Raw genomic sequence first — 144179 nt, forward strand, 5'->3', positions numbered from 1 at the left:
TTGATTACATCTACAAAGATTCTCTTTCAAAACAAGGTCATGTTAACATGTACCAGGAGATAGGTCCTCAAAATTTATTTTAGAGGAACATAGTTCAACCCATAACAATGCTTTAAAATGCTTACTTTCTGCCATGTTCTTGCCAAAGAGAGTGAGTTTAACTAGAAGAACTCCCTTGCCGATACCAGGGCACAGTAGAAATGGTGCCTGGACATGAGGAAAAGAAATCCTCTATGACTCTTCCTTCTGCTTAAAAAAAGCAAAATGGAAATGCACCATTCTGTTCTCACTAACACACTCATTTCAAAGTTTATTCAGTTCCTTCTATATTAAAAGGTACAAAACCAAGGGCAGATGGCCCAAGAGTGCCAGGAAAAAGCAGAGTTTGGGAGAAACTGATAAAGGGACCAATTACCACTCAGCGTAATAAATATAAAGTGATACATACAAAAAAAAAGAGCAGGGATACTGGAAAATTGTTATATTTAGCTAAAGGTTTCTCTTCCTCTCTACAAAGTGCTTTTGGCCTTGGGAACCAGGTGTGTCTGTGTATATTAGATTTGATAATGGGAAGCTTCCAAATAAACAGTGTATCTCTATTTAGCACTGGAGGAGGGGTGGGAAAGAGGGAAGGGAGAATGCGGGTTAACTTGGAGTGTAGTGCCCATCTTTGACTGTCATGGTGAAGCTCCAGGGGGGATTTTCTAGTTTGAATAACTCAAATATTCAGACAAGTCATGCTGCGGAATGTTATGCCTAGAGATTACATGCTAGAGGAAGATCAGACACGTCCTGGTGATTAAGAGAGAGGGTTTTCCAAAGGGGAATTAGAGGTTCACAGAGTATAGGTATGAAGAAGAAAGCAGTTGCCAAGAAAAGTGGAACTGAGAGGAGATCAAGGAAGGAGTTGTGTCCACAAAGGCAACTTCACAGAGGTTCAAGAACGGGAGCTTTACCCTGGGGAATGGCAATAAGAACAAGCAGCAGACAGTTTAAAATTTTTCTCTATGTCCTAATTTCCCTTTGCTCCCAACACAATAGGTGAATCAGATCCATTCGCATAGCCTAGTGTGGCAAGGTATGAAATTAAGGAAAGGAGTTATAAGGAGAAGTATAGTTAGTGCTTATCTATCCCTCTGCATCCAATCATAGGAGGTCTATTTTCCAGAATATATAAGCATTGTTAGCACCAAAAAAGAGTAGTGATCAGTCCTAAGGCAGAACAAAAAGAGATGGAAAGGACAGTAAGCCAAGAAAGGCCAAGAGTTAAGAAGATTGCTTAGGAATTGGTGTAGGATAAAACAAAATTTTCAAAATATTCCAGGAAAAAGTGATTTGGGAAGATGGATAGGGAAAGGTAGTGTGATATTGCATAATCACTGTAAAGCTTGTCCCCAAAACTTCATCATTTACTATCTGCATCATATACTTGCATTTTTATAACTTGTATTTTTTAAAGTTACCAGAAACTTCAAGAAAACATGATTCTGTTGTCTTTTAACATCAATACTCATTTGGGTCTAAGTTCTGTGAAGTCAGATGTTTAATTTACGGAAACAAATCAATTGCAAATGATTTGTAACCTGAAGGTTACAGTTTATTGCCATGTATGTAGGACATTAGCCAGATTTACATATAATTTAGCAATCTAATTTCATGATTCCTTATTTACTTTTTTACTTATTATACATATCAATCTCATATTCTTATTTAGCCCTTTTTCAACCTACTAACTAAATAAAAGTTTGATCCATGCTATCTACTTATATACAAATTATATTTACATTTTGAAATTATACATTAAATCTGCATACATTTGCAGAAAATCATATCAAAAGATATACGCTTTCAATTCTGAGCTTGGCTGTTTACAGATAAAACAGACAGAAGAGGAAGAAGAGGAAAGAATGTGTCAGACATTTCAGGAAGTATATTTGTAGTTTGTAAAAGTAAACAATATTATAATATTTTATATCTGACCACAGTAACTAAAGCTTCATGAATGTATTTTGGCTAATGGGAATATGTAAACATAGCAATGATTTACAAATGAAGCACAATAATTTTATGTTTATTAAAAAGGGGGTTATAGATTTGAAACAAGTAAGAAAACATTCCTTTAGGAAATTGTTCAGTATTATAAACTTTATGTCCTGGATATATGTTATACTATTCCATTTACTATTGTTATTACTTTTCAATTTTATAAATAAACTAAAATGTACTTGACAGAAATATACTTTAAGATTTTATCTTTGACATCCATATATAAACGTTGTAAGTTACTGTGGTGTGTGACCAATTCGTACAGCTTGCTAGTTATGCTAACGAGGCCAAGGCCTCAGCTATGGTCCCCAGATGATCGAACAAATCTTGCAAATTCATTCTGGGTTATTAGTTGCAAGAGGATTTACTGATGTGTAAGAATCTGGATGAAGCAGCATCAGTCCATCAGCCTCCAAGTAACTCCAGTTGTACACCCCAAATTTCAGTTTGACAGCATTCTTTATCATGATGTGGGACTCAGAAACACATCAAACCTAGAGCCAACTTTAGCCAATGACTGTTTAACTAATGAAAGTCAAGAATAATATTAATTATAAAATATTGATCATTCTTAGTTTTAATAGTTCATTTTCCAAAATATTAATAGGAGTTCTCTTGCATAGAAAAACTGATTTTGCTTTAACTATCAGTTGTTATACTGGAGCTTTATTGGAGGCTGACTTATCCTCAGCTTACATTTAGCTCACTCTGACTTATTTGGCTTATTCAGGGATGTGTTTTCCCTTTCGCCAAACCAATTCTAACAGTGATAAAAACCCCTACAGCTGTTCTTTCTTTGCCAGAGGCTTTTCATGGCTTTTTTTTTTTTTTTAAAGAATGGACTCCTCTCTCTACCTAAGGACTCAATTTTCCTTAGTTTCTGTACATAAAGAAGAAATTGGTTTTTCTGTTCCATGTGACAAAACTTGAGAGAGAAAGATGTGGGAGGGGGGGAGTCCTTTCATGATGTCATGAAATATTCTTACATCTTATCAAGTATTTTTATTGACTGATTTCCTACACCAGGTCCAACAGGATTTCATATCAAAAGTAGCAGTATTTGATACTTGGTTTTTGCCAAACTCTATCTGTTCTAAAAAGTATGATCTAAAAGATCATATTTTTTCAAGCAACATTTCACACAGATTCAAATGAAGATGGCTTCTCTCAGAGGCTTCTCAGAAGCCAACTTTATTCCATTATTTAATTATGGAAGATATAATATGATAATAAAATCATCTTATTTCTTTGTAAAGTTTATAGTATATTAGATGGTAATAAGACTACGTATACAGAAAATTGGGAGGGAAAGGAAGTATGGAAGGATGTGAAGGGTTTTGCAAATACCTGAGTAGCTGAGCTTTTTCAAATCCTAAAAGATGATGCTGTGAAAGTGCTGCACTCAATATGCCAGCACATTTGGAAAACTCAGCAGTGGCCACAGGACTGGAAAAGGTCAGTTTTCATTCCAACCCCAAAGAAAGGCAATGCCAAAGAATGCTCAAACTACCGCACACTTGCACTCATCTCACACGCTAGTAAAGTAATGCTCAAAATTCTCCAAGCCAGGCTTCAGCAATACATGAACTGTGAACTTCCAGATGTTCAAGCTGGTTTTAGAAAAGGCAGAGGAACCAGAGATCAAATTGCCAACATCCGCTGGATCATGAAAAAGCAAAAGAGTTCCAGAAAAACATCTATTTCTGCTTTATTGACTATGCCAAAGCCTTTGACTGTGTGGATCACAATAAACTGCGGAAAATTCTTAAAGTGATGAGAATACCAGACCACCTGAGAAACCTATATGCAGGTCAGGAAGCAACAGTTAGGACTGGACATGGAACAACAGACTGGTTCCAAATAGGAAAAGGAGTATGTCAGGGCTGTATATTGTCACCTGCTTATTTAACTTATATGCAGAGTACATCATGAGAAACACTGGGCTGGAAGAAGCACAAGCTGGAATCAAGATTGCCGGGAGAAATATCAATAATCTCAGATATGCAGATGACACCACCCTTATGGCAGAAAGTGAAGAAGAACTAAAGGGCCTCTTGATGAAAGTGAAAGAGGAGAGTGAAAAAGTTGGCTTAAAGCTCAACATTCAGAAAATAAAGATCATGGCACCCGGTCCCATCACTTCATGGCAAATAGATGGGGAAACAGTGAAAACAGTGGCTGATTTTCTTTTTTTAGGGCTCCAAAATCACTGCAAATGGTAATTGCAGCCATTAAATTAAAAGATGCTTACTCCTTGGAAGAAAAGTTATGACCAACCTAGATAGCATATTAAAAAGCAGAGACATTACTTTGTCAACAAAGGTCCATCTAGTCAAGGCTCTGGTTTTTCCAACAGTCATGTATGGATGTGAGAGTTGGACTATAAAGAAAGCTGATTGCCAAAGAATTGATGCTTTTGAACTGTGGTGTTGGAGAGGACTCTTGAGAGTCCCTTGGACTACAAGGAGATCCAACCAGTCCATCCTAAAGGAGGTCAGTCCTGGGTGTGCATTGGAAGGACTGATGCTGAAGCTGAAACTCCAATACTTTGGCCACCTGATGCACAGAGCTGACTCATTGCAAAAGCTCCTAATGCTGAGAAAGATTGAAGGGAAGAGGAGAATGGGATGACAGAAAATGAGATGGCTGGATGGCATCACTGACTAAATGGACATGAGTTTGAGTAAACTCTGGGAGTTGGTGATGGACAGGGAGGCCTGGTGTGCTGCGGTTCATGGGGTCGCAAAGAGTTGGAAACGACTGAGCGACTGAACTGAACTGGAGTAGCTTACTCCCTCTTCTTCGTCTTTCCTTAAATATCACCTTCTTAGTGAGGCCTGCCTTGATCACTGGAACATGTCATTTTTGATCCTCCATAAAGAATTCTACGTTTTCTTTCTTTTTTATAAGATTTAAGGCTGAATTTATGTCTTTATTATGTGCATTGCTTATTATCTGCAACCTCTTACTCCATGAAGGCAGGCATTTTTGTCTATTTGAGTCACTACTGTATCCCAAGATTTTAGAACATTGCATGACACGGAATAGGTGCTCAATAAATATCTATGGAACGAATGAAAAGTGTAGTCAGAGACGGTTTCTCCAAAAAGTTAACAATGAGGAAAGATGTGAGACTGGAGAGGGAGTGAGCCTTCAAAGTAGATGCATGCCTGGAATGTTGAAGCAGCAGCAATTCCACTGCAGTTGCAGTGGAAGAGACAAGAATGAGAACAGTGGAAGAGGAAGAGAAGTTAAGAGACAGGATTGTATAGTCTGTGGCTCATTATAAATATCTCTGCTTTTACTGAGAGTGAGAGAAGCCTTTGGAAAGATTAGGGCAGAGCTGAATGACAACTGTACATGCTTTTAAAAGGATTTCTCCACCTGGTCACACTGTTGAGAACAGGCTACAGGGGGAAGGGCAGAAAGTGGGAAAACCAGTTACCGGGATGTTGCAATAGTCCAGGAAGGAGATGACAGTTACTTGGCCAAATAGGTGGTTGTAAAAAGTGGCTAGATTCTGCACACATTTGAAGACAAAGCTGATGGGATTTACTGACAGACTGGATGTTTGGTATGAGAGAAAGAAATTCACAGCAACTTCAAGGTGTTTGACCACAAAAAGTGGTTGGATACACATGCAGTGATGAGATGTAAAGACTTTGTGAGTCATTATTGGTGGGGGAGGGGAGGGTGGAAAAAAGTGCTGAAAACCAGTTTTTTTCTGCTAAATACTGATTCTGATGGTCAAAACAATTCACATTTCTTGCCTTAATTTATTTTCCCAAGTTCTGCGGTAGTTTATGCTGTGGACTTACCTTAAGGCTTCACAGAGACCCTCAGTGACTGCTACTTTTGGAGGCTTCCAATATTACTACCCTGGAGCCTTTCCAGAAACCCAGAAACTTTCTGGGATTGCATGTGTGCTAAGTTGCTTCAGTCGTGTCCGATTCTTTGCAACCCTATGGGCTATAACTCGCCAGGCTCCTCTGGCCATGGAATACTCCAGGCAAGAACACTGGGGTGGGTTGCCCATTTCCTACGCCAGGGAATCTTCTCACTCTTGACCCAGGGATCAAATCCACATCTCTTGCTTCTCCTGCACTGGCAGGTGGATTTGTTACCTCTGCGCCCTCTGGGAAGCCCCATATATGCATATATATAGTTGTTGTTTGTTTTAAATACAGTTTGTGTTGGAGATATTCACTCAGGCTATGGAGCTCCAATTTGAGAGTGACTTACCCACAGTCCGCCTGTAAGTATGGGACAGTGACCTCAAAGGGTACAGCATGCACATCACCTGTGTCTCGCTGTCCCATAGATCGTTAGCAGTCAGCTTCGGATCTCATTTCCCGTTGCCGAAAACTGTTTAAAAAAAAATTTTTTTTAAAGAAAGAAGACAACTGAGGTAATATAACACCTTTATTTACCACTTCATGAAGCTGATAATTCTCCCCTTAGAGAACTGCAAAATGAGGTGAAAGGCGGGCAGCTTTTCTAGGACAAAGAATAAAGAACTAGAAAGAGACAAATAGAAAATATCTGGCTGGGGCCACACAGTCAAGCCAGTTTGAGGTGAGAGAGAATGAGGACGTGAGGACAGAGCCCGGCGGTTGCCTGGGCGTGGGGACTGGCTGACCGCCTAGACTGCGTTTCCGGTCAAGCCAGGCACTGACAGAGACCTGAACGTTTCCATTTGCTCCTGTGGCACCGGGGCTGGAGTGCCTCCATCCGGGGCCTAGATAGTCACTCCTGCTCTGTTACTGTTTAACAAATTACTCCAAAATTGAGCAGCTTCAAACAACATTCATTACCATTTATGGGTTCACATCTGGCAATGGCTGTCCTGGGTGGTAAGACATTAGGGTCTCAAACGGAGGCTTCACTTCTCTGAAGCTGCCACCTCAGCTGGAGAAACCCCAACCTTGGCTTCCAGCCACAGGGCTGCTCGCTGCCCTGCAGCCTGCGTCGCCCAGCTTGCCATTCAAGGAAGAAGCCATACAGTCCCAGTTGAAAGCGGCCCCCTCACTTCAGCCACGATGTCCGTCACCAGACTAACCTTGCTAGTGTGAGAGAGGACCCCACGAAGGTGAGACCAGAAGGTGGGCATCTTCTGGGACTACGTGGGAGGCTGACAACAGCAAGCCAGTTTTTATCAATTCCCATGTTTTCTGGCACAACTCTGTATACAGTCAAGATAATGGATAACGCAGCATTTGTTAAACAGTGTTTTGCTATTATGGCCATCCCTCAAATAAACGAGGCGAATTGTTTCCAGAAGGCCCACGCACCAAAATCTGCGCATGCTCAGTCCCATGCGCCGCCCTCTGTACACACGTTTTCACATTCGCAGATTCAACCCACTGGGGGTGGAAATTTCGAATCTGCGGATACAAATGCCAACCGGAGAACACCGCGGGCTAGCGAGTCCTTGTGGAAGTGGATCTATGCAGATGAAACCCGGGTTGTTCAATGGTCAACTGTATTTTCTTGCATAAGGAAGGTGGGATAAAGAATTTTCTTCAAAGCTACTCATACACATTTTCCATTTAATGTTGACACTGTCTTGATCTTATCATGTGTCCCTGGAAAGTTTTCTGTTTAATTTTCTTTTGTCTGAAAACTGTTTCTTTACCTTAATGCTCCTGATACTAATCTAGTACAAGACATGTGTGTGCGTGCTCAGCCCTGTCTGACTCTTTGTAGCCCGCCAGGCTCCTCTGTTCATGGGATTTTCCAGGCAAGAATACTGGAGTGGGTTGCCATAGTCTACTCCAGGGGATTTTCCCCACTCAAGGATGGAACCCACCTGTCCTGCACCTGCAGGCAGATTCTTTATCACTGAGCCACCTGTGAAGCCCAGTACAAGACACTCAGGGTTTCCATTCTGGCACTGTGACCTTGAGCTTTTAAGGTCTTTATGTCCTGCATCTGAAAAATGGGGGTAATAATAGAATGTCCCTTAGTGTGTTATAAAGAAAATGAGATACAGGAGCACTTTTTTAACAGGAAAACATTATGCAAATACAACTGATGGACTTACCATCTTTGACTTTGAAATTACACGTTTGTTGTTGATGACCCAGAGAACAACCTTTGCTGCTCCCTAGTGGCAGCAATGTTCTCCTGGGAACACTGTTCTAGAAATAAATGATCTTTGCTTCAATTACTCTTTGAGGCATGCTTTTCTTTTGACATGCTTAATATTTTGTGTAGACTGCATGAACTCATTACATAAATAATACATAGAAAATAATCTAAGCAGGCAATGGTTTAATTATTCTGTGACTGCACTTTCTTGGACTTTTCCATTTCTCAGCCCTTGTTAAGCTTAAATGTCCTAAGTGCCCTCCTTGTGGGCTTCCCAGGTGACACGAGTGGTAAAGAACCTGCCTGCCAATGCAGGAGATGCAAGAGACTCTGGTTTGATCCCTGGTTTGGGAATATTCCCTAGAGAAGGGCATGGCAACCTACTCCAGTATTCTTGCTTGGAGAATCCCATGGACAGAGGACCTGGCAAGCTATAGACCATGGGGTAGCAAAGAGTTGGACATGACTGAAGCAACTTAGCACAGCATCCCTGCCCTACTTTTATCCATCCATTACAATCTCCTTGCCCTTAATGTATTAGCAAACATGAATTTTTAGTGGGGAGAGGCAAACCTATAAAGTGGTTCAGAGAATAAAGAATCCGCCCACAATGCAGGAGACCTGGTTTCAACCCCTGTGTTGGGAAGATCATCTGGAGAAGGGAATGGCAACCCACTCCAGCAATCTCACACCTGGAGAATCCCATGGACAGAGGAGCCTGGCAGGCTACAGTCTATGGGGTCTCAAAGAGTCGCACACGACTGAGCAACTAATGACAAAAAAAGTGGTAATAAATTTTTTTGATGTTATGGTGAAGTAATTCTTCTGCTTGGGAGTTGTTTTGACATTCAGGTTCAATAATAAATAGCTGTACTGTGGGGTCTCTTCAGCCTCATATTTAATCTTAATCCTGAACTTGATTCTTTTGGGGGAAATGAGACATATGACAGATGACAATTGTGTTTCATTTATTATTAAGTATATGGAGTCTTGTTCCTACTCTTGAAGGGTTGCTCCAAGAAAAGCATCTAAGTGTTTTATTATGCTCTAAAATATTTTTTCTTTTGCTAATGATTTTTATATGGAACTTTTCCAGATGTTAGATTGAAGATTTTAGTTTAACCTTATAGACTGACCTTTTCTCTTCAAACACAGGATATTGATTTCAAGTTCTGAAAATATGATGTAATATTAAAAGTTGACTTTTCTGAATAAATTCTGAGAAAGTACACCTGATAAATGAGTTATCTACACAAAGTGTAGAGAATAGAGTGTATTACCAAACCCAGGTTCAGCGTCTTTACTATTCGAAAGCCAATACTCAAGTGTTGGTTGGAAAAGAAAATGTTGCTTTATTCAGGAGGCCAGCCACCTGGAAAGAAGGTGAACTCGTGTCCAGAAACCAACTCCGAAGATTTTGCTCAACCATGAAAGTTTTTAAAGGGAGAATAATTTGGGTAGGGAGTCAGAGATAATTATCTTCCGCTATATCCAGGCACATTACCATTATTAGTCACTTTGTAGTTTGTATGTGTATGTGTGCTAAGTCGCTTCAGTCATGCCCAACTCTTTGTGACCCTATGGACCCCACCAGGCTCCACTCTCCATGGGATTCTCCAGGCAAGAATACTGGAGTAGGTTGCTGTGCCTTCCTCCAGCATTGGCAGATGGGTTCTTTACCACTAGCGCCATGTGGGAAACCACACAGTTTATACCTTCAATACATTAATTTGCTTCTTACAATCTGAAGCCTACAGAATAAATATTATGTCCATATTACGCTCAAGGCAACTAAGGTCCTCAAAGATGGAGTGATATGGCCAGTAGCACAAAGTTAGTGAAAATTTCATTTACTCTTCTTGCTATTAACATATGAGATACTTATCCAAGTCTAAACTTTAATACCATAGCAGCATTAGTTAGAACTGTTAACAAACATCTTTAAATGAGAAGAATTATGTCTTGGTCTGAAACCCACAGTTCATTCTATTTTAGTCTACTATTCCAATGGACTGCTGCAAAAATCAGTTTAATCCCATGTTTTCTCTTTCTATTAGTATTTTCTAGTTGTACTTAACTGTTTTTAAACTTTCATTCCATCATGAGCTTCTTGAGAAGAGTGGTTAGTTGATATTCATGTTTGTCTTTCTGACGCTATATTTCTGCCATTCAGGCAGATAGGGCTCAATAAATATTTATTAAATTGAATATTTGAAATTCACTTGCAGGAAAAATGCTTAGTGCTTAAGCACTGTTTGTTTTCCTCTTATCACTAAATCTCTGCATTATTTTCTGCTTTTTGTTTCCTATAAAAACCTACAATGACTGGCCAAGGAAATTTTCTTTATTACTATAATGAACCTTGTATTTTTAAATTCAAAGTTGGCAAACACACTCTGAAGACACTATAATAATATATTTCTCTGAGAAATGTGAGTAATATTCAGAGCAAAGAGCTCACATACTCAGAGATTATACAAGACAGCGCTTAATTCTAGCCAATAGGTATTCACTTTGGGGAGTAAAGAAGAGAGTGGAAGAATTAGAGGGGGAAGAGGAAAAACAGAAATAAATAGCATGTTGGTAAGAGAGGAACTTTTTTTCTGCAGCTGTGAGCCCCAGGCTAAGAAGAATAAGATAGGCAGCACTATTATTTTGTAATATAATTATAATAAAGAACATTTTTTAAAAATGTAGACAGTAACATGTATATATTTTGTGGCAAAAATGTTACTTTCAAAAAGCAGTGAATGTGTTCAGTTTTGTTTTCCCTTTTTTAATGGATTAAGAAAGGCATCCCCAGTAATTCCCTGATGGTCCAGTGGTTAGGACTCTGGGCTTTCACTGCCATGCGCCCAGTTTGATCCCTGGTGGTGGAACTAGATCCCTCATGCCAGAAGGTACAGCCAAAATATGAAAGGTAGTTCCCCTTACCTCCTTACCCATTATCATTCCTCTTATCCAGGCTTGAGTCAAGTATTTGCCAAGTTTCAAGACACCACTCTTTTTTCCTGACTGCACAAGTAATACCTGTATTTTTCATCTTAATATAATTTTTAAAATCTATTAAATCCTGTAGTTTAGAAACATTGTTTATCCCATGAGATACACTGTCCATCAACATAATAGTGACATCTTTCTTAGTCCTGTGGACAGTGACTGTGGCCATAAAATTAAAAGATGTCTGCTTCTTGGACGAAAAGCTATGACAAACCTAGACAGCATACTAAAAAGCAGAGACATTACTTTGCCCACTAGGTCCGACTACTCAAAGCTATGGTTTTTCAAGTACTCATGTCTGGATGTAGGAGTTGGACTATAAATAAAGTTAAGCGGGAAGAATTGATAATTTTGAACTGTGATGTTGGAGAAGACTCTAGAGAGTCCCTTGGACTACAAGGCGATCAAACCAGTCCATCTTAAAGGAAATCAGTCCTCACTATTCAATGGAAGGACTGATGCTGAAGCTGAAACTCCATTTCTTTTGATACCTGATGCAAAGAACTGACTCACTGGAAAAGACCCTGGTGCTGAGAAATATTGAAATCGGGAGAAGGGGATGACAGAGGATGAGATGGTTGGATAGCATCACCAACTCAATGGACATGAGTTTGAGTAAACTCCAGGAATTGGTGATGGACAGGGAAGCCTGGAGTGCTGCAGTCCACCGGGTCACAAAGAGTGGGACACGACTGAGCGACTAAACTGAACTGAACTGACTTTTCTGTCAGAGCTTTCAACACTTTTAACTACACTTCAGCCTCAATGGCACCCCACTCCAGTACTCTTGCCTGGGAAATCCCATGGACAGAAGAGCCTCGTAGGCTACAGTCCATGGTGTCGCTAAAAGTCGGACACGACTGAACGACTTCACTTTCACTTTTCACTTTCATGCATTGGAGAAGGAAACGGCAACCCACTCCAGAGTTCTTGCCTGGAGAAACCCAGGGACAAAGGAGCCTGGTGGGCTTCCGTCTATGGGGTCGCACAGAGTCGGACGCGACTGAGCAGCAGCAGCAGCAGCAGCTTCCAGGACAGATTGCCCTGGGCAACAAGAGTCAGCTCCAGAGGCCTGGGGCGGCCACAGTTTGATGGCAGTGATAAAAAACTCTCAGAGAATGAGACTGCCGGCGAAGATCCCTTAAAGTTAAGGGTTTAAAAGCCAGCTGCCGCCAATGCCTCTTTCCCTTACAGCCCTAAGGCTCCAATTCTGAAACTGAACAGAGGCGGGTTGGATCACGTGACGGATCAAGTGATCACCAGGCCCGCCCCGCTTCCTTCCGGTATAAATTCTGGTCGCACCGTCTCCTTCTGCACGTGTTGTTGCCGCGTTTGTTCCCAACTTGTCCGCGGACCCCTGCAGCCTGCAGCCATGGCACCCGGCCAGCTCGGTGAGCTCCTCGGCGCCCTGGTGGAGCCGCGCCATCGGCCTCCGTGCCCCGTGGCTCCCTCACGCTGCCGATGGCGGCGGCCAGATGGGAGCTGTGGGGCCCTGGCTGGTTGGGGGGCGGCGCTGCGGTCAGCAAGGCCCGGGCCCGCGCGCTCTAGTGCGGCTCGCTGGCGGCGGACCAGACCCCGGGTCAAAGTCTGAGTAGTGGGGACCATAAGATTCGCGAATGCCCTCTCCAAACTGCTCCCCCTCCCCTCGATCCCCTGGGCTTTGAAGCGCAGAATGTCTTGAACCGAGAGTGATGCGAAATGTCTTTTGTTTCAGCTTTATTTAGTGTCTCTGACAAAACTGGCCTTGTGGAGTTTGCCAGGAACTTAGCTTCTGTTGGTTTGAATCTGATCGCCTCTGGAGGGACTGCAAAAGCCCTCAGAGATGCTGGTTTGGCAGTCAGGTAAGGCACAACTTGCTTTTTAAGTTAAGTCCAAGCCAAATGTAGTTTGGTGACGTTGACCAGAAACTACGGTATTCCATTCACTGCATGAAATAACGTTATTTACTCCTCCCAACAGTGCTGTGAGATTGGTAAGTTAAATCACCTTTTGCAGGAAGCTTAAACTTATTTTCAAGTTTACAGAGTAAGGATTTGGAACCTTCAGAGCCCCTCCCCGCTCAGCCGAATCTTATAACACATTAATGTTAAAACACAGCGCATATTAGGTGCATTGTTTGTTGTGCAAGAAGGGAGTTGATTTTCAGGATGCCTATGATCTTTTTTTTTTTTTTTAAGAAATGATTTATTTTTGGCTGTGCTGGCTTTTTGTTGCTGCCAGCAAGCTTTCTCTAGTTGCAGTGAATGGGGGGCCTAATCTCTAGTTATACTGCAGGGGCTTCTCATCGCCCTGTCTTTTCTTGGACTCACAAGAGAAGCCTTGGGCTCTAGGGCTCACAAGCTTCACTGAAAGTTGTAGCTTTGGGGCTTATTTGCCCCACATGATCTGCTTTGACTGGCTCTTTAGTGAAACTGTTCACATCATTAAAATTCATTAAGATTCACCCTCTCTTCCCCCAGTATCTGGTAACCGTGTACAACATGTTGATGTCTTTTCTTCCAGAGTTTTTATAAGTGTGGTCTTTATTTCATAGCCCATACAGAGAACAGATAGTTTTGCTTTTTGCTTTTCCCCCCACATATTGTGGGTTTTCAAAAACTTGGCGGGCTTCACTGGTGGTACAGTGGTGAAGAATCCGCCTGCCAGTGCAGGGGACACAGGTTTAATCCCTGCTCCAGGAAGATTCCACATGCCATGTAGCACCTGAGCCCCTGTGCCACAACTACTGAAGCCCGGGTGTCTAAGAGCCCATGGCTCTGCAAGATAAGCCATGGCAATGAGAAGCCTACCACAAATGGAGAATAACCTCCACTTGCTGCAACTAGAGAAAGCCTGTGGGAAGCAAGGAAAACCCAGTAAGCACAGCCCAAAATAAATGAATAAATCTTTAAGAAAAATAAAAATTTGCTTGTAAATTCAGCCAGAGAAAGTGTTCAGGTCAATTTGGGGATATGGATTGATACTTAAATGCTGTCTTTTATTTGACCCTGGGTCATACTTTGTGAATATCTTTTCCAGCTTACATTTTTACGTAATTTTTTTTCTTTTTTCAGTGTAAAGGTTTTTAACTTTTATGTAGGTCAATCCAAAAGGCTAAATCCTTGCTATCCCTTTTAATCTATTACTGAGATAGAGATAACTAATAATTTTGTTGTATATTGTCAAACTACTTGTGAGTGAATTTATTTCTTAATATTTCATTAGTATGGCTTATGATTCATTTTCTGAATTCTGAAAATCCAGGCTCTGAAAAAATCTTGGAAGATGCTTTGAAATGGTATAAAGTGTAAAATGAAACTCACAGAAACAATAGCAATATTCTGTTTATCTGTTTTCAGAGATGTATCTGAGCTAACTGGATTTCCTGAAATGCTAGGGGGGCGTGTAAAAACCTTGCATCCTGCAGTCCATGCTGGTAAGTGGTTGGATATCTTCAATTTTAAATAGTGGTTTTCAATAAACTTTGCAATGGGTTGGCCACAAAGTTTGTTGGGGTTTTCCCATGTCATCTTATGGTTAATAGAATAAGCAGGAATAAGGAAAAAGGCAGATCATAGCTTAAAAAAAAAAAAATCTGTGAGGTTATGTTTTTTTGTCACATCAGCTGCTAAAGTTCATACTACATAAGAATGTTTAAAATACAATCTAGCTTGCTTTATTACCTGATGGATTCTTCTGGTAGCTGTTAGTCCTGGCCTGATAAATAATTTAGAGTTTGTTATTTCCTGCTGGAGTTAATGAAAATACTTAGGTTTTAGAGTCTGAAAAAACTCTTGCCATGGTTCAAGCTTGGAATAAAGCATCACATGGTAACTGACTTTCAAAGGAATCTTTTAAAATGCTTTACTACCTATGAGAGTATATGCACTGATGGAACTGACAACAGTTACGTGAAATTCCTTTTACATTGTGTTGCTTAAGCAAAGGGAATAGGGAACGGATGCAGACAGTTTTTAAGTGTACTCACTAATCCTAATTTTGTACTGTCTGGTATTCTTAATTAGGCAGTGCTGGGGGCTTTAACATGATTGATGCAGTCATGTTGGAAAGAAGTGCCTTATTCTGACTTGTTTTTTGAACCTAATACTTTAACTTTGTTGAATTAGGAATCTTGGCTCGTAATATCCCAGAAGATAGTGCTGACATGGCCAAACTTGATTTCAGTCTTATAAGGTAAAAATTTTCAGAGTTGAACTTTTAGTACATTAAGGATCAAAGACAAAAAAAGCCAAATCTGGTATCTGTTTTTAAATATCAAGGTTAACATGAGGTTTAGCTTTCTGATTACTTACTGTAAACGTTTATTGAGGACATTGTTTGTGACATTGTATGTGGGTAAGCATTTTGATTTTGCCAAATTCATATTACTCAAACATAATTACCTTTGCTTTTTTAAAAATTATCTAATTGTGGTACATATAAGTAGCTTAGTTATTTGCATAACGATACTCATAGTTTCTTTTTGTTGCATATGTATAATAGCTTTCAGTTCAGTTCAGTTCAGTTCAGTTGTTCAGTCGTGTCCGACTCTTTGCGACTCCGTGAATCGCAGCACGCCAGGCCTCCCTGTCCATCACCAACTCCTAGAGTTCACTCAGACTCACGTCCATGGAGTCAGTGATGCCATCCAACCATCTCATCCTGTTGTCCTCTTCTGCCCCCAATCCCTCCCAGCATCAGAGCCTTTTCCAGTGAGTCAACTCTTCGCATGAGGTGGCCAAAGTACTGGAGTTTCAGCTTTAGCATCATTCCTTCCAAAGAAATCCCAAGGCTGATCTCCTTTAGAATGGACTGGTTGGATCTCCTTGCAGTCCAAGGGACTCTCAAGAGTCTTCTCCAACACCACAGTTCAAAAGCATCAATTCTTTGGCACTCAGCTTTCTTCACAGTCCAACTCTCAGGCCCATACATGACCACTGGAAAAACCATAGCCTTGACGAGACAGACCTTTTTTGGCAAAGTAATGTCTCTGCTTTTCAATATTCTTTCTAGGTTGATCATAACTTTTCTTTCAAGGAGTAAGCGTCTTTTAATTTATGGCTGCAATCACCATCTGCAGTGATTTTGGAGCCCCAAAAAATAAGTCTGACACTGTTTCCACTGTTTCCCCATCTATTTCCCATGAAGTGATGGGACCAGATGCCATGATCTTCATTTTCTGAATGCTGAGCTTTAAGCCAACTTTTTCACTCTCCTCTTTCACTTTCATCAAGAAGCTTTTTAGTTCCTCTTCACTTTCTGCCATAAGAGTGGTATCATCTGCATATCTGAGGTTATTGATATTTCTCTCAGCAATCTTGATTCCAGCTTGTGTTTCTTCCAGTCCAGCGTTTCTCATGATGTACTCTGCATAGAAGTTAAATAAGCAGGGTGACAATATACAGCCTTGACATACACCTTTTCCTATTTGGAACCAGTCTGTTGTTCCATGTCCAGTCCTAACTGTTGCTTCCTGACCTGCATATAGGTTTCTCAAGAGGCAGGTCAGGTGGTCTGGTATTCCCATCTCTTTCAGAATTTTCCAGTTTATTGTGGTCCACACAGTCAAAGGCTTTGGCATAGTCAATAGAGCAGAAATAGATGTTTTTCTGGAACTCTCTTGCTTTTTAGCTTTATTCAGATATAATTCACATACCATATAATTCCTCAATTTAAAGTAGATAATTCGGTAGTTTTTAGTATATTTAGAGTTGCACAATTACCACCACAGTTAATATTAGAATATATTCATCCCTGCCCTTCCCTCTGGCACTCTCCCTCCTGCCCCAAACTCTGCCCATTAACTTTCAATTTCCATATTCCCCAACAGCCTAGACCACCACCAGCCTATTTTCCGTCTCTGTGGATTTCTATGAGCACTGCCCGTCAGTGGATTTGTATAATACATGGTCCTTTGTGACTAGCTTCTTAGCATGTTTTCAGAGTTCATCCGTGTTACAGCATATATCATTGATTCATTTTTTATTGCTGAAAAGTAATCACTTATTGGACTTCCCTGGTGGCTCAGATGGTAAAGCATCTGCCTACAATGCAGGAGACCTGGGTTCAATCCCTGGGTCGGGAAGACCCCCTGGAGAAGGAAATGGCAATCCACTCCAGTACTATTGCCTGGAAAATCCCATGGACAGAGGAGCCTGGTAGGCTACAGTCCATGGGGTTGCAAAGAGTCAGACACGACTGTGTGACTAATCACATCACATATAGATATACTCTCATTTATTCGTCAGTTGATGGATATTTGGATTGTTTCCACTTTGGGATATACTGACTAAAGAAACTGGACGTTTGTGTACAAGTTCTTGTGTGGACCTATATTCTCATTTCTCTTGGGCATATACCTGGGAATGTTAATTTCATGGTTATCTGGTAACTCTTTAACCTTTGCAGGAGCTGCCAGACTTATTTTCCAGGCCTCATCAGTTTATGTTCCCACTGGCAGTATAGAGAGGTTCTTTCTCTGCATCATCACCAACATTTTTCTTTTTTTCCTTTTAACATTTTTAGTGGGTATAACACGGGTTTCTTGTAATTATGATTTGTATTTCCTAATCTTTTCATGTGTGTACCTTCAGAGAAATGTCTGTTCAGACGCTTTGCCCATTTTTTAAAAATTGAAATATAATTGCTTTACAATGTTGTGTATTTGCTATATTGAGTTATTTATCTATTATTGAGTTGTAAGAATCCATTTTATCCCATTCTGTAGATTGTTTTCATAATCTTAATAGTATCATTTGACCATCATAAAAGCTTTAAATTATGGTAATATCCAGCTTATGCTTATGCTTTAGATGTTATTTCTAAGGATCCATTTTAAAATATAATGAAGATTTATGCCTCTCTCTCTCTCTCTCTCTCTCTATATATATATATATATATTTTTTTTTTTTTTTTTTAAATTTTTAGGGCTTGATAGTACAGTGGCTAGCTAAGGTTACCCAGGCAGCAACATTTTATTATGATTTGGTGGGAATAATGTGTATTGAGAGCATTTGCTGACTCTGGCCCCTTCTGTTTCCCTGTGCTCTTGCAAGCATGAGAAGTCCTGATGTTTCACTGTAACTTCTTAGAACTTTAAAGTGTCAAACTCAGAGTTCATATTTTCAATCATTAGGGGTTTTGGTCATGTTAGCAGTTCAGTTCAGTCGCTCAGTCATGTCCAATTCTTTGCGACCCCATGAATCACAGCACGCCAGCCCGCCATTACCAACTCCTAGAGTTCACTCAAACTCAAATCCATCTAGTCGGTGATGCCATCCAACCATCTCATCCTCTGTCATCTCCTTCTCCTCCTGCCCCCATTCCCTCCCAGCATCAGGGGCTTTTCCAGTGAGTCAACTCTTCTCATGAGGTGGCCGAAGTATTAAAGTTTCAGCTTCAGCATCAGTCCTTCTAAAGAACACCAAGGACTGATCTCCTTTAGGCTGGACTGGTTGGATCTCCTTGCAGTCCAAGGGACTCTCAAGAGTCTTCTCCAACACTACAGTTCAAAAGCATCAATTCGTTGCCTCTCAGCTTTCTTCATAGTCCAACTCTCACATCCATTCACGACCCCTGGAAAAACTATAGCCTTGACTAGACAGACCTTTGTTGGCAAAGTAATGTCTCTGCTTTTCAATATTCTTTCTAGGTTGATCATAACTTTCCTTCCAAGAAGTAAGCATCTTTTAATTCCATGGCTGCAATCACCATCTGCAGTGATTTTGGAGCCCCCAAAAATAAGTCTGACACTGTTTCCACTGTTTCCCCATCTATTTCCCATGAAGTGATGGGACCAGATGCCATGATCTTCATTTTCTGAATGCTGAGCTTTAAGCCAACTTTTTCACTCTCCTCTTTCACTTTCATCAAGAAGCTTTTTAGTTCCTCTTCACTTTCTGCCATAAGAGTGGTATCATCTGCATATCTGAGGTTATTGATATTTCTCTCAGCAATCTTGATTCCAGCTTGTGTTTCTTCCAGTCCAGCGTTTCTCATGATGTACTCTGCATAGAAGTTAAATAAGCAGGGTGACAATATACAGCCTTGACATACACCTTTTCCTATTTGGAACCAGTCTGTTGTTCCATGTCCAGTCCTAACTGTTGCTTCCTGACCTGCATATAGGTTTCTCAAGAGGCAGGTCAGGTGGTCTGGTATTCCCATCTCTTTCAGAATTTTCCACAATTTATTGTGGTCCACACAGTCAAAGGCTTTGGCATAGTCAATAAAGCAGAAATAGATGTTTTTCTGGAACTCTCTTGCTTTTTCCATAATCCAGCAGATGTTGGCAATTTGATCTCTGATTCCTCTGCCTTTTCTAAAACCAGCTTGAACATCTGGAAGTTCACGGTTCATGTATTGCTGAAGCCTGGCTTGGAGAATTTTGAGCATTACTTTATTAGCATGTGAGATGAATGCAATTATGCAGTAGTTTGAGCATTCTTTGGCATTGCCTTTCTTTGGGATTGGAATGAAAACGGACCTTTTCCAGTCCTGTGGCCACTGCTGAGTTTTCCAAATTAGCTGGCATATTGAGTGCAGCACTTTCATAGCATCATCTTTCAGGATTTGAAATAGCTCCACTGGAATTGCATCACCTCCACTAGCTTTGTTCATAGTGATGCTTCCTAAGGCCCACTTGACTTCACATTCCAGGATGTCTGGCTCTAGGTGAGTGATCACACCATCGTGATTATCTGAGTCGTGAAGCTCTTTTTTGTACAGTTTTTCTGTGTATTCGTGCTACCTCTTCTTAATATCTTCTGCTTCTGTTAGGCCCATGCCATTTCTGTCCTTTATCAAGCCCATCTTTGCATGAAATGTTGCCTTGGTATCTCTGATTTTCTTGAAGCAATCTCTAGTCTTTCCCAGTCTGTTGTTTTCTTCTGTTTCTTTGCATTGATCACTGAGGAAAGCTTTCTAATCTCTTCTTGCTGTTCTTTGGAACTCTGCATTCAGATGCTTATATCTTTCTTTTTCTCCTTTGCTTTTTGCTTCTCTTTTCACAGCTATTTGTAAGGCCTCCTCAGACAGCCATTTTGCTGCTTTTGTAAATTTCTTTTTAATGTTTTAATGTTAGCAGTTACTGAAATGTAAATGGTGGAAGTTTCCAGTATTTAAAGATAGCTGAATTCCTCTTTATTTCAGAGTTGTTGTTTGTAATCTGTATCCCTTTGGGAAGACAGTGGCTTCTCCAGGTGTAACTGTTGAAGAGGCTATTGAACATATTGATATTGGTAAGTTTAAAAAACCATTTTTGCAGACTGTTTATACTGTAAATGAAATGACTCTGCTGTCTGAGCCACCTGGGAAGTCCCAGTGTGCACTGTTGAAGGAGTAGAAGATAGTCTCTGGGATTGTTGTTGTTTAGTCACTAAGTCGTGTCCATCTCTTTGTGACCCCATGGACTGTGGCCCACCAGACTCTTCTGTCCATGGGATTCTCCAAGCAAGAATACTGGAGTGGGTTTGCCATTTCCTCCTCTAGGGGATCTTACCCACCCAGGGATCAAACCAGCGTCTCCTGTTTCTCTGGTGATTAATTCATTGATGTTTTCAGAGCTCTTGATGTAGAGATTGATCTGGCTAATTTTTCGAATATGACTTAGCACGCACATATTATTTTTCTTAATTTTGGGGCTTCCCAGGTGGCTCAGTGGTAAAGAATCCGCCTGCCAAGCAGGAGACACGGGTTCAGTCCTTGCATTGGACAGATCCCTTGGAGATGGAAATGACAACCCACTCCAGTGTTCTTGCCTGGAAAATCCCACGAGCAGAGGAGCCAAGCAGGCTAAAGTCCTTGGGGTCACAAAGAATCAGAAATGACTGAGCATGTTTTCACCAACGCACAGCATGTACAGTCACTTGATTTGAAAGAGGTTAAACTGATGAAAATGCAAATCGTCTTTTGTTCTTCAAAGGAGGAGTGACTCTGCTAAGAGCCGCAGCCAAAAATCACGCTCGAGTGACAGTAGTGTGTGAGCCAGAGGACTATGCAGCTGTAGCCTCAGAGATGCGGGACTCTGACAGCAAAGACACGTCCTTGGAGACAAGACGTCAATTAGCCTTGAAGGTGGGAACACGCTTTTATCTGGTGTGGTGTTTGCAAAACCAGCAGTACTCCGTTCTCACCACATCACATCACCTCCCGGGGCTCTGCTTGGAGCCGTTATCCTTTTATTAGAAATGGAGAGACCAACATTCAGAGAGGTCTTCTGTCTAAGAATTGAAAGAGAAGTGGCAGGGCGTAATTCTTTGTGCTGTTAGTATTAGTTGGTGTCTTTCCTGCATGAGTGTGTGTGTGGGCGGGTGGGTGTAGTTGGATATATAGCACTTGAAAACCATTTTTAACCTCACTTTGGGAAATACTGTGGGTATTTCACAAACCTTAACTCTTTTTTCAGGCTTTTACTCATACAGCACAGTATGATGAAGCCATCTCAGATTACTTCAGGAAAGAGTACAGTAAAGGAGTATCTCAGATGCCCCTGAGGTATGGAATGAACCCTCATCAGACTCCTGCCCAGCTGTATACCCTGAAGCCCAAGCTCCCTATCACAGGTAAAGGCTGAGTGTTATGTGGCATGGTTTGCCATGTCTGGGTGTGTATGTGTCTTTCTTTCTATTGTGTGAGACGTAATTCACTTTTTAGAAAATGAATTGCATGGTACCTCTTATAGTTGTCTGAAATGTGAGTTGCCAGTGGGCCTTGTAAACAGAAAATACTGCGATAATCCAGGGTTTTGAAGAGAAGTCAAGTTGAAAATACAGATTGAAGTATCTTTGTGTGGATATTGGCTTTGAAGATGTTGGGACAGGATGAGATGGTCTGGATTTCATAGTAAGATAGTTAGGACCAAACCTTGAGCTGGCAGTAGAGGAACCTTCAGAGGAAACAGGGCTGCTGAGAGCAGTGGCTATTTGATTTGAGAATGTTACAGAAAAGCGATTTCCTTGGAATGATGGATCGATCTGGCAGCCCGGTTGAAATGAGCCAAAATAGTAATGAGAGGTTAAGAACTAAGAATGATAAAGATAATTCTTTGAAATTAGTCAGGGCTTAAGGATTTGTAGAGTAATAAGAGAGTTTTACAGTTACAGTTGTTTGATTCTGTTTCGTTGTGCTTCATCGCTCAGTCATGTCCGACTCTTTGCAACTCCATGGACTGTAGCCCACCAGGCTCCTCTGTCGATGGGGAATCCCCAGGCAAGAATACTGAAGTGGGTTGCCATGCCCTCCTCCAGGGGATCTTTCTAACCCAGGGATCGAACCCAGGTCTCCCACATTGCAGGCAGGTTCTTTACCATCTGAGCCACCAGGGAAGCCCTGACTTGTTGTTAAGGTGGGTTGTTTAGTGAGCAAGCACATCCTACTGCCTGGTACAAGGGAAGGGTGGGTCCAGCGGGCAGAGGAGAGAGTTGTAGGTGTAAAGACTTTGAGGGTGAAGTGTTGCAGGGGACAACTTCTGTTGTTTACTGTTGCCTATTTTGCTTCTTTGGTGCCTCTCACATGAGCTCTGTGGAAATAGTCCTTTTTTTTTGTTTAAGAGAACTTTATTTCCAAGATAATTTTATTAAAAAGAGCAGGTGTTGTTTTTTTTTTTAATTTTATATTTTGCCCATACCACCTATCTAACTAAGATCCATAGTTTAGATTCAAAATGTACATTCTATAAGTTTGGGCAAACATAATTTATTCATCTTATGAAAATTATCCTGTTGTTCAGTTGCTAAATTATGTCTAACTCTTTTGGGACCCATGGACTGTAGCCTGACAAGCGCCTCTGTCCATGGGATTTCCCAGGCAAAATTACTGGAGTGGGTTGCCATTTCCTTCCTTCTCCAGGGGATCTTCCCGACCCAGGAATTGAACCCACGTCTCCTGCATTGGCAGGCATGTTCTTTACCACTGAGCCACTAGGGAAACCTGATATTATCTTGCATAATAGTTTCTCCACCCTAAATACTCCTCCCCTTCAGCCTTCTAACTAACCACAGGCAACCACTGATCTTTTCACTGTATACTTTTGCTGTTTCCAGATATCGTATAGTTGGAAACAAACAGTATGTAGTCTTTTCAGACTGACTTCTTTCACTTAACAATCTGTATTTAAGGTTCCTCCATGTCTTTTGGTAGCTCATTTCCTCTTATTACGGAATAATATTTTACTGTGTGTGAATGTACCAGTTTATTCATTCACCTATTGAAAGACATCAAAAATAGATGGATGCTGTTTGGCAGTTTATGAATAAAGCTGTTATAAAGATTTTTGTACATGCTTTTGTATAGACCCAAGCCTTCAATTCATTTGGGTAAATAACTAATTTTCTGTTGTATAATTTTATTTCACGTTTAGTTTCCTTTCTGACTCCCCTCATAATCTTCATGATGACAGTAATTTGGGAGGGACTGTTTTATTCACTGATAATATCCCAAGCTCCTAGAACAGTGCCTAACATTGTAGTAGGCACTCAATAGATATTTGGCAAGGTTTTGCTTGTGAAAGTATCTGCTATTCAAGATAACACAGAGGAAATGAAATTGTTAAGTTGTTTTTAATTGGTGGCCCATTACTTTGTGTGTGTATGCTAAACTTCTTATAAATATTTATTCATAAGATTTTGGCTTTTAAAAATCCTGCCACTGTTAAGAAAATAGGCAGCAAAAAACTTGTAGGCTCCTTATTAACTGCACTTCAGCTTGAAGCCAAGCCTGCTGAGTCCAATTAAAAGAAAAGGACCTCCTCCCCTGTCCATCAAATGAGGTTTTTCCCTCCATCTCTCCCACCCACTAAACTGCTTTAGTTTATAATGCTATTTCTTAAACTGGCACGACTTTCAACTTTAAAATATTATGCTCAGTTGCTTAGTCGTGTCCAACTCTGCAACCCCATGGACTGTAGTTCCCCAGGCTCCTCTGTCCATGGGAGTCTCCAGGCAAGAATACTGGAGTGGGTTGCCATTTCCTTCTCCAATATTATATTATAAATACTCTAAATTGTACAGTAAAGTCACCACAATTATTTTATCTTAGTTCTGTACTGAAGTGGATCCCTGATGGTGGCTAGTCTAGTTGTACTTTTTCATGTTCCTGAATTCTCTGCTGATTTGTTTATGGGTTGGCTGGCTTTGGTCCCCATGGTGCGTGCTCGTATTTATGTTCATGCATTTCTGTGCGTGTGTGTGTGTGTGTGTGTGTGCGTGTGTGTGTGTGTGTGTGTTTGGTAACATGGGTTCAGACTCTGGTGCTCTGTTCACTCATCTCACTGAGTTCTTATATGTTCATGTATATCCGTTCGCCTCTTCATTATACTTCTTGTGAAGCATTTTTGTGCAGTCTTTATGTGTTTAACATCTTTTCTAGGAAATGTATACATCGTATTGACGTTGCTTGTTCATGTGTATTTTTATGTATAGTTCTCAATGGAGCCCCTGGATTTATAAACTTGTGTGATGCTTTGAACGCCTGGCAGCTGGTGAAGGAGCTCAAAGAAGCTTTAGGCCTTCCAGCCGCTGCATCTTTCAAACATGTTAGCCCAGCAGGTAAAGCATTGCACTCTGGGATTCTCTGGAACTGTTCAAAATGAACTTCTTTTTAAAGTTTTTAGAAATTTGACAAGACTCTAAAGCAAATGTGAACAGTCTGGGAAGTCCGAAACCACTTTTGATTAATAATGGTGTCAACGTAGTAACGGGATAAAATCAGATAACAATAACATGCACACGTATGGGAGCAGCAGGAAAACTGTGTGATATCAGGCAGGACAGAGAAAGCATCAGTGGTGAAGTGAAGTCGCTCCATACACACGACTCGTGCTGGCAGACTCGGTGGCTCTATCTCAGAGGCCAGAGAGGAGAGATGCTCCCCTGCTTCACCCTCCCCTGCAGTTCTATTTTGGCATTTAATTATCTGGCCGAGTAGGTTTTTGTTTAATTTGGCATAAGCACTAGAAAGTACCCTGCATAGACCAGACGTTTGGAAAAATGTTGTCCTAATGTAGGAATTGAAAAGTGGTAACTGAGATTTTGGGTTTATTAATGGGTCTCTATACCAGGTGCTGCTGTTGGAATTCCACTCAGTGAAGATGAAGCCAAAGTCTGCATGGTCTATGATCTGCACAAAACCCTCACACCCATAGCCACTGCATATGCAAGAGCAAGAGGTCAGACGAATAATAGCATGTAGTTTGTCTTTTTTTTTCTCTTTTTTCTTTTGGAGGAAAGGTAATATCTTAAATGTCCTTTTTGTTATAAGATTTCAAGTTATTTTAATTCATTTTTTACTAGTACTTCAGAATAACTATATGAGAGCCTTGGAATAAATTTGTTTATAAAAATGTGTGCTTTAGTATTTTAATGTAATAAAGGGGAACACACTTGGGATTTGGTGCACAAAATTTCAGATTAGGCTATTGAATGTATTTGTTTTGCTTAAATTGTGGTTATTTAAGTACACTGAATTTGGTTAAAGTTAATATTTTATATAATTCACAGATGTCTAATTCATAAGTTTAATAGCCTATGAATATTATAACAACATTAATAGGAGGTTATTGAGATACTTTATCATAGTTTACCTTCTTCAGCAAGGGTTAGCAAGCTATTATTCAACAGGTTAATCCAGCCCACCACCCATCTTTGTCAGTATAGTTCAGTTGGAGTAGGGTGATATAGTATGTCGGTGACTGTTCCAACCTGAGTTGGACCATGAAGGGATCACAAAGCTTAAAAAATGTTTACTGTCAGGCCCTTTGCTGAATGTTGCTCTAGAAGGTAAAATTAAAGAATATTTCATGATGATTATTTCGATTAAACAACTTACTAATCTGTTATTTAAATCTCAAGTTAGATTTTATGTGGTCACTTTGGGGATTTTTGAGTGTTATTTTTTTCTGTATAAGGATAATCTGTGATAAATACGACGTTTTAGTTTTTATTTACAGGGGCTGATAGGATGTCTTCGTTTGGTGACTTTGTTGCATTATCTGATGTTTGTGATGTCCCTACTGCCAAGATTATCTCCAGAGAGGTTAGTGGAATTCTGTATCTTGATCTGTATATAACTAAGTAGAGCCAAATTTTACGTAGTGTTTATTGAAACCATAATGTATAATGTCTGTATTTGGCTCTTGTGATGTAAAGTTTTACATATTTAATTCTTTTAAATTTTCTAGTCATTATTTTAATGCCAGAATTATTATTTCTGAAGCTGACTGTATACCTTAGGTCTGTAATGAAAGAGACTGTATAGTGGGGGAAATTATAACCTATTCTGAAAAAGTAACCCCCATCAATTGAGTACCAAGCAAGCATTCCAGAAAGGTGGGGAGGTGGTGTTGCGGATTGGGGAAACAGAGAAGAATGAGGTTAGCTCAGGTAGCTTGGAAGGAAACAGTTAGCATTAAAACTAACAGGGCCAGTGGCCTGACGATATTTAGTTTCATCTCAGGGCTTCTTACCATCACCCCTACCATCCCCAGCTGCAGTGGAGCTGGCATGCTGCATTATACGTTATATATAGCATGAGGCTTGGGGTGTGAGCTGTGACTTTTGTACCTTTTGTGTCTTTAGCTATACTGTGTTAATCTCAGATTTCCTCTGAACCCCTTCTCTTGCTCTCGAGGAGCCTGCCTTGCCTCGGATCATTTAGCCAAGTTCTAGAAGAGCCAGAACTGGAAGAACATGCTCTGTCTAATTAGTACAAAACAAGCCCTGAACAGAATAGTAAAAAAGTCATGTGTCTTCCTAAGATACATGTATCACAGCAAGTCATTCATATATTCTTCATTAAAATTGAAACAGACAACCAAAGGGGCACTAATGAGATAAGATCAGCTGTAAAAGGTTGTCTTCTAGCACAGACTTATCTTTTCCAAGTGTAGTGTTTGTCTTATCTAGTGGAGGTAGAAACCAGAAACTGCCGCTGCATTATTTATGACACATAAGTATGTCTAGATTGTTTAGGAGGTATTCTCTGATTTTTTAAAATAGAAATTAGTATCTAATGTTGATACATGTATAGGTATCTGATGGTATTATTGCTCCGGGATATGAAAATGAAGCTTTGAAAATACTTTCCAAGAAGAAAAACGGGAATTACTGTGTTCTTCAGGTTAGTGCAATTCATATTTGCAGTAGTAATTTGCTCTTTTATTTTTCCCCATATTTAATCTTTCCTTTATACTGATAACTGTTCTAATTTATCCTTCTTTACTATGATTTCTTTATCCTTAATCCTGCAGATTTTTTCTTACTATTAATTTTTTGAGTTTCAGATCAAGATAGCTTTCTCATCCTTCCTTTTAATTTTTTAAAAAATAATTTATTTGAAATGGTTTCCTATTCAAAAGGTCTTAAAGGTTATTTGAAATCTTTCCTTTCCTTCTGCCACTCTGTTACCTTTTTTTAAAGTAATATTTTCAATTTCTTGCTCATCTTTCCTGAAATACATAGTCTGTGCATATTCAGCAAATACTCGATTGATATTCAGCACAAGACAGTACCATGTTTCAGGGTGTCAGAAGAATACCAGGGCTTCCTCAATATTTTGTTTGGGAATTTGGCTAAGTTTGCACCTAGACACGTAATTACAACCATGAAAAACCTGTTTTCTCTGCCTGACCAGGGACAAGTTTTTTGACATAAGTTATAGGTGGGCACATCTCAGTTTTAGAAATTTTATAATAGAAAAAAAAAAGGACCATTTTAGAATTCATGAAAATGCAAATTAAGTAGAATTACTATGAGGGCTTGCTTCTGAGTTACAGGTTATCAGTGCTTTCTGTACTGTTTAAGTATAGGAAAATGTCTGGGGAGAGAGTAGTATTATGACATAGGTTATTCCCATGTCCCATCATTTCAAATCAAAATCTGGAAGAGGTCAAGAAAGCCATAAATGACATACCCCTTTCCAAATGACAAAGACACATACTACAAATGCTATTCTCCACTGAACTTCTTAATCTTGGCTGAGTATTTGTAATTGTTAGAAAGAAAACTAGTGGTTAATTTTTGTGACACTGCCTGTTTTGTAGCTAATCTGTTTTATCTATTTATTTATGTGGGTAGTGCTTTCAGTTACTAAAACCAGAAATTCTCTGTTGGAATCATTGGTTCTATTATGTTGGTGTAAGTTACAAAATCCTGTGAGGTTATAAAGCCTATAAAGTTTTGGAGCAAAATATTGGTGCCTGGCCATTCTATCACATCCATCCTGAAATGATCTTGTACCTGCTTAAGTCAGGGGGAAAAAAAATGCATATAACCTTGCTTGTAATTATATACCTTGAACATAAATTAAGTAAATGATTTTGAGAGATGTAGATTTTTTTACTCTTAACTTTTAAAATCTGTGTTTTCTTTAGATGGACCAGTCTTACAATCCAGATGAAAATGAAGTTCGAACTCTGTTTGGTCTTCGTTTAAGCCAGAAGAGAAATAATAGTGTTGTCAACAGGTCACTGTTTAGCAACATTGTTACCAAGAATAAAGATGTAAGTCTGAAAAGTAACTGAATACCAGTAATTCAGTAGGTCAGTTTCCTAATATTTATATGCTTATGCATTTATTAAGGCCCATATCGTAAAACTGATCAATATGCAAAGAGCTGGTCCTTCTTTGATTTGTCAAGCAAGTTTGAGAAAAGTGAGCAGAAGACCAACCATGTTAGAAACTTGTGTATCTGTGTGTATGTGGTTAGTTATCTTCAGTTCTGCATAAATAGGATCATGTTTTTTATCACTTGACTTTTTCCGTGCATTAAGCTACAACTCTGTTTCTGTATCAGTAAGCATAGGTCCACATCGTCATTAGAAAGGCCCATGTGTACTGTGATGGGTATCTAGGTTGTTTCCACATTCAGTGCTGTGGTCCATGTTTACATATAGTAATGAATTTGCTTTTGTCCTGTTGTCATATTTTAGAAGGACATATTCCTAGGATAATACTGGATTGGGTGGTGTTATTATTTTTTTTTATTTACATGTTTTATATCCTTTAATATGCACAGCTGCCTCTGGGTGGAGCATGACCACTGTCATCTGTATTGTAAAGATCACAAAATTGTGACATAGAGGACAATTAAGAGATTTGGCTACACAGTAAGGAAATGGTTGAGCTGGTACTTGTTTTTCTGAGATCTCCTGATTGGGCCTTCAGTTTTAAAGGATATTTTCTCCGGATCTGATGTTGGCTGTACTTTTTTTCTTCATTACTTTGGATGTGTAACTAACTTCATCGTTATCTGGTCTTGTCTGCTGATATGCCTGGCATTTTTGACTGAATGCTTGACGTGAGATACAGATGAACTAAAAATTCATATTTTTAAGGCAAGACAGGAAAAATTTAAACATAAAACTTACTCTCTGCCCTTTGGCCTCCTGTCTGCCCCCGAGTGTGCACTGTGCCTGTCTTATGTGCTAACCAACCATACCTACCATACCTCCCCAATGATAGAACTACCTGCTCGATCATCATTCTGCCTTGCAGATGTGTGATTGAACGTTCGATAAAAATAATGATGACTTTGCAGTGAGTTGAAATGATTGACCAAATATATCTTCCTATAAAGTCAATGATTGTGACAGTATAACTGTAGATCCGGGAAGAAGCAAAAAGAGGGAACCATTTCTTGTACCATAACAGACAAGTAAGACATGTGGCCCAGAGGCTTTTGGTTACTATTACAAGGGACCAGTCCAGTAATAACACATCAGGTGGCCGAGCAATAAAATTCTTGCCTGAACTAAGGGAGCATTCGTAGCACCGTGGAACAAACTAGTCAAGAAATGCCTCTCAGATTCTGGTTGAAATTAAGACAGAGAGGGAGTGGATCATAAAATTAACAGGCTTACCTACCATCCGCTTCTATAAGAATCAAGTCTTTAGCCACTGTAGTCACTGAAAGGAATTCAGGATGAGGGACTTTGTGCTCTAGAGAAACTTGGCAGAACTGGCCCTCAGATAGTTTAGATATTTTCAGGAGATTTTATGAAACCGAGTTTCTTGCGTCACAGAAGATCATTCCACCCTTAGAAGAGCACTGAAACCATCAACTAAGCTGGGTCTTCAAGGATAGCAGTGACCTGCTACTGAAATGTGTGCTTGGTTGCATATACCCCTTCATCAACATCAAATACATGCTTGCCACACCCTTACCTGTTTGGAACTGTTCTCCAGGCTCTCTGAGAGGCTTTCTCCTGGGTTTATAATCCTTAAGTTGACTCAGAATTTTCCATTTATTTTGTAGGTTGACTGTTGATCAGTTTTTTTGTCCATAATATGAAAAAACCATAAAGATACTTCATAAAGATACTTTGAGCATCTGGTTAGTGTTATTTTCCTTCCATAGAGCTGAGCATAGGGCTCACCTCTTAGTTTCCACCTTGCAACTAGGAAAAGGCCTGGAGGGGAAAACAGTCACCCTGTTGCTTCTTTATCACCAGGGTGTTTGCTTCTTGCCTCTAGGTACTGGATATTTTATGAGCTCTGTATTCAGTATTTCTGTTAGTTCTTAGAAAAGGATTAGTCTCTTAACAAGACATTTTGTAACAGAAGTGGACAATGAGTTAGTTGGCTATTGTTCCCCGGTCTGAGTTCTGAGGCTTTAAGTAGAACGCTGAAAATAGGCTTTAAAATCTTTATGGGGATAGTTCTGTTAATAAGCATGTAGTGATTGAGGCCTGATCTTTGTTGATTTACTGGGTATTTCATTTGTATTGTTGAAAGTTAATGGTGCCCTAAAGTAAAAGAACATGTAGGAATCATAAGTAAACACATCTTGCAGGTTTGGGAATCTGCTCCTTTGGTAAAGACCCTGAGGTCCTGGGTTAACAGTGTTCCTTGAAGCAGCTCACAGTAAAATGGGTTTACATCTACCATTTTGCTGTTTATTTTCTAATTGCCTATATGTTCTTTTTCCTTCAGATTAATTGTTAAAAAGTGATTCCACTTTATCTCTACCATTGCTTTATTAGCCATTTTATTCTTACAATAGCTTCTCTACAGTGTATGGTCTATATACCACTTAAAGTATACTGTAAGGAGGTTAGAATGTATGTCTTATCTCCTCCCTTACAGCCTTTGTACTGTTGTCAGACATTTTCATATGTTTTAAACCTCAAATGCATTGATACTGGTCCTTTAAATTAGTCAGTTACATAGTAGAGATTCTTCTGGAAATCTGTTTTCTATATTTACTCACATATTCACTATCTAACCAACCATACCTGCCATTATCACATATTTACCTACATAGATGCCATTCCTAGTGGTCTTCATTCCTTTCTAAAAAAACTGTATTGAAGTGTAGTTGATTTAGAATGCTGTGTTACAGTCTGCTGTAGAGCAAAGTGATTAAGTTGTACATATGCATACAATAAAATGGCTAATAAACCAATGGTAGAGATAAAGTGAAATCACTTTAAAAATTAATCTAAAGGAAAAAGAACATATAGGCAATTAGAAAATAAACAGCAAAATGGTAGATGTAAACCCAGACACATTGATAATCACATTAAATGAAAATGGCCCAGACACTACAATAAAAAACTAAGATTATTAGACTGGATAAAAAGTAAGATTCAACTATACACCATATATAAGAAACTCATTTTATTTATTTATTTATTATTTTTACTTTACAATATTGTATTGGTTTTGCCGTACATCAACATGAATCCATCACAGGTGTACACGTGTTCCCAGTCCTGAATCCCCTTCCTACCTCCCTCCCCATACCATCCCTCTGGGTCATCCCAGTGCACCAGCCCCAAGAATCCTGTATCCTGCATCAAACCTAGACTAGCGATTTGTTATTTGACTAGCGATATGATATTATACATTTTCAATGCCATTCTCCCAAATCATCCCACCCTCTCCCTCTCCCACAGAGTCCAAAACTCATTTTAAATGTGAAAAAAAAGTGTATAGGTTAAAAGTAAAAGGATACAACAAGATATACCATGAAAACACTAATTTAAAAAAAAAAGCACAAATATATAGTATTATACAAAGTTGATTTAAGAGTAAGGAATATTACTAGGGAAAAGAGGGACATTTTAAAATAAAAGTCAATTCATCAAGTGGACATGATAATTCTAAATGTGATGTACCTAACAGCAAAGTTTAAAGATATATGAAGCAAAAACTGATAGAAATAATAACAGTAGGTAGACAAGTCTCCTTTTGATTGAGATTTCAAGGTGTCACTTAATAGCTGATAGAACAAACGATAGAGCGAGCATAGAAAATGTCAACAACACTGTCAACCAAGTTGACCTAATTACCGTTTATAGAACAGTTCAGCCAACAAAAGCAGAATATAATTCTTTTGAGTTCTCGTGGGACGATCGCCAAGATAGAACATATTCTGAGCTATAAAATACATCTCAATCAATTTAAATTTCTTTAACCACAAGAAATTCAAGTTAGAAATCAATAACAGAATGATATCTGGAAAATCCTCTAGCATTTGGAAATTAAACAACACAGTTTTACATTATTGTAGTCAATTGGATGAAAATAATGTGAAAGTCTTGAGTGCAGATTAGCAATTTTTCTCAACTATCCTTACAGTTTTCCTGAAGCTCTGCATTAAAGATTTATAGATTTATCTTGAGATCAGGTCAAAAATTTATTGTCTCGATGAAGTAACTGGAATGTTATCAAAACAGGTATTATTCTTTTTATATGTTATAAATTACCATAGGTCTTTGTTGAGCGAGAGACAGACCAAGACATAGAGATGGAGAAAGAAGGGGGAGAGGGGAGAAGAAGAAGATGAAGAGAAAGAGAAGAAGTGGGAGAAGAAGAAATTTTTTGAAAACACGAGTGGAGTTATTGCCACAATAAAAAATATTCAGATATAGTAAGATCAGACCCTTTCAGAAGCCCAGAGCAACTCAGCTCAAAAGAGCCACAAGAAGATAAAAATGTTTCACTTTTAATTCCTCTGTTCTATCTATAAAAATACTTTACCATAACTATGAATTCCTAGGAAGAATGTGGCTGATTTAGTATTTGTTAAGTGGAAGTCCAGTACTTTGGCCACCTCATGCGAAGAGTTGACTCATTGGAAAAGACTCTGATGCTGGGAGGGATTGGGGGCAGGAGGAGAAGGGGACGACCGAGGATGAGATGGCTGGATGGCATCACTGACTCGATGGGTGTGAGTCTGAGTGAACTCTGGGAGTTGGTGATGGACAAAGAGGCCTGGCGTGCTGCAGTTCATGGGGTCGCAAAGAGTCGGACACGACTGAGCGACTGAACTGAACTGAACAGTAAAATGGGGCTCTGGATTTTTTTTTTCCACTTTTTTTTTTAACCTTGTTGGTTAACGTATTTTTAAAAATACTGAAAGGGCACTGAGCCAAATCCCATGGTACCCATGCTGACAACCATGCCTATTTACTGAGAATCATAATTTTTGTAAGTTTTCCTTATAGGTTTATAGGTATTGGACTGATTAATAATTTAGTGGAACTTGAGAGGTTTTGTGCTTCTGGCTGTGCTGTCTTGGATATTTTTACCAGTCTGTGATTTTAATCATTTATCTAAGTTCTTCTCTACTTGTTCACATGTATTTTTAATAGAAACTTGGAAACCTATGGCTGAGAATGCTGGATTTATCTTCCTTTATATTCTTCTCCCTTTTTCATGTGTTCATTTTTATGTGTATGTCCTTTTTCTTGAAATGTCTCTTCATGTCTTTTGCCCATTTTCTAATTAGATTTGTGACTGAGTTTTAAGAGGTTTTTACATGTTTTGAATACTAGTTCCTTGCTGGACATGTAGTTTATAAATATTTTCTTATAGTCTGTAGCTTATCTTTTTATCCTTAATACAGTACCTTTCAAAGAGCAGAAGTATTAATTTTGATGAAGTTTGATTTATCAGTTTTTTAGTTAGGTGCTTATATATTCTGTCCACTTAGCATACCAACATAGATCATTATCCTTCTTTTCAATTTTATTTGCTCTTTATAGTAAAGATAGTGACAGTTTTAGTTAACATAGTTGTCTCTTTCTATTTGAACCAGTATTTAGTTCATAATACATTTTTTAATACCTTCTACTTAGAATATTCTAGGCAAACCAAAAAATGATCCTAATATGATTTTGCCTGAAGAGCCTTGGATGTGTGTGCATCACAGTTGATTGTAGTGTCAGTACAAATTATTCTCAGTGTTGTTTCTGAACATAAATTTTAATAGCATCTCCAGTTATTTGTTGATCCTGTGATAGAGAAAATACTGTTTGTCAGTGTTGGAGTGGATATAGTTTTCATGTCTAGTGTGATATGTAAACAGGCTTAAGCCAAAATTGCTGTAAAAATGGTGTCAGTTTGAGTCTGTGATGTATTAGGCATTGCACAGAGTTCCATGACAAATATGTTAAATATGATCCTTTCAGTAAAACATGATAGTGTCTCCTATGAACAGTTATAAAGACTATAAAGAAAGCTGAGTGCTGATTGATGCTTTTGAACTGTGGTGTTGGAGAAGACTCTTGCGAGTCCCTTGGACTGCAAGGAGATCAAACCAGTCCATCCTAAAGGAGATCAGTCCTGATTATTCATTGGAAGGACTGATGCTGAAGCTGAAACTCCAACAGTTTGGCCACCTGATGTGAAGAACTAATTCATTTGTAAAGACCCTGATGCTGGGAAAGATTGAAGCAGGAGAAGAAAGGGATGAAAGAGGATGAGACGGTGGGATGGCATCACCGACTCAATGGACATGAGTTTGAGTAATCTTCAGGAGTTGGTGATGGACAGGGAGGCCTGGTGTGCTGCAGTCCATGGGGACACAAAGAGTTGGACATGACTGAGCAGCTGACCTGAATGAACAGTTACTTTCATTCCCTCATCTGAAGGATAGACCTGCATTATAGGCCTGTTATAATAAATGACGCATAGGATGCTAAAAGTTAAGCGAAGTTTGAAAGAAACACCACTTACTTACTATTCTGTGTTTTTTCTAGTTGCCGGAATCTGCGTTCAGGGACCTCATCGTGGCCACTGTTGCTGTCAAGTACACGCAGTCTAACTCCGTGTGCTATGCCAAGAATGGGCAGGTAACCAGGCTGCCAGGCTCACCTGGAGGGAAACTGTGGTTTTACAAAACGATACTCAAAAATCCATCTGCCTTGGGAACTAGACTGGCTTGAAAAGGAAGATGTTGCCAAGTTTTTCTCTTTGGGTTTGTCAGTATTTACTCGGTGATGACTACAAAGTATTGTTGGCATTAAGTGTTAGAATGGTCCTCTTGTTCTTTACCTGGAATGAGTTGGCACATTTTGGATTAGCAAACTGTTAATAGCTCCTATGGAACTAGTTTATTTGCTCCCCTCCTCCCTGTCAGTAGTATTTCCAGTGAAGAGGAAGTAGAAAGTACTAGCCCATTATTTTTCAGCTTGAAGGGTATTTTTATTTATATTTCTGTAAGTCATTTTACTAAGAATCTGCAAGTTGGGAGTTAGCATCATCTTTTAAAATCAACTTTATTGAGGTATAAATTTATATACAGTAAAATGTACCCTTTTTTAAAAAGTTTAACACTTTGCGCAGTGTATGATTATTTGACCACTACCACAGTCAAGATGTTGAACATCTCTTCTGAACTGATGTTAAGCTAGAGACCTTCTTTCTTAGTGCACCAGCCCACAGAGTAGGCTTCCCTGGTGGCTCAGACAGTAAAGCGTCTGCCTACAATGTGGGAGACCCGGGTTCGATCCCTGGGTTGGGAAGATCCTCTGGAGAAGGCAACGGCAACCCACTCCAGTACTCTTGCCTGGAAAACCCCGTGGATGGAGAGGTGCCTGGTAGGCTACAGTCTATGGGGTCACAAAGAGTTGGACACGACTGAGTGACTTCAGCTCACCTCACCTCAGCCCGCAGAGTACAGAACCAGGGTGGCTCATCAGCAGAACTCTGCTAGCCCTGGGGTGAACCTGGATTTACCATAATAACTTTAGCACTGTTTCTTCTCATGGTGTCTTGAGCTCCTCTCTAGATGTTTGTTAAATTATTTAGCCCATAAGTGAGAGGGGATAGTGGATATTAATCGGAATTAATTAATATTAATAACCTGGAAGACCCTTTCAAATTCAGCATTTTAGTGATTGCCTACTGTCTGAAAAGAGCTAGACACGACTTAGTGAGTAAAAACTGTTGAAAGATTGCTAACCTGTAGTAACAAAAATCTGAAAGATTGTGGCTGCTGGTCTAATAAGTTCCAGTAAGACCATACTTTACTGCTGATATCCAAAAGTTCTAGAAACTTCTGTAGTATTAATAGCATGCCTCAAATGTCACTGAGGAGTAAAATATGAATAGTATTTATAAAACATGTTACCCTACCTTTTAAAACTATTTATACTTCATTTGGCCTGATTTTTTTTTTTCTCCCCACAAAGTTGATAGATTTGAGGGGACTATGCACAAAGAAATCCATTAAGAAACATGTTGTTGGAGAAGTATTCATTTTAATGCCCATGTCCTTCAGGTTATTGGCATCGGAGCAGGACAGCAGTCTCGAATACACTGCACACGCCTTGCAGGTGATAAGGCAAACTATTGGTGGCTTAGACATCACCCACAAGTGCTTTCCATGAAGTTTAAAACTGGCGTGAAGAGAGCAGAAATCTCCAATGCCATCGATCAGTATGTTACTGGAACTATCGGCGAGGTAAAAGGGCTGTTATTGAGTGGGGTTTACCCTTTCCTGGTTAACTGTCATCATCACTACAAAGAGAAAAGGTATCAGGTTGGCCAAAAAGTTTGTTTGGGTTTTTCTGTAAGATGTTATGGGAAAACTTGAGTGAACTTTTTGGCCATCATATTTTCCTTGAAGCTTTAAATTGTCTAAAATTACTAATCTAAACAACCTTTGTCTCATTTACCTTTCTTTGGCATTCTTTATCCCTTTCTGACACCACAGATCATCTGTCGTCTTAGATTATAGCCCCTGGTTTAGTTTTGTGTGCTTGTACCCCCTGCTGGTTCTGAGTTTTGATGGCAGGGACTGTTCTTCACCCATCTTGGATGTCTGTCACAGTGCCAGGCATGTTGCTTGCTATGTGATGGATGTGTATTCAGCATTGCATACAGGTTACTTGACAGCAGGTAGCAAATGCCCCCCACATTCTCCAGAAACTCCATTAACAACTCAGTGTACTTGTGTTATGGTTCATGTTCTTTAATGTTTTCTACCTTAAAGAAGGTAGGAGGGAGCATTAAAATTGCAGGTATTAGGTAGCCTGCTAAAAAACGTAGGACTTAGCCCAGTTTCTGTAAATACAAGTGCTTAATGGGTAGTGGTTACAAAATAAAAATTAAGTTCTGGTCTTCTGAGGGGGTGAGTCAGCTCCACTAGGTTGTCCAGCCAGGGATAAGAATCCACAATACAATCAACAGGTGTTGCTGGAGAACATGCCTTGTAACCAGGAGGTGCTTCAAACAGTCTTTTTTAAAAATGACGTTAATACTTGATTTTTCTGCTTGATTATTACACAGCAGATTGGGCTCTAAGTCCTGGAAGAGGACTTAACATATATGAATAAGAATAAAAGTAGATTGCAGAGTACGTCCCAGCATTCTGATTTGTATCAGATAGTACTGAAAATGGTGTAATACTTGTCTTTCCTCCCTGTCCCCACTTACAGGGTGAAGATTTGATCAAGTGGAAGGCCCTGTTTGAGGAGGTCCCTGAGCTGTTAACCGAGACAGAAAAAAAGGAATGGGTTGACAAACTTAATGAAGTTTCTGTCAGCTCTGATGCCTTCTTTCCTTTCCGGGACAATATAGACAGAGCTAAAAGGGTAAGTATGAAGTTGCTGTGTGTTTGCATAGATTTGGTTATTATGTACTAACTATTTTGAAATAGTGCTTCTGATTTTTTCAGTTCTATGAGTTATATGTAAGTTATATGTAAGTTGTGATGATACGATGTATCAGTATAATAGCTAGAGAATCATTTGCTCTGTGGATAGCCCGAATTCTGTTATTTTGCCTCTTTGACAATGAGTCAGTATGCAGTGTGAATTGTTGTTAGCTTACTCTCTTTACTGGAGCTGGCAGTGGTAGTGGTTGATTCTGGCATGTTTTGTCATGAGGTTGTATTTTGAGAGTCGGTCTCTGTCTTCCCCTCCCAGAGTGGCGTGGCCTACATCGCTGCCCCTTCCGGTTCTGCTGCTGACAAAGTTGTGATCGAGGCTTGCGATGAGCTGGGAATAATCCTTGCTCACACGAATCTCCGGCTCTTCCATCACTGACTTCATCAATACATTATTTTATACCCTGCCTGTATGTAGGTGAAAAATCATGTATGGAATTTTGAAAATAACCTTTTTTAAAACTAAAGCATAAAGTTTTCATAATCTTCAGACTACACTGTCTTAGTTATAGGCACTGTCTTGATTATTGTAACTTAATAGTAAATTGTGAAATTGGGTAGTGTGAGTCCTTCGCAGTAGTCTTTTGGAAAGATTTCTTGGCTATGTCCAGGTCCTTGGCATTTCCATATAAATTTTAGAATCAGTTAGTCTCTGTTTTTACAGGAAAAAACCTCTTGAGATTTTAATTGGCATTGCATTGAATCTGTAGATCAATTTGTGGAGAACTGACGTACCATCTTCTCTCCCTTTGAAGATTGATCCCCTTTGGTTCCCACCAGCTTTTAGTTGCTTTACAGGAGCTTCAAATAGACCTTTTAAATACTTTCGGCCAGTGTTCGTAATAACCTGCCAGGAGGATTAGTCCAAAAATTTACACCAATAAATATAATAATTTCTAATAATTGGTTTAGCTTAAATAGCTTTTATATTTCTAAGTAATTTCTAGCAAAGTATTTTTTTCCCCTCTAGGAATTTGACTGTTTTAAGTTTTCAAAATTGTTAATTAGCATATAGTTGTAAGCAGTTTTCTGAATTTTTGAAAGATCTTTATTATGGATGTTTTGGGATGAACACAAAATAGTAAAATTCTACGTATCTATATTTCATGACTGCTCAAGTTTTATCTACCCTACTTGCAATGCCTAAACACTATTTTGAAGCAAAGTCTATATATTTCATTTGTAAATATTTCAATCAGTTAATATAAAAATAAAGTAGAAAATTTTTTAAAGGAATATTCTCACACTTTAGAAAATACACGACTACTTCTATCAACTGAGAGCACCAAGAAGTGTGACACCCTAGGGGCAATGGACATAACTAATGCTAAGGTCGTGGTTTCTAATACCACTATCTAAAAGGAGCCAGGACTTCCAGCTTACTGCAGTCTGAGCAGAAAACCCATAACAAAACATCTGGATCAGTAAACAGTGTATTTAAGTTGCGAGAGCGCCTAGGGCCCAGGAAGAAAAACATCAGCCCTCACTCATTTATGAACCGTTCCCTGAGGGCAGCATCCTGATACCTCTAGGAGCACCTTCTTACTAAAGCCCAGTCTTTGTCCCTTCCTGAGAGCATGAGTTCCTGCAGGTCTTCCGTTTCCAGTGCTTCCATTCTTGGATACTCTTAAAGCTCATTTTTGCTAAACACTGCTAGGCACAAATTTACTTTAATTTTTTTTCCTTGCAATATTTTATTTATTTATTTATTTTTACTTTATGTTACTTTACAATACTATATTGGTTTTGCAATACATTGACATGAATCCACCATGGGTGTATACAAGCTCCCAATCCTGAATCCCCCTCCCACCTCCCACCCCATATCATCTCTCTGGATCATCCTCATGCACCAGCCCCAAGCATCCTGTATCCTGTATCGAACATAGACTGGCACTTCGTTTCTTACATGATAGTATACATGTTTCAATGCCATTCTCCCAAATCATCGTCCAAAAGTCCACTCTATACATCTGTGTCTCTTTTGCTGTCTTGCATACAGGGTCATCATTACCATCTTTCTAAATTCCGTATATATGTGTCAGTATACTGTATTGGTGTTTTTCAATCAAAAAATGGGCCAAAGAACTAAATAGGCATTTCTCCAAAGAAGACATACGGATGGCTAACAAACACATGAAAAGATGCTCAACATCACTCATCAGAGAAATGCAAATCAAGACCACAATGAGGTACCATTTCACACTAGTCAGAATGGCTGCGATCTAAAAGTCTACAAGCAATAAATGCTGGAGAGGATGTGGAGAAAAGGGAACCCTCTTACACTGTTGGTGGGAATGCAAACTAATACAGCCACTATGGAAAACAGTGTGGAGATTCCTTAAAAAATTGCAAATAGAGCTGCCTTATGACCCAACAAATTTACTTTAAAAAATAAATGTAATAAACCATGCCTGTGTGGAAAGTGCATTAAACATCTGTAGCTTGAAGAATCTTTTTTTTTCAGCCATGCTGCGTGGCTTGCAAGATCTTAGTGCCCTGGCTAGGAATTGAATATGGGCTCCAGCAGTGAAAGCAAAAAGTTCTCTTAACTACTGGATCACCAGGGAATTCCCAAGAGTCATTTTTAAACAAACACATATATCACCATCAATGAGGTGAAAAAGAATTTTGCCAGCAGTTGCCCTGCCATGCCCCCTCGTCACCATACCTGTTCTTGATTACGTTCCTTGCTTTCCTTCTAGGAAACTACCTTTAGGCCGTTCTGATACTCATCAGTTTGTGGTGATCTTGGGCACATGCCTTGTGTTAGTTGCTCAGTTGTGTCCAACTCTTTGTGATCCCAAGTACTGTGACCCAGCAGACTCTTCTGTCCATGGGGTTTTCCAGGCAAGAATACTGGAGTGGGTTGCCATTTCCTTCTCCAGGAGATCTTCCCAACCCAGCAGTCAACCCCACGTCTCCTACATTAGCAGGCAGATTCTTTACCACTAAGTCACCAGCCTCTTGGAGTTTTGTTTTCGCATCTACAAAATGGAGTTGGATTTGCTCTCAGAGAGGCTGAGTAGCTCCTGATTGTTAGCATGCAATCCAGGGCTGGTTTATCAGGTTCAAGTTCCAGCTTTGTTACTAACAAGCTGTGTGATGTTAGGTGATTCACCTGGACTTTCCCTCACTTCCTACTTGTAAAGTGATGTTGCAGTACACAACTCTTAGGGTTGCCCTAAGGAGTAAGTGGAATAAACTGTTTAAGAGCACTTAGAATACCACCTGGGGTGTGATAGATAAATACTATTCATAAAAAAAGCTATGTGTTGCTTTCGTAATGCTTTTGTGTGTATGGGGCATAAAAGGTATCGGAAGATGATATTAGTGTATGGAAATTGGATTTTGCCTCAGTTTTTGAACTGGTAGCCAGAAAGTTTCTGAGTTCCTTCAATCTTTCATCTACTCTGTTTTCCCAAACCCCACTTCTTACAGCTACCAAACTGGTTGGCTGGACCTGCACCAGGGTCCTAGCCAAGGCCGTGACCCCTCGTCTGGGTCAGAGATGTTCTTTCTCTGATGGGATTCATGCAGTGAGTAGCACAAACTGATGCTGAGATTAAAACAGCAGAAACTTGATTCAGTGGCCAAAGAATGGAGAAGTAGGAATCTAGTTTGCAGATCAACTTCTCAATCCAGTTTGAGTGGAGACACCAAATATATAGAAGGTTCAAGGTAAAAGGGAGGGAATTGGAAAGGGGGGGAGGAATATTTGTGAGTTATCCAAGGACAGCACTGGTTTATGGAATTCTCCAGGCCCAAATACTGGAATGGATAGCCATTCCATTCCCCAGGGGATCCTCCCAACCAAGGGATCGAACCCAGGTCTCCCACATTGCAGGCAGATTCTTTACCAGCTGAGCCACCTGACCTCCTGATCTGCCTCTTGAAAATTCTGTATGCAGGTCAGGAAGCAAAGGTTAGAACTGGACACAGAACAACAGACTGGTTCCAAATAGGGAAAGGAGTATGTCAAGGCTGTATATTGTCACTCTGCTTATTTAACTTATATGCAGAGTACATCAAGAGAAGTACTGGGCTGGATGAAGCACAAGCTGGAATCAAGATTGCCAGAAGAAATATCAGTAACCTCAGATATGCAGATGATACCACCCTTATGGCAGAAAGTGAAGAGCTAAAGAGCCCCTTGATGAAAATGAAAGAAGAGAGTGAAAAAGTTGGCTTAAAACTCAGCATTCAGAAAACTAAGATCATGGCATCTGGTCCCATCACTTCATGGCAAATAGATGGGGAAACAGTGTCAGACTTTATTTTGGGGGGCTCCAAAATCACTGCGGATGGTGATTGAAGCCATGAAATTAAAAGATACTTACTCCTTGGAAGAAAAGTTATGACCAACCTAGATAGCATATTAAAAAGCAGAGACATTACTTTGCCAACAAAGGTCTGTCTAGTCAAAGCTATGGTTTTTCCTGTGGTCATGTATGGATGTGAGAGTTGGACTATAAAGAAAGCTGAGCCCCGAAGAATTGAGGCTTTTGAACTACAGTGTTGGAGAAGACTCTTGAGAGTCCCTTGGACTGCAAGGAGATCCAACCAGTCATTCCTAATCTTCATTGGAAGGACTGATGTTGAAGCTATAACTCCAATACTTTTGCCACCTGATGCAAAGAACTGACTCATTGGAAAAGACCCTGATGCTGGGAAAGATTGAAGGAGGGAGGAGAAGGGGATGACAGAGGATGAAATGGTTGGATAGCATCACCAACTCAATGGACATGAGGTTGAGTAAACTCTGGGAGTTGATGATGGACAGGGAGGCCTGGTGTGTTGCAGTCCACAGGTTCACAGAGTTGGACACGACTGAGTGACAGAACTGAACTGATCCAAGGAAAAGGCTGTGGTTTGGATCTGGAGACCAATGCAACACCCCTTCTCAATCCATATGGGTGCTGGTGGGTATGTCAGCATATACTAATATATTACAGTGAGCATATTACGAGACTCCAGGGCTAGTGGAAGTCACATATGTCGCCATCTTGGGCCTAGGTGATTCTAAACAGTTCTTGTTTCTTCTCTTTGCAGCTTCCTTCTGAAACTTAGATAAGAGTAATCGGTCTCCATTTGAGGGAGGGGCAGGGCTGTAATTCTGGGGTAACAGCCTTGATAACATTACCAGTAAGCAACAGGATATTAAGGAGGCTTTCTGTAACTAAAGTGCCATTTTTTCCATTGAAATAAAATGCACATATACAATTTATTATCCTAAACTTTTAAAATTGTGCAAATCAGTGATTTTTAGTATATTCATAAAGTTGTAGAGCCATCAACCACTATTTAATTCTAGAACATTCCCTCACCTCGAAAAGAAGGCACATTCTGATTGCCAGCTATTTTCTGTTCTCTCTGTCTGGTAACCATTAGTATATTCTCTGTCTCTATTAGTTTGCCTATTCTGGACACTGTGTAGAAATGGAAACATATATTGTGTGGTCTTTTGTGCCTGACTTCTTTCATTTAGCCTGTTTTTAAGGTTCATGACATAGCATATATGAGTACTTCATTCCTTTTTTATGATTAAATAATATTCCATTATTTGAATATACCACATCTTTATTCATTCATCAGTTGATAGACATATGAATTGTTTTCACTGTTTGGAAGAAAAACGGCGGTATGAACATTTGAGTACAAGTTTTTATTTGAACACATGTTTTCAGTTCTCTTGGGTATATACATAGGAGTAGAAATGCTGGGTCATGTGATAACCCAAAGGTTAGCTTTTTTTCGAATTAATGTATTTATTTTTGGCTGGGTCTTCATTCCTCTGTGAGGGCTTCCTCCAGTCACAGGGCACGAGCTTCTCATCGTGGAGGCTTCTCTTGTTGCAGAGCACAGGCTCTAGGCCACGAAGGCTCAGTGGTTGCGGTGCCTGGCTTTAGTTGCCCCTCAGCATATGGAATCCTTCCAGACCAGGGATCACACTCGTGTCCCCTGCATTGGCAGGAGGATTCTGAACCACTGGACCATCAGAAAAGTCCGATGCTTAGCTAGGAACCACCAAACTGTTTTCCACAGCAGCTGCACTCTTTTTACTTTTCTACGAGCAGTGTATGTTAGGGTTCCAATTTCTCCACCAAAGTGACACGATCAGCACTTGGCTCCACATGTTACAGCTAATGCAGAATTATACAGCACAGCAGGTTTCATTGTAAAATCCTGTCCAGCAGTCTCCTGGCAGAGACAGTGTTTCTTTCTGGAACTAACCGATGGTTTCCAAAGTAATGTGATGCAAAGAGCTCCCTGGGCACATCCTTGGCCTGTGATGTTTTTTTCCCTAAGGGCAGTCTGCTGAGATGGTCAGGCTGCAGGATGGGTGATTCCAGCCTCAACCCATACAGGGTGCTGACAATCACCCTATGCTGGCCACCTCCAAACAAAGTAACTTCAGGCCTTTGGAGGCCCCACACAAGAGCCATTTTAGGAAAAAGTTGGCTCCTAAGATTGCTAAAACTTCTAGTCTCTAAAGAGTAAGTAAAGAGGATTCAAGGAAATGTAAAACATGCTTTAATATCTCATACCTAACTTTACTGAAGAATGTTGAAAAATGAATTTCCCATTTGGGGCTTTCAGCTGAAGCATCATTTCTCTTGCTATTTTATTACTTACAGTATTCTCTTCACTTCCTCTGTAATTTATATAGATTTTTGTTTGCAATTTAAATTGAATCTCTTTAATTTTAATGAGGATATGAAATAGCATGATATGGCAATGATAATAACTTCCATCTCCAATATTACTGCCATATATACTCTTTAAAAATAAATTTCTTAGTCTGAAAAATCTAGGGCAATGTCATTTTTGTGCTGTACCTGCTTTGTCAACCTATGTGGTTATCTTTAAATGTCCCCAAACGTGAGAAGTCCCAAGAGTGATTTTTTTTTTAATGGTTGAAATGTATCTACTGAAAATGGGTTTTTTTAATTGGAACTTGCCACTTTTCCTACCACAGTAATGGGAGTTTACTGAATGGGAAGCAATTTCAGCCTTAAATGTGCTGATGTGTTGTTTCTTAATCACTTTAATGAGTTTCATACAACTAGAAATGGAGTAGAATTTTCAGTGGAAGTATAATTAAATGGAAAAGTCATTTCCTATACTTGTAATTCCCACCTGATCATTTCTTTATTCACCTCCACAGAATATCTGCCTTACAGGCTTCTGTCATCAGTGTTAGTCAGTCAGTCATATCTGAATTTTTGCGTCCCCATGGATGTAGCCCACCAGGCTCCTCTGTCCATGCAATTTCCAGGCAAGAATACTGGAATGGGTTGCCATTTCCTTCTCCAGGGGATCTTCCTAACGCAGGGCTTGAACCCAGGTCTCCTGCATTGCAGGCAGGTTATTTTCTATCTGAGCCACCAAGGAATGTAGTGATATTTTAATACCCATTAACTTGCATAATTCACTCAGGTCATTAAAGCTGAAAACAACAAAAATACATAATAAGTTTTCCTACAAATCAAGTGCAGCAAGACAAAGTATAACTTCAAAACTGCAAGTTTTCTAAGTCTGATATGTTTATGACTTTTATCTGATTTTGCTTGAATTGCCAATGTCTTGCCTATATCCAGATCGGTATTTTAATTATGCCTTTTCAATCTGGCCTGCTTAAGACTGTTCTCAGGGACAACAGTAACATGAGTTAGTAAAAACTGTAAAAGATCTTTGGAAATGCTCGTGTTTGAATGATTTTGCTGAGAAGCAGTAAACAAGAAAGTTTTACCACTTTGCATTGTGATACCAACACATAAAAAAAGGCCACTGATTTTGTTTAATTTGTTCTAATTATCTAAATGTAGTTACTGACTCACTATTGAAATAGCTTTGTTTGTAAGTTTGGTATATTGCTTTTGAGAATCTAGCAGGCATTTTGGAAAGGTGGTACTTTTTTTTAAATTTTAAATGCGGAACTTGCAGGTTTTACAGTTCAGTGTGCAAGTTGTTGACAGGCTCACTATGTGTTTAATATAGTCCAGTTGGATTTACTTAAGTGCACATTGGAAAAAATAGTTTTAGGCTTGTCATTAGATAAGTAGTTTAAAGCCAAGTCAGTCTCAACTCGTTTTTTTTTTTTTTTTTTTTTTTGACCATGCCAAGAGGCATATCAGATCTTAGTTCCCCAGCCAGGGACTGAACCTGCACCTTCTGCAGTGGGAGTGTGGGGTCTTAACCACTGCACAGCTAGGGAAGTCCCACCTTTTTTTTTTTAAGTAATTTATTTATTTTGGGGTGCACTCAGTCTTTCTAGTTGCAGAGAGAGGGGGGCTACTCTCTAGTTGAGGAGCTTGGGCTTCTCTCTGTGGTGGCTTCCCTTGTGGAGCACGGACTTCAGGGTGCATGGGCTTCAGCAGTTGTGGCTCACAGGCTCAATAGTTGTGGCGTGGGGACTTCCTTGCTCTGCAGTATGTGGGATCTTCCCGGACCAGGAATCGAGCCCATGTACCCTGCATTGCAAGGCAGATTCTCAGCCACTGGATGAGGGAAGCCTCCTCCTTACGTTTTTAAATGCAAAGACTTTTCAACAGGATGGAGCTGGGGTGCAGACTTTCACTAGTGTAATTCCTGGGCCTCTTTACCTTAAAGATGGAGGTAACAGCCACTTTCTCTTTAGCAAGTCTACAGTAGGGTTTCCCCTTACACTGTGAGTAGATTTGTACTGGGTCACATTCTCTCTCCATAAGTACTGATGTACGTTATGTGAGATAGTCACTTAGTATCACTGTGATCTGTTCTTCCTGAATGATTTTTCCTATCTTTCACATGTACAGTTCAGCTATCTTGGCAACTACTGGCTTGATAAAGCTGTACATTTAGTGATGTTAACAGAAGTGTGGGGTCTGTGTCCTGCTTAGGACTCATCTGGGCTGTAGTCTCTGTAAGACCATAAGACCTCTCCCAAATGAGATGCTAAATGGCAAGGAACTTTGTAAACTGTACTATAAACCTGTTCCAACATGAGGTTTTGGTTTTCTAAACAAATAAACCCTGAGAAAATCTCTTTCTGTATTTAGTCTTAATATTCATTGCCAGGTGTTTCTTGAAATACTTTCTTTCATTGCACAATGATATATTAAAAAGTATTTTCCATGTCTTGTATATTATGAATTACTAATCTTTTACTGTTTACTAATTTATTTCCAGTGCTGTTTTACTATTCTAAATGCTAGATATAATCTCAAAGTTTTGTGGGTTCCTCAAAGTTAAACTGAAAAGAAACAGCCTTTCCAGACCAGGACTATGCAAACTTTCTTCATCTGGGCACTTCAGGGTCAGCTGGCACTTATTAAGGCAAGTTGGATTGAGGTTATTACACCACAGTGCTTCCCTAAGATTAGACTCCTCTAGGCCATGTGATTTAAGTAGTTTGAATACCTCAGTCATCTTTTTCTTTCCCTTATATTCCGTCTTTGAATAGATGTGTATTTGATGAAGGACAGAAGGGAAGTGGGAAAGAGGAGAGAATTATAATGGTTAGAAAATAACAGTGAAAAGATTATTTCGATTATACTTCTGAAGAGCTAGCTAGCAAGTTAAATATTTGAATCCACCTAAATCTGATAAAATGGAAAATATAAAATTATCTCCAACACTGGAAGAGACAAAAGGATAAGACCGAATCTAGGTTTAGGGACTGACAGACTTAGCAAAGCTTGTATTTAAATCACCAGAATATATGAGACTGAAGCACAACCTACTGTGCTAACAAGGCACCTTAAATCACCAAAATTTAGAGCCATGTACATAGGTTTTCAAATGTTTGCTGAGTAACAAAGGAAAAAAAAACATGCAGGCGGATTCTTTATTTTCCCCCTGAAGTTCTTTCTTTTCTTTCTTTTTGGCTGCATCGGGTCTTAGTTGCAGCATGCAGGATCTTCTGTTTTGGCACATGGGCTTAGTTGCCCCATGGCATGTGGCCTCTTAGTTTCCCAACCAGGGATCAAACCTGTTTCCCTTGAATTGGAAGGCAGATTCTTAGCGACTAGACCACCAGGGAAATCCGCCCCTGCCGCCCACCCCCCGCCAATTTCTCTGTGTAAAAAAGAAGATACAATATTCAAGTTATGGAATGTAAATCTTTTATTAAACAGTTGTCTTTCCACAGTAGTAAAGCTTTGGCACATACAGTATAAAAAATAATCACCAACCATAATTAGACCAAATTCCTCTTATCAACTGCATACTAAGTGTCTTCAATACAATTTTTTTCCATATAAAAATACTGGGAAAAATTGATAAATAACAGGTAAGAAAAAGATATTTCTAGGCAATTACTAGACTCATTTGGAAAAAGTGAGTACTGTGGCTGTTCTGAATACCACAGTAAAAAGGACATGCTGTTCCTACAATATTGCGGGCCAGACAGTTAAGTGGAAGCAGAAGTGTTCAAGTAACTTTCCTACTTAAAATCTTGGTAATATCATTTCAAGACATTTTGTATCTTGGTTGGTGCATGTGCTTCCCTATGGATCCCAATCCAAATCACAAGTTAGAATCACTTCATTTAAAATACTGAGCGGCATCATCAAATATTTTGGAGAATAGATAACCTACTGCTCCCATGTATGAGAAAAGTCTCAAAACACTCCCAGGGTGATGCTTGGAGAAGCTGTGAGTTGAGCTGAAGCTGGAGAAGTTACTCCAGAGCAAAGGGCTTAAGAAAGAAACACACTAACATGGGGTCTGCTAACACCACTCCAGTTTGGATGGACCTTGGCAGAGATCCACACTTGTTTCTCTGGGTTGGAAATATTACTCTCGGGAATCTTCTGTGTCAGCCTGTACATCCAAAGGCATGAAGCACTCAATTGGGCAGTTGACATTCTGTAAAAATAGAAGAGAGAAGAAAAAAATCAACAGCAAATACTGTAAAGCCTACAGAAGAAAAAAGGGGAAGGGTGGCTTCTCTGACAATTACTTATAGATGGGAGAAGACTTCTGGCTTTAAGCACTTAGCTATACACTGGGCAACAGGAGATGCTCAAGAGAACCCACATTGTGTTATAAGATACAAGCTTTTAAAAATGTTCATTCAGAAGAAAGGTGCCTATAGAAAGAGACTGCCCACTGTGTGCCCAATCGCCTTTTAAGGAGAAACATGCAGGGCACCAATGTGCTTACAGTGTTTGTTCTCTGGTGGTATCTCTGAGAATACTGGTTGTAGGAGTGGGCAGTGGAGCCTTCGTTACCCGGTTCAGCCCCTGGTCTGCGGCAGTTGTCACAACGCCAGCCCTGAGAGAGCAAAGGCATTAAGTTAGAAGAGGTTTAGGATGACACAAGAACATCGCAATTCAGTGCTTGTGTCGAAGAATTTCAGCGCTCAAGCTGGCAGAATACACGCAGTTAACCATAAAGGAAGCACTGATGATGATTTCATGCATTTATAACTCAGAGAATACATTCTGGCTGGTATCTCACCATTGTACAACTGCCTTTGTTTATGCTTTTCCTTTTTCCTGAAATGTCCCATAAACTCCCATGTATGCTAGGTCGCTTCAGTTGTGTCTGGCTCTTTGCGGCCCTATGGACTACAGCCGCCAGGCTCCTCTGTCCATGGGATTCTCCAGGCAAGAATACTGGAGAGAACTGCCATGTCCTTCTCCAGGGGATCTTCCCAACCCGGAGGTCGAATCCGTGTCTCCCAAGTCTCCTGCGCTGGTAGGTGGGTTCTTTACCACTAGCACCACCTGGGAACCATCTGGCAAGGCTCATTCCACTCCTGACTTTCTTAATAAGCTTTCTACACTAGATGAAGGGAGAGGTTTTCTTAGAATCCTAGGGCATTTAAAAAGGACGTAAGATCACTTGGACAGACACCCTTATTTCACATGTAAGAGTAAAGAGATCCAGAGAAATGACTGGCTGTGAGGAGCCTGAAAATCACACAGTGACCTGCCACACAGCTGGGTGAATACCAGTCATGGTCTTTCACTGGGAGGTCCTGGGACTTTCCAGTCAAGTGAGCCTCCTTTTGCCCTAAATTAACCTGAGTTGAGCCTTTTTTTCTTATGACCCGAACAAACCTAAATAATACGATCACTTTCTTTTTTATATTGCCAGTTAAATATTTCAGACATATTTCTCCATTTAAAAGCATATTCCCATAATACATTACCGAGACAATACAGGTAAATACGTATTATAGAATCAACGAATCTTGCTTTCATATAAATGATGTAATAATACCTACTCCTGTCTCTAGTGTTTCATTTAGCACTTTGCTTTAGAACAGGTGTCACACATGAAAGATTTTATGTGCATAAATCAAGAGGCAGAGAGTCTAAAGTGAGACCAAAACTGACTGTGTAACAAATTCACTTACCCATTTATTCACTGAGCCCATGACTAGAAATGAAATTCACTTACCCATTTATTCACTGAGCACATGACTAGAAATGAAATTCACTTACCCATTTATTCACTGAGCACATGACTAGAAATGACTAGGTTCTGTGATCTTTATACGTGTTAATGAGAGACCAAGACGTCCCCCCCTACCCAACTACAAGTGGTGGGATAAGATCAGAGTAGCTTCTGGGGCTGCCCTCAGCCAGACTCCTGATGAACCTTCCCTGCTGCCAGTTTAATTTTCCTAAAAAAAAAGAAACCCCATCTTCCATCACGTTCCCTTTCTTCTTGGGTACCTGCAACTGGCCAATACCAAAGGCATCAACTGCTGAGTCCTACCCAGGAGTGTGAGCATGTTCTTAAGGTACCAGAATTTGAAAAAGCTGTTGGGGAGGGTATGTTTTCATTAAAAATAAAAGAATTTTATGTTCCGTTGCTTTTATGTAAGTTACAAAGGCATTTTATTTTGAGATTTCAAAGATGAGAGGAAAGAACAGGACTTTGGATTAGAGGAAAGAACAGGACTCTTGTTATACTGAAGTAAGACAGATTAGAAATGGTTGAGAAGTAAGTGGCCCCCACTTCTTCCCATTTAATGTCTTACCACTGACAACAGGCAGAGGGTGATTTCCCCAGAGCCCACCTGTGCCAGCTCCTTGCCATCCCAGGAGGTGTGCTCTCTCTGCTTCCCTGCTGCCTCGACCACAATTTGCTCATCCTAAAGCCCAGCCAGTTCATGATTCTCTTTTCCACCAAAACTTGCCTGCTGACATCAGCCTACCTGGGAGCTGGATTTGTCAGACCCACTCAGAACCTGACTTACTCAGCACCTGACTTACTCAGCCTGACTTGCAGTGTATGCTAATTTAATGCCTCCAACTGTATTGTTAAGATCCAGGACCATCTTTCACTCTTTTTATTTGTCCCATATTCCTGAGCACACCACCAGACCTATGGTAGGCATCTATTTGGGATTAAGAGAGGATATAAAGAAGTGATATTTTCTAATATCTGGGTATTACTCAGAATATTTAACAGTGGTGTCACGGGGCACCTGCCCATCAGAATGGAGCAGGAGGCCTAGTGCTCCCCAAACATTTAACACTTTAGTTGCTGAAGAATGGAGGCAGTCTGAGAATAGAAGGTGTGGGGGAGAGGCTGAGGTTGCCAAGAAAGGGGAGAACTAGAAAGGGGTATGCAGTAGTCTTACGTGCCAACAGGAAATGGGTACCCATAGGAAGTGTAACTCTTACTAATCATTAGCACAGAAGCCTCCCCCCTTATCTAAATAGCAGGGAGCCTGGACTATCTGGTCTTACCCGCTGGCCTCCAAAGCATGTGCAGGAGCAAATGGCACCAAGATATTCCTTCTGCCACTGTTCTCCCACGTGGTAAGTCTTCCCATCGTCATAGCACGTGGCCTCATCTACACAGACACACAAGTCACAAGTGTTTACAAGACCGGTAACAATAATACAGACTTGATCCCTCTGTGAGGGTGGGTTCTGTTTCTTTCCTAAGTTTGTATCATCACAGCCCACCTTCCACGTGTTAATAGGAATCATCCGTACAAGAGGTACTGCTGTACAGATCTTAGGGCAGTATTTCCAAAGACCAGATATAATGAACTAGAAAAAGTTCAATGCCAAGACAGAGATCATATTTCAAAAGTTGAATCCAAAGACTTGTAGTCAAAATACTCAGGTCGGAGAAGTGCTAAAGTGCCCTACAGTAACATTAAATCATGGCTCATTTTTGAAGCCTGTCTCTGCTTTCCCAAATCAGAAAATTAACAAACCCACTGTTCACTCCTCAAGAAGATCTAAAGTCAGTCATTTCCAGGGATGAGAGTTACAGCTTAGTAATGAAAAGCGGGAGTGTTCAATAGGCACTAAAGATGATCTGTGGCAACGTACGAGGATCACACTTGAATTCTCCTTTTCCATTTCCAAGACACGTGCAGCTCATCATCTGGCCATTCTCCCCCTGACGATCCCACTTCTCTCCAATCTTGTAGTTCACTCCGTTGTCATGGCACCATTCTGGGGGGTGGGGAGAATCAGAGGCAAGGAGTTATTGGCATTTCTGACTCACACGATGCTGAGTGAAATGGGACATGCCCCCGGATTTTCAAAGCCCAGTATCTGGAAGGAGTAGTAAGGAAAGTTGAAGGTCACGATTCCTCTGACAAGCCACTTTTTTGGTTGGATTTTACAATTATTATCTTTGCAGCTTAGCATTTTCTCGGACATTTTAAGAACCAATTTATTCCATCATAATCATTTCACAAGAATAGACAATGACCTTCATTTGACTTCTCCCTATTAAGATTTAACATTAGGAAGGCTAAACTAGGATTTGAGTAGATTTTTAGGAATAGATCATAGATGAAAAGTCACTTTCACAGAGATCCTGGGTACAAAGTTCAGTTAACCAAAAAACAAAGATCAGTTGGCTTCTTGTAAATATGAAAAGTGAAAGAATAAGCCTAAATATCAAAATAAAAACAAAAATAATGATAAATCAATGGTTGTCATTCTTACAAGTAAACTGGTTCCAAGGAATATCTAAAATTCACAGTTATATATTCTTTAACTTCTATACATAAAAGATAACTTTTTAATCTTCAAAGTTTGTACTAAAAACAAACTTCAGAAGTTTGCATAACATACATGACTTCTATTTTATCAACAAATCAGTCATTCCTAAAACTTTAAAAATATTATTCAATAATTATGACATCAAGGAAAAAACTATGTAAGTTGAGCCAAAGAATCACATAAATCAGCTTATAGCTCTGCTCTCATAACTGCGCCTAAGTACTTACATAGGTAATAAATACATAGACTTAAAAACAATTCAGTTTCAGAAATTAAAAACCACCTAATTGATATCAAGTGTTAAAACTTCCAACTCCTAAACAGCAGTACAACACTTATACTGCTCTTTCCATTTTCAAACGGTCAAGCATAGTAGATCTGCATTGAAAAAATCAGTTGTTTTTATATTTGTTTGAATTAAACCATTTCAAATACATAAGTAAAGTCCTCTGAAAATCTTTAAAAAGTCTATTATGTTGTATTTTTCTGAATACAATTTTTGTATATGTATGTAGGAGGCTTGTTATAAGGCATAATGGTTAACACCTATAAAAATAAACCAGTTTTCAATAATAATCACATCTCCTAAAAACAAAGACATAAATGCTAATACTAAATCTCAAAGCATGATAAGCAATTCCTAGAATTAACTAAAACATAATTTAAAATATTAAAATCTCTTTTAATTAAAAATATTTTTCAACTGAAGTTGATTCTTGACTATCTACAAATGGATCACCTTTACTCTCTAGATTACTTGGCAAGGTTCAAGCTATCCAGTGTGTGTATGTGTGTGTATGATATCTGTGTATGGGAGATGTGGAAGAGTTAAGTGTGTTTATATACTATGATATGTGTATATCTGGTTTGAACTGAAACAGAGTGTTTGTGAGTATAAATGTTCATCTCTTACCATGCTAAACACCAAAGATTAAAAGAGATTTGAGGTTTCTTTGTGTCTCTGCTACTCTTCATTAGACTTGACTCATTAAACCTGACTTTATTCATTTAACAAGAAAACTTTAAAAATCATATTACCATTGCAAATTAATGTTTAATAGTCACTGAAATACAATCTTTGAGATGAAGCCATATTCAACAAGTAAAATTTCCCATCATTTTTATATGATGCAAAATGTTACTTTGAGTCAAGCAATCTCCCTTCATTTGCTTCATGTTTGGAAGAGCCTTGTCTGCCAAACATGCTTCCTGGCACCCTGTGCGATTGCATGGAACTGCAAGAGATGGACAAAGCAAGCTACTCACTAGATGAATCGCATCTGAAATGACCACTGCCAAAGCCTAAGCACTGGCACGAGAGTTTAAAGCCAGAATCAGACAATCGCTCCCACTCCTCTCCAACGGCATAATGGGAGACCGTGTAGGGGTCGAAGCAGGAGTCATCTGTGGGCTGACTCAGGCCCTGGTCAACTGCGTGAAGAAAGAGAGAAGGGAAGACATTTTATTATAGCTTTGGACCATAAGAAGAAAACCAGATTATCGTATATGATGACTATTCTAAACCCAAAATCCCAGTAGCATTAAGAAGCACTCATGTTTCCATCAGTGAATCAGCTCCTCTAATGAACAATGCTTAGATTGTGCTGGTGAACACTTGCCACAGCCTCTTAAAAGGAGCCCATCTTCATTTTTGCCCTCAGTTCTAAAAACAAAAAGCCACATCATTTCTGGTAAATATAATTCATAGAACATGGAACAGATCGTGAGGCAGTTAAGGACTTCATGGGGTGCAAAGGCTGGAAATTCCTCTCCATCAGTATCTGAGTGACCTTAAGCTTGTGAGGATAATAATAAAAATACTTCCTCCTGCTGAGGATCTTGTGAAGATCACATGTGATCAGGAATTCCAGGTATTGGCCTATTGCCAACACTTAGAACATTCTCACCAAATAAAGAGTAATTATTAGAGGGCGCCTTTTGCTTTTAATGCAAAAGTCATAGCAATTTTATATACCATTAAAATGTAACCACATAAATGTGATACTCACTTTCACTGAATGTTTTGCATAATGCAAAAAGCCTAGATTTTGTACATTATTGTCATAATGGTCAGACTGCTTTACTTTATCAATAAACCCAACTGTTCCAAGTAAGAGGAGGTAGTGGAATATCAGTGACTTAGGAATCACTAATGGAATCTCTTCATGTTGTCTAAGATCTGGTCTTTTATGTTTTGTGAAAGCTGATTTTAAAATAATCTATACAAATAAAGCATGCTTCAATTCAGTCTCTAAAAATTAAATAAACTAACTTCTGTGACTTTGAATCCCACTGCGTACATTTCTTCTCACAGTGCAAAAATAAAAAAACTCAAAAGCAATAATATTTGAAGTGCCTAATATTTTGAAAGGGATCAAACTGGAAGAAAATAAGAGTTTTGTCAAAACTAAGACATCTGAAACATCTCAGAGCTGGGAGAACCTGGTTAGAATGCAGAATATTGCTGTTGGTAATGAGTCGGAAGGAAAAATGGAAGGAATTTAAACTGCTAGGAGGGTTTCAATAACCCTCCTAAAAATAACCAGGAGTAAAGTTTTGGAGATGGACTCTTTTTAAAAAATGATGAGGAAAAAGCACAAAGTCCTTTGTGCTCTTGAAAATTCCTTTCACATGGCATTCTACTAGCAAAACCACACGAAGCAAAGGTGCACATTAAATGGATATATAACTCAATAAGCATAAAATGATCCACCCCCCCCCCCAAAAAAAAACTCAACTGCAATTCATAGGAGTTTCTATGTAAAAGAACACAGTCATCTGTAAAATGAGAAAGAAGGCTGAGGTTGAGGTTAAGTATCTGGCCATAGAAATAAAACCTATCACTGGGCGGATAGAATTTAGCACTCCCTGTTAATAGGGAATAGAGAACTCTCCGGTGGGAAGATTCACGGTTCTGATTATTCTCTATTTCATGTTTCTGGTGAATCTGTAGCTGTTGCAGTTTGAAAAGCCAGCTGATACACTACTGGTTTAAAAGGACTTTCTAGGGAATTCCCCAGTGGTCCAGTAGTTAGGCCTTGGCACTTTCACTGCCGTGGCCTGGGTTCAATCCCTGGTCAGGGAACTAAGATCCTGCAAGCCACAAGGCATGGCCAAAAAACAAAAACAAACAAATATCCAGGTGCTATAAAGAAGAGTCAATGACCATTTAAACTCTATTGCAGTTTTGGGCTTCTATAGTCTTGAAATATGGGCTAGAATCTGCCTGCCAACACATGAGATGCAGGTTCAACCAATCCCTGAGTCAGGACCCCTGGTGGAGGAAATGGCCGCTCACTGGAGTATTCTTGCCTGGGAAATCCCATGGACAGAGGAGCTTGATGGACTACAGTCCATGGGGTCACTAAGAGTGAGAAACAGGTGAGCGACCAAGCATATACATACAATCATGAAATAATGTGGGAATAAGGTAGCATTTTACATCAGGAACAAAACCCAGCAGGCACTGATATATGCAGATAAGGAATTTCCTTTACAGGTAATCACCAGGACTTCCCTGGTGGCTCAGATGGTAAAGAATCTGCCTGCAATATGGGAGACCTGGGTCCCAGGTTCAGTCCCTGGGTTGGGAAGATTCCCTGGAGAGGGGAATGGCAACCCACTCCAGTATGCTTGCCTGGTGAATTCCATGGACAGAGGAGCCAGGTGGGCTATAGCCCATGGACTTGCAAAGAGTCAGACATGACTGAAGCAAGTAACCCTTTCACCTTCAATCCTTTCAGTACTTAAACATGACTCAGGAGCAGCAACCTAGTAAGATGAAGAGGGTCTGGGAACAGAGAACTGGAGACTTGTGTCCTGTATCACACCTGGCTGGAACTCAGAGTGTTGGACTAAACAATACTTGAAGTCCCTTCCAGGCCTATCACCACATCATGTTTGAGACTCTCTTTCTTATTCTTATGTATTTTCAAACATACTAGGATACTTTGAGGGAAAAAGGATGGAATTTAAAGTTGCTCATTTTCTTCATGGAATTATTTCCCAAAGTCAAAAGACAAAAAGAGGAAAAGAACAGTCACTTGAAGAAGCATCACTGGGCTGGTCCACAGTGTGCCCCAATAACCCGGACATTCACATACCAGAATTGCCCACGGTGACCACCTCCTCGCGAACCTTCTGCCTCTGCTGGTCTTTTACTGCCTCCACTATGATGTTGTAGGTGGCCCCCCTGGTAAGGCCCGTCAAGGTGGCACTGGCAGAGGTTCCAGGAACTCGGAACTGCAATGATTAGCATATCCAAAGTGGGGGACAAAGTGTTACAGTGAGGAATTGACATGACTTCCTCTGTTCTTTTCTCAATAACTCCTACTGTGTAACCAAGCAAAGGGAGACAAATAAAAACAGAGAGTGCAAAGGTCCCAACTAACCAAGGAGAGAAATGGAATTTAAGTGAGGGGTCATTTCTGCCTGCCAGATTTTCCTGCCCCAAATCTACCCTACGTGCTCCATAGTTACCAGGAACCCTCACTAATTCTAGAGACAGCCTCCTCTTCGTTCTACTTTAGTTGCAAGTCTGGGCAAGCCCAGTGGCAGCCCTGGCCATCCCCCCTCACATAAAAGGGGGACACTGTGCTCTCTGGGAGACATTCATCCTACCCAAGTGGCATTTGATTCCAACATGGGGTCCTTCAAACGCTTTGTCTGAGGGGCAAATCCTCAAACTCCTATTTCTAAGCTCAAAAGTCTTCAGTTTTTACAATTCTGCCACTTTCCTAAAACTAAGAAAACAGTAAAAACTGATATCAGCAAAACATGAGAAATTTTAGTCAGTGAATCAATCACTTATAGGCACAGCTTCAGCCGAAGTCTTTCTCCTTTGACATATGGTAGAAAATGGGATTTGATTCTTCAAAGGACAAATCATAATGATGGCATTTGAGCCCTTCCTAAACAAAAGTCAATTCAGGCAGGATCTCTCTCTCTCTTCTAAGATCATTTCTTTGTCTATATTACTGTGGAACCTCAAACAATTGAGAGTAACAGAAGTGATTTTATTCTTTCCACTAAACGAAAGCTAATGACACTCTCTGGTACATCTCTTAAAGTAGAGTCTTCTTGAGATTAAAAAAAAAAAAAATCAGGACTTAAAGGGATAACTGTATACATATAGCTGATTCACTTTGCTGTACAGCAGAAACTAATACAACACTGTATAGCAATTAAACTCCAATCAAAAAAATATCAAGACTTAATCACATTTCTAAGAGGTCCTAGAAGTAGGGTCATTGGACATCAGAGCTGGTCATTTCAGTAGCCTAGCTTACTTTTTCCCCAAGTGTCCCAGAAGTAAAAGGAAGCATGAGTTACCTGTAAGGGTTCTTCATCAACGCCAACTGGATGACATGAAATGATATACTCAGAGCTTTCCTGGAATGGGGTCCATGAGATGGTTGTCTGAGAGAGAGCTTCTTGTCCTGTAGAAGCATTTGGATTGAGTCCCACAGCATGAGGGTAGAGATGATGGTCTACGTCTCCCCTGGGGACATGACCAATTTGGATCTCCTCATTTACATTCGGCGGATACGGTCTTGGCCTATGCCTTACGGGGGTGGCCGTTGTGGGCGGTGTGGTTCGCCTAAAACCATGCTCCTCAAAGATCATTTGTTGCCCAAGACTGGGCTGCTGACCGGAAGTGCCGGGAAGCTGAATACCGTTTCCAGTGTCATACCCAGGGTTGGTGATGAAAGGGGTCTTTTGAACTGTGGAGGGAACATCCAAGATCTCTGGTCCGTGAAGATTGGGGTGTGGAAGGGTTACCAGCTGGGGGAGCTCATCTAGCCAAGAGAGGTTAGAGCCAAAAAAGCAAAGCGTGTTAAGCTCCCAGAAGTAGCCTCAGGAAGTCATTATCAATTCAGGCAACAACGACTATTTTACAATCTGATCAAAGCTCCTGAAAAATTAGCAGTTCTTAAATCACAAAACACTTTTTTTCCCCCAGAAAGAAATCTTTATGATTTTTCTCAAAGTTTTCTTTATAGTTTAGAAGGAAAAAAAGTGTTAGTATGAATTTATCATACAAAGCTTTGAAACGCTAAGCCACATAAAAGCTGCCTCTGCTCAAATTAAGCCTAATGGAACTGAAATATGCAGGCTTTTTTCCCCTCTTTCTCACTTGAGAATCATGTTATAATGACTAGAATCTAGACTAATTATATCAGCATCTGAAGTATGAGAATATCAGAGGTTTGGTGCAGTAGTTTTTCATCGTCTGAAATGTTTAGAATAGGTTAAAGCACATAACATAAAATTCATTTAAAAATTCTATCAGCATAAATAAAGCATTTTCTTCAAATTAAACTGAAATTGGATAAAAAGTAAGACATTATTTAGTTCAAGCCTCAGAAATCAAATAGTAAATAAAGACAAATGAGAAAGAGTTTTCTCTTCCCTCCCCCCTTTTTATAAAAACACTTTTAACTCCAAAAGAATATACAGACAAACAGCAATGATCGAAACTTGGCTTTTACATTCTAATATCTGGTTTGAACTTTCTAAAGATGAATAAAAGGTCTTTATAGTGACTGGCTAGGAAAAAAATGAAACTGAACTCTGCAGATGGTCAGGTCATTCTCGCTATCAAAAAGCACAACATACATGCTAGGCTGTTAGAGAAAAAAAAGTTCCATGAGAAATACATCAAAACCTGGAGCATTTTTGCACTGCAAGATACATCATCTGTAATTAGTTTTGTCATGGCCAGCTCCCCATTACCCAGAAGGTGCTTGTTACCTGTCTTTTTCCTCCCAATCAAAGGCTCACTCTTCTGATTGTTCTTGAGGGCAATGACTTGGATTGTGTACTCTGTTCCTGGTTCCAGACCTGATGGAAGGACAAATCATCACATTACATCTGTGGGCTCAGCTCATCAAATGGAAGTTGATCTCTGAAGCCAGCATCCTCTCTTCAGCTGGTTGCTGGCCTCTTGAAAGGCAACGGAGACTTTGCTTTGCTTCTGTAAACACTCAAATACTCTGTATACAATGGGCACTTAGCAAATTAATTATCTTCCTATCAAATCTGACACCCGAATAAGCACTTTAACTTCTCTGGGGTATACTTTTAACATGTTGTCTCATCTGCTCTTTGAATTCAAGAAAACCTATCAGCATTGTACACTGCCAGCGAAATACACATTTAGGAGCGATCAGTGCAGACTGCATACATGAATCTACTTAGTGCCTAGGCCAGACCACTCTCAGTGGCAGGATCAATGAAAAGTCAGACTACAGAACGTGCTCTGCAGGAAAGAATGATCACTCTTTGTGTGGTCCTGGCAGGAAGTATCCAAATCAACACCTTCCATATCTGATTCTGTTTTCCTAACTCCAAAGTTTCTAAAAAAGCAGTGTCTCCTGGTACCTGTGTGTTCTATAGGATATTTTAAGTCAAGATGATACCCTATACACATATAGTTTTAATTTCTTAGACAAAAATGATACCAGAGGCCTATGATCTCTTATTCCCACCCCAAGCACACTCTCCAGTATGAGAATCAATTTGCCTCGAGACCTATCCTGGGAAACTGGATAATGAAAGCCATGAGAGGTGGCACTCTGGCAAATCTTCCAGCTTATCTTTCTTTAGGTTGCTGAGTAAGAGAACAGTATTAGCATTTGGTAGTTTGCGTTGAAAAATGTCTTTTTCTAGGAAGAACTGATATGTGTTTGGCAAACATACAGGAAATAAAAGGATTCCAGAATATGACAGTACTGAAGTTATTGCATTTTCATGAATTCATGACTTCTGAGATGTATTGTGCTTAACAGCTCCTGTGTAGACAATGCCCTTTGAAGTGATCAGAAATGGGCTTCTTGATCTGATGGTAGAGCACCAAAGACACAGCTGCAGTCTGCTAAGCACTCTGTGTGTCCCAAAGAGTAAAAAGGAAAATGGTAGAATGGATGCAGCAATACCAGTAATAGTAGCTTCTGTGACACCGGGGCGGGGCCGAGGGACCACTTCTCTAGGAGGGGACCCAGGCTTCTCATACTTGATGATGTAACCAGTAATCCTGGCACGGGGTGGCTGCCATGATACCAGCAGGGAGTTGGGTGTGGTGGCCAAGAAACGCAGGTTGGATGGTGCATCAATGGCTAAAAGAAAACAAAATTAGGTCTCTTTAAGAAAATGAATAACCATTTATCCATTTTCCTAGCCTTTAAAAATGGACTTGAGAGGATCTAAGAATTCTACAAACTGTAAAAATGATTCACTGTGATCTTAATACAGAAGTATCAACCTCATTTTTGTTGCTCAGGTCCACATGACTGATCACACATACATACAAAGGGACATTTCTTCAGTAGAAAGTGTAGTTACCAGTGGAGGCATCGATGACCACAGGGGAGCTCCGGGCATTGTCATTCAAGGTGTACAAGTGGATCTTGTAGTCAGTACCAGGTTGTAAACCTGAAATTGGTAAAGAGATGATTTTTATCTGATCTCCATTTACTAGGAAAATTTTCAAACTCATCTGTGATTTTCATGATTCCTCCTATCGTTGCCTATTTATACAAACCACTAAAGTGGTTCAAATTGAATAAATTAGAGCATGGTATGGGTGCTAACTGTCCATGAGAAATATATCTCAAAAGAAAGGCACTGATGCACACAAAGACACTTCCTAAAATAAATTTTAAAATACAAAAATGCTGTGTTAAAAGTGGCCATTTTGGTGATAAATAGGGGTGAGGACCTATTATCTGTGTTTTAATCTGATGGTCACTGGTTGGTAACTGAGATCAGAACTTTAAATCTCAAAAAGTTCTAAACTGACCCAGATAGTAAACATTCTCTGACAACAACTTCGATCTCTGTGAAATAGTACTGTTTCCTTTTTAAATTTAATTTTGCTTTAAAATCTACATAAATGTTAAGAACTATACATTCTTTCTGAGTTTCTTTTGGATGTCAAACATTATGTTTTGTTTTTTTTTTTTTTCCATAAGAAAGGGTTCATTGGTGAAAGATCAAATTTGTTGAATGGGACTTATGCCATTTCTCTGGCAAACATTAGCAAAACCAGGCATTTGCAGGACAAAATTTTTGATCACAGGATGGAAACAGGTTGTAAACAATAGAACTGGGTTATCATAAAACACTGAGGATAAATTTAATCAGTGTAAGTGGTAGAAAAACTAATAAGCTAATTTATGTTGTGAATTGCAGTTAACAGATGTGGTCAGAAGAGTGGGTTCTCAGACCTGTGATGGTGTAACTTCTGACATCTGGCCTGATGGTTCTCTGAATTGGAGTCTGGCCGTTTGCTGGGATAGCATCAACTTGGAAGCCGGTGATCGTCTCAGTCTTAGTTCTCCAGCTAATGGTGATGGTGGTCTCGGTAGCATCTGTCACCCGGGCCCTTCTTGGAGGGCTGATATCTGCATGGGGTGATAGCCACAGATGAGTATTAGTGCCTGCCTGGCTCATATAGTTAAGGTTTTGATATTCAATTATTTTTTATATACCAAATATATCCATTTTTATATATTACTAATAATGTGTAGATTTTCTCCTGTGGCCACCAGAGAGAAAAGCTGCCAGTAATCAGGAAAAAAGAAAATATTCCCCTCGTGTATCTTTTTTTTTTTTTTGAGAAATGAAAAGCTTTACAGATATGGCCAGTGTTTTTCAGGGCTAGCTTTAGGTATCTATAAATACCTCAGCAAGTGTTAAAATTATTGTTATCACAATATAAAATACATGTAGTAACATAAGGAAGGCATATAAATTATATATGTGTGTATATAATATATATAATAATATATTGCTAGTATTTTGTCATTCTTATAAGGATTCATATTTTTTCTCAACAGGTATGATGCCATCCCTGTTTTGTAGATCAGAAAACTTTGACATTTTATTTGATTTCTGAAAGAGAATAACTGTGGGTTATTGATATGGCAGAAAACTAGAATCTGGGCCACCATCGTCTAACGCTTACTACACTGTTAAAGATACAACAGAAGCCAGCATGCCCTCCCCAACCTTCACTCTATGAAAACAAATCTAACCAGTAGAACATAACCCAAGTGTAAGTCCTAGTTCACTGCACTAACACTATCACACCATGAAGTGATTCTATATGTGTGCCAGTACACCACTTTCTGGAGAGGGCCACAGAAGTAACTCAAAAAGATAGGCAAGCCAATCAATTTCCAAACCGGGAATCATTCCATTGTTAACTTAGTGATCTAGAAAGCATCTGTCATTCTTTAATTTTTGTTTATAAAGAAAGTTAATCAACACTAAAAAGTTTGATTACTCACTCTCCAGAGTTGTAATGACTCCCTGAGCCGGTCTGCTTGTCAAAGTGTCCTTAAGAGCATAGACACTCACTTCATATTTGGTGGCAACCTAGAAAGAAGGGCACGGTAAGCTTCAGCAATGAGCTATTCTGAAGCCTGGGAATTTTCACTCTAGCATTCAAAAAAAATGCAATGGTTAGAAAAGAAAAAGACAAAGCTAGCGAAAACCACAGAACTGTACATTCTTAGCTTAATTTGCAGATGATCAACAACATATTTAACTACATGAATTTAAAAATGTATTTAGGGTTAAGCTCAAGTAAGCTATAATTTAGATAGTTCCACTCAGCTGACACAAAATGAGGAAAATGCTATTAGCCTGTTTTCTCTTTTGTGACTTGAAAGGTGCAAATCATGAATTTGTCTGATCATAGAGAGGAAGAGAATAGTCTTATCTCTGAACCCTCTTTCTATAGTTTCTCCTAAAATTGGCCTTATGTTAAGAAGTACACTAGTTTCCTAGGTACCTGGCTAGCTCTTTGCATGTACCTCTAGAGGTTAAAAAATGACTTCAGGAAGGTGGTATTAGGCTGCATTGGTAAAAATTGGAGAATATTTCTTGCAAGGGTAATAACACTCAGAAAAGCCATAAATAAAATGGATTTATGCATTCAGCCTATGGCTATCTAAATTGCTCCCCCCACTACACACACACACAATATTTTAAAATAAATAGAATACATGTAAGAGCTATGCAACATCCAGTGCTCCTCATAAAATCCTGTCCCTATGAGTCATCTGGAAAAGCTACATTCTACTTGACACAAAATTATGACAAAATTAATCTGACAGCAAAGAACACAGATTTCTTATGACATTTTATTTCCACCACTGTCAACTGTGTAAGAGATGACCTACTTCTTTACTCCAGTGAAAAGCAGACACTTCTTACCATGAGTCCTGACACAACCACAGATGAGCTATCGGGAGCAAGGTTGATTTCTTTCATTGGTCCGGTCTTCTCCTTCGGGGTCACCCGCACTCGATACCCAGTGAGCTGAACGTTGGGTGCCGTCCACTGGGCGGTCAGGCTGGTTGGTGTCACCTGAGTGAACTTCAGGTTGGTTGGTGCAGGAATGGCTGTTGGGATGGTTATCGATTAGAGTTTATCTCATGTAAATGGGGGAAGGGGGGAAATAAAGTGAATTCCAACGAGTACATAGGTTGTGCTTGTTTGGTATGGTAGGTACCCTAGTCAAGCAAAGATTCAGTATAGAAAAGTACAAAAGGGGATGCAAAATGAAGAAAAGGCTTGCTGAAAAATAAAGTGCTTTTTAATCCAGCAATGCTCAGGATCACTGAAAACATCTGGGTAAATGCCAACAGTCTAAGAGAATTTAGGTTTTAGTAGCTTGGTTTTTTTTTTTCTTTCCCTTAACGAATTAAAAAAAAAAGTCACATTGGTTTATTGACCATTAGGATTGATTTTCCATTTCTAAGGGAAGATGAGCAGCAGCCCCTTTCTGACAAAAATTATCTTTGTGCAGAAAACCATTTCACAGAGTATTCCATTCCAAAGATAGAATTATGTTTTTATTCCCTTTATTTGGACCCCATGGAAGATATCACTGCTAAATCTGAAGTATTCTCCGTGGTGCAGCATAGGAAGAAAATTGGCTCACAACAGAAGCAGAGAGGAGAAGCAGAGAGCAATAATACAGATTGTCACCTCCAGGTTTTATGCTGTCACAACGGGACATCTTTAGCATTCCACGCTGCTTCAGAGACAAAGCACAAGAAGATAAGGCATGGTGGAAAGCATCTGCCCTACCAACTCTTTCCTATGCATCTGATTCTTAGGCCATCGAGCAAAATTATACACTGAGCATGTGATCTCTAACCACAGAAGGAAGGGCTCACCCATGTTTTCTCAGAATCCTGCTACTATGAAATGGCTCAGTTTGAGTTCCTTTCTGAGAGTAGGCTCTAAGATGCCAGATTTCTTTCTTTTATACACAGTGAGCATAACCACAGGGAGACAAGAAATAATCGACAATTTTCATGTTAACTTCAAATGTCTTGCTTTATGGCCTTGGTAGTAAGCCAAGCCACTCCAAAATTTCCTATTAGAATTTCTCTATGTCATCTACACTTCACTGCTTATTACTGTTCTCCTTTAAAGAGGGGCTTTCTTAATAGAGAGGCTGTGTTTCTGGGTACCCCCTTACATTGGAATCAATAGCCTGATAAAAGTGTAATGCACTCAGCAGGGCATAAAGCCACTGCTCCCAAGAGCACCCAGTGGTGCGATGAACGATATACCTGTGGACTGGGTTCCAATCAGGGGCTGGCTCTCCATATCATCGTGCAAGGCAACCACACTGACTGTGTACTCAGAACCTGGCCTGAGGCCTTGCAGCTCTGCAGTCTCTTCTTCACCATCAGGTGCAGGGAATAGCTCATGGATTCCATCCTCAGGGCTCGAGTAGGTCACCCTGTACCTGGAAACTTGCCCCTGTGGGCTTTCCCAAGCAATTTTGATGGAATTGACATCCACATCAGTGAATGCCAGTCCTTTAGGGCGATCAATGTCTGTTAGGCAAATTAATGGTAAGAGGTTATGTGAAAAGCAAGTTGTGAAATAAGCATTTTGATAACATGCAAAGCAGTTCTACAGATACCATTTTTTCTTTGATGAATTAAATTCCAATTAACCCACTATTAAATAGAAAATTACTTGACCCTTGCTTAAGGCTTTTTGGTTCAGAAAATATTTAATGTCGCATCACTTACTAAAACATAAGCGTATGTGAGATGCGAAGATACCCTGCAAAATGTCCCCAAACGAGGATTTATTTATATACATTTTAGGATATTCTACCAAGATTTGTTTTGGCAATGTGATGTTAGTCTCACAGACCTGGATTTTTTTTATACTTGGAAGTGGTAAAGTTGATTTTAAATGTTAGATTCAGATTGTTATAATCTTTAACTCCCTCCCCCACCCATTGAGTATTTAAATTAAACGTTGGTCCAGCCACACAAATGCTCCAAACATAATAGCTTCATGTGGCAAACTTCAATCAACTTTACCATCCAGCTGTCGAAAAGGAGGCGCAAGCACAACATTTTATAGATTTGCTATAGGCTAATAAGATTTTGCTGAGGCCATCTGAGCAAAAGCAATTCAAAGCATAGCACAGCTAACTATGGTAGTTCCCCAACTTCTTTCCCTGTGCGTTCATCACTGAGAAGGAAAAATGTTTCAATGGGCTCAGCTCAAGATACAAACTAGGTATCCAGACACCTCAGAACAAAGTGTGACTCTGAACATGGAAAACAGACACTGGTTACGTACTGGTTACCGCTGTCTGAACCAGAGGCTGACTCTCTCCATTTTGATTCTGAGCATAGACACTGACCACATACTCCACTGTGGGCTGCAAGCCTTCAATTGTCATTTCTGTTTGATCTGCAAAGGGAGTGAAAAGCAAATGCACCTTCTACGTCATTCATTATGACAACCAAGGACTTTCAGAATTCGGTAATAAATGTGCAGTGGCCAGGAATTTTCATGTGCGGAATTATCATGAAAATATTAGAGGACTCACACATGGATTTCCTCTTGGACAAACATGTTCATTGCTAATACAAATTACCATATTGGAGTGAAGTACACCAAAGGATAAACTCTAAAATTGAATATGATGGGGCCAACAATGAATGATGCTGCTCTTGAAAAAATGAAAACTAACTGGACTTTAAGATATCACCTGAGGATCCTAATTTAACAATTGTTTTATATGAAAACAGAAACAAGAGCTAAAAGAATCTTTAAAAGTCAGCTAGGCCCATCTGTCTCTTCTTAATGGGCATGATACACAAAATCACCAAGATGAATCTAGTAATTTAAGATGTGCACATCAAACACTACTACACATATAAAAACAGAAATGCACTCCCCCTAAAACTTCTACTGTATAGGGAGTTGGTAACAACTTTGAGCCCCGAATTCACAAATGAGGAAACTCGGACTATATAGTACTCAGAGCCAGCTGGTCATTTATTTACAAAAACATATCATGTGGTCCTACTGTTTATCCTGATGTTGTGAGAGGTTGGCTCTTCTTACCTGGACCTACAGTTTTCGTTTTCGATGGTCCTGGGCCATTTTTAGGAGCAGTGGTCACTCTGTAACCAGTAACAGGGGAACTTGAAGGCAGCCACCTGACACTGATGCTGTTGTCTTGGACATCAGTCACTTGCATCTGGGATGGTTTGTCAATTTCTACAAATAAAAACCAAGAGAAACCAATGAAGCCCCAGCTCCTAGGGACAAGACTAAACTACTCTTTGTCTCCAGTTCTGGTATAGACAGAATAATTTCTTACTACTACTACTGACTCTTAGATGTTTTTTTGAAGATGCAGAGAGAACTTTTGAGAGCTGGTGCTTGGATCTTGATAAATTGCCTATTTTCAATATGACTATTTCATTCACAAAGAAATTATATTTCCTATAGAGGCTCGTCTCCTTATCTTATCAGCTCATCCACTCATTCATTAACAAATATTTACTGCATCCTCTGTGCCTGTCTGTATTACAGGCACATGAAACACAGCAATCAACAAAACAGACAAAAATCCCTGCCCTTGGGGTGCTTCTTATATATCCGGCTCAAAACTCTGTAGCTGTTGCTTCATCTTTTTACAAAAGAAAATCAGTTCCACAATGAGGAAAATACTTTGGGAGAACACTGTAAAAACTTTTTGAGTAAACAAGCCTGGGTCATCCGAGAGGAAGACAAGTACCTGTTCGGTAATTGATGGAAACGGGCTTGCTGCTTGCTGGGCTGTCCCCACGGCCGGTGACAGCATAGACAGTGATGGTGTAGTCCACTCCAGGTTTAAGACCACTGATGGTAGCTGTAGACTTGCTCCCAGGCACGGTGAAGTCCTGGACAGGGCTACTCCCTCCTGTTTGAAACGGGGTTAGTTAAAAGTGTGAGGGACTGACAGACACTTGGGGATTGCTGAGTTGCTGAATTAACATACTGAGAGCAGCATGTAAGTTACGCCTTTGCTTATTCACTTTTAAAGAGTGCTATTAACAGATCCTGAACAGAAAAGTGTATTTATTTATGTATGTAGTAAGCTTTGAGTGTGTAAAAATTGAGAGAAAAATTGCAGTTAAAATGCTATTTTAACCTTGCAGCTTTAACATGTGGTAGGTTAAAATTAGAAGGAGAAAGAAGGTAAGTCCTCAACTCAAGACTGCCCATATTGGGCTTCCCTGGTGGCTCAGTGGTAAAAAAAAAAAAAAAATCTGCCTGCCAAGGCCAGAAACTTGGGTTCGATCCCTGAACCCACATCCCTGGAAAAATCCCACACGCCATGGGCCACATGCCGTGCACCACAGCTTCTGAGCCTGTGCTCTAGGGCTTGCGCTCTTCAACAAGAGAAGCCATTGCGATGAGAAGCCCGTGTACCACAACTGGAAAAAGGCCTGTGCAGCAACAAAGGCCCAGCACAGCCACAGTTTCACATGTTGGGGTCCTTTTCCAAAATCTTAATGGAATACATTCATGTTAAATAAAATCTTGAAAATACAGGAAAGTAAAAGGAAGAGAAATACAAATTACTTATCATTTCACCACTGATAATACAGTTGTGAATTTAACAATCCTCCTTCCGCAGCTCTACTGTTCCCCTCTGCTGCTGCTGCTAAGTCACTTCAGTCATGTCCAACTCTGTGCGACCCCACAGACGGCAGCCCACCAGGCTCCCCTGTCCCTGGGATCCTCCAGGCAAGAACACTGGAGTGGGTTGCCATTTCCTTCTCCAATGCATGAAGGTGAAAAGTGAAAGTGAAGTCGCTTAGTTCCCCTCTAGCATTATACAAACAATGTTTTATCTTGATTTTGCCAACAGTTATATAAAACATATTTCCTACACACTCTTAAAAAAAAAATCACGGCTCCACTGAATGGACTTGCCAAAGTTTCTTTAATTAGGCATCCAATACTGGGCTTTAAGGTTACCCATGACAGAAGGCTCGATCAGGGTGTGAAGAAGCCCTTCCCTAACGCACCTGTTTCTCCATAGGTGATCCTGTAGTATCTCACTGTGACGGCAGGGGCATCCCAGCTGATCAGCAGGCTAGTGGGGGTTGCAGCAATGACTTCCAGGTCCCTTGGAACATCAGAAACTAGAAACACAAGGGAAAGTTTTCACATCGGTAACTCTCAAAGGATGCCCTGATCCACCTTTTGTTCACTCTCTGGAACACTGCTTTTATGCTTCCTCCATATAATAATGTAAATGCTATACAAAATCAGCAAAATTAAAAGTTATGAACAATGCTAGATTAGGGGTCAAGGAGACGATTCAAATTGTAGCAAGATGATTATTTCAAGTTTATTGAAGACTTTTCTGAAAAGTATTTCTTAAGAGTATTCTGAAAAAATTTTGGAACAAAGTAAAAGTTATAAAAATAATATAATGAACACCCATATTTCCTGTCTTTAGGTATTTGCTAATTGGTGATATTTGCCGCATCTCCTTGCCTCTATGCCTTTTTGTTAATCCATGTGAGACTGAAGTACAGAAATGATGATACTTCTTCCCTAAGTATTTAAGCATCTATAGCCTAAGAACAATTTACAATGTTATATTAAAATGATTTTGTTTTTAAGAGAACTTTGAAACAGAACATTTTCAACTTTTCGAATAAAACTTTAGTTCTTAAAAATGCACATACATCTAATTCAAGTAAGAAATTTCTTGGAATAAAGAAGTTATCTCATCACCATAATTTATTTTTTTTACGATATGATGACTCAGACAACACAAAGCTGTGTCACAGAAGCTACTGCCTGCATAGGAAAGTCCTCTGAATTTCTTTGCAGATGGGAAAACAAGTTACCTGTTGATTGCTGGCCAACCAAGGGCTGACTTTCCTCTTTGCTATTAAGAGCAACAATGCTGACCACATATTCTGTGCCTGGGTTTAGGTTGGTGAGGGTGATGGAATTCCGAGAGGGGGGCACTCGATCTTCCCGAGGTCTTCCACCCATGTGTTCAGGATGATGGCGGATCCTGTAGCCAGTGATGGTGGCTCGCGGAGCAATCCAATGGACAGTGAAAGAGTTGGCAGTGATATCAGAAAAGTCAATGCCACTTGGGGAGTCGAGAGCTGTTTTTCCCATCCAGGGGAGGAAGAGATAAAGGGGAAAAAAAGATAGCACCAACTTAGGAACTGAGGAAGAATGTGGGAAAAGTAATATCCATCCAATGTTTCAACCCTTTTCTACTAACACAATGAATTGTCATGAACCTTAGGTTCACACTGGTTCTAAGGCACAGATATATTTCAAAATAATAAACTGACTCTGCTCAAGTTGTCCAACTCATTTTTTGTTCTTTTTGCTTTGGCTAAGTAATCCAGGTAATTCTGCATCACATTTGAGGACAGGAGTTTTAGATATTCTGGGAACTGCTAGTTTTCAAATGCTTCAGTGTTCCAAAATTCTGTTTCTATCCTCTAAGTGTATCTCTCAAAGTAAGGCAAGACCTGCCCACTCTCAAGGCAAGTGTTTGGCTCTCAAAGAAGCTTTCTACACTCAAGAGGGAACTGATATGGCAACACAGTGCTAACAATGCCAAACAAAAAACTTTCTAAAACTAAAATAAGACTTCATCCTGGACAAATTACAATTCACCTGATTCCTTATGAATTGAGAATTTAGTGCATTGAAGAAAAATTAACAAAATTTAGGGCTGGTCCCAAATTCAAAGCACTTAACTTCTCTGGGATTTCCAGCAATTTTCATTTTACTTACAACATTTACTTCAATAACATACTCAAATCAAATTGAGATACCACAACTTCTTCTTGGAAGCAAGTGGACTATAAAAAATAAGTAAGTGGTTATATTAAAGTGCACTTTTTTAAAGGGAAAAATTAACAGAAACACTCATATTTAAGAAGGGCATAATATTATGGGATTCTGTTCTACTCCCTTTATATAGTAAATGAATATTCCATCAAATAAGAAAAAAAGAAATAGTGGCTTAGTAAGGAGGGAAAATACTTAGATGACAATGACAAGTGTTGGGTCAGCCATTAGACAGAGCTGTCTAATAAAAAGGAATTTCACTATGTCTCAATAATGGAAACTATAAAATATTATTCTTGGGAGATAGTTTTAAAAAGACAGACAACAAAGTTTCTGAACTATTTTCAATCTTCCTGGAGGCAGAGAGTACAATCTTAGTGACTGGAAGTCAGAGTAACAGTTGAGTAAGGTGTTTTAATTTTTTTAAAAAATCAATTTTTTTTAATTGAAGTATAACTGATTTATAATGTTTTGTTAATCTCTGCTATACAGCAAAGTGATTCAGCTATACATATATATACATTCTATTTTTTAATATTCTTTTCCATTATGGTTTATGATAGGGTATTGAATATAGCTCCCTGTGCTATAGAGTAGGACCTGATTGTTTATCCATCCATATGTAATAGGTTGAATCTGCTAATCCCCAAACTCTCAGTCCTTTCCTCCCCAACCCCTTTCTGTTTGGCAACCACAAATCTGTTTTCTATATCTGTAAGTCTGTTTTTGTTTCATAAATATGTTCATCTGTGTCATACCTTAGATTCCATATATAAGTGACATGGTATGTGTCTCTTTCTGACTTACTTCACTTACTACGATAATCTCTAGTTGCATCCATGTTGCTGCAAATGGCATTATGATTTCATTGTTTTAGAATGACTGAGTAGTATTTCATTGTATATATGTACCACTTCTTCTTTAGCCATTCATCTGCCGATGGTCATTTAGGCTATTTCCATATCTTGGCTATTGTAAACAGTGCTACTATGAACAGAGCGTTGTGTGTGACCTTTTGAATTATCATTTGGCTGTGTATACACTCAGGAGTGGGATTACTGGATCATATGGTAACTTAATTTTCAGTTTTCTAAGGAATCGCCTCACTGTTTTCCACAGTGGCTGTACCCATTTACATCCCCATAAGGTGTCTTAATTTTTAAGACTAGTGGTTAAAGATAATGACCGCTCCCCCCAAAAATGGAGATGTATTTTTAGAAGCAGCACCAAATTTTGCTCTTCAGAATTGGTAGGTGAAAGCCACTCTATAAGCGTGTCACCCACATGACTCACCGGTTTTCTGTCTTCCTCTAAGAGGTATACTCTCATGCTGCTCGTAAACACTGGAGACACTGACTAAATACTCGGTCCCAGGCAGGAGATCTGAAAAGACAAGTGAGAATTATTTTTATAATGTGCTTGAAAGAATGAAAAACCGAAGCACCCTCGGTACTATTTCAGCTAATAAAATATCCAAGAGTCCAGTTCTACAGCCTATTTACACTGAAGTGAACGTTGCTACCTGGAGAGGGGCTGTCGGCAGTGATGAGGAAGGGCCGCCCTACTCTGTAGCATCTTTAAGCCTTTCCCTCAACTCCACTTCTGCGGGTGTGACTCAGCTGCATCTGAAATAAGCTGGAGCTTCTGCAGCACAGTAATACTTCTGTCATTCACTTAACAGCATGTCTGTTGAGGGCACGTGATTGAGACTACGGCACGGCAGCTATCATTTATACTCCTTGCAGCAACACAAGGAGGTAGACTGCAGCTTTTTAAAACTGGTTGGTTACCAAACAATAAACTGCCAACATTTAAAAGGTCTAATTTGACAGATTTTGACAATCTGTAGACTTCTGAAACCACCACCACATTCAAGACAATGAACATATCCATTACCTCCAAAAGTTTGGTTTAAAATTATCCCCAGCTCACAAATGAGAAAAATAAGGCACAGAGAAGTTATTTTTTCTGATATATGTGCCCAAGATGACGCAGGAGATGACCCAAGCCAAGACCAATCGTCTTAACAATTAACCTTTACTTGAAAAGAGTCATACTTATTATTGAGAGTGATGGATTTTGCCATATTAAGATAAGAACAGAAAATTTAAGGGGCTTCCCAGGTGGCTCACTGGTAAAGAATCTGCCTGCTGTGCAGGAGATGGACCAGACATGGATTTGATCTCTGGATCAGGAAGATCCCCTGGAGGAGGAAATGGCAACCCACTCCAGAATTCTTGCCTGGGAAAATCCCATGGACAGAGGAGTCTGGAGGGCTACAAGAGTTGAATATACATTCCTGGGTCTCCTTTCATTCTGAGGTATGAAAAAGATACAGAGTAAGGTTTCTAACCTTTGAATTCCTATTCCCAAGACCCTTTCCCCACTACACCATCTCCCCTTCTTCAGGGGCCACTGAAAGTTTTATAAAATCACGAGACTAGGGAACAGGATGTTTGGACTCCTGTTTCCTCCTTCCTGCTTGGCCAGGGGCAATGGACTTAGCCACTGGAGACCTCAGTGGCTTCAACTGTATAATCAGGATAATTAATGGCTTCTCTGGGGGAAAATGGCTACCTTGAGATCTAGAATTGGATCTAGAATAAGACCTTAGAACATTCGAACACGTGACAGGTCTGTGGCTAATGTGGGGCAGACAGTGGTCTTGAAGCAGAGCCTTGTGTAGTGGGTAATGCTGTAACTACTGATTCCAGAATGCTCCAGAACAGAATCATAGTCCCACTGAAAGGCAGACATAAAGATTTCTCACCCTCAGCCACAAAATGAGAAACCAGGACTATGGTCATGCTGAGTTGCTTTTTCTTTGTATTTCATTCTCTAAAATACGTCTGAAAGATGGAAGATGTCTTCAGACCATCATTAGGTAGTGTACCTAAGTGTGAGCTAGTTTTCCCTTATGTAAAAATGTTTGCTGTTCTTATATGTGTATTTTACTATTACAGCAAAAATAATGAGAAGCAATATTTATGTGAAAAGCAACATGTAGTAGTCTCCTTTTATTTTCTTTAATAAAAAATATCAATTTCAAAAGGGTAGGAATTAGAAAGAAACGATTTCCATAAACTGTGGCTGTTTATTTTAGTGTCAGTTATTTTCAAAAGTCCTCCGCCTTCAGAGAAATCCTGCTAACAGATTCTTTTTGAAGTACAAATTAAACTTCTGGCTCTGTCTTCAAAATAAAATCCTGATCTATCCTGAGTGACCAGTCACTGTTTCTAAGTTTCAAATACCAAACAGATTACCTGCTGACACTTATATGAGAATAAAACAGATGCCATGACACCAGCTTCAATCCTCATTTTTTTCTCTTGCTAAACACTGAGATTTAGTCATGCAACGTCTCTTGGCACACATTTGTCTTTAATGTGCTTATTTGGAAACAGAACGTGTTTGAAGTCTTTGAACTTCACAGTTGGTGTTTTTCCACCGATTTTTAAAAGGTTGTAGATATCAAAGATATGTTAAAATAACAACAAATATAACATCTTTTAAAATTACAGAGCTGTGCATTAGATTTGGAATCTAGTTTGTAGTTCTGTTGTTTCTGTCTTAATCTCTGTTGCCCCTACCCAAGAACACAAAATTCTTTTCCTTATGTGCTAGCCTAGTATTTATTGAACAAATACACTTGAATGCTTACTTGTTAAGACCACTGCGTTGTCTGAAGGAGAAATTGACAGCTCGGCAACATCCTCCTCATTTTTCACAGGCGAGTAGCGTACCAGAAGGTTGGTCAGTTCAATGGATGAAGGTGGAGCCCAGGTGACACGCATTGTGTCGGGACCAACATTGGTAAATCGCAGATCAGTGGGAGGAGGCACAGCTGGTTTCAAGTAAGAAGAAAGACTCAGTTAATGTCACTTAAAAAATAAAGCTTAACAAGGATAGCTGGAAAGGTAAAAACCAGTATTTCATGCATAAAGGAAACGAGTTATCATGCAAATAGTCTCATCTAATCTAAGTCATAGTGAACTATTGTTAAAAATAAAACACTACACCCAGTACTGTTAGGCCCCTTTAACCTTTCTGCCATCCATATATTTTAAAGAAAAATTTTAATCCACTTTCAAATACATAAAATCAAGGTACATGATTAATACCACTGATGATTATTTGATCCCAGGCTGAAGAGGCTTAAGTTGCCACACAGCAAAGAGAAACATAGCGATACTTTCCAAAGAAACACATGCACACAAACAACAAGACAGGAGGTCCTAAATGTCCCCCTGACAGGAGTGGCTACAGCTACGCCACAGCTACAGTTCCATCAGTGAATTCTACTTACAAGTGAGAAGGGTTCATGCAAATGGGTTCTCAGCATGTTTCTTACCATGCAGGGCAGAGAACCTTTATAATGTTGCATGCTGGTCCCCAGTCTGTGGTTAAAGAGGAGTTTCTTCACCTTATCATGGCAATAAAACCTAGAATGTACCAAAGTCTCTTTTTCTCCTACCACCAAAAAACCCTCCTTCCACTCTAACCTAAATTTCAATTAGTTTTTAGACACTCACAAAAAAGATGGTAGAGTTTATGAAACAGGGAAGGAAGAGTCTAATGGTACATTTTGGAAGTACATTTCTTCTTATTAACTGCTGCTCTTGATACAGTTTGGTATAAATGTTAGATTAAAAAAAAAAAATTCCAGGTCTGCAAATTCAATGAACCATTGGTATTTTTTATTTGATAGATCAGATATCTATATTTCTCTAGCTTTATACAAATTCATATTCATGGCTTCAGTGAAAATGTACTTAAGACTACTGCATATGTCTTCATCCAATCAGTGAAGCATATGCCTTCCACTCCTTACCCTCTCGTAATCTTTGGGAAATTGCTGGGTTTTCCCTTGAAACATCCACATTTAACCAGAGTGACTGGGGGCAGCATGCAACACCATCCATGTCTTAAACACAGAAGTTTTCAAAATTCACCCGTTTGTTGTGTCAGTGTAGTAGGGGCACTCTCTCCGCCATTAATGAGAGTGATAACGCTGATGTCATAGTCAATGCCGGGCTCCAGCCCTGTGACTGTGTAGTATCCTACTGAGGAGTCCACAAAATCTTCAAAAATAGGGATACCTTCTCCTGCCGCAACTACTGTGATGCGGTACCCAATAATGGTGGAAGAGTTTAGCGGGGTCCACCTCAGGCCGATGCTTGAATCAGTTATATCAACAAAGCTTAGGTCAGTGAGTTGGGGCACCTCTATTGAGTTACAAAGCAAAGGAGGGCAAAAGGAAAACAGAGGCAAAAAAGAGGAAAAAATAAAGCAGTGTACATCAGGTTACTAGTGGTAAAACTGATAGTGTTAAAGCAATGATGGTAATATGCAATCTGTTCCAAATTATCTGAAAAGACTTTTAAGCACCATGAATAGTTTGCTTCTCTGGGAGAATAAAACAGGCTACAATATTCCTTTAGAGATTTTGGTTTGTTTCTTTTTTGAAAATCCCCAAAACAGTAAAGTCTGAACCTCTCAGGTTCTAAAGATTACAGTCCTGTTTGGGATATCAAAACCATTCTTAGAACCTAGATATAATATCTATAGTAAGTAACAGCAAAGTCTAAAAAATAATCTAAAACTTTTTAGTAGGAGAAAAAAGCTTGCATGAAAAAGGTCAAAAAAATTGACTGATGAGTTCTTCTTTGTTTTCCCATAGAAAAACTCATGACAACATCAGGGCCATAATGCTACGGCATTATGAATGTATGGTATAAAATGTGCCATTCAAAAGCACATTCAGGTGAAAGACAGGCCTGAGTCCAAGGCCACTGTTAATATTTTGTTCATTTCATAATCAAAGTTATTTAATTAGTATTAGTAAATGCATTCTACCAAATCGTGCAAAGAACACAATCTGTCCAACACTTTCATTCTGTCATGATTCAATTTTGGACGAACAATAGACCTATCCCAAGGTAGGTCTCTTCAATGTTGTCATTCAATCCACAAGAAAGTACACCCTAAAAGTGCGGCCTTTCTTTTTCCTTTTTTTTTTTTCAATTAAAAAAAAAGAGGGATTTGAAATAGCAAGATGAAGAACTGAACGTGTGTGTCAACCAAGAGCTATTTCAGTGCTCACATTTAGAGACTGTAAGGTCAGGCAAAAAGGTATGGATGGGATGCATTTACCATATTACTTTTTGCCTGTTGGTACTGAATACAGACATATGACATCGTTTTAGTAATATTTCCACGTGAGCGGACAGTACAGAGTTAATGCCATGGTTGCCACTCCACTGCATACCATTGCGACAAAGAGCATCCCAGTGAAGCACAGACAGTCAAGCAGGGTTAACAGCAAGCATTTGTCCAAACAGTGGCTTTGACGTCATGGTTCTAGAGAGTGTGGCTGGGAGGTCAGAATTAAATCCCAAACATATTTTGACACACTCAATCATCTGGGGATGAAGAGGTTAATCCCCACTCTTATTGGAACTGCCTCTCTGAAGATAACAGCTGATTTTTCCATTACCTGGGATGATGGTATCAGAGATAGGGACACTTTCCTTGTCATCTTTGACAGTGTAAACACTGACATTGTACTCCAGGCCCGGACTCAGGTTTTCAAAGGTGCAGGAACTCTGATCAGCATGGACCACTTCCTCAAGAGAGTATCCCTGCTGGCCGTTTGTGGGGGTGGTGGTGATTCTGTAGCCAGTAATGTCTGCAGAAAACAGAAAGGAGAAAGTTACTGCCCAGAACCTTTGCCACCCAGAGCCAATTACTAGACTGATGCACCCTTGAAGGGGAACAGGGAAAGGACTCAATATTTACGTGCTGAAGACTCCACCTACTGTCATTCAGTGCTTACAACAACCCTTTGCAGAAGATACTAATATCCTCAGTTTAAAGAAAATCTTAGAAAGGGAAAATGATTACCAAAGGCTCTTCCGTCTTAAATTCCATGTTCCTCCTACCATATGTACCTGATTTTACTTAGTGGATCATTTGCAGGACAGCTGAAGTATATTCTATTATACCTGCTTAAGACGGAACTGGCTCTCACCCTTAGGCATACTCCCCAAAATAGGTTCTCCTCATTTATTAAAATAAGGTCTGAACCTAGGGGATTTACAGGTGGGGAAGATCCCCTGGAGAAGGGAATGGCTACCCACTCCAGTATTCTTGCCTGGAGAATTCCATGGACAGAGGAGCCTGGCAGGCTACAGTCTATGAGGTTGCAAAGAGTCAGACATGACTGAGTGACTAATACTATTCAACAATAAGGAAAGGAGAAAAAGTGAAAAACAAAAGTGACTCTTTATTCGAGGAAAAGTATGTTGGGATTTCCCTGGTGGTTCAGTGGTTAAGACTGTACGCTTTCAATGTAGGGGCCTTGGGTTTGATACCTGGTCAGGGAATTAAAATCCCATATGCTGCATGGCATGGCCAAATTTAAAAAAATAGTGTATTAACTGCTGAAGACTTCAGAAATCATCGAAGTGGGGCAGTGAGAGGGTTGCGGGGAGGAGAGAGACATTCGAATTAAAATAGCAATGGCCAGAGAGTCACAGGGACAGACTGAGAGTAAAGTGAGAAAGTATGTTTAAGTCAAACTTACTAAAAAGGGAGAAAATGATGGTACATTTTATAATTAGGAATAAGGTGACCACTAAAGTAGTATATACAAGGATTTCCAACTGGATGGGAAATAAATGGGTCATTACGTGTGCTAATGACCATTCAGATGGACAGACTAACCCATCCATTAAGACTAAATATTAGTGATCTAGCTGCTGACAAGCATGAAACTCGCCAACCTAAAAGTTTCAACTTAAGAGTGATTCAACTGGAAATGGTGTAGTTTGGGCTTAAATGATGCTTCTACAGGTAACGAAAACTTCACCAAAATCACCTTACTTCAGAGGGAATTAAAAAGGATATTTTGAGCTAGCTTTACTGTGTGTGACAGCACATATTGATCTGATTTAGAGATAACTGCCTCAATTGTGTACCCCAGCAAAGGTAAGGACTATTTTTAAAAAATGAAAGTACAAATCAGAATAGTGAAATAATAAGCAAAACAAAGCCATCTAATAAGTACATAGAATAGTTATGGATGCCATCAACATTAGCTGGCATTTGTTTCTAATTTAGAATTTTCCCAATAATGAATATCCTGATATTTCAATAGTAATTTCCCCAATATAACCAATGATAAATATTTTAGTTAACATTTCTCATGGACTTGACAAAGATCAGGAATATCTAAAATTTCTCTTGCCATTGCCCCATTCCATAATGATACTTGAATATTGTCATAGGTATCTCTACACATATTATGATTATATGGGGCTTCCCTGATGGCTCAGCAGGTAAAGAAACAGCCTTAAATGCAGGAGACATAGGTTCAATCCCTGGGTCGGGAAGATCTCCTGGAGGAAATGCCAACCCACTCCAGTATTCTTCTTGCCTGGAAAATTCCATGAACAGAGGAACTTGGCAGGCTACAGTCCATGGGTATAAATATGTGTGATTGAGTTTAGATTAAAACTTTATGTAAAGCTTTAAAAAAAACAATCAAACAATCACGGAATGCCATTTAGCCAAATTTCTCAGTATTGAGTATAAGTAAAACTGACAATTAAGATCCAAATACATGATGCTGAGTGTGAGAGCGAGACTGAACACTGAAGTTTCAATCCCAGTTCTGTAACATTTGTGACAATGGATATAAGTTAATTTTTTCCAAGTTTTTTCATTCTGTAAAAGTGAGGTCATTTCTACCTTTCATTACCCTTAGAATTCTGTCCTCTAATACATTGCGGGCTTACCAGGAGTGGTACTCCTCTCCCAGGAGACGGTAAGCACTCCAGTGTCAGGGTTTGCCTCCAGGTGCAAGTTCGTTGGTGGGGACAGTGCTACACAGAAAAAAATTTTAATTAACAGTTAACGTTTGGATGGGGCTTCCCAGGTGATGCTAGCAGTAAAGACCCTGCCTGCCAGTGCAGTTGTTGTAAGAGATGTGGGTTCATCTCCTGGGTCAGGAAGATCCCCTGGAGGAGGGTATGGAAACCCACTCCAGTATTCTTGCCTGGAGAATCCCATGGACAGAGGAGCCTGGAAGGCTACAGTCCATGGGGTCACAGAGAGTTGGACACGACTCAAGTGACTTAGCATGCACACACACATGCACACAAAACTAGCATAAAGTGTTTGAGCTATAGAATGTTTCTCTCCCTTCCTCCGCACTCCCTCCCTCTCTCCCTTCCTTCAAGTATCAGTAAAAATAAAGCAGTTGTACTGTAAAACCATGATGGATAGCAATTCTCTGAAAGCACTTTTTTTTTGTTACAATTTTAAATTTTGCAACACTGCTGAAATCTTTTTCTGTGTTGTCAATTCACAGATAATTTTTGATATGGAAAGAACACTTCTGATGTCATGAATTATATGACATCAGTTGAACTGGCTACTCCAGACTTAGACAATAGCTAATAATATAAGTAGGAATGAAATCTTTCCCTCGCGTCATTATCGTAAGTAAAAAAGCAATACCGCTATAAGTGACCTTTAAAAAGTGCAATGGTTTAAAATATGAAAAGAAGCAAAGAACTCTTACGTGTCACCACTTTCTTCACAATTGGTGCATCTCTCTCTTGCCCATCCCTGAGGACAGAGATGGTGTAAACGTATTCCACACCTGGAGTCAGGCCAGACACAACGATGCTTCCTGACTCTGAAGTCACTTCTCGTGGTGCTTCTCCTCCCTGGCTTGGTCGTACACCCAGCTAGGAGAAAGAACACAAAATAAACACCAAGGACAAATGTTTCCAGAGCTGCGTTACTGCTGAGAAGTTGTGGTTATGCTTCGCATAATGTAGACTCCTCAGGAACTGTACTCTGCTTTTAGTTGGGAATGAGTTGGGACCTTACTTTAGCCCTATTAAACAATTCCACTGGAAACTCCCCAGAATTGGGGGGAGGGTGCCAGTTAGGGCAAGTATCTTCCAAAACTAAGTTAAGGTAGTTTCTAATGGAAGGTTCTAGAGAAACATCATTACATATTGTTTCGCTTGATAAATAACCTGGTACAAACCAGAAGTACACAAAGGCTTTCAGCTACATGTCTGTTTGTTTCTTATTTTCCTTTTGCTGGAAGAAATCCTCGAGTTCTCCCTTTAATGAGTTACTAACATTCAACTTAGGTACCAGCCCCTGTAACACTTTGTACTCCAAAAACACTCCTTTTGAAGAAGTATATTCACAGCTTCAAATGCAAGATTGGTATGTTACAAAAGGAGAATTAAGATTACTATGCCCAGAATTTTCAACCCTTTCAGTATTTTATTTAAAAAAACCTAGGTAATATTGTGTCATCAGGGTTCAACTCTGGAGGCAGCCTTAGTAAAGTATAAGGCCAAATGACACTGCTGCTGTTGCTGCTGCTAAGTTGCTTCAGTCGTGTCCAACTCTGTGCGACCCCATAGATGGCAGCCCACTAGGCTCACCCTTCCCTGGGATTCTCCAGGCAATAAGGGAAATTTAAAAGATACATTGACAATCTTCAAAAAGAGATTCTCTGTATTTAAGTAGTGTAATTATCAATATGCTATTGCATATTTCAAAAAAGAAGCGGTCTTTGGTATATATTTGAAAACAATCATTAGGATTTAGTCATGATTTTCAAGTATAATAAATATTTCTCTCTCCACACTCTAAATTCCAAAGAAAGGAAATCTTTTAAACACATTCATTTGTATTCCTCACTTCCCTAATACCATTACTTTAAAAAAACAAGTATCCAGCTCTATAGAGAAGAGCTTAATCTTAACTTCTATTAAGAGATTCACCCAAGGGCTTTGAACAAATTGGGATGAAACTGATCGGATGAAAATGTTATTTTTGAGCTATTCTGAGTTTAATTGGCCTCCCTAAATTGGTTTCTGTGAACATGATACCTGTTTAGAACAACACAACAAATGTGGTTTCCCTATATATATCTTTAAATGTAATTCCCTGGGGAAAGGATAGAGAAAATAAGATAACAACTAACAGCTTCATACTAATGTTTTCTTCTTTGCAAAGCACTTTTACAGCCTCAATCCATCTTTCCAGCAATTCAGGGAGGCAGAAGTATTGTGATGCCCTGACAATGTGGCCAGTGAGGTATGAACAGAAACAGGACAAAACCCAAGTCACCCGATTCTTGAAACGTCCTGTTTTAGCCAGATCCAGAAACACGAGGGCACCAGGGGTCTGTATCACAAGAGATTAGGAACATCTGCAATTTACCTTAAAGCCAATCCTTGGGGCAGGTGTCCATGTAATCACAATGGTGGTCTCAGTCACCTCTGTGTTGTAAGGTGGGATGGAGCCCAGAGGCTGCACTGTGAAATGGAATAAAAAAAAAAAGCATGTGTTCAAACCTCGAAATCACAGAGAATGCAGATCAGTATTTTTTATCCAGTACCTCAGTTCAGTCAACTAACGATCCAAAATGTAACATACATGAAAATTTGGAGTAGATCAGTGCCTTTCAATCTTTCATGTACCACGCAAATCATCTGAGACCTGGCTTAAATGCAGGATCTGATTCTATAGGTGCGTATGTGGCTGGGTAGTTTGCATTTCCGTAACACCAATGCTGTAGGTCCATGAATCATATTTGAATAACGAGGAGCTGGATGACCACAGAGGACCCTTCAACTCCTTGGATTCTGTAATCTGTGCATTTTCATTATGTTTGGGATTTGAGTTTGATGACAACAACTTTCCCTATCATCAGTATAAAATCCCATATAAAATGTAAAATTGGTCATCACAAACTGATTATCACTCTGCTTCTTAATCATTATTTTGAGAACAATGGCTAAATTATAGACGATTATGCTGAGTCATTCCATAATGATGGCCAATTATTATTTTTTATTTCATATAGGAATAACTAACAAACAATATTGTGATAGTTTCAGGTGGAAAGCAAAGGGACTCAGCCATACATATACATGCATCCATTGTCCCCCAAACTCCCTTCCCCTTCAAGCTGATGGCCAATTATTTTTGGTTGCAAAAAGAGATGCCATATGAAAGTTAAACAAAATCTGCCACCGTGGATGAACTTATAAATTCTAAACAGTCTTTCTTTAAATATATAATTATTCATTCAGAATAATCACACTACAGAAATTTAGCACTCTGCCACTGGATTTAGGTATTATAAGAAAAGTTGATTTCAAATCTCCTAGATCCTGACATCACTTTTATTTCTTAGTGAAAATACTACTTAAAAAAAAGGAAGAGTATGTGTATACAAAGTTGAGATACACATTTGCAACAGTCTTACAGACCTTATCATAAACTTAAACTCTTTAAAATATAATTGGCAGAACTAAATCTTGTAATAAGGGGAACAAGCATTTCAATAACTGGCTGCTATGGGAAAGGTGAGGTCTTAGACGTCAAGGCATTTGTATCAGGTGAATCAAATTCCAGGTTTTCAAGCATGTGGCCGTGGCACATGGCCTTCATAATTTCTTCCTCTTTGCATCCCAACCAAATTTTTGTACCCACCGAGAAAAACCTAGTAAATGCATTTTTATGCATTTAGGAATGGCTGATTTGACAAAGACATCCTGCAGACTTAGACAAATGAATATTAAGAGTCTTTAAGACTACTCTATTATTACTCAGCTCCAGTCATGGGAAAATTCAGGCCCAGCACTGCAACTGGCTTCCAATCTAGATTTTCATGTGCAACTTTTAAAAACTTACTTTTAAAATCCTGTTGTCTGAAAAAAACAAAATATGTGTGTGGGCTCCTTTGTAATGACTGCTCTAATGGCTGGACTGAAGTTCTACTGGTTTAGAGGCATGTTTCGTGAGTATGTTATTATTTTGATGATGTTTGCAGGAGAATTAGGATGGGTGATCCATGATGCCTTCCCAGAGTCACTGAAATCATACACTATTTGGTTGCCACTGACTTTGCCAAAATGCCATGGTCATCCCTGAGTGACCATTTAATGACCACAAGAAACAATTCAGGGAGCGGTCAGTTTCTTTCACTGAACATCTGGGAAAGCCACAATTTAAAAAAAAAAAAAAACATTCTCAACTGTCTTGGGCTTTATGATTGGGTGTTTTCTATTGCTTGAGCCAGGCAGCTAAAAGGTTCCCAAGTTAAAGATGATGCTGTCTGCCTGGGAACACCATTACGGGAAACCCTCCAAACCACAAACCCACAAACTGATGGCAAACAAAGAATGTGACTGTAAGTATGAGCTATGGATTCTGGCAGGTCTTGTTAGGTGAAGGACAGCCTGGATGTTAAAAAAAATAAAATTTGCCCTATTTATAAAGGAGTAGGCTGGTTTCCCCCCAGAAAGAGCTCTCCTACCCCCACCATATGCTCTTAAGAATTTAGTACAAGTTATAAAACCCAGAAAAGTTATTCCAGAATTTAGTTTGGTAACAGTAAAAAAACTACAGAAACTTAGAGCAATTCCAAAAATATGCAAGTCCAACTGATGTTCACAACCTCAGAACTCCCTGCTAACAGAAGCTTATTTAAATCTAAAGTGTGGGGGGGCTTCCCAGGTGGTCCAGTGGTTAGCAGGCATGGATTCTACCCCTGGTCAGGGAACTAAGATCCTGCATGCTGCACAGTGTGGCCAAAGAAAAAAATGTTACACCTAACTTTGACTGAGCTGTTTTCACAATCTAGTCAACAAATATTTTTTTGAAAGATACTATGTGCAAGGCACCACTTTTATCTAATAAAAGAAGTTTTGTCACTTAACTCAAATAAAATTTTATTTTTATAAATGTACACAAAGTAACATGTCCAGTATATCAAAGTCTCCAAAAGTACTTGAAATAGCCAATAATTGCCCCACCCATTCCACTTATTATCATATCATTAAAAATGCTTTTTCTTAGAGAAATATAAATAAAACTACAATAAGATACCACCTCACACCTATCAGAACAGCCATCATTATAAAGTCTACAAATAAAAAACATTGGAGAGGGTGTGGAGAAAAGGGACCCACTCCTACGCTGCTGGTGGGAATGTAAATTGGTGCAGTCACTATGGAGAACAGTATGGAGGTTTTTCAAAAGAACTCAAAATAGAGTTGCCATATGATCCAGCAATTCCACTCCTGGACATATACACAGACAAATTATAATTCTAAAAGATACATGCATCCCTAGATTCACAGCAGCACTATTTACAATAGCCAAGACACAGAAGCAACCTAAATGTCCATCAACGTATGAACGAATAAAGATGTGGTACATACATTAAAATAGAACATTACTCAGCCATTAAAAAGAATGAATGCCATTTGTAGCAAATAGCATGGATGGACCTAGAGATTTTCATACTAAGTGAAGTCAGAAAGAAGGACAAATACCATATATCACTTACCTGTGGAATCTAAAACACAACACAAAGGAACATATCTACAGAAAAAAAGTCTCACAAATGCAGAGAACAGCCTTGTGGCTGCCAAAGGAAGAGGAGGTGGGGGAGGAAAGATTGGGAGCTTGGGATTAAAAGGTTCAAACTAGTATATATAGGATGGATATACAATAGGTCCTACTGTATAGCACAGGAAGCTATATACAATATCCTGTGATAAATCATAATTGAAAAGAATATGAAAATGAATATATATTCATATGTATAACTGAGTCATTTCACTGTTCAGCAGACATTAACACAACATTGTAAATCAACTATTTTTTCAATAAAATAAACAAGATGCTTATTCTTTTACTGGCATTTTATCCAACAAAAGAAACTATGTAAAATACGTTTCATGTTAAAAAGTAAAAAAGATAACATGTGGTCAGAAAAAGACTACTACTAAACTCTCCGTTCTAACGCAATGAATGTCATCTATAAAAACAGGTATTTATAAGAAATACAAAAATACTGATTTCATGTTAATAGATTTTAGAGTCTTAGTAACATGTCACATAAAATAGCAAAATTCAAAGGTCAGCTTATAGATGAAAAATAGATTTTACTTGTTTATGACTAGCAGCTACTTAGGAAAAAGCGTTTACTGCCAAGCTTATACATGCAATTTAAATGGAAATAAATTTTTAGTAAATTATTAATTCCTACAAAGGAAATTTATAGACACTTTTCTGTGTGAAATAAATTTCACAGTAATTTATAAACTAAACTTACATTCACTTTTTGAATGCTTTTTAACATCTATTTTTCAAGTTAGAGTTAAGATTTATGGAAAGCTTTTAGGAAATTGCAAGCTAGTTCACAGTTAAGTGTTAAGTCCTTCTGTAATTCAAAATGAGCTAAAAACAGCAATTAATGCTTATCTAGAAATTATGGGTCTCATATTTCTTTGTAATGTAAATGAGATGCATTAATAGAAATCAATTCATGAATATGCATTTAATAGAAATCAACTCATGAATACAGTCCTCTATTGTGATATAGATATGAAAGAGATTTAAGGTCACTTCCTGTAAAGTGTTGAGCAAAAGACAGACATGACCAAAAATTAGTCAGTATTTTTCCTTCTGTGGAATTTCAAGAGTGATTTAAGAAAAGTTAAAAACAAAAAAAAAGCTATCCTGTTCTGCAGAAGTACTTTAATCTGCTGTTGTCAACACTCATCACTTCCTTAGCTTCTTGTTCTGTTGGTTTCTATTCAACTGGTAGATGTTTTTCTTCCACATTTAAGGCTGTCATACGATGCTCAAAGTATCAGGATGTAGACACAGTGGCTGATTTTTTTCTTGCCTTAACTAGTATTGAATAAATTCATTTAATTCAGTAGCATTCAATTTTCGAATAACTTGGGTGTCTTAAACCATGCTACTCAAAGTACTGGTTTGGGAGGAAATAAGGATCTTGGTAACATATGTCATATAACCCACTGCTTCCTTCATCAAGAAAACTTTGCTTTAAAAAAGTATTAACTAAATTGAACAGTGTGCTCCCTGATCCATTCTGGCATAAGCTCATTAGTCCATGTAACAAACAACTCACAGAGCAGCAGTGGATCCACGGATCACACTTTGAATAGGACCACTGTAAATATCTCTTTTTCAAATTAAAAATGATTATTTAAAACTTGTACCAAGTTTTTTAAGTTAACTTTGTTCTTTTTTGGCCACACGGCACAGCTTGTGGGACCTTAGCTCCCCGACCAGGGAACTGGGAAGGGACAGCACAGAGTCTTAACCACTGGACCGCCATGAAATTCCCTAAGTTAACTTCTTAAAAAATGGATGAAGGAGAGAGAATGTAAATACAGATGAGACATCACCAAGAAGAGACATTTAAATTTTGACTTACAAGTGGTGAAGACTCCGGTGACTCTGGGGCTCTGCTGATTGCCCTTTACGGCTACAAGGCTTACAGCATACTCAGAGCCAGGCTGCAGGTTCCTCAGTGGGTACTGCGAGGCTGCAGGCCCCACATTGTACTGCTTGGGCTGGCCTCCGCGGGTCAGGCCCACAGTCAGTCGGTACCCGACTATCCGGGCGCGAGGTGGAGTCCAGGTCACTATGACCGTGGTATCGGTTTCATTGATAAACTGGAGGTTGGTAGGAGCATCCAATTCTAGAAAGAGAGATGAAACACGTCAAGAAATAGCTGCACTTCAGAATTATCATACTGAAATCCTAAAGCTAGACTGAATTTTCTAAGTTCTTTCTTCTCAAGGTTGAAACAAAGGTCAAAACCTTGGAAATACTAAGCCATGAAGAAGAGCTTGAGTGCTACAGAGAACTTCACAGAACTCTTATCAGTCATGAGAAATTACTCGCTGTGTTTGGCTGACTTTGATCCTGTGGAAGTCTATGATTTTTCAGCATGATTTTCCCATTACCCTCAGAAATTACACTAACATGGCAGAGATGGTATTTAAAAACAAAAGCCAGGACTTGTGAAGCTATAGTTTGTTCTGCTCTGAGCCAAACAGGTGAAGAAAAGAGAAATAAACCCATTAAAATGAGGGTAAGAAGAAAGTTCCACGTGGAGCACAGTGACGTTTTCTGCATTTATTCAATGACTAATCCTTTGCTTGAATAATAAAAGTAACTTTCACATGATTCAGATTAGACAAAAATGATAACATATACTCAGAAGCTCAGACTCATGGCAAGACCCTGGTCTGTTTGCCCTAGCACAAAGAATCACATAAATTGTTGGTTTTCTTCTTGAGTGTGATAACTGGCAATTTCCCTGCAATAATTTAAAACACTTTTCAGAGGGAGGAAATGTTTAAGAGGTAGTCAAGTATAACAACAAAGCATGGGCTTTGGAGTCAAAAAGACATAGGTCTATGTGAATCCCCACTCCATCATTTCTCAGCCCTGTTACTTTACAAGTTGCAGAATTTTTTATAAGCTTCAGTCTCTTCACATATCCCATAGGGATAATAATAAGACCTTCCTTATTAACTCAAAATAAGGATTAAACATGAGGATAATAAAGAACTGAGCATATGACCTGATGCTTAATACTCATTGAATGTTTTAGCAATTACTATTTATAAATAATTCTGCTATAAAAGGATTAGAAGATTATACTTGAAGTCTGACTTAGGTATATTTAGTTACACAAATAGTACTCAAATTTTCAATCCATGTCTCCATTAGCAAGGAAAATTAGGCTAAGTTTTGCTCCTTTAGTGTCATGTCCCCATGTATTTGGGAAATGGATTACCATTTAGCCTCTATGGAGGCTATACATTTCCTGTCCTCTGAGTATGTTCCTATTTCTAATTGTGAACCCAGGAGTGAATGGAGTGCTGCCCATTCACCACAAGTGGAAAGGGAGGGTGGAGATAAAGGACCCCAAACCTACTGGTTGCCTGCTGTGCCGTCAGGGGCTTGCTCTCCCTCCCCTGGTTCACGGCGAAGACTTTGAAGTGATAAGTGACCCCAGGGGACAGCCCGGTGACTTCTGCAAAGGTGTTCCTGCTGACGGGCAGCCTCTGCCCATGCTCCCCGGGCAGGTTGACGGGAATCACATCCACGCGGTAACCGGTTACTGGACTCTCTGGGGGTGTCCACATGATGGTGATCTTCACATCTGTCACCTCCACAAACTGCAGGTCCCTGGGAGGGGGAACTTTATCTAACAGACAAGAGCCAAGCAGTCATTTGCAATTCCTGCTGAGGATTATTTTTAAAAAACCAGTTTGCCAGATGTGTATAAGGCAATTCATAGAGCCCCTCTCTTCAGAGCAAAGCTGTTTTCTCTTTAAATCTAAGAACACATTTTTGGGGTTATATTTTCATGGTTTAGCCATCTTGTTTACATTTGACATTTAAAACTATTACGTAAGACGTGAATGTAAGCAGATGAGTTTCCATCAAATGAACAGTCCTATTGTGGGGGTTAAAATAAACATACCCCCCAAAACCCCTCAGCAAACTCTTGTGACAACAGAAAAAAATGTGGTTTTTACTTTAATGAATCTTTTCTTAATACTTAAGAACAACAGATGAACTACCCCTTGGGTTTCTTGGGGAAAATATGAAGGCTTTATGCTGTCAATTTTTAATCAGGAAAGCCAAATAGCCAGCTTTTATTAGTTACTTTACAGTGAGGACATTTCAGCTGAATTTCATAAGTTCAGGGATAGAGTCATCTACAGGACGACTTCCATATAGGAACCATAGACAGAGACTAAATAAACCCCCCAGAGAGACAATTATTCTTTGATCTCACATGTCTGGTTGTCCCTAGTAGGCTCATGGAGTGAACACAAGCCAAGGTTGGTTTTGTTCCTCTGGCAAAAGGGAGGTTCAAGATGTGACTTTCTTAAGCCTTAAGAGATAAGACAGCACAGGAAGCGTCTTTAGGTTACCTGAACGTGGGACTCCAGTGGTTTCTTGCTGGATGAAGACAGGAGTACTTTCTTGATTTTCTTCCACAGCATAGATGGTGATGTTATACTGAACGCCAGGCTGCAAGTCACTGAGAGTGACAGAGTTGGCAGTCTCAGGAAGATTGAGCTCTGTGCTACTACCCTCTACGGATGGGGAGTAGACGATTCTGTATCCTGCAGATTCAGGAGGAAACCAGTATAAAACTCACTGATGACACACAGGCTTCAAAAGGCATAAATTCCCCTTTCCTAATAGCCCTTAGCATCTTGGTGGATCACTCTTGAAGAGTGAGCAATTCTTTTGGACTCATCCAATAGTGCTACTTCTTATAAGGACTATTCAGTCCAAAGATAAAATAAGAATAGTCATGCAAAGCTCTTTAATAATAAATATCATCCTCGAAGACCGAGATCCTTAATAAATGTCTATTAGAGAAGCCAGGAGGTGAAATTATTCATGTTAAATTGATTTCTTTTTCTTTGAGCTCTAGATGATGGGAGCAATCAAGGAACCACTCTGAGCCTGAGTTGTCTAGCCTGTCTGTGTCTTTTAAGAACCTCCGAAACAGTTAAGTCACCTAATGAGCTAATAAGGCACCTCAGATCCCTCTAAGAATAAGTCTCAGAGTGAGGTTTTCAGAAGAATTACCCCTCTTCTATCACAGGAATGCCTGGTTTAATAAATCCATGAGCTGGATTTCAAGGTTTGTGCCTGTGTGATTGTGTGTGTGCATGTTTGTGTGAAAAAGATTAATTAAGACATATTTAAGAGGAAGTTAATCATAAGAAGGTAAGGCTGTAAGACTTAATTAATACCACACACAGACACACATATATCTACACTCTGGTCCAGTAATTACAATAGAGATATATAAGTGATTTGCCTGCTCATAGATCAGAATCCACTCCCTCACCTCTTACGGCATCAAGATTAACATAGGAGCCAGGAAGAGGCAGCTAAGCTGACCTGTGATGGGCGCCCTGGGTCTGCTCCAGCGAACGACAATAGAAGTGTCATCAACTTGGTCCACGGTAGGGTCAGGAGGGGCATCAGGTGCTAACAAAGAAAGGAAGAAATGAGAAAAACAGGAAATACTGCTACAAGTCTGTTTCACAGGGGAAAAAAAAAGTCTTTTCACACCACACATACCTGTTGTCTGTGAGGTAGACAGGATCAAATTCTGCTCTCCTTCCTCGGATATCTCATAAACATTCACAGTGTATTTTCGGCCAGGGAGCAGGTCAGGGATGTTCACGGAAGTGGCTGTGCTGGGAAGATCTTTGAAATAAAAGGGAAAGGTTACTATCAGAGCATATCAATCCCTCTAATGACTCCATAACCTTTGAGAAGGATAGTTTTAACACTATATATTCATGGGGGTGGGGGGAATGAAGGAAGAAAACTATAAAGAAATATACTAATGTATAGTCAGTAATTATCAATGCACTATGAGATAATTTTTTCCCCTTTTCCCAAATATTTTCTCTAAGGATATATAATTTTAAACCACCCCCAAATTTGTAAGCACTGTCCTCTGTAGTTGGAAGTCCAAGCAGTGGTTATGGGTGAGGAATGATGGGGGATAGGGGAGGAGGGATGTTCTTTTTCTTGAACTGGGTCCTGGTCACGTGGGTGTGTTCTTTTTATAAAAATTCACTGAGTTCTATGTTTATGATTTGTGTACTTTTCAGTGTGTATATTTCTCCACAATAAAGTTTTTAAAAGTTTGTTAAACATGAGAATCTGAAAAGCATGAATAAGGGTACTGTGTCTCTCCCAAAGCTAACAGTCCCCATGCTGGCAATTACTTCCAGGAAGAACACACTATTGTTATGTGGACCTGTGCCCAGGCTAACACATAACACAGCTCCCACCAGGGACCAGGAAAGTGAGCACGGTTCAGGAAAAACCCAGTTCAGTTCTAAAAAGGGTCAGTTGTTTGTCGTCCTCACACTGAAGGGTCAACTAGTTCCAAACTTCCCAGGCCACCTGCGTGGATGCCCCCCCTGCCCAGTCCCACCCCCAGCAGAGTCTCCCAGCAGCTGGTCATCAACACATCGAGCTCACCCAGGTACTGTGGTTCATCTCCCTCTTCACTCAGCTCATACTCCACCCGGAATCCAGACACAGTGTCCGAAGCCGAGACCCAGGAAACCACAAAGCTGCTGGCTGTGATTTCAGTCACCGACTCAGAGGTGGCCACAACAGGAGTCAAGGGTGTGGTCTCTCCCGTCACAGTGTTGCCTAGAGTCACAGAGAGGACAAAGAGCCTTCAGCCACCGATAAAACTTACTACTATCATCTGGAAAATACCATTGAAAAAAAAAAACGTAGGTGCCGGACTTCCCCATTAGTCCCAGTGGTTAAGAATCCACCTGCCAATGCAGGGGACACAGGCTTGATCCCTGTGTCCAGGAACTAAAGATGCCACATGTTACAGGGCAACTAAGCCCACGCACCACACTACTGAAGCCCATGCACCCATGCTCCACAAGAGAAGCCACCGCAGTGAGAAGCCCAAAGAGCAGCCCCAGGTCACTGCAACTAGAGAAAGCCCGTGCAGCAGTGAAGACCAGTGCAACGAGAAAAATACAATGTGGGCATCCATATTCATCCGCGGGAGAATATGAATCGAGAAGGAAAGCACTCCCTGTGGGGAGCCCAGGTCTGAGAAAGGCAGGCACAGATGGATGGGCTGCTGGGGTACATACTGGTCACCGCTGGGCTCGTGCTGGTGGTGGTAAAGTCGAAGCGCGTCACCTCTCTTTGGCCATAGTGCTGGACGCTGATAAGCTGGCCCTCATATACCACACCTGGCCTCAGGCCTTTGATGGTGTAGGAGTTTAAGTGGCCAGGAATGGTAGCTTCCTTCCAGCGGTTTGGAGAATTTTTCTAAAAATTTAAGTGAAAAAAAAAAAAATCACACAAGACTTTACAAAGATGATCACTGGGAGATGATGTGGAGCATTCTTCAAAGAAGAACGAGGAGTCTATGACGCTCCATTTGAGGGGGATATCATGGAAAACTGGGATCAGAATAGAAACCTGTAGCAGAATTTGTTAATGTTAATAATAATGGTTATTACAGCTAATATTTACTGACGGTTTACTATGTACCATGCTCCGTGCTGTTTTCCTTCCATTCTCTTATTTAAAGTTTATCTCTTACCTCCTCCAAGTTAGTGGTATTACCATCCTGATTTTACAGATGAAGAAACAGAGTTATGTGACATGCCCAAGATTACACAAAGGGAGGCCCTCGGCTCCTTCCTTTTTGCCAGATTAACTATTCAGTTTAATAACAGCACCCTAAGGTGATAACCCAAGTTTTGCCGTTCCCAATTTTTCAGTTTCCACAATGAACTGGGATATATTCCTCTCTGAAGTGGGAAAAGGCTTTATAGTCTATATTTATTTAGTGGGTTACAAACCAAGTTTATTACAGAGCAAAGGCATAATATTCCTTCATGACTCAGTTCCCGGGACCATCACATACGAGGCTTAATGCTGCTCTGGTTTTATGACTCATTCTTGGATATGAACTACTCCGTCAAAAGTGGTTAGCCAACTTCGGGTAAGACTGCAGAAGAATGCGATCTCAGTTTATTTAATCTTTGTCTCCAGTTTATATTTTCACATTCTGTTCGTATTTATTAATATATCATGGATCACAAAATGTATGGCAATAAAATGTGTAAAAAAGAAACATCCTTACTTCAAACAAGTTGAGATCATTTTAAGTATAAATATTCTACACTAATATAAGTCAAAATACATTTTTAATACCCAGTAATTTTACAATATTATCCAATCAACCAGTTCCTCAATAATTCAGATACTTAAGAGCCCCTTTATAATTTTTAAATAAATGAAAGTGATTCTAGTACTCTCTAAATTTAAACACCTTGTGAAAAACATTACATTAGTCATTATAATTAGCTCAGATTTAATAGTAAGCCTTTCATTCAATGTGAACTTTTTTGGTTTGTTATTAGAAGAAAATACTCAAGAATAAAACGCTCAGGTGATAAATATTAAAGAAAAACCCAAAAGTGTTAAAAAAAATGTCAAAGAAATAACCTCCACTCTTTGGAGACTTTCTAACTTATTTACATTTTATATGTGTGCTAAGTCGCTTCAGTCATGTCTGACTCTGTGTGACCCTATGAACTGTAGCACACCAGGCTCCTCTGTCCATGGTATTCCCATGGTATTCTTCAGACAAGAATACTGGAGTGGGTTGTCATGCCCTCCTCCAGGGGATCTTCCTGACCCAGGGATCGAACCCACATCTCTTAAGTCTCCTTTATTGGCAGATGGGTTCTTTACCACTAGCATCACCCTGATATACATTTTATACCTATGTGCAATTATCCCTTATTACTGTGGTCACACAGATACTTAAGTTTAAAGTAAATAAAATCGGTGAGGAGAAATGAGAGACAAGAAAGTGTTAGAGGGGAAATATATTCATCCCATCGACTAACATCAATAGACAAAAAGTTCTGCAAATGGGCTACTACATATACTGTGGTCATTAACAAAAAAAGGGTGAGAGAAGAAAAAGAATGATTTCAACAGCTTCAATTTTTCAAAAAGGATTGAATACGATTGCATGAGTTGGTCAAATGTTTTATTTTGCTTTGCTTTTTTAGTTCCTAGAAACCAATAGCTGTGATTTAAAATGGGCATTTTTCTCCTGTGCGTAAACAGTTTCTCAAATTAATGTCATACATTTTGGAGAGATATAAGGGCAGGCTTGAGAGGGTAAGAGAAACTACAACTTAATAGATCAATATCCTCCTTAGTGAGACTTAATAGATCAATATCCTCCCTAGTGAGGTTTCTTCAATTTCTAGATGACTAGTAGGAAGTCACAAAGTCTTTCATTAAATATACTAACTATCCTTCATCTATACTTTTCTCTCATCATCTCTCCCTTCTATCCAAATAACTGCAAAGATTAGAAAGTAAGGTTTTATGAAATGATCATGGAAATTCACTGGAGGTCTAGTGGTTAAGACTTGGGGTCTTCACTGTCATGGCCTGGGTTCAACGCCTTGCTGGCGAACTACGATCCCTCAGGCCATGTGGCGTGGTCGAAAAAAAAGAAGAAACAATCACTTAAAAAGTGAACCAAAAAAGAAAGATATTAACTTAGCTATTTTGTTTTACAAATCATGGAGAATGATGCCAGTAGTTTTCTTTCTCTTTGATGGAGCTGCAAGACTTTTACAAACTTTAGATTCTCTTCCCACGCTGGGTAAGAATAATTTTAAGCATTATCATTTCTAAGTCCTCACAAACAAGATGTTTCTAACATGAAGAGTTAAGTTCTCCTAAATACCAAAAGACAGCTAAGTCTATATGTCAATTAGATTGACCACATATTGCTTGGTCACTAAACAAATACAGTGCCAAGTGATCTACTGGCTCAAAAACTGAAACACATTTTCAGAATCTGTTCATTTCCCTCTCCTTTTAAAAAAATATTCGATTATTTACTTTTCTTTATTTCGCTGCACCTAGTCTTAGTTGCAGCACATGACATCTGTTACTTGTGGCACACAGAATAGATACGACATGCAGTATCTAGTTCCCTGCCCAGGGATTGAACAGGAGTCTCCTGAATTGGGAGCAGGAAGTCTTAGTCACTGGACCACCAGGAAGTCCCCAGAATCTGTTAATCAAGAGCTTCAATATCCAAGGTTTCTGAGCAGGATACTCACAGGTTTCCATCTAAGAATGTACTTGGAAATGTGAGATGATTCTGGTGCATTCCACTGGATGGGGTGAGAGTTGGGTTGACTTGGGGTCTCAGTGATGATTACTTGGACAGGACCACTTGCATCTGAAAATGACAATATGAGAGTTGGTGATCTTGAGCATTCCCTTACTTCAACTTAAAATTTAGTGCACACGGCCATCAGTAAAGACAGTTTTGCTTATCAGTAAATGGGAGCACAATAAAAATTATCTGGAGTTAATTTTTAACATATTGACACTGGAAATCAATGAGACAAATCCTTTTTTTCTTAATTAATCACTGTCAAATAACAATATTGTGTTAATTTCTGCTGTACAGCAATGTGATTCAGTTATACACACACATACACACACACACACATATATGGTTTATTACAGGATATTGAATATAGTTCCCTGTGCTAAACAGTAGGATCTTGCTGCTCATGTATTCCGTGTATGATAGTTTGCGCCTGCTAACCCTTCACTCCCACTCCATGCCTTCCCCACGCTCTTCCTTTTGCCAACCACAGGTCTGTTCTCTCTGAGACAAATCCTTTTTTAGTAGATAGATTCTTGTCTTTCACATGAAAAATGCAACTCAAACTTATTTATAAGCAAATAAAATAAATTTTAAATGCCACTTAGTTTGCTTTCTTCTCCATTTTCAAAGAATTGTGAGAAAACTGTGGAACCACTCTAACACAAATAATGTAATACAGAACACAAACTTCATTTACTTATACTAAACTTCTTTGAAGGAAATTCTAGCTTGTGGAGCTTTTCATCAAGGACAAATCTACCATCAAGAAAAAACATTCCAAAGGCCATATGACATGAGGTAAAACAAACACATTTCTAAATGGGGTAGAATCTTAGACAAACAGACAAAGGTAATAATTAAAGACTCAATTTTATTTTTCATCCTCTCAGCCTAAGATCCCATCAGTTTGGGAAAATGTTTTATTTTTATTCAAGAAGTTTGCTCTAAAATCATTCCATTGATTGGTCAAATTGCTGAGATCAAAATTATATTTTTTCAAAAGTAGTTATCAACAAAATGACATTTTGAAGTGTATACTAAATTTAATATTCCCACATCTTAATGTGTAAAACTATTATCAACAAATTTAGTGTGTGGTTTTGGTTCTTCTGCCCTTTTTTTTTTTTAAGGCAAAACAAGAGAAGTAGAACGAATTTCTTAATAGGGTAGATTCTATTTAGGATAATTATTAAATAAGTGGAAAATTTATGCCTGCAGAACAGAACACTAAATACTGTCTTTTTTATGATGTCAATCAATGTTCAACTTATTAGAAATAAAAATAAAGTTCCTTGTAATAACGTTTCCAAGAATTTCTAACTGACATTCTGTTAAACAGAGCAAAATTTTGCATGTTAGCTAGAGCAGTTCAGCAGATTATTAACAGATTTAAATTTTCCATAAGGTTGTAGAAAATATATTGATTTTCAAACAATTATTATCTTCACTATTAAATTTTATTTGAAAATAAAGTTTTCTCTAGCAGAACAAATATACAACTTACATATCTGGATAGACTCAAAAGTTCTAGAATAATATACTCACTTTCATGATGAGAATAATTCAAAGTTTGGCTAAAGACTAATAAACATTCTTTAAATCTTAATTTCATCTAATACACATATTTGTAAGCTGTACGAAAACCAAAATTAATAAATAAAATTCTCAATTTTTAATTCTAAAGTGCATATTTCATAGACCATGGCAGGGTGTTTGTTTTAATTAACTGGCAGAAGTCAATTCCACAGCCCTCTTTGAATCACTCCTTCACCATTATATATATATATATGAATATAAATACATTTTTAAAAACAAACATTGAGGTAAAATTTTAGAGATGTGATTATTTAAAGTACTCCCATAATCAGTAAATATAGAACTATCACATTTTTATATTACAATTATTGGTATAAGGCTATTTAAATATTGATCCTTAAAAGAAATCCTACCATAATTTCCTCATGTAAAGAGATGTCTGATATGTATTTTAGTTTAACAACCATGATTTTGAGAGAAAAAAGTTTATGATGCCATGAATGTACACCACCAAGAGTCATTCCTAAAGCTAACCTAGGACTTCGGATGATTAAATGCCAATGTAGGTTCATTGATTGTAACAAATATACCACTCTGGTGGGGATGTTGATATTAGGGGATGTTGTGCTGTGTGGGAGCAGAGGCAACATGGGAAATCTCTGTACCTTCCTTTTGATCTTACTGTGAACCTAAAACTGCTTAAAAATAGTCTTAAATTTTAAAAAAAGATCATGATGATTATGGCTGATTCATGTTGATGTATGGCAGAAACAATACTATAAAGCAATTATCCTCCAATAAAAAATAAATAAATCTTAAAAAAATTATGATGGTTACATGTTTATCAAGATTAAGTTTTAAATAACATAAGTGACCTTTACTGCCTACCTTTAAGCTTAATCATGCTGCTATGTCCACAAGGAGGGGGATAGTAAAGAAAAGGGGAGGAAAAAGAAACAGGCAACTCAGAGGTTTTTACTCAGTGATGGAGCAAAAGAACATAAGGTTTCCTCTAAAATTTCAAGTGCTGGTTTGAAACCCTATGTTTTCAATGTTAGGCTTGTACCATATCTCACCTTTAGGGGAACTACCCTAAACAATAATAAGATATCTTGCATTTAGCACAATTTTGTTCAGAGAGTAAACAACTATCCATGATTTGTAAGGTCAATTAAATTCCAGCTATCACTCTACGCCACTTTTTCTACATATGATTAGAAGAGAAGAAATTTGAAAATTCTGACATCATTTACATTATTTAGACTTAGCATTTTGATAATCCTTTTGATAGTGGTTAATCGGTAAAACTTTGTAAAGTAACCTGAGCAATGACTCACACCATTGTGAAAACGTGACTCCCTCTCTTATTCAATATAATCATACTAACTATGAAATAGTTATGAGGAGATATGACAAAATGTCTATACTTTCAAAACCAGTTTGAAATAAGGCCCAAATGAATAATTTCCAGCAATGGTGACCCTGGAGAAGTTAAACATTTATGCATTTGCAACGCAGCCCTTTTTTTGTTTATTTAGTTTGCTGAGATCTGTGCTTTCCTGGTTGTTTATTGACAAACCAAATGCCTCTTATCTTCTGTTAGTTTGAACAACTCTACTGAATCCTCTGTAGGAGGAACAAACAGGGCAAGGCTCAGAGACAACACACTGGTGAACTGTTGTTCCGTCATCCTGCCCACACTCTGAAAGCCCCACAAGCCAGGCAGGAACCATTGAGTAAACCAAATACACAGATAAGACCCACACTGTGTACTGAGGCCAATCCCCTCTCCGCTGAAATCGCCTCTACACTCAATGGGCTCTTCTGTTATGAAGAGTAGAAACAAGGTCAACACATAAAAATCCAACACAGGAGGATTCCCTCCCATTTAGATTTCATCTCTGGCGTGTCAACCTACAGGCTTCCAGCACGTTGTTATGTGAACAGGCTTACTTTAAAAGAGACAGCGAAAAAAGTTCTCTCTAATTCACCGAGAAGGAAATCACTTTCAAGACCACCACACCAGTAAGAACCATAAATAGACAGTAAGAGATTTTTTAGAAATGTCTATCTTTTGGTTGTATCGTTAAAAAAAAAAGCTTCAGTTAAATACCTTCTGAACTTACAGTAATTCTGCAGAGCTTTAAAAATTATTGAACAAAAAAAAATTATTTTAAGTGATTCCTACACACAAAACTACCACAAAATACAGTTTAAGAACCAGATCAATCTGTGCTGAGAACCTGTTAAGCAAAGTCATCTTCAGCAGCCCAGACAGCCTCTGAAGCCAGGGGAGAGGAGAGTCTCTTCTAAGTTTAGAAAGGGTATATATGAATGGTTTTCAGGATCATAAATTATTAGTTTACGGAACTTAAAGGTAATCAGCTAAACTCTCCCCGTTTTACAGATGAGGAAATAATGAATGAAGCTTGACTTGTTTTTACTTAGCAGCATGTACAAACCTGGACCCATGTCTTGGCAAACACTGTTTTTGGCCAAGTTGTTCCATACCTTCTTCTTTATGACAGTAAATCTCTTATCACATTAAAAAGGGACTTAGTTAACTGAATCTTGATTTCTGTCATAGGCAGGTTCCAATGTTCTGACGATCTCTCTTGCTATTTCTGAATACAGGCCACACCTTAACTCAGCAGAGAGTTAAGAGACTTTGATCTCAGTAATTGCTCAAGTAACTGATGCCTAAAAATTAATTTTGTTTCTTGGTCACACCACAAGGCATGTGGAACTTCTCTGTCTAGGAATCAAACCCACGCCCACTGCAGTGGAAGGGCAGAATCTTAGTCACTGGGCTACCAGGGAAGTCCATAATGCCTAAAAATTAGTTTCAGAATTCAACCCATCTTACTGTTGACTCATCATTCAGCAAAAATTAAATTCAGTTTTTTAAAAAATGAATAACACTTCCAGCTAGGCATTATGTCCCATGACCTGAAAAAACTCCAGCAATAAACATTTTCGAGTATTTGAACAGCATGGGCAGAGAACTGACCAAGTTACTCAACTCTGGACCCGGGATATTTTGTTCCAGACTCCAAAAGATCAAACACATGAACATTCTGACAAAAAGAGGGCCTGGATGAAACACAGAATGAATACATATCATGTGTATGATACACATGAATGAATGTGTATACATTTCATGCAATTTCTCCATGTAATCTTTCTGTTAAGAAACATAACATAAAATCCTGACCTTTACTCCCAGCATCAGTTACTCCATGGTTTCTATTTACAGGTACAGATGAGAAATGAAATTTAGCCAGTGTTTTAACCTAATGTTAAGAAACAAATTTACATGCAGGCACTTTTCCACAGCCTTCTACTCCTACTTGACTGAGAAAAAAGGAAAACCATTTAAGTAAAAAATATTCGATTAATGATTAGTGAAATGAGAAAAAGATAGGAAAAGGAGGAGATACCAATTTAGGCTTCAGAGTGTTAATAAACACTGATGTTACCGTGTATTTTATCACACAGTGGAATAAAGCTACTCACCTGGGTAGGTCTGTAAGGGCTGGCAGGCCCACTCCCCAATGCCGCGGCCATAGCAGTAGCACTGGTACCTGACCCCCTGCAAATACTTCTCCCATGAGTCTCCAATTTGATAAAAGGTGCGGGTTTCTGAATCCTGACACTGATCTAAAACATACACAAATAAAATGCTAGTGCACAGATTCTTAGTTTTAACAAAAACTTGCAACTGTCCTTACAAATATAGCAGTTCAAAAATGTTTTATTCATATCTTGTACCTTACTGGACAGTTAATGGTCAACAAGTACCCATTGGGAGAAATAATGAGCTTTCTAAAAGAATAACATTTCTAAATAAAAACGTTAAGATTTAGATTTCAGTATATATTGACAACCTGAATCTTAATTTGAGAAAAATAATTTTATATTTTACCCATCTTAATGCAAACAGTTTACCATTTGAAGAGCAAAGATAAAATATCACTTTATACATGTCTTCAAAATGTGGATGATTTAATTTTACATATAAATGAACTGAGATAAATTTCAACTAGTTAATAACTTGCTGAGCAGCTTCTAAGAAAGCGTCTCAGGCCTCTCACAGCTTTGGCAATCGTAGGTCAAAAATACGCATCTGATCGGTTTGTTTTCTGGGTGAGCAACATGTCTCTTTGAGTAAAGGAATATTAATGGATTACCTTAAAGCTGGTAACACAGCTCTTTTAAGGCCCAACCCTCACTATTTGCTTAGATCTATTAAAAGGGCAGCCAAGAAAAATGAGGAATTTGGGAGGGAGATATTTACTGGCATAATCATTTGTCCACATTATTGCACAGTCAGCAAAGGAAAGTTCTCTTTCAGACATGAATTATCTTTATGACTCAGAACCAAAAAACAAAATTTGTTTCAATTAAAGTAAACCTTCATGTGTTACCAAATTCAGCAAAAATAAATGATTACCACCCTCAAGTTTAGATATCGGTCCATGATTAGAGAAAAGACTTTGCCAAGCTCTCTGCAGGCCATGATCAAAGTTTAGAGCCAGTTTCAATCAAGTAATATCAAAGAACTCTCCTTATCTGAAACTTGCTAGCTATACTCAGTGTTTAAATCCAGCTAGAGACACGAGGCTACTTACCAACAGGATCGCACTTCCACCGACCCCGGCCCTGACCGAAGCAGGTACAATTCAGCATGTGTCCCTCTTCGTGACGTTTGTGGAATGTGTCATTCACATTGTAAGTGATGCCATCGACGATGCACTGATCTGTTTAGGAAACAGTGGGATGGATGGAGAATTTTTCTGTTTCACTGATAAAACAAAAGAAGCTATACTTTTCAAAGCATACAATTCCTTCCACTTAATTAGCAACATCTTCCACTAAAATAACTTTTCTACTGACATAGAATAAACTTTTTTTTCCAAAGCTTAGTCAGTACTATACTTTTTGCAAAAAAAAAAAAAAACATTTCTCTGTTATAAACTTGTACAGATTAGAGATCCAAGTATATACAACACATTTTAACTTTCAGAACAAGTTCTTGCTGGGTTCAAAATGACCTTTAGATCTCTGCTTGTTACAATAAATAAGAGGCAGATTAAACATTCTAATAGGATACCCAGAATGATGCAATGGTCTCATCTCTAGAATAGCAGGGCTAGGGAGATTCTTGGAATGTGTAAATAGAATACCATAAGTGACATTTGAAAAGTTAACAACAACAACAACAAAATCAGGCCAACTCTGTTGTTAACTTGCTGCGATCCTAAGAAATTACTTCCCTCTCTGGGCCTCAGTTCCTTCCTCTGTAAAATGAGGAGTTGGTCTGGATGCCTTCCGAGTGTTCTTTTCAGCTCTGCAACATCGTATGTATTAGACCTGGATTGTGTCATCCATCGGGCCCCGTAAAAGGTGAATGAGTCCAGGCCAATGTCAACACAGAGGCTACATGGACTATTTATCAGCCCAGAGCTCTACCTAAGCCTTATTTTTCAAACCAAAGAAATAGAAGCACTGAAATAGTTTTAATAGATCAACAACCCTTATATCATACACCAGGGTCCAAAGGGGAAAAACTAGAGTGAACAAAAGAAATTGGTCTCTATGTCTTTTTCTCCTTGAATTAAAGGAAATCTGCCAAGATCTGATTTTAGAATAGCACGGTCTCTTTTCTTTACAAAAATTGCCCAGTCTTTTCTAGACAAGAATCCAACAGCATAAAGAAAGAAAGTAGAGTCGCTCAGTCATGTCTGATTCTTTGCGATCCCATGGACTGTAGCCTACCAGGCTATACATGGGATTTTCCCATACATGGGATTTTCCAGGCAATAGTACTGGAGTGGGCTGCCATTTCCTTAAGCTAAAAGGATCAAGTGCTATCAAGTGATCATGTTCTGTTCTTTGAAGTCATCTTTTTGGCTCAGCCTAAGTATTTACATCCTGGGAATGTTTCAGAATCTTAGAAATGCTCTACCAGATTTTCTTAACTGGCTGTCTAACATGCAAAATCTATCCAACACAGTAGACTAATGGAGTGGCATTGCATACTTCTTCTCCTGCTTTTGGTAAAGCACAAGTTTTCACGAAGAAGTCTGCTTCTCTGTATTCTCTGCCCTCTCAACTATTTTCATTAACAAGTGAGCATACCTCGGAGCTGAGAGTAGGCGACACACGTCCATTCTCCCCGACCATTTCCAACACATGTGCATCTCATCATGTGGCCCATATCATGCTGTTTGTCCCACTGGTCTCCAATGCGATACATGACCCCTTCATTGGTTGTACAGATTTCCTCGTGGGCTGTTTGGAAACAGAAGGGAAATGCATTACTGCATAAATGATCACAAGGGCTAAAATGTATGTAATATCATCAGGCTGGTTTGGTGATCCTAAGAACTCTCTTGGAAGGAAGTCTTCTGTGCCTCAAAAATTCACTGAGCTCTGACTACCAGAGAGAGAAAACATAGTCCGAAGATGAGGTTTGTTTTAAGGAAAAATTACAGTATGGTTAAAGGATGTAAACCACAATTATGCCTACCCATTCAAGGGGTTTGTAATGTTCTAGAAGTCTGGATTTGACTACTGTCCCATAACATTTTCTAGTTTCAGTTTATTCTAGATCAAAGGGAAACAATGTGTATGGGTATAGAATTGTAAGTTAATACGTGTTTTCCTTCTAAATCCAAATTTCCTTTTGCTGAAATGAGAGGAATGAAAGTAAGCCTAAGTATTAATAGTTTCCTTCTGATGTTTCATTGCCTCATATTCACACTTGACAGCAGCACATGGATTCTTAATTCTACTCTCAGAAAGTCAACTGTAGTCTAGTGGCTCTCGAAATCTGAAAACAAAAGGTATTGGTTCTCCTTTCTTCATTCACACAAACTGGAGCACAGCCTTTTAAAACAAGATCCCTATTGATTGGAAAATACAGAGTCTGGGTCATTTTGTTGTTTAATAAGTGATAGACCTTATTCTAAAGCTGTGTGCAAATACTGCAGGTCTGTACCTGCAGCAGTCACGTCAATGTTTTAAGCTACTCAGTTGTGTGCTTTTTACAAAAGACATATCTGTTTAAAAAAAAAAGTGTATTTCCAGACTTTTAAAAAGTATTTTTATTGTATTTACATGTTTTGGACTTTATAACAGTGGGATTTTTAAATCATATAAACAATTATATAATTCCTATACTTTTAAATAATTGTATAATTCTTATAAATCATATGAATAATTATATATTTCTTAAATATTTGATTACATATAGATCATGAAGTTTTCTGCTGTCTAAAAATTAAGCCTTAATGCATGAAACAGAAGTAAGCCGAACACAGCTGCCTACAAGGGCTTCGTCTTACCAGCCATGGGGCAGAATCCAAACTTCTGGTCAGCGTCATAGTTCTGTGTGGTTCCACACCATTTCATGTTGTCCCTCCTGCCCTCAGAAGTACAGTCCGTGTAGTTGCGGTTGTTGTACAGGAAGGGAAAGTGGCACAAGGCACCATTGGAATTTCCACCTCGAGTCTGAACCAAAACTGTCCAAAACAACACACATGTCAGAAGAAAAAGATTACAACCAAGCTTTCCAATGTACAGTGAGGAATTACTGCAACTAAATTAGCCAAGTTTCTGCAACTAATTCAGAGTGTGTCTCAGAATAAAAGATGTCTAATAATACAGTTCTAAGCCTACTTAGTGTATTCACCTTCATCTTTCAAGCAGATTTAAATCCAATTTTTGCTCTCATTTTTCCAGCCAAAAAGAAAAAGATTAAATGGTCGCTTTGAATAAATCATGGTTTTAGCCAAAACAAAAGCAAGCGCACTCAGGCCTGCCTCCTATGTAGTCTTCAGCCTGTAGGATTGCCTACTGATTTTCCCATACAAGCATCTTTAATCACACAATGATCCCAATGTGTCAAAAATAAATGCACCGGAGGGCTTTTCCTTTGGTGTCATTTCCCAAGACGACTGGGAAACTTGAGAGGATCTTTAACTGTGAAGTTAGTCCCACGTCCCCTGGGTCCAGACGACACAAAGGTGGTACTTTTCAAGTGTAGCCTTGAAAGGAACGCCCAGCTTGCCAGCCAATAAAAACAGAGCATGAGAAATGGGGTTTTCTCACTTGTGTTTCCCCCTGGGATACTCACCAGTATGGTCTGTACAGAAAGAATATTTCTGGTCTTGCTCATAATTGGAAGTTGTGCTGCACCAGAGGTGTCCATCCTGCCGCCCTTCGGTCGTGCAGGAGTAGAAAGTCCTGCCATTGTAGGTGAACGGGAGGACGCACGGCTCTCCATTGGAGTTGCCACCGTAAGTCTGGGTTATAGCTACAAGCATAACCGAAAGGGTCTCAGTAAACATAGTTGCACTTGTCTCCACTATTGTTCCTTATTTTCAGCTTAACTGAGGCTGACCTTGTGTCCTCAAAGGGGGGAAAAATACCATGAATATGACCAGCTATAAGTATTGACCAGATCATAGTGTTATCAAAACACCTTACTCAGAAAGCCACATGTTTTTTGTGGGTAGAACACCTGAGTTCTTCTTCTGACATCCATTGTTACCACCTCAGCTGCCATGCCTGTTTCCCATTTGCAAAGCTATTGGGTTGGCCAAAAAGTTCATGCGGGTTTTTCTCTAAGGTGTTACTGAAAAACTCGAATGAACTTTTGGCCAACCCAATATATTACTACGGGTTAATTAAGGATGCTGCTCAAGTGATCCTGGAGGGGTATATATGATTCTGTTGGTGCTGTCAGAATTAACACAAGAGGCTGTACTAGGGGAAAAGTCAAGTGCACCAATTATTATTGCTACAATTATCACCACTTTTATACCCTGGAAGAGTTTCATCAGGTTGTTGAAAGAAGTTTACATCACAAAGGTTCAGAACTTTGGGATTTAGAGTACTAAATAGGGATGGATTAGTTTACTCAGAAAGTAACCTCTTTTAACATTTTAGACAGATAAAAGTACACAGTAGCTTAATACTCACTACAGGAAAAAAAACACATAGATTAAAAAGACTGAAAAAATATATATCAAGCGCCAACCATGGCTGTTATCATAGGCTGGTAAGGTTATAAACATTTCTTGTTTTATTGTTTTACATTTTTTGGTAAATGAATGTATTGCCTTTCAAAGCCTAAATAATAAGAAAGTTACCGGTCCTCTTTTCAAAAAAGATAACACAGACCTGTCTCTTGGCAGCTGACTCCGTTGCCCAGGCAAGTGCACAGCATTTGCTTATTCCCTTGTGTCTTCAGCCACTGCATCCCCACAGAGTAAACCACACCGCTGTCTGTGACACAGTGACCATACGGAGGCGGCTGAGGATGAGGCTGGGGCTGGTAGATGGCCGGTCGGATATCAGTGAAGGAGCCAGATCCTGAGGACATGAGAAAGAAAAGTCACAGAGCTGGTTAAGGGAAAACTACTTCCTGGAGTAGTTTTCTGGGATCTTCACGGTCTCATCCAGATGACTCTACAATCCGTCTTGTTACTGAGCTGGGATTGGAAAGAAATGCCCCTCCCTCTTTGCATTAGCTTTGGCACTCAGCCTAAGAAATAAACCACAAGAGGCTACCCAGTGTTCTCTACCTTCCAGCTTACCTGGAGCTACCAAGAGTGTATTTCTAAATCACCAACATTATTCTGCCACTCCACAGAGCAGGTACCTCCAATGACTGCTTACTCATTTCAGCAAGCCAAAGCCTATGACTTTACAGTCCTCTACACCTCATCAGCTGACTTCATTCTTTCCATTTCATTCAGTTCAGATCACTTTATCCTTTGTTCTATGCCTCATCTGCACTGATCTTCTCATTATCCGTTCCTGTACCCTGAGCTGTCCCCAGGCTTTTCCCTTGGCCGGTAATGGTCTGTCTCACCATCTCTTAGCAGCTCCCACTAGCCCAATATATCTGGGCATCTCTCTTCCTAATATTATTTTGAGAAGTCTCTGTAGCTCTGCAGCAGACCTCTCGCCATCGATGTAACTCTGAGCTCCTCAGACCGTGCCCTGGGCAGCCATATTGGATTTTCTATTCACTACCCCTCCTCCTCCTACATTTCATTCCTCCAAAGATTATTTGGGAACTCTGTCATGGTTTTTTCCCTAAAATCAATCAATCCTCTTAAGACAGCTTTCATTTCAGAGTAAGACAACAGAATATGCCGATCTTTTCTTTAAACATAGAAATCTGTTCTCTTGGGGGTCAGGCCCAAGGAGGAGCAGAATTAGAACTGAAGCTAGAATGCTGGTAGACTGAATTTAGCATCTCTCTAAGACAGGCCCCTTAAGACAGCTTTCCTTTCTGAGCAACACTGGAACCCAAATACTTCATAGACAATGGTCCCAAGGTCACACATATCAGGGGAACATGGCATCTGTTTTCATACACCCCACTTGGGAGGGTCACAACGCAAAGGAATATTAAGCTCCTGTAGAAGAAAGTTTTTATTGGTTTAACTCCATGTCTCTCAAACTTTTTTGAACAGAGCCATTTCAGTATTAATATTAGTAATACTAATAAAAATAGATAGCAATCATTGAATGCTTACTCCCAATTAACCTCTACTCTTTTTAATTTAAACTGCTTCAGTAGGCTGAGATTAGTAATTGTTTCTTTTTTAGGTTAGCAGCAATTTTACTGAAAGTAATCAAATAACTCAAGAAATGTTATCAAGTCCAATCTTGTTCTCCTTCCTAAGTGCTCATGGCAAGATGAAAACTCATCAAAAGGAGGAAAATCCAAGTAAGTAATTAATACTTTTTGCTAAATGACCTAGATGAAAGACTAAACCATAAGGCTAGTGCACTGTATAGTGAAAACTTGATAAAACAGAGCAAGAATAACAACAGAAGTACACATTCTTGACCGCCCTCTTTCTTTCTTTGGATTCTTACAAGACAAGCTATAATGCAAAGATCCTAGTCTTGTACTAGAAATAATTAAAACCTATTTTTTTAAAAAAGCTTAAATATTATGTCATTCCTTCCCATGTCTAGGACTCTGAATTTTTCAAATGTGAAAGCCAATACATGAAGAAAATGACTGTGCATTATTTTACGGAATGCAACAGAGTTTGCTGGAGCATGGAAACCACACATAAAGGATTGTTTCCACAACAAAAAGAATGGAATGACAGGGTAAGGAGATATATGCCATTCTGAAAAAGAACAAATGTACTTCTCCCCACTTTTCCCAGTAGAGGAATCAAGGGATCACGTAACTCAGCAAAAGTTTCTCATTTCTATTAAAATGTACTTTAGATATTCAACATACACACACAAGGGTATGTATATGAATATCCACATGTGTATTGATCTACAGATCTCAATATATTTATTTATATCTTTGTATATAAATCATGTAGGTTTCATGATATTAGTAATTTTTCTTGGCCATCAGTTTAACCTCTTGGAACTAAAATTAGTCCTCCCCCCCCACCCAGATCCATTTTAGTTTCATTTTTATTTAAGTTTAAAAAACTTGATAGTAAACAAAGTTTTAACTAACAGTCTGCAAAGGAACTCAGCTTCATAGCCACATCATCATTCAAGGGCACACCAAGGGAAAGATGGCTTTGCGGAATGCTTTGTGCAAGGTGCCCCGTTTGGGTCCCCGGGGCCCTGTGCCTCACCTGCAGATGTGGTCTGCAGGGACGTATGCCTCTCACACTTCCACTCGCCACGGCCGTTGCCGGTGCAGATGCATTGAAGCAGGTTCCCCCGGTTGTCCTTCTTGCTCCAGGTATCCCCAATTCTATAGGATGTCCTAGTGTCCTGATCGTTGCATCTGTCTGTGGCAGAAAGGAAGCATTAAAACATGTAAATCAGTTTGAGCTTGGCAAGGGCTTGATGCAAACCTAAAATAACAATAGAGTTGTTTCTAATAAGGACCTAGTGTACAGCACAGGGAACTCCACTCAGTACTCTGTAATAAGTCTGTAATGGTGGTGGTTTAGTCGCTAAGTTGCGTCCAACTCTTGTGACCCCAAGGACTGTAGCCTGCCAGGCTCTTCTGTCCATGGGATTCTCCAAGCAAGAATAATAGAGGGGACAGCCATACCCTTCTCCAATCTCCCCAAACCAGGAATCGAACCTGCGTCTTCTGCATTGCAGGCAGATTCTTTCGACTGAGCTAAATGATCTAAATAAATGATCTAAAACTGATTCACTTTGCTGTACCCCCCAAACTAACACAATACTGTTAACTATACTCCAAGAAGAAGTTTAAAAAAAGAAAAAGGAGAATACAGTGCTTCAAGTTTGGTAAGCTGTTTTTGGATGATACCTTTATATTCAGCTGTGGTGCCATGGGTGGTAAACTTCTGAAAGATGTGATTGCATTTAAAACAGTGTGAAGGAAGCTATACGATGTAGTCTAATTCCACTCATCTATTTGCCAGAATGCCATTTTTCACTCATTAAATTTTCATTTAGTCATTCAGTTCATTAAATTTGATAAAAATCTTTCATTCATTATATTTTTTCACATTGTTTATTTGATTAAATTCATCCCCTCGCTTTCTAGTCTTCCCTCTGTATCCTCTGGCTCTCCTGGCTTTGAGTCATGACTGTTCACAACCTGCCTTATCATAAGGGATTTTCTTTAGAAAACTAGAAACAATAGGGAGGCAAGTAGGTCTCATAGGATCTCAACCAACCGCCCCAAAGGAGCTATTAAAAGAAAGCAGCATCTGTTTTTTCATTTGTTATGTAAAACAATTCAAGGCACCACCAACTTCTCTGACTAAAATATTCTCTCCCCTGGTCCCACCCCACCCCCTACCAAACACAAACCTATTTAACATTACTAATAAAATGGCATCTTTTGAATTGCTCATGGTGTTAACTCTTTGATGGGAAAGTGAGATTATTAATATAAAATAATGTTTGTTTAATGTTCATTTAGTCACGTCTGACTCTTGTGACCCTATGGACTGTAGCCCACTAGGCTCCTCTGTCCATGGGATTAGACAGACAAGAAAATAAAATGATAATTTGTAACTAAATTACCATCAGCCTATGATTATCTGGCAAATAAACTGTTTCAATTATAATCCAGCTTTGCCCATATGCTGCAATGTGATAGAAAGGATTTGCTTGGTTTGTGAAACAGAACTACACTGGGTTAGATAAAAAATAATTAGTTGATGTTAAGTTCAGACAAATACAGACACATATTGATCTCCCACCACAGCAGAAGTCTGAATAAAGATAGCATTGCTGGTGACACTTTTTCCCAAATCTCCAACCAAGTGTTGTCTTCCCCTGAACCTCCATAGTACTATTTCAGTATCTGTCTCAAAGTGTTTTAATTCTGTGCTTTGTAGGAGATGATATATATAAGCCTTTCTCATCTACTTACTAAGTTCTCTTTGATGAGTTGGCTAATGTCCAGTTCATTTTTGCATCCCTACACCATCCTGAATGAAGTAGGGACTTAAAGAAATTCATGGAAGAAATGACTTTTCTTTGAGAAGCTTTTCCCAACTTGTTATTAGAAGAGCTTTAAATAATAGATAAGAGTTTGAGTCAAACATCTAACTTGTCTTAAACTAAAACACTGCCACCAAGGTCTTGGAAGTCTGATAATCATAATAAAATGTTAAATGTAAGAGAACTGGCAAGATACTCAAAAACATTTAGTTTAAATTGCTATCACTATTTAAAAGAGATTATTTTTTGCTTGAAAGAATTCAAATTTGGATGGTGAACATGATGAGATGGTTAAAACTTCCAGCTAGATAAGACATGTTCAAAATATTTAATTTGATTTTAAACGTATAACACTGATAGTTGATAGCTGTATTGCTTCCACAAACTTTATAGTTTGACACTTCAAAAAAGGAGCATTGAATCCCTAAGGCAAAAAGTAAGGCCTCGGGGCAATCTTAGAAGGAGCTACAGAGATACCAGTGTTTCTTTCAGAAACTTTCAAAGTTTAGCTTCTTCACAGCACTTAAAAACCTACAGAGACACTGTCCTTGACCTCAGAATTGGTGTTAAACATAATTTAACCTATGGGATAAGTACCTTTTATTTTCAGCAATTTTGCTAATGTTATGTGCCTTACTTAAATGTCAAGCATAGATGGAAACCCAAAACTTTAGAGCTTTGCTCCTCTCTGTGTCAAGAGCACTCATATGCCCAAAGATGCATGTGCCTGTTATTTTAAAGATTTCCTTGCTACTTAGAAAATATCTCAGTGATCACTTAGATGAAACACTGGCAATTTATCTTCAGGTCTTCGACACATTTGGCACTGAAATGAACATCAAGTTTTTTTCTCAGTAGCTGATAACCTAAGACCTTACTGAAATAAGCTGTTTTATTTTAATTTAGTCTTCTTTGAAGAAGTAGAATAAGTTGGTTACAAAATTTTTCTTGACATCCAAAGGTTAGCATGTTGATGGAATGGATGTTGTACGTGATATCATATGACAATTCTCTCTAGGAATCCAGAAAACAATGCCTGACTTCATCTTTAACATACAGATCTAAAACGTACTTCTGGAGGTGCAAGTGATACGTCCACTGCCTTCTCCCAGGCAAGTACAGTCTACCATCATCCAGCCCTGATAAGGCTTTTCCCAGGTCTCCCCGACAACGTAGGAAGTACCAGCAGCCTGATCAAAACATTTCTCAGCTGTGGGGAAATTGGAAGGAAAAACAGAAAGAAAAAGAAAGAAGTTATTTCAAACTGTGCTGTCTCCCTGTAATTTAAAGTATATTGTGTAAGCAAAAACCTAACCACATTTTTTTAAGTGGTACTCTGTTCAAATAGAAAGGCACGCCCTGTAACTAAGCACAGAGCAAGTAACCAAAGTGAAAGGAAGCTCTAGCCAAGTTGGCAGGCAGAAATTCTGTTCTCCTAACAAGTACACGGGTTGTACATCTTCAGCTAGCACCATTCCTCACACCAGTATTTTGAGCAAAAAGGATCTATGTGCCTCCTGTGGATCTATGAATCTCTTGCATAGTGAGACTATGCAAAATTCCAATCTTAATTAAAAATGACCAATTATGAATGCCTGCATAAAATGACAAGAAAGCTATTTAAAATCTGGATTTCTGTAAAAATAGAGGCAACACAAAGAAAATAAAAACCTCTGTATTAGAGATCAATCAGAATAAAATTTATAGCCAGAAACTCTTAGATTTCTATCTATAGAGTTCAGCTAAACATTGACACCAAAGGAAACAGCAATTTTTGACAAAAAATGAGCAAGAGATGATAGAACACACACCACATACAAACACGCGGTGTTTCTATCTGCCGCGTTCCAATAAAGAAAGATGTTAAAAGTCTCATTTTTTTTTCCTTTAAAAAACTTACATCTTGACCAAGGAGAAATCTGAGAACAGATCTTAGAGAAAACAAATGACTTCTTCCTAAATCTTTCAACTCTATCTTAAGCTTTGAAAAACAATTAAGACTTCTATTGATACGTGTATAGTCAGTCATGGCCGACTTTTTGCCAGCCCATGCACTGTATGCAGTCTACCAGCATTCTCTGTTTCCAGAATTTTCCAGGCAAGGATAATGGATACTGTTTGAAATTGCCGTTTCCTACTTCCAGATCCAGGAACGGAACCCAGATCTCTTGCATCTCCTACACTGTCATGCGGATTCTTTACCAGGGCGCCACCTGGGAATCCCTAAGACTTCTATACATGGTTGGGAATTTGAACCGATTCCTTAAAGAAGACTATGGATTACACAACATTTCATTATTTTAAATAGAATTCTCAGTCTCTTATCTTTTTTATTGGAAGACAGGTATCTTGTCATGTCAATTTTGACTCAACCCAACATTTTGACTGTGTATCCCACCCCCATTTATCCCCAAGCACACACCTATGGGCTTGCAGGTCCATTCTCCTTTCCCATTACCCAGACACACACACTCTAACATGTAACCACCAGTCTCGTGTGGTCTCCTCCAGGTGTCACCAATCTTGTAGGACTGCCCCCCTTCATGGCAGCGGTCTGTTCAAGATAAAAAGCAAATGTTACAGACAGTGGGACAGAAAATAGTTTTAAAGCAGAAAAAGTCTCATATTCCAACCCCTTCGGCTGGCCAAAGAGAGCAGCTTTCCCATCGGGGACAGGGGAAAAGTTAACAGGTCTGGTCATTTGGGGTCCTTCAGTTGAATGTCTGGTTTAAGCACAATGGGAAACCACAGAGGAAATCTGAATAGCAAAGAAAGGAGTCATAAATCCTGGATCCCCAGAGAGATCACAGGAAATTGAGTTCTAAAGCAGAAAAGAAAGGCTGCCAGGCATGGCCTCCACACACACATAGTGGGTTTAGCCTGAGACTAATTCAATGCAAAAGGCACACTAGACCTAGAATTCCAGCTTTCAGGATGTGGAGAGTCCGTACTTCACCCTAGGATAGAAATGTCTTTTTGATGGAAAGCAAATAGATGTATACATCGCAAGTGTGGAAATCTGGTTAAACACAAGGGCACATACAAAGGTTAAACTGTCCACTGTGTAAACAGTATGTAAACACTATAGAACACTGACTCTTAACATATACCGATAATCTTGGATAAATTCTAACATTAAATATAGGACAGGCTGATTGGGCTTATTCACAAGAGACTGATTTGTCTTTTCCAGAAGGCTGTACATCATGCTTTTTGGCGGGGGTGCCACTTACTTCCCTGACCAGAGATTGAACCTCCACCCCCTGCAGTGGAAGCTCAGAGTCTTTACCACTAGACCGCCAGGGAAGTCTGATTTGTCTTTTAGACTGAGCCTTTAAGAGACTTATACAACGATGGATTAAAAAACACTAAGTGCTGTGTTAATAGAAGCTATTCCCAATGAATCATACTGGAAAGTTTGACTTAGCTAAACTAGAATTGCTGAGAGTAAGTCCAGATCCCTAAGTACCTTGGAAAATTCATTCCACATTATTCCTAGGAATAGAGAGCTCTGCTTCCTGGTTATAAACTACTGGTTACAAAGAAACCAGACTGTTTCTGTGAGATCCAAGCAGTGTGTACATTGCTAACAAGACTAGCAGAGCACACAACGGCTAATTCATTCTTCGTGACCATCTTTCCGATCACTGCGGATCACCACATGAGCAGTCTGGCTTGAAGATGCCCAGATAACATAAAATGGGCAACTCCTCTAAGAATGGGATGGAACCCAAGAGATTTGCTTGGTTAGGCTACGGACATATGTGTACACACACACACACACACACACTCTCTCTCTCTCTCTCTCTCTCTCTCTTATAAATGCAAACAGACTGAACACTGCCTCCATCTGTGCTCAGAGCCACCTTTCAGAGGCACAGGAATCAGCTGTGTGGCCATAGAAGGGTGTCTGCTCACCTGGGATAAATCCCCACACTAGGAATATCCAGTCATGGATAACAGAAAATGACAGAGATGGGAATGGAAAAGTTCACACTGTGTTATCTCAGCGTTCCTGGACAGAGGCCGTTCTTACTTGCAATGGTGCAGCTTATTCTCCCTCGCCCAGCCCCGATGCAGGTACAGTCCCAGATCATGGAGTCCTTCGGGCGCTCGTAAGTGTCGCCCACCCGGTAGGTGTTCCCAGTGTACTTGTCAAAGCAAGTCTCTTCAGCTGAGGGAAGAAGGAAAGTCCATGTGAACCTTATATAGGGAAAAACTTTTCTATTCCACTACTCTCATCCAAGGGAAAACCTACTTTTCTATTCTGTGAGTAGCAAGGGACAAGTGGAAAGTTTTTAAAACCTGAAGTAGCAGATCTCAATTTTACCCTAGGGTCTAACAAAGCCTCAGTTTTCAACCTTTGACAAGTTTTCTAATTTTCTGGTGATGAATTTCCATTGGAAAGGATTCTCAGGCGCTTAGGAAAAAAGCTATAAAGCACAACCTTAGAACCAGCTAGATTGTGAAGGAAGGACTTTAGATTCCTCTCTCTGGCTCAGAAAATCAAACCAAGGTCCACTTAAAAATAAACAGTCTGAAGAGCTCCCACCCCCACCCCAGCACTGGCCCTTGTTAATCCTACTATTTCCATTTTAGCCTCATCAGTGGTTCTGCAGGAGTTGCCATAATTTATAAGAAATAGATCAAGGGTCATAAAGGAATGAGAACTTTGAAGTGGTCAGTGGTTTTACGTTGAAATGCAGCTGACAAATCGTTTGACAATGTACTGCCCAAAGTGCTTTCTGCCCCATACTCTTACAGTCTAAGATTTGGAATTACTTTCTAATAAATTAGAATTTTATAAGCAATTCTTTCTTTTTGAAGGGAAAAAGAACACATATCATTCATGTTTTGGGAAAGTAAAACAGAAAGAAGACCCTAGAAACTACTTTGGGATATATTTGTTATTTTGTTTGAAAAGTAAAAAGAACAATATAATTTGAAAAGCAAATATAAACAGTTATTAAACATTGTTAAAGATAATTTTATTAGGGAAATGAGATATATAATTTTACTACTAATCCTAAATTTAATCAACAAGCACTACTTCTCTATCTATTAGATTCTAATAACTATAATAATTAGAAGATACTAAGAACTAGGCAGGCTCCCCATCACTTACGTTCAGGCTTGCTCTCACAATTAAAGCCCCGGCTCCCTCCATAACAGGTACAGACCAAGGCACTGCCCAGGTAGGTGCGCTCCCACTGTTGGTTTATCTGATAGTGCTTTCCATTGTCATAACAACCAGCTGTAAGAAATGAAGAAAAAAGTCATTAAATTTGGATCCTTCCTTTTTCCAAAGTATGGAATTTTCTTGCACAACTAAACTGATAAGCCTAAGCAACAAACGAAGGGGGGAAAAGTTAATCATCAAAGCATCAGAAGAATTAAAAGCAACTAGATATCTAACGAGTTAACCACACATTTGTACATGTAGATATTTAGGTATTCCTTTTGTTTTTCTTTTGACTTTAGTTAAATGTTATACAATGATGTCATTTCCATCTGGCCAGGGGTCTGCACCACAGGAATGGAAACATTCTGAAAAGCAGATAACTGGGAATCACGTTTTAAAACGTGCAAGGAATTTCAGCCCTCTTTGGGGGTAATAAGTCAAGAAGGGTAATGCTAAGCAGTTTCCATTAGCCAAGGAAAAGGGAGGGTGTGTCTTCGAGAAACTGGAAGAGGAATTCCAATCTCTGTTCTTGGAGAAGCATCCTGAGAAAGCATTTTGAAGCAATTACATCTCATTCAAAGTTGGAACAGCATAATCATTCAGCTACTCTCCCCTCATCCCCATTTTGACAGTATTTAACCGATTACTTAGTAACAAAGAAAATAAGCGTAAGGACCACACTAATCCCAAAAATAAAAGTTTAAAGGGGTGCATCATTTTTCTCTTTAAAGACGAGTTCTGGTTAATTCAAAGGAGGATGACCTGAGTCGGTACCAGCCCTGCTGGACATCGCTGAGCTCCGCCTTCCAACGCCTTATCTTACCTAAGCCCACAAAACCAGCTTGCTCAAAGCCAGTCTTTTATGTCCCCCTCTCATGTAGGAGTACACACACTCCACGCGCGCGCGCGCGCACAAAACTTCAGTCACAACTTTGGTTGGCTTTCTGGCCCGGTCCTGAGGCAGCCTGTTCCAGCCCACGGTCAGTACTCACGTTTGCTCTGACTGACAGTCAGCGGGGACTGGGGCTGAACGATCTGCTGCGCCTGTCTCCTGCTCTTCGAGGCTCCCGCGGAGGGTACCGCTGTCCCCAGGGACAGGACGGCCAGCAGCAGCAGCAGCCCGGGCCCCGGACCCCCGAGCATCTTGAGACGGTGAGGCAACTTGCCACTTAAGTTTGGCTCCCTTCGCAACCTGCGGGCGGAGTCCCCTTCCAGTACCGCCTGGAGAGTCAGGGCTGGAGGATGGGGAAAGGGAAGGGTAGAGGACGGAGGGAAGGAGAGGACGAAAGAAGCTGTGGCTGCAGGTCCCCTCGCCCCCGCTCGCGATTAGGGGTCCCCCTCTTCCCCGTGCAAAGCGCAGCCGGCGCGAGCGGCCGAGCCCAGAGAACCAGGGTTTATATGGGACGGTCCCTTCCCGCCCCCCGCGAGGCCCCGGGGGCCGGGGAGGAGGGACCGGCCTGACCCCCTCCCACCCTCCTCCGGCCGCAGCCGCCGCCGACCGCGCGCCCATTGGCCCGGGCTCCGGGTGACGTCAGGGGAACTGTGGGTTCGCCTCGAACAAAAGAGATGCTGATCGCCCGCCAGGATTGGGACAAGAGAACTTTTTTCGGTTTCCTTTGCGGTCGTCAAACTTTTGGGGGGCAGAAGGGGAGGGATGGGAAGCGTCTGGAAATGGGTAGACTGGGAGGGAAGGGAGGGGCTGGAGTGCCGTGTAGCCAAGGGGTCGCAAGTCCATCCTCCCTCCCCACCCCCGCTTCCCTTTTTAAATATTTTATTGGGGTGAGGCGGAGGGGGGGAGAGTTCAGATTGCGTCACCGATGGGGGTGGGGGGAAGAAACCTCCGCTCACTGGAGTGTACTTCGACGGGGAGGAAAAACCATAAAGTAGCCACCACCTTGCAGCGGTAGGAATGTAGACTGCCGTCCCGGGGAGCGGCTGGCTTTCCTGCGGTTCCCTCTCTTGGGTCTGTGCAATGACTGGGGACTCACTTTGCCTTCACAGCTTCCTGTTCAAGTCTTCTGCCTTTCTAAACGCAGTACCTGCTGGTTCTGAGGACGTTTTAACTGAGGGTAGGGGGTGGGAAGGGAGGAAGGCGACGGAGGGCGGAAGGGAGAAAGGATCCCTTTAATGAGCTTCTACTAAGTACCAGGAATTCCGCGGGGAGGATCTAGACGGAAACTCGGTGAACGAGGTTTCGTTGGAAAGGACAGAGCAGCCGTTTGCTTCCCGCCCCCGCCCCCCACCCCGCCCAAATATGCAAGAAAGTCTTCTTGTCCTGGGGATGGGATGCCTGATACCGCTGAAAACTGGAAAGTTGGACCGACCTTGGAGAGAGAAAGATCGTAATGTCCTTGCCCATGTTCACCGTTACACAGAACGGAGATCGTTGAGTCATTAAAAGTTGAGAAAAGACCATTTCCAGTCTTTCCTTCTTACGGTAGCTTCCTTGCTTTTATTTGGCATTTTCATTTGGTAGACATCGGTTTCATCATAGAATTCCCCTCCCCCAGCCCCGCTGCCAGACTTTTTTTTTTTTTCAAGTAAGTAATACTCTAAGAAATGTGGAAAGTTCCCAATTAAGATTTCCCAGTCTTTCCCTCTAAATGCATGGGTAGAAAGGGAATCTGAGAAGTCGCTAGCATTTAGCAACTCATCACATCAGTTCTTTTTACAGAGAAACACAAGTCACACTTGGTTTTTAAAGATCTTCAAAAGGAGTCCTCAACTTTCTTCAGCAACTCCTAAAAGATCTAAACTCAAAGTTTTGACTCTAGTTTTGTTAGTAGTGCAGACCTCCCATTGGTTTTGAGAATCTATGAAGGCTGCAAGCAGGTTTGTCTTTTTCTGCACATACTTAAAGAAAAAGTTCTGCCTTTGGTAACTGCCATGGGTAATTCGAACTCTGGTCTATAAAATGCCCAACATCAAAGGCACAAAACTAACATTTCTTTTCATTAACACAGGGATTTAAAGAGGAAAAAACACAGCAAATATCAGTTTCCTACAAGAAGTGTAAAATAACTTCCTAAGGCATCTTTGTGACCAATTTTGCAAGTTGAAAGAGTGCCACAAATTTCCCCAAATTTAGAGTCCTGTCTGGGTTAGAGTTTTTTTTGTTTGTTTGTTTGTTTTTTCAATTTCTCATCATCACTTGACAAACCAGTTTTCTCTTTCACACATAAAAGGGCCCCTGTAAAATTCTTAAGTTTCTGGGAAGCTGATGTTCCTTCCAGAGGGAAGGGTACCTGGAAATCAGGATGTAAATAAGATAAACTTGAAGCTAATGCTTTCTTAAAATATACAGATTCTGGGGGAAGGAAATCGGTGGTTAAAAAGTATTTTGCCAACCAAAACCATAATAGTTTGACATATTTACTGTACTCAAAATACATAAGAATAATATACACATGAGAGCTTGCAGGAAATAGCCTAAGTGACTTACATTTCAGAAGAAACTGATATTTGAGTCTGTTGAAATATAATTTGCTTAAGGATATGGTATATTTGTAAAGTCTTACAAGCAAAAATATACAATATTCTGACTGTTATAGAAATCATTGACAGTTTACCCTTTTACTTAAAAGTGGATTTTTTTTTTTTTTAACTTTGGAGACAGAAGCATTTTCTTAGTTAAGACAGCAAGGCTTGCTGTAGTATTCTTTCATTATCAAAGTTCCTTGTAATTGTGTAAGTCTGTTATCTCTAACTGGAGAGATAATTGAATCTCTCCATTCTAACCCTGCTCAAACTATCCATGCCTGGTGTCCAAGGTTCTCTTGCACTCCTGTAAGAATTCTGAAGTTTATTTTGACAAGGATTGCTTCTTCAGCAAACAGTGTCCTCCTATTTATTGAACATATCTTTGGATTTCTTTTTCTCCTCTCAAATTGGAGAGGGAAATGTGACAAAAGAGATAGAAAGTAGATTGGTAGGTGGCTGGCACTGGGGCTGGGAATGGGAATTAGCTGTAAATGAGCATAAGGAATCTTGAAGGGGTGATGGAAAGGAATGTTCTAAAACTAGACTGTAGTGATGGCTGCACAACTTGATGAAGTTACTGAAATTCACCACGTTGTAAACTTAAAATGGGTGAATTTTATGATATGTGAGTTGATTGTTATTGTTTTGTTGCTAAGTCATGTCTGACTCTTTCGTGACCCATTATACTGGCGCCTTCCAGGCTCCTCTATCTATAGGATTTCCCAGGCAAGAACACTGGAGTGGATTGCCTTTTCCTTCCTCAGGGATTCTTCCTGACCCAGTGATCAAACCCTCATCTCCTGCATTGGCAGGTGGACTCTTTACCACTGAGTCACCTGGGAAGCCCTGGTATATAAATTATACCCCAACAAAGTTGTTTTTAAAATATCGATTAAAGCATAGGATATCTTTAATCATTTTTACTTGTACCATCTTCTGATTTTGTTCAAGGACATGCACTCAAGTGGCAGCAGCATATACAGGGTAGCCTCATTTCTTCATTTTTCCAGCAGGAAATTTGCCATTAATACAATAGTAGATTCTTTCTTCTACACCAGCAACCTCTTACCAAACCTAGTACTTGTGTGATGTCAATGTGTGTGGTAGAGACAGGACATATATTCATTGACAACTGTGCTTGGCTTCTTCTTGGACTTGGGTCAAATTAAATGTTCAGTAACAAAAAGGAACACAAATATTTGTGTGTTGGGGGATCATTTGGATGTTTTATTATTGAAGAAGGCTAATGAGGAACATGGGCAATTATGGAAATCTGAAGTGAATTGACTTCATTTGAGTTGAACATTATGGTTAAGCACAAAAGGAATTGATCAGAGCCAGTCATTTAGAGAAGACTGAAATTAAAGCAATTTAAGGAATAGTTTTAAAAGGCAGTTTTTTCCTAAGTGAAAAATGACTTTTCTTTAACAGGAATACACACAGGGCAGACAGTACCCATCCTAGTCAAATCCCTTTCCTGTTGAAAAACAAAATCTTATCCCTGATAAGAAATAACTTCTTGACCCCAAGGGTTACATTTAAATGAAGGTGGGCTGTTTTTCCTGAAAACCTTTGGCTTTTATCCTGGTCTTAATCTCTTTCAGTTCTGTTAGAGGGGAGGCCATTGATTAGGTGACCTTTGGAATTTTCTGCCTTAAGAGCCTGTAGTGTCTTTTACTGTTTCATAGTCTTCTCTGGGTAGGTTGACTAGAGACAAATTACAGTAGTTTTGTTTCTTATCTTGATTTTATTTTGGGGGCATAAGTCCTTCACATCTTCCCTTGAAAACAGTTGAGTTTGCAAAACTGCTCATTAAGCACAGGTGTGAGAAGGAAAAATAAACTGCCCCATGGGCAGCCCCATGGGTGGAATGTCTGGACAGTTTGTCTAGAACTGACAGGGCCTTGCAACTGGTGGGCTTGGGGGGTGGGGTGGGACGTGGAATACTTGATAAGGATATTAATTTATGCCTTGAAACCTAGTCGGTTTTCACTTACTCAGCATTTTGTTTGTATTTTAAGTTACTTTATTATTTAATCAGCACTTTTAACAGCCTTAATCAGTGCCCGTTGTTGCTTAACAAGAGTGCCCTTTTTCTCACTAGAGTGATGTACCTCCCAAAAGGCTTTGCAAAGGTGTCTTATTCAATCAGTAGCATGGAGCCAACTACTGGGTAGCTAGACCACTCACCCAGAACTCTATTGCAGAACATTTCAGCTTTCCAGGATAGGTAGCAGCTTCTTGGAAAATATTTATTTTTGTGTGCTGTTGCTCCTTATTCCAATTCTGCTTTATTTTATGTAGGTGGCTTTAAAGATTTGTTTTGAAAGGCTGAAAAAAATTTTAGAAAGATTTTCGGTATTTAAATTATTTTTTATCTTTCTTACATTCACATACTTTAAGTATCTTGCATGCTAAGTCACTTCAGTTGTGTCTAACTCTTTGCACCCCTATGGACTGTAGCCCACCAGGCTTCTCTGTCCATGGGATTCTCCAGGCAAGAATATTGCCATGCCCTCCTCCAGGGGATCTTCCCGATCCAGGGATCAACCTGCACCTCTTGTCTCCTGCATTGGCAGGCAGGTTCTTTACCACTAGCGCCACCCGGGGAAGTCTCCTAAGCATCTTAAATGAAGCTAATTTTGTTTATTAATTAATTCATTCATTTATTCTTTGGCCCTAGTGGGTCTGCATTGCTGCACACGGGCTTTCTCTGGTTGCGGCAAGCAGGGGCTACTCTGCATGGTGGTGTGTGGGCTCCTCGTTGCGTTGGCTTCCCTTGCTGTGGAGCACAGGCTCAAAGTGCACCGGCTTCAGTAGTTGTAGCACATGGGCTCAGTAGTTGTGGCACACACCTTAGCTGCTTCGTGGCATGTGGTATCTTCCCAGACCAGGGATCAAATCAGCATCCCTTGCCTTGCAAGATGTATTCTTAACCACTCTACCACCAGGGAAGCTTAGTGCAGCTAATTTTGAAAGTTGCCTCAGATGCTTAAAAACAACCATAAACATTATCTCTTGGATAAATTTTTATACCAACAATAGACACTCTTTCTATGGATTAAATTAGTTATAAAATATTAAGGACTTATTCACCTGAATTACAGCAATAGAAGTATAATTATCAGTTCAGTTCAGTCGCTCAGTTGTGTCCGACTCTTTGCGACCCCATGAATCCCAGCACGCCAGGCCTCCCTGTCCATCATCAACTCCAGGAGTTCACTCAGACTCGCACCCATCAAGTCAGTGATGCCATCCAGCCATCTCATCCTGGGTCGTCCCCTTCTCCTCCTGCCCCCAATCCCTCCCAGCATCAGAGTCTTTTCCAGTGAGTCAACTCTTTGCATGAGGTGGCCAAAGTACTGGAGCCTCAGCTTTAGCATCATTCCTTCCAAAGAAATCCCAGGGCTCATCTCCTTCAGAATGGACTGGTTGGATCTCCTTGCAGTCCAAGGGACTCTCAAGAGTCTTCTCCAACACCACACTTCAAAAGCATCAATACTGCAGTGCTCAGCCTTCTTCACAGTCCAACTCTCACATCCATACATGACCACAGGAAAAACCGTAGCCTTGACTAGATGGACCTTAGTCGGCAAAGTAATGTCTCTGCTTTTGAATATACTATATAGGTTGGTCATAACTTTTCTTCCAAGGAGTAAGTGTCTTTTAATTTAATGGCTGCAGTTACCATCTGCAGTGATTTGGGAGCCCCCCCAAATAAAGTCTGACACTGTTTCCACTGTTTCCCCATCCCATGAAGTGATGGGACCAGATGCCATGATCTTCATTCTCTGAATGTTGAGCTTTAGGCCAACTTTTTCACTCTCCTCTTTCACTTTCATCAAGAGGCTTTTTAGTTCCTCTTCACTTTCTGCCATAAGGGAGGTGCCATCTGCATATCTGAGATGATTGATATTTTTCCCGGCAATCTTGATTCCAGCTTGTGTTTATTCCAGTCCAGCGTTTCTCATGATATACTCTGCATAGAAGTTAAATAAGCAGGGTGACAATATACAGCCTTGACGTACTCCTTTTCCTATTTGGAACCAGTCTGTTGTTCCATGTCCAGTTCTAACTGTTGCTTCCTGACCTGCACACAGATTTCTCAAAGGGCAGGTCAGGTGGTCTGGTATTCCGATCTCTTTCAGAATTCTCCACAGTTTATTGTGATCCACACAATCAAAGGCTTTGGCATAGTCAATAAAGCAGAAATAGATGTTTTTCTGAAACTCTCTTGCTTTTTCCATGATCCAGTGGATGTTGGCAATTTGATCTCTGGTTCCTCTGCCTTTTCTAAAACCAGCTTGAACGTCAGGGAGTTCACGATTCACGTATTGCTGAAGCCTGGCTTGGACAATTTTGAGCATGACTTTCCTAGCATGTGAGATGAGTGCAATTGTGAGGTAGTTTGAGCATTTTTTGGCATTGCCTTTCTTTGGGATTGGAATGAAAACTAACCTTTTCCAGTCCTGTGGTCACTGCTGAGTTTTCCAAATGTGCTGGCATATTGAGTGCAGCACTTTCACAGCATCATCTTTTAGGATTTGAAATAGCTCCACTGGAATTCCATCACCTCCACTAGCTTTGTTCGTAGTGATACTTTCTAAGGCCCACTTGACTTCACGTTCCAGGATATCTGGCTCTAGATGAGTGATCACACCATCATGATTATCTGGGTCATGAAGATCTTTTTTGTACAGTTCTTCTGTGTATTCTTGCCACATCTTCTTAATATCTTCTGCTTCTGTTAGGTCCAGACCATTTCTGTCCTTTATCGAGCCCACCTTTGCATGAAATGTTCCCTTGGTATCTCTAATTTTCTTGAAGAGATCCCTAGTCTTTCCCGTTCTGTTCTTTTCCTCTATTTCTTTGCATTGATTGCTGAAGAAGGCTTTCTTATCTCTTCTTGCTATTCTTTGGAACTCTGCATTCAGATGCTTATATCTTTCTTTTTCTCCTTTGCTTTTTGCCTCTCTTCTTTTCACAGCTATTTGTATGGCCTCCCCAGACAGCCATTTTGCTTTTTTGCATTTCTTTTCCATGGGGATGGTCTTGATCCCTGTCACCTGTACAATGTCATGAACCTCATTCCATAGTTCATCAGGCACTCTGTCTATCAGATCTAGTCCCTTAAATCTATTTCTCACTTCCAACTATATAATCATAAGGGATTTGATTTAGGTCATACCTGAATGGTCTAGTGGTTTTTCCTACTTTCTTCAATTTAACTCTGAATTTAAGTCTAATTATAATAAGTATAAGTATAACTATTCCTAAATTTGTGCTGACCCATTTTCTTGATAAATTTAATATATTCTCTCATTAGTTGTGAAAATTTTATTGAGATGAAATGGATATTTCAAATTATTGCTATGTTTTCATAGTAATAGTAATGTTTCATAGTAAACATGAAAAACTAAGGCAAGCTTAAGCATGTGGTGAACAAGTTCATAAAGATATGAGTATCTGAAGAGAATTAGGAGAAGTTCATTTAAACTGCCAGACTTTATTAAACACTTTCTCTGAGCCAGACTCAGTACTAAATACTTTAATGCATTTTTTCATGTGTGGGTCACAACAAACTGTGGAACATTCCTAAAAGAATGAGAAAATCAGAAAACCTTACCTGTCCCCAGAGAAACCTGTATATGTATCAAGAAGCAACAGTAAGAACCTTATATGGAACAACTGACTGGTTTAAAATTGGGAAGGAGGTATGATATGACTGTATATTGTCATCCTGCTTATTTAACTTATGTGCAGAGTACATCATGGAAAATGCCAGACTGGATGAATTACAAGCTGGAATCAGTCCTAAAAGAAATCAACCCTGAATATGCAATGGAAGGATGATGCTGAAACTGAAGCTCCAATACTTTGGCCACCTGATGCAAAGAGCTGACTCTTTGGAAAAGACCCTGATGCTGGGAAGGATTAAAGGCAAAACGATCTGAGGGCAGCAGAGGAGGAGATATTTAGATAGCATACTGACTCAGAGGGCATGAATTTGAGCAAACTCCGGGATAGAGTGACAGACAGGGAAACCTGGCATGCTGCAGTCCATGGCGTCACAAAAAGTCAGACATGACCTTGCAAGTGAACTACAACCATGCATTTTTTAATTCAACCATCAACCACCCTCTGAGATAAGCACTCTTATCCTCTTATTGGTACAGATGAGGATACAAAACTTAGAAACATAACAAATGAAGCTTTCTGAATCACCAGCCTTGTAAAAATTGTGGTATCACTTAATGATCTCCTTCTGGGATAAAGATCTGGACAAAGTAATTGACTAAAGGATTTTGTGGATGACTTTTTCAACGTGAGACTAATGCATTCTGTAGGTGTCACACAGACATGCTAGCAATTTTCTCTGATGTATCCAAGGCCATTCTTTCTTTTTCTCTTGTAAGACTTTCATTATGTTTTATGAAGACCAGATTTTTCCAAAGCCAGTATCTCATAACTCTTAATTAAGCAGTTAACAGTTCTTCTTTCATTGTTCATTCCTGAAAACTAGCATATGTGCTGTGCTTGCCCATCTATGTCCAACTCTGCGACCCCATGGACTGTAGCCTGCCAGGGTTCTCTGTCTATGGGGATTCTCCACGCAAGAATAATGGAGTGGGGTGCCATGCCCTCCTCCAGGGGAACATCTGGACCCAGGGATCAAACCCAGGTCTCCCACATTGCAGGCAGATTCTTTACCTTCTGAGCCACCAGAGAAGCCCATACTAGCATATGGCGCAGTCAAAATCCCCTTTCCCTTCCAGTGTGAGCATCACTGTAAGACTGTTTTGCCATTCTGCTGACTGCTGCAGACAGCCTCGGAGCCCATCATGGCTGCCAGTGAGAGGGAAGATTTGCTTCCCTTACCGGTGTAATAAAAATTTCCTACCAATTTCAGTGATATAATCTGATCTATGTTTATTTAAAAGTCCTTCCCATGAATATTCTTGAAGTCCTTTTGCAAAGCATCAGCTGAACTGTCTATTAAAGACTGAAAAGGCAAGGTTAAAGATTTGATCACATTGTGTTGACAAAGAAGCTTAATCAAGTTGCTGTGAAATAATCAGAATGACGGCCAATAGATTATACCAGGACACATCTATAATTCAGAAACTTTGATTTCTAGAAGATCTATAGTAGTAACATTTACCCATAGAGTATAATCTTAGAAAACTTATCACTCCTTTAGCAATACTTCCCATGTAATTCAACACATCAAATAAAACTAATTAAATATTCCTCTTGAGATATCTTAAGGGCTCCCTAATGAACTCCAAAGTTAGCTGGAGTTCAAAAGAAACTAAATTAAAATTTTATATTTGGGTAGTTTGTCAAAAAGTTTCAAAACACTTGGTCAAGTAAGATCACTGGTCACTGTCAGACAATACAAAGATAGTCTAAAGCTTAAATATTATGGCACAAGGTCCTGTGCTCAATAAAAAAATAAATGGTTGACTAAAGGATACATGCAGCAAGATTAGTTAATGCCAATTTCTCTTTTGTTGCCAGAATAAGCACTGCTTCAGAAATTTACTCTTCTGGGAAGTTTCTGTGCAGCCAGTTCTAGATAAATATGCTATAATTTAAAGGAGATTTAATATCCCAGGTTGAGATAATATCAATATATATATTTTCAGAAGAGTTTCCTTTGAACCTATATTTATGAGCATTTCAGGTTTCTTCCAAAACCTTTGGCCACTAAAGAAAGATCTGCTTTGTGGGAGGAGCAACTTTGGGGAATTTGGGCTTGATTATCTTAGCAGATTGCTAGTGAAGACATAGGTGATAGCAGTATTAACCAAGGCCATTCTTTTGTGAATCAATTTCCTTCAAATGGATTTCCCAAGTGGCTCAGTGATAAAGAATCGGTCTGCCAATGCAGGAGATGCAAGAGACACAGGTTCAATACCTATATCTGGAAGATCCCCTAGAAGAGGAAATGGCAACCCACTCCTTACCTGGAAAACTCCATGGACAGAGGAACCTGGAGGGCTATAGTCGTTGGGGTCGCAAATAGTCAGATATGACTGAGCAACTGAGCATGCAAAAAACCTTCCTTCAAACAACTTGAATGTGCTTTGGCATTTTGATTAATACCTCTGACACTTCCATAGACTGCAGGTTTAGTAGGGCAGAGTCTTTGTTTTGGCACTTATGAATGAAAAGAAAGAAGGGCAGATGAAAAACTTTCAAATTCACAGTTAGTGATTATTTATCCAGACAGTCCCATTAGTAAGTGCTCTGCATATGTTATTTTAGTTTATCCTCAAAGCAACTGCCAGAAGTAGATATCCAGAGCCCCAGTTTACTCTCAGAGACTCAGAAAGTTTAAAGGTAGTCCTTAAGCTTCTTCAGTGAAAGAGGAACAAAGCTGGAACTTAACATCCTCTTTACACAAAATTCATGTTCTTTCTAAGCCATTCAAGGCTTTCCCCAGATTTTGGAAAAATTATCTGGGGGTTACTCTTTTTGTTCCCTCAGATCTTCCTACTCTGTTCTTCACCGCCTTGCTCTGTCTTCCACAGCTGACCCTTTGTACTGTATGGCAGAATCCTCTGCCTGCTGCAGGGTAGGGGGCCAAAGAGGTCAGGGTGTTTCCTCTGAAGTCAGGTTTTAGGGCCACAGTTCTGGTGGCAGCTGCCTCTCTGTAGAACATGCGTGCTCAGTGGGAGCAACATTGCCCCCAAGAGAGTGAAAATTCCGTTGTTGGCGGGCTAGGGAAGTAAGGAGTAAAAAGAAAAAAATAAAGGCAACTCAACCCTACCTGTTTAAATCTTATTCCTTGCTTGTTAATATATCTCATCAGGTAGAATTTAAATTAGATTTGATTTTTTTTTTCATGGGTGTGGGAATAATAACTAAAAAGAAATGGGGAGGAACATAACTCTGGATCAGTGGCTCTTGCCAGGCTGTTCTCTGAAGCTCCAGCTCTCCCATGCTCCTTCCAATAACGGCAACCCTCAGTTCAAAGTACAGTTCAGTCGCTCAGTCATGTCTGACTCTTTGCGACCCCATGAATCGCAGCATGCCAGGTCTCCCTATCTATCACCAACTCCCGGAGTTCACCCAAACTCATGTGCATGGAGTTGGTGATGTCATCCAGCCATCTCATCTTCTGTCGTCCCCTTCTTCTCCTGCCCCCAATCCCTCCCAGCATCAGGGTCTTTTCCAATGAGTCAACTCTTCGCATGCGGTGGCCAAAGTATTGGAGTTTCAGCTTCAACATCAGTCCTTCTAATGAACACCCAGGACTGATCTCCTTTAGGATGGACTGATTGGATCTTCTTGCAGTCCAAGGGACTCTCAAGAGTCTTCTCCAGCACCACAGTTCAAAAGCATCAATTCTTCGGCGATCAGCTTTCTTCACAGTCCAACTCTCACATCCATACATGACCACTGGAAAGACCATAGCCTTAACTAGACAGACCTTCATTGGCAAAGTAATGTCTCTGCTTTTGAATATACTATCTAGGTTGGTCATAACTTTCCTTCCAAGGAGTAAGCGTCTTTTAAATTCATGGCTGCAGTCACCATCTGCAGTGATTTTGGAGCCCCCCAAAATAAAGTCTGACACTGTTTCCACTGTTTCCCCATCTATTTCCCATGAAATGATGGGCCCAGATGCCATGGTCTTAGTTTTCTGAATGGCAGCCCTAGACGCAATAAAACTTCCTACCTTGCTGGTCCCTAAGAGTCTCAACATCCTTCCTTCTCCATCCCTCAACTGTGCCAGCACCCTTTTAACCGTGTCTTCACCAAAGGCTTTCCTTGGAAATCATTTGAATGGTTTCCAGTTGAACCCTTGACAGTGAAGATTCTAACAATCTTTAAGTGTGACATGAACAGTTCACATAAGCTATGATTTTAGTTGTAAATTGTAGCGAAATAGATTTCGGACACATGAGTTATTTTCCAAACTTAGCAACTGTCCTTACTCGGTGATTTGTCCTTGTATTTCAATGTCTTGAATAGCTCTCTCTCTCTTTTTCTCATTCTGTTTGCTGAATATATGTCCTGAACACTGTAAATTTCTCAGAGTAAAATACTCTGATGATAGGAGAAAACGACCTAGTGATCACAACATGACAAATAAAAGGAAACCAGGATTTTATTTGTGAGTATATAGTATGTGTCTTGGGTTTCCCAAGTGGCCTAGTGGTAAAGAACCCACCTGCCAATGCAGGAGACCTTAGAGATGTGGGTTCGATCCCTGGGTCAGGAAGACCCCCTGGAGGATGGCATGGCAACCCACTCCAGTATTCTTGCCTGGAGAATCTCACAGACAGAGGAACCCGGTGGGTTACAGTCCATGGGGTCACACAGAGTCTGACATGACTGAAGTGACTAAGCATACACATGCAGTGTGTGTTTTAACTGCTCTTAACCTCTTAACTCCCTTGGAAATCATTTGATTTGTCCACCAAGTATTTGGTTCATGAAAAGAAGTTGGAATCAGGAACCCAAAATATTTTTAAAAGTCCCTCATAAATCTACAATGTCATGTAGGTAAAAGTTAAAGATTTTTATATGTTTTTTACATATGTAAAAATACAAGTTTTGTTTTTTATTCATTTTAGATACTGAAATATTTAGCTGAGAGCCTGTAAAGTCAAGGAAAGTTTGCCCATTATTTTGAAGTAAAATAATACAGATATTTATAAACCCAAATTATCAACCATTTCAGTTTAGAAGAACAACACAGAGTTAGTATACAATTATCATTAGAATATCAAGTTCTGATTTTTTTAACCTCTCTGAAGAACTGAGTTTTTCAATATAGGTACACAATATATCAAATTCAAAAGTATTTTCCTTTACTCATGAAAATCCTTGTCCTTTAATTGCTCTTTTTAAAATTTGGTTTTTAATTAAAGACTAATGAAAATTGTTTAAAGTTACAACTTAGAGAATTGATTTGAAAAGTTTAGCAAATTGTGATTCTAGTTGTTCCCAAATTATAATAGGCAATTTTAAAATGTAAAAACATGGATATGGATATATTGTTTTCTTTACAATGTTCCCTTCCAATTTTTTAAACAGTTTCATTGAGCTATAGTTGACATATAATGAACTGTGCAAACAAGTATACAGTTTGATAAATGTTGATATATATATATATATACACACACTCAAGAAATGATTACCACAGTTAAGACAGTGAACAATATCCATCACCCCCCAAAGTTTCCTTGTACCCCACGGCAATCTCACCCTCCTGATTTACCTATTCCTAGGCAACCACTCATCTGTTTTCTGTCACTAAGGATTAATTTGCATTTTCTACAATTTTATATAATTGGAACCACAGAGCATATAATCATTTGTACTGACTTTCAAGCAGTATAATTATTTTGAGATTCACCCACAGTGTTACATGTACCAGTAGCTCAGTCTTTTTGTTACTGAGTGGTATTCCATTAGATACACCACAATATGTTTATCCATTCATCTGCTGATGGGCATTCGAGTAGTTTCTAGTGACTAGAAACAAAAGTACAATAGAAATTATGTATGAGTCTTTGTTTGGACATATACTTTCTTTTCTCTTGGGTAAATGTCTAGGAATGGAATAGTTGGGTCATACCATAAGTGTATTTTTTAACATTTTGAGAAAATACAGAACAGTTTTCCTAGCAGGTTGTCCCATTTCCTTCCTACCTGCAAAGTATGAGGAGTCTAGTTTCGTAACATCCTGTCAAAGCTTAGCTTGATCAATGTTTTTAATGTTAGTCATAGTACCAGGTGTGTAATGCCTTTTTCTGGGGTTTTCATGTGCATTTCCTTAATGATGAGTAATGTTGAGCATCTTTTCATGTGTGTTTTGCCATTTGTATATCTCCTCTTGTGAAGTGGCTGTTTGAGTCTCTTGCTTGTTTTTAGTTGGGTATTTATTTTGTATTGAGTTTTTTGAAAATGCTGTATATTCTAGATGCAAGTTTATTAGATAGTTGTTTTATAGTTCTCACAGTGTGTAGCTTGTCTTTTTCTCCCTAGTGATGTCTTCTGTCACACATGCATTCCTGCACGTGTGAGTACTCAGTCATGTCCCACTCTTTGAGACCTCATGGACAGTAGCCAGCCGGGATCTTCTGTCCATGGAATTTTCCAGGCAAGAATACTGGACAGGGTTGCTATTTCCTACTCCAAGGGATCTTCCTGCCACAAGGATCGAACTCGGGTCTCCTGCTTGACAGGCGGATTCTTTACCACTGAGCCACCTAGGAAGCCCCTTTGAAATGCAAAGTTTTCTATTTGGGTTAAGTACAGTTTATCAGATTTTTTGTGTGTCTCTAAAAGATTACTGTCCCTTGTTGCCTGATATGCAGTGTCTTGAAGACCATGGTTTTATATACTTTTTCTAGAGACTTCTCCATCTTTGTTTCTCTGTCTCTGTTTACGTGTCTCTCTCTCCTTCTTCCCTCCCTCTCTTTGGTTGTTTCAAGTGAGATAAAAAGTTTACCCTCTAGTACTCTATCTTGGCTGCCCTAGTGGCTCAACAATAAAGAACCCATCTGCAATGCAGGAGACTTGCAGAAGATGGGGTTTCGACCCCTGGGTTGGGAAGATCCCCTGGATGAGAAAATGACAACGCACTCTAGCATTCTTGCCTGAAAAGTCCCCATGGACAGAAGAGCCTAGTACAGTACAGTCCATGGAGTCACAACAGTCAGACCCAACTGAGCAACTAAACAACAACAGCACTCTATCTTACCTGGAAGTAAGAATTCCATTCAGTTTGCAGAGGTTTTAAATATGCTAATCAACCACATGACAAATCCTATCCTTTGAGATCTTCAGTTCAGTTCAGTCTCTCAGTCGTGTCTGCTTCTTTGCGACCCCATGGACTGCAGCACGCCAGGCCTCCCTGTCCATCACCAACTCCCAGAACTTATTCAAACTCATGTCCATGCAGTTGGTGATGCCATTCAACCATCTCATCCTCTGTTGTCCCCTTCTCCTCCTGCCTTCAATCATTCCCAGCATCAGGGTCTCTTCCAATGAGTCCGTTCTTCTCCAAGCCAAAGTATTAGAGCTTCAGCTTCAGCATCAGTCCCTCCAATGAATACTCAGGATTGATTTCCTTTAGGATGGACTGGTTGGATCTCCTTGCAGTCCAAGGGACTCTCAAGAGTCTCCTCCAATACCACAGTTCAAAGCATCAATTCTTCGGTGCTCAGCTTTCTTTATAGTCCAACCCTCACATCCATACATGACCACTGGAAAAACCATAGCTATGACTAAACAGACCTTTGTTGGTAAAGTAATGTCTGCTTTTTTAATATGCTCTCTACGGTGGTCATCGCTTTTCTTCCAAGGAGCAAGCATCTTTTAATTTCATGGCTGCAGTCACCAACTGCAGTGATTTAGGAGCTCAAGAAAATGAAGTCTGTCACTGTTTCTTTTGTTTTGCCCTCTATTTGCCATGAAGTGATGGGACTGGACGCCATGATCTTAGTTTTTTGAATGTTGATTTTTAAGCCAACATCTTACTTCAAATATAACTTGGAATTTTTAGACAGTTTCATGTCTCTTATTTTGTGCCCAATAAAAGTATTACTTTTGAGAGCTTTTTTATATAACTTTTAACTATTCTTTTAATATTTCCTTTTAGCTTACTATATCCTTTTCTACCAGTCTACTCTTTGAGAACAAATTTTATTTCTCTTGGAATGTGATATCAAAGTATGAAGTTGAAGGAAAGTTTCAGCTTGAATCCACAGGGAGAAAAGATACCACAGGAAACAAATATTATAACCACAGTATCTCCAGGTATTGAACTAAATGGTTTTTAAACTAATTGGCAGGTAATTATGGGATCTATTATCGTTTTATGTAAGTAGTGCATAAATAAGATGGTATAAATGTGTTCTCTGTGAAGTTGTTGCTAATGATGGTGCTTATCTCCACGTGCAAGTGAGAAAACCACCAGGAAAATGATAATTATTACTGACAATTGTAATAATTATATATCTCTGAGTATTCTGGCCCAATCTGCTGTTTTTCTTCTCCTCATTTTGATTATACTTATACTCTTTTCCACATGCTGAGTCACTCAGTGTGTCCAACTCTTTGCGACCCCAGGGACTGTAGCCTGCCAGGCTCCTCTGTCCATAAGGATTTTCCAGGCAAGAATTCTGGAGTGTGCAGCCATTGCCTTCTCCAGGGGAGCTTCCTAACCCAGGGATCGAATCTGGGTCTCCTGCACTGCAGGTGGATTCGTTACCATTTGAGCCACCTGGGAAGCCCAAAGAGTGGTTTTGCTTTCAACCCCATGGACCATAGCCCAGCAGGCTCCTCTGTCCCTGGGGATTCTCCATGCAAGAATACTGTAGTGGGTAGCCATTCCCTTCTCCAGGGGCTTTTCCTGATCTAGGGATTGAACCCGTGTCTCCTGCACTGCATTTTCATATCATGATAGCCCACTGAAAGAAGTTTACACCGATTCTTTTCTGCCCAATAACACCATATACTCTTTGATTTGGGGCACTGACTTTAGCCCTAGCAGAAGCCGTTTTATTTCTATCCTATGGAGTTCTTGAAGGTGTATGGTGGAGACTGCTGGTTGTCCACCTAGATCCACTCTCTTCTTCCACAGTTAGTCCCATTGTGCACAACTAGATCACATTTTACAGCCCCTCTAGCTGTTAGGCATCACAGTGGAAATAGTTCTCACCAGCGGAATGTGAGAAGTGATGTTTCCCTACTGTGGGTCTGGGATTTCATTCATTCAACATGCCTGTTCCAAATTCTTTTATTCCTTCCCACCAGCTGAAATGCAGACATGGAAAGCACCCAGATTTTACCAAGAAAATGATAAAAATGTGTTAGTGAATCATAGTGAACAGAGGTTTTCCACTGACCTGGACCTTTGACCTGGAACTATTGCAGGAGAAAGAAATACACTCCTTTATTCTTTAATCATCTTTGTAGCAGCAAAATAGTTGTGCCTCGAGGCCTTAGTTGCCCCGTAGCATGTGGGATCTTCCTGGCCTGAGATCGAACCCACGTCTCCTTCATTGGCAGACGGATTTTTAATTGCTGGACCACCAGGGAAGACTGTCAACTTGCTTTTGTTTCTAAGGAAGGCTTCCCAGGTGGTGCTAGTGGTAAAGAATCTGCCTGCCAATGCAGGAGACATAAGAGACCCAGGTTTGATCCCTGGGTTGGGAAGATCCTCTAGAGAAGGGCAAGGTAACCCACCCCAGTATTCTTGCCTGGAGAATCCCATTGACAGGGGAGCCTGGTGGGCTATAGTCCATGGGGTGGCAAAGAGTCAGACATGACTGAAGCAACCTAGCACACACAGGAGCTAAAGCTTTACCTCCTGCAAGAATAAAGATATTGTTTCTTCTCTCTGTTTAAGTAATCCAAAGATCTTTGTTACTCTACTTCATGATGTCCCACATTTGGGATCCCTGGAGGTAGGAAGTGCAGCTCATAAATCCATTTCTTCCCTGCTTGAGTTCTAAACAGATGACTGATAGGGGCAAAGGAAGTGAAGGGGCAAAGTGAAGGAAGTGATTCAGCACGAGAGTAAGGTAAACCTGCTAACTGCGCCCTGAATTAGGGAGTCTCATCTGCCTGTTGTAGGTCCCATTGGACTGGAATGACCCACACAGGGCACGTGACAGCCTGAGAAAGGCCAACTACATGGAGGAGCAGAGAAGCAACAAAAATTTCAATGGCCAAGCTCCATCCCTAGGGGAGAGAAAAGAGTGCAGGCTTGTCTCGTTTTTCTTACATATTTACAAATTCAGTAAGTCACTTTACTTCTCCAGAGGAGAGACAAAATGAGAAAAAGCTCAGAGAGTTACCAGGACTGTGCTTATGGAAATTCTTCAGGTACTGAGTAAAGATGTCCCCTTTTTATTTATTTATTTTTGGTATGTGGGATATAGTTCCCCAGCCAGGGATTGAACTCAGGCCTCCTGCATTGGGATCTCAGAGTCTTGGCCACTGGACCACCAAGGAAGTCCCCAAGATGTCCCTTTTCTTAAACTATTCTCATAATTGTTACTAGCTATGTTCTCTAGAAATAAACCACTGAAATTTTTTTTTAATCTTAGAGAATGCCAAGATATGGCATGTAAAATAATTTGATGCAACTTTTCAAGCAGATTTGTCTATAATGAAACCTTTCATGGTTCTACCTTTGCAGATGCTCTTTGCAAAGAAATGCATGCATGTTTAACATTTACCTTTGATATTAACTGTGTGAGTATTACTATTGCTTCCTTTGACATTTGAGCTTTAACACTTCTATTTAGAGGAATTTAAAAAAAAAAACCTCAAAGGAGCTTTAATTCATTGTTATAGTACGAGTTCATGTGAGTGTTTTAGAAGACACTTCAGAAATGGCTTTGAGTGAATTTCAGTAATGAAATACCCATTGAGACAAAGTTTAAGATCACGCCATTTGAAATTAAAATCCTACTTGTGGAAATTGCTTCAATGGAAATATATATTGAGGTACAATGTAGTTTGATAGAATGAGTATGTTAGCAGAATTTTCATTGTGATCAGATAAAGACCTATAATTAAATAATAACTAGCAAGATAAGAACAAAACAGCTACAATCTTAAGTACAATTTGACTTTTATGGCACTAGAGAGAAGTTATAGAGAGGCAGATTTTATTTCAGCATAAAGACAAACTTCCTAATAGAGCTATCCAAGACTGAAACACACTGCAGTAATCAAAGACTATATAATCACTTGATTATGGTACTTATAGCAGACTCATTGATGGCTGTATTGTACTGGGCTATATTGAACTTGATTTCCAAATTCTCTTTCAGTTCTAATAGTCTATGAGGAGTACTGAAACAAGCAAGCCCTTTCAAAGTTTTTTTTTTTTAATTAGCTAATAAAATATACTAAGACTATTCAGCACACTTCTGCTAATAATAATAGAAAAGAACCAGAAACATTTAAAATAAGGAAGAAGGGGACCATTTGAAATAATTTCTTTACAAATTAAGGTGTTGAGAACCATATCCATTTTCAGAAGTTATTTTAAAAGGATCCTTGTGTGTATGAAGGGTCTTAGTCTATTAGTGTTCCTAGCTAGTTCTGAAAATATTACTCCTTCAACAGTAATGAAGTAATGAAGGATCATTTATTTCACAAATGATCTTTGTGGAATTACTTGCCTGATTCTAAAATTTATAAGAGGAAACTCAGTAATAATAGTTGCTCCCAAAATGGATCATATTGACTTGGAAATGTGGTCCTAACAATTTGCAAGTGTGCTTTCTAGTGAATCGGCCATCATTTATAATTAATCACAGTTTCTTATCTGGATAGATGAAGCAACACTGAGTTACAGTCCTTGAGGCAACAATGGTCAGGACACATGACTAAGTTCTTTATTCCATCTTAGAGTTAACCTTCACTAGAAACGTATTTCCTGAGATGATAATAAATGCCATGCTCTCAATGACAACTAGGAGGAGCTGTTCAGTCTTTACTCTGTCTCAGCACCCTCTCTGTGGAATCAAAACGTTGCACCTACTTACACTGAATTTGCTTTTGTGTCTTTTGGGTTACATATATAAATGGTAAAGGAAAAGACATGTTTGGTAATGAAAGCATGATTTCTGGGGTCTTTTTTTTCCTTCTTAAAAATTTTTTTTCTTTCATTGGAGCATAGTTGCTTTACAATGTTGTTTTAGTTTCTCCTGTATAGCAAAGTGAATCAGTTTTATGTAAACATATATTCCCTCTTTTTGGGGTTTCCTTTCCATTTAGGTCACTGTTCTCATTAGTTATCTATTTTATACATTGTATCGATAGTGCGTATATGTCAATCCCAGTCTTCCAATTCATCCCCCCTCCCCTCTCGCCCTCGGTATCCATGCATTTGTTCCCTACATCTTGTCTCTATTTCTGCTTTGCTAACAAGATCATCTATACCATTTTTGTGGGTTCCATATTTATTTGGTAATATATGATATCATTCTTTCTGACTCATCTCACTCTGTATGATATTCTCTAAGTCCATCCATGACTCTGCGAATGGCACAATTTTGTTCTTTTTTACGGCTGAGTAATTGATTGTTGGATTCTTTATGCCAGTGAAGATTCCTCTACCCATTTTTGTTCTCAAATGCTTTCCTGAGCTGTTTTGAAAGGATGACTTGTTGAATTCTCCGGTCAATCATCAGCATCCTGTTTCTGTGCATGGAAACTTCTACACTCCTCTATTGCTCTTTCATTTTGAAGAAAAAAAGGTTAAAAGTCTCAATCTGTGGTCTAAACTGTAAAATGTTTTTTTCTCCCTAGTGGTCATAGCAAAACAAAGCCCTGTCTATCACTCTTCATAACTGAATCAGATAATATTTACATCTCAAAAGCCATTGTAAACCTTAATGTTGTATTGTTTATTTGTTAACAGAGTATGTACAAAAAATTCTATAGGAAATGAAGATATGCTTTCTGACCTCAAACACTTTAAGATCACATTTGAGAACAGACACTAGGTAACAGTTAGAAACAACACGATTAAACATAGGAGACGTTTTCTCTAGTATAGAACTCAAGCAATGATCAACATCTATCCATTTTTTGGTGTGTGCATTTGGGGGAGTAAAGAACAAAGGAGTGAGTAAAGTCTGTGAACATTTGTTTCTGCAGTTTTCCTAAGATGTCAAGGACGTAAGAACTCATCAACCAAATAATATTAAATGGAACACACCCAAATAATATTAGGCTGAACCGAATGAAATCATTATTTCTATAGAGCAAAAACAGACAATATTGTCAATTTCATGTGGGTGAATCAATAAAAATCTGCATTAGTTATTTTTTAAGTTCTTTTTATGCAGATTTAAAGTCTTTATTTATTGAATTTGTTACAACACTGCTTTTGTTTTACATTTTGGCTTTTGCCACCCAAGGCTTGTGAGATTCTAGCTCCCTGACCAGTGATCCAATCAGCATCCCCTGCATTGGAAGGTGAAATCTTAACCATGGGACTGCCAGGGAAGTCCCTCTAATAGAATTTTTGACATCAAAAATAAGGAAGTCCCTGCATTAGTTTTCTATTGGTGGTGATGGTGGTGGTTTAGTCGCTCAGTCGTGTCCAGCTCTTTGTGACCCTATGGACTAACCAATCTCCTCTGTATATGGGATTTTCCAGGCAAGAATACTGGAGTGGATTGCCATTTCCTCCAGAGGATCTTTCTGACCCCGGGATCAAATCTGCATCTCCTGCATTGACAGGCGTATTCTTTACCACTGAGCCACTTAGGAAACCCTAATTGCTCAGCAAGTAGCACTTATTGTTACTGCTGAAGGAATGGAAGATGGAAGAAAAAAGAAGTGGAAGGAAATTGAACTAGGCAGAATGATGTAGGGAAGATTTATAAAAGAGATGAAAGTTGACTTGTATTGAATTAAATAGAATTTTTATAATTGATAAAGAGGGAAATCTATTCATTCTCAATTATTTCAAATTTACCGATATGAAGCTTTTATTTTGAGAAGTGAGAAACTGATGATATCTGCTTCTTTGGACAGTGACTGATATTAGAGACAAGCCATACATTCCACCTTTTGGCAAATACCAGGTCTGTGTAATTTTATTTTGTTCAAGGATAAGTGAACTGGTGTCTAGTCCATTAAGGCTGCTATGACAAAATACCACAGCCTGGATGACTTATAAACAAAAGAATTCTTTTCTCACAGTTCTGGAAGCTAGGGGTCTAAAATCAGAGTGGCATCGTGATTGGGTTCTGATGAAGGCCCCCTTCTGGAATGCAGACTTACCTCCTTGTTGTGTCCTTACATGGTGGAAGGGGCTAGCAAGCCCTCTGTTTTCTTTTACAAGGGCATTAATGACCTAATCACCTTTCAAAGGCACCATATGATCACATTTGGCATTAGGATGTCAACATACGAGTTTTGGGGGAACATAAACATTCAGACTATAGCAATAGGCAAACAAACAAGGCACACTGGACCAATAGGCCACCAGGCTCCACTGGAGAAGCAGGGTTGTTTCTGAGGCATTGGGCTCACTCCCGGGAACTTGCTAAACTGAGTTTGAATATTTAGCTTGACTAGGGAGGAACCTGGTGTAGTTTTTGATCATCATTTGATTGGCTCAAGCGCCTTAGTCATGCACTTCCAACATAAACCAAGCTAAGATGAACAACAGCAAATGATTTAAGGCTCAACCTTCACTCAGAACAATGGGAAAGCATCACAGTCATTGAGATTTTTTTAAAAAGTCTGGGTTTATAACTGCCCAGTCAGTCCATTCTGTGGACAACTTGGCATTTATATACTTCCTATCCAAGAACTGACTAATCCAAGACTGCTCCTAGATGATCAATCCACAGATCAGTTAACCAGCAGCCAATCAACCAATCAATGCTCACCCTTTCTTTCCCCCTAATATATGACCCCATAATGAAATAAAGCACCTCAATTTTCCTCTGAAGAAGCATTCCTGCTCCAGTTTCAGCCCCTAATCTTCAGGCATGGCTCACCTCAAGGGTAGGATTTCGACTTGTGTCTGGGTAATGAGAGCATGTTCTAGCCTTTGCTATTGAGTCAAGGACTCACAATCCAAACTAGGCCAATCAAAATCTTTCCTAAGAATTTCTATAGAATTAACTAATAGTTGTTCTTCCTTTGTGCTTAGCCACTCAGTCATGTCCAACTCTTTGCAATCCCATGTGTAGCCCACCATACTCCTCTGTCCATGGGGATTCTTCAGGCAAGAATACTGCAGTGGGTTGTCATGCTCTCCTCCAGGGGATCTTCCCAACTCAGGGATGGAACCCAGGTCTCCTGCTTTGAAGGTGGGTTTTTGACTGCCTGAGCCATTTGGGAAGCTCCTGATGCTTCCTTTAGGGAATTGCTAAAGTGGTGGATTATAGATGTGAAGCTAACGGTGGATGATTTCCTCTGTAGAGGATGATGCTGCCTCTGAATGAAAACAACCCCAAGAAAATGAACTCAGAAATGGATTGATTCAGCCCTGATGATATCATCTGAGCACTTAAAACCAGTCATGTAATAACATCATTCCTCTGAATGATGAATCTAATGCACCAGGAACAATCCTACTTCTCCATTTTAAATTAATGAACCCAATAAATTATTTGTATTTTTAAAGCACATTTAAAATTTCATTTCTGGCACTATCAACCAAAAGAGTTCTAACACCAATTTAATATTTTCATATTAACCATCCAGATGAATTAATTAATTTTAGTTCCAGATTATAGAATCCTGGTAGAAAGAATCTTTACCTTCTGGTCCAGTCAACTGTGTTGAGCATCAGACAGGCTCATGGTGCACAAACCTGCCTCTTGTTGGGGTTCACCCTCGTGGGTGGATAAGGAGAGGTAGTGCTCACAGAGAGACACAGAGATGCATGCCAAAAAGTCATTTGGTTTAATCTCTCAGGACATTTTGGAAAAGAGTAATTATAAAAGGGAATTTTCTCTAATGACTATAAATTACAACAATTAAAAGGTTTATAACTTTTATAATCAGAATATTTATTAAAGAAAGAAATAAAATTGCTCTTTTGTTAAATTCAGTGCCTTCTAGGAGTTTTTAGTCTTTAAATATTAATTTAATAATGGAAATGTGTGAAGCAAGAATGTTCCCTCCAAGTCATGTGAAATAAGGGGACTAGTGCTCATATGGTTTGTGGAAAGCCAGACCAGTGTAGTCATCCTTCCTTTTCATGTCTCATAGTCTCACTCTTTAGCCAAATTCCTACAACCAGTTCTAAGATCTATTCTCAGTCTCTAACTACCCCCTCTTTCTAAGGCACATTTGCTCCATGTGCTCATCTAATCTATTGCTAAGTAGACGGTAGAGATTATTTAGAATAGCTTTCTTTTGGGATCATGTTTCCAAGAAGTCAGGAAGAGTGAAATATACAAAAGGGAAGGAAACCTAATTTTATCAGAATCCCCTCAACAACGTGATCTTGCCGTACTTAAATCTTAACTCAGACTATGTCTGGTGGGGTCCCCTGTTTATTGACTTTGTTCCTAAGTAGATCTTTTTTCCTTAGAAGTGAGTGGTCAACCTAGCTTGATAATTATAAGATGGAAGAGACTTTGGAAGTTATCTGGTCCAACCCCATCATTTTACAGAAGAAGGAACTCAGACTCAGAAAATTGAATCCAACAAGTAAAGCTAAGAGAGAAGAGCATTTCAAGAATGAAAAACAGCTTGAATAAAGGCAGTGATTTGAGAAAAGGGAGGTGCTCAGGGAAGCTTTCCTGGGAAGCTTAGGGATGGGCTTCCCAGGTGGCTCAGTGGGTAAAGAATCCACCCACAGCACAGCAGATGTAGGAGACTCAGGTTTGATCCCTGGGTGGGGAAGTTCCCCTGGAGGAGCACGGCAACCTACCCCACTGTTCTTGCCTGAAGAATCCCATGGACAGAGGAGTGTGGTTGGTCACGACTGAAGTGACTGAGCACACACACAGGCTCAGGGACAACATTTCCACAATGATTTGATACGGCTTTGGATGCTTGAAAAATTGACTATAAACCTGGAAAGTAAACCACTAGCCCCATTCTGAAGGAGATCAGCCCTGGGATTTCTTTGGAAGGAATGATGCTAAAGCTGATACTCCAGTACTTTGGCCACCTCATGCGAAGAGTTGACTCATTGGAAAAGACTCTGATGCTGGGAGGGATTGGGGGCAGGAGGAGAAGGGGACGACAGAGGATGAGATGGCTGGATGGCATCACGGACTCAATGGACGTGATTCTGAATGAACTCCGGGAGTTGATGATGGACAGGGAGGCCTGGCGTGCTGGGATTCATGGGGTCGCGAAGAGTCGGACACAACTGAGCGACTGAACTGAACTGAACTGAACTGAGGCCCAATTTATAAGAAGATTTGAAAGTTAATATTGAGTCTTTTTTGTTCAACTTTATAAAATAGAGAAAAATCTGATAATGAACCCCTTGAACCCATCTTCAACAATGGTCAACTCATGGCTAATCTGAATCCATTGAAGCCTCCACTCCTTCCCTCCCTTCACAGGCCCCTAGGTTATTTTGATGCAAATCAGGTCATAATATCAATTTATCTATATTGATTTCAGTGCATATATCTAGAAAAAGTTGTTTTGTTTTGTTTTACTGTTTGAATGTTTCTAACCTGAGGTATAATGTGTTCGGACCTATGGTTTTTAGGAAGGTTATTCTGGCAATTGCTGGTGGATGGGTTATGGAGGGACAAGGCAGCATAAACAATATTTTCCACTGTCACTGTCGCAGATGCTACTTGAAAATCCTTTCCTCTTCTCAAATTTAAAGTAGCTGTATGGTTTCCCGTGTTGATATTTAGGGTAGAAATAATTTACACATTCTTGGCCGATGGAGCTGCTTCCCTTTTGGATGTTTTGTCATCTTGACATTTCAGTTTCTTGCTCTGTAGTTCTTTTATTCATTGAGGTAGATGGCAATGTTGTAAGTGTGAATTTTTGTTTCTGCTTATATATTAAATATTCATCTTTTAATTTATTATATTGCTTATAAAGACATTCAGAGTATTATCTTGATGTTTATGGAGGAATACAACTTTCTAAAAAATTGCCTTCTCAGTTCCTCTCCTCCATGAGTAACAACGTAAATTACACAAATTATTCAGGCAATATGAAAATAAATACAGTTCAGATGGCCATTTATGAGTCATTTCTGTGTGTCCCGAGTTCTCTTTCATATAGACACAGCAGAACCATGAAAGACTGAAATATTTTCTGAATGAAAAAGCTTTCAAGATGATGCAGGACACAAGGCATTGCAAAAAGAAATGAAAATAAGCCCTGTCTGGCCATAGGATTCATACTGAATATTTAGAGTGGGAAACACCCATTTCAGGGTACATTTTTTTTTTTTATCCCTGTCATCTCAAAGTAGAACAACAACCTTAGGGAAGAGATAAGAGTGTTCGTCTGGCCAGTCAAAAATGCTGTCTTCCATGCAGCTGAAAAATTCACAGAGTATAGTAGAGGTCTCAGATCCTGAATCCATACAATACATCTTCTGCTTTTAATTTATGCTTTGAAGATTTACACAAAATGGAGAGACCAAATAACTCACTTTCCAGTTAAAACACTCACATTTCCATCTGGCGTATTGCTATGAACAGCATGTCTGCATTACGTAATAGTACATTTTTCATACCAAGGCTCGTCTGTGATCAATTTATAATCACAAATGTCACATGATGTATTGAAAAGAATTCGGAATTACACATGGCTGCTATATTTACCTCCTTATATTTCTTACCAGAAGGGTTTTCCTTCTGTTAGTTACCTCTATAAATTATGAGGAATTGTTTCAAAAATATCCATGTGAAGAGCCAGAAACTTCACGAAACTGTAAAAACTCTTTGTTTAACCATCACAATAGTAAAGCATCTTTTAAACTTTTTCTTATTTTTATGGGTGTATTTTTTCTTTCTCCTTCCTTTCTTTCCTTCCTTCCATCTTTTTCTTCTTTCTTTTTTCCAAGGAAGTTTTCTCTCATCACACTTATTTATTTCACATTTCAGCTTTGTGATGGCATAGTTGACAATATTTTAAGGTATTTAAAGTGTGCTTTGTGATGATTTGATATCTGTATACATTGTGAAAGGACTCCCTCCATCTGGTTATTCAACCCATTTGGGGATATATTTTCAAATCTAAATGCAAAATTGATAGATGACAGATAATCAAGAATTTTTATAACCAAGTCTCTCTTAATGCT

At 39.5% G+C, this 144179-nt stretch overlaps 2 protein-coding genes across 13 annotated transcripts; one reads left to right on the plus strand and one right to left on the minus strand.

The window, feature by feature from the left end:
- The first annotated feature begins 12068 nt into the window (after window positions 1-12068).
- ATIC (5-aminoimidazole-4-carboxamide ribonucleotide formyltransferase/IMP cyclohydrolase) lies at window positions 12069-39109 on the plus strand. The gene is made up of 16 exons (XM_069574522.1): window positions 12069-12527; window positions 12851-12977; window positions 14475-14551; window positions 15243-15309; window positions 20266-20354; window positions 21038-21189; window positions 21521-21677; window positions 24534-24659; window positions 25172-25279; window positions 26060-26145; window positions 27139-27228; window positions 28481-28609; window positions 35096-35188; window positions 36619-36801; window positions 37778-37933; window positions 38267-39109. The coding sequence occupies exons 1-16, from the start codon at window positions 12509-12511 to the stop codon at window positions 38384-38386; spliced, it is 1779 nt and encodes a 592-aa protein (XP_069430623.1). The 5' UTR covers window positions 12069-12508; the 3' UTR covers window positions 38387-39109.
- An 8981-nt stretch (window positions 39110-48090) lies between these two features.
- Window positions 48091-117345, minus strand: FN1 (fibronectin 1). 12 transcript variants are annotated; one of them, XM_069574515.1, is made up of 46 exons: window positions 116938-117345; window positions 115889-116017; window positions 114800-114937; window positions 113186-113317; window positions 111836-111973; window positions 108963-109121; window positions 106513-106704; window positions 105464-105643; window positions 104673-104849; window positions 103465-103617; window positions 101955-102083; window positions 100840-100983; window positions 95729-95850; window positions 92711-92891; window positions 92067-92243; window positions 91149-91277; window positions 90966-91055; window positions 89978-90172; window positions 88969-89241; window positions 87454-87720; window positions 82410-82504; window positions 80737-80905; window positions 79949-80035; window positions 77647-77838; window positions 76103-76375; window positions 74812-74994; window positions 72444-72533; window positions 70178-70447; window positions 69344-69460; window positions 68065-68229; window positions 67386-67541; window positions 66612-66725; window positions 65576-65845; window positions 64206-64393; window positions 63275-63362; window positions 62210-62386; window positions 61326-61415; window positions 60920-61099; window positions 59736-59825; window positions 58314-58420; window positions 57086-57224; window positions 54249-54413; window positions 52299-52424; window positions 51702-51808; window positions 49156-49266; window positions 48091-48858 (listed from the first exon to the last, which is right to left on the minus strand). In XM_069574515.1, exons 1-46 carry the CDS (start codon window positions 117086-117088, stop codon window positions 48787-48789), a joined length of 7077 nt encoding a protein of 2358 aa, XP_069430616.1. In that variant the 5' UTR covers window positions 117089-117345; the 3' UTR covers window positions 48091-48786. The 12 variants fall into 12 exon arrangements, with proteins under 12 accessions (XP_069430616.1, XP_069430611.1, XP_069430610.1 ...); XM_069574510.1 differs by having other exon boundaries at window positions 58314-58705; XM_069574509.1 differs by having other exon boundaries at window positions 58314-58780.
- Between the last annotated feature and the right edge of the window lie 26834 nt (window positions 117346-144179).

This window comes from Ovis canadensis, chromosome 2 (assembly GCF_042477335.2).
Source record: "Ovis canadensis isolate MfBH-ARS-UI-01 breed Bighorn chromosome 2, ARS-UI_OviCan_v2, whole genome shotgun sequence".
NCBI lineage: Eukaryota > Metazoa > Chordata > Mammalia > Artiodactyla > Bovidae > Ovis > Ovis canadensis.

Excerpts from the sequence above, each read along its gene's own strand:
- ATIC (XM_069574522.1), top strand. Across the intron at positions 20,355-21,037 it reads TATTGAACATATTGATATTG|GAGGAGTGACTCTGCTAAGA; the intron begins GTAAGTTTAAAA and ends TGTTCTTCAAAG. Across the intron at positions 37,934-38,266 it reads ATATAGACAGAGCTAAAAGG|AGTGGCGTGGCCTACATCGC; the intron begins GTAAGTATGAAG and ends TTCCCCTCCCAG.
- FN1 (XM_069574509.1), bottom strand. The coding sequence starts at position 117,088 with ATGCTCGGGGGTCCGGGGCCCGGGCTGCTGCTGCTGCTGGCCGTCCTG. Across the intron at positions 77,839-79,948 it reads GGAGAGGAGTACCACTCCTG|ACATTACTGGCTACAGAATC; the intron begins GTAAGCCCGCAA and ends TGTTTTCTGCAG. Across the intron at positions 63,363-64,205 it reads TGGTTGTGTCAGGACTCATG|GTTGCCACCAAATATGAAGT; the intron begins GTAAGAAGTGTC and ends CCTTCTTTCTAG.